This window comes from Rutilus rutilus, assembly GCF_951802725.1.
Source record: "Rutilus rutilus genome assembly, chromosome: 10".
Taxonomy (NCBI): Eukaryota; Metazoa; Chordata; class Actinopteri; order Cypriniformes; family Leuciscidae; genus Rutilus; species Rutilus rutilus.
The window spans coordinates 6,353,552-6,457,197 of NC_140215.1; the positions used below are offsets into that span (position 1 = coordinate 6,353,552).

General features: G+C 38.7%; 4 protein-coding genes across 9 annotated transcripts; 1 reads left to right on the forward strand and 3 right to left on the reverse strand.

The window, feature by feature from the left end:
• Nucleotides 1-5,116: 5,116 nt before the first annotated feature.
• On the reverse strand, nt 5,117-6,566 carry LOC311299061 (protein Fer3; the record flags this gene model as incomplete). The annotated part of the gene is made up of 2 exons (XM_084422452.1): nt 5,117-5,174; nt 5,987-6,566. The coding sequence occupies 2 exons, from the start codon at nt 6,564-6,566 to the stop codon at nt 5,137-5,139; spliced, it is 618 nt and encodes a 205-aa protein (XP_084278578.1). The 3' UTR covers nt 5,117-5,136.
• A 25,047-nt stretch (nt 6,567-31,613) lies between these two features.
• asb1 (ankyrin repeat and SOCS box containing 1) lies at nt 31,614-47,548 on the reverse strand. Of its 4 annotated transcripts, none has more exons than XR_014629032.1 (6): nt 47,360-47,532; nt 45,979-46,120; nt 44,713-45,015; nt 42,771-43,153; nt 39,315-41,880; nt 31,614-39,139 (listed from the first exon to the last, which is right to left on the reverse strand). XR_014629032.1 is itself a non-coding variant. In XM_084422401.1 (5 exons), the coding sequence occupies exons 1-5, from the start codon at nt 47,400-47,402 to the stop codon at nt 41,750-41,752; spliced, it is 1,002 nt and encodes a 333-aa protein (XP_084278527.1). In that variant the 5' UTR covers nt 47,403-47,548; the 3' UTR covers nt 31,614-41,749. The 4 variants fall into 4 exon arrangements, 1 of the variants encoding a protein (XP_084278527.1); XR_014629033.1 differs by having other exon boundaries at nt 31,614-34,247; nt 38,922-41,880; XR_014629034.1 differs by having other exon boundaries at nt 31,614-37,484; nt 38,922-41,880.
• Nucleotides 47,549-50,663: 3,115 nt separating this feature from the next.
• On the reverse strand, nt 50,664-79,110 carry traf3ip1 (TNF receptor-associated factor 3 interacting protein 1). Of its 3 annotated transcripts, XM_084420221.1 has the most exons (17): nt 78,829-79,110; nt 75,464-75,532; nt 71,930-72,091; nt 69,869-69,997; nt 69,178-69,579; nt 68,891-68,968; nt 68,722-68,742; nt 66,123-66,146; nt 65,893-65,968; nt 65,346-65,366; nt 63,884-63,968; nt 63,299-63,385; nt 61,807-61,936; nt 61,690-61,726; nt 61,479-61,552; nt 52,804-53,027; nt 50,664-52,336 (listed from the first exon to the last, which is right to left on the reverse strand). In XM_084420221.1, the coding sequence occupies exons 1-17, from the start codon at nt 78,949-78,951 to the stop codon at nt 52,171-52,173; spliced, it is 1,908 nt and encodes a 635-aa protein (XP_084276347.1). In that variant the 5' UTR covers nt 78,952-79,110; the 3' UTR covers nt 50,664-52,170. The 3 variants fall into 3 exon arrangements, with proteins under 3 accessions (XP_084276347.1, XP_084276348.1, XP_084276349.1); XM_084420222.1 differs by lacking the exon at nt 66,123-66,146; XM_084420223.1 differs by lacking the exons at nt 66,123-66,146; nt 68,722-68,742.
• Nucleotides 79,111-82,270: 3,160 nt separating this feature from the next.
• Nucleotides 82,271-91,353, forward strand: agr1 (anterior gradient 1). The gene is made up of 8 exons (XM_084420793.1): nt 82,271-82,562; nt 83,487-83,605; nt 83,722-83,785; nt 83,882-83,934; nt 90,234-90,310; nt 90,403-90,466; nt 90,807-90,890; nt 91,113-91,353. Exons 2-8 carry the CDS (start codon nt 83,509-83,511, stop codon nt 91,178-91,180), a joined length of 507 nt encoding a protein of 168 aa, XP_084276919.1. The 5' UTR covers nt 82,271-82,562; nt 83,487-83,508; the 3' UTR covers nt 91,181-91,353.
• Nucleotides 91,354-103,646: the final 12,293 nt, after the last annotated feature.

Consider the following 103,646-nt stretch of genomic DNA (forward strand, 5'->3'; position numbering starts at 1 on the left):
TTCAATCAATGTGTTTGTTTCATAAAAGACAGTTCCAATTTGAGAAGGCATGGTCATATTTTCTAATGTTTGAGAGCTGTGGTTTCAAATGCCTTCAGTATTTTATCCTTGTTTAGACATTTGTTATTTTGATTAGAGAGGCTTTACGTGACAACTGATTTGTATATTCCCTCATTTCCTACATTCCCTGAATACGATAATCTTTGATAATTGATATTTGTCCTATTGCAAGCATGCTTTCAGAAGAAGTGCTGTCATATTGATGTTTAGAGAAGTGAAATGCACAATAAACACACCTGCCCGCAGGACTCCAGTCCTCACCCTTTCCGACACAAGTCAACTTAGGTTGGATGGCCAGAAATAAATGAACCCCGCTGCAAGAAACAAGGATGTACACAGTGTCAGGAATCAGGATACAAGTGTTTATCAGGCTTCATTGTTTTTTCCCCGTTTTATTTCATTGCTGAATTATAGCACTGACCCTGTAAACGCAAGAGACAGATGAGAAATGCAAAGTTTATCACTGAATGTTTCACAATCCGTAATGGAGGAGGACTTTTCAAGCTCTAGATCTGACTGCATCCATTAACTATTTTGTAATATTCTGAAACAATGACAGCCTTTTTCAAAAATGACTTAAAATGGCACATCATTAGTGCACAGATGTCATTGTTTCATTTTTTAGATCATATTGCTTAGAAAGCTTAGAATGTAGTGTGCATGAACTACTTTTATAACACTATTTTATTTTACAGCCATGGTCACAAACTGCTGTTATATGGAAAAGAGGTGCAAAAAGATTGGAATATATGGACTGATTTTATATGATACTTTTTATAATTGCAATTTATTTTATTTATTTATTTTGACTGCCATGGTCACAAACTGTGATTCTGTAAAAAAATATATATATATATATTATAGACCTTACCCTCATTTCGTGTGCTTTTATTTTTGTGAGTAAATAATGACATAATTTTCATTTAGGTTTAACTATGCCTTCAAGTAAGAAAAAAAAAAAAAAACTATTGATAATTAAACTAACCACTAGATGGCAATGATAATAACCCAGTGTTATTTCTTGTTGCATTATTATTTTTCAGTCTACATTCTTTATAAATTCCTGTGCTGAAGATCAACTAACAGCATTATGAAAGCATGCACATAAGTCCAGCCCGTTTGAGTCAGCACGAGTCCCAAAGGTAAATCGGATCTCCACCTGTACGCCCCTCTTGAGCTCTACATTGCTCTGACAGCATGGAGCACTAAAACCCGGTCATATAAGTTGTAATAATGGACGTGACTCTGGCTGTATGCAGTAATTGAAGCCGCTGGTATTGTAATAGAACAGCGGAGCTTGTGTTATATGGTGATCGATGGCTAGAGCCCATGCGGAGAGTCAACACACACCTGCTGCTGCCTCCAGAGATGGACTCGGGGCTCTGGTAAGAACATCACCCTGGATGGAGGAGTCAGCCAAATGCATAAAGAAAGTCAGTACCAATCTCTAAAGACTGACTGCAACGCTCCGGCCATAAGAATCCATTCAACTCGAAGGCTGTGCGTTACTGGAGCAGCTCTTGAGGATTTGTGTGAAAATGACACAGGTGAAGATATACCAGAAGATATACGGTTTCTTCATTAGGGCGACGCACCACCACCAAAGTGCACTCATAATGACTCAACCACAGAGTTATGCTCCATCACTGTCTGCCTCGGAATATAGTCCAATCAGCGTCAAGTCACGGTCTGTGGAGTAGGCTACCGCCTCTTTTTGGGCGATTGGTTCCCATTGACTTCCATACAAAGATAAAAAAAATTCGAACTGCAGGCACTGCAATGCATTCTGGGTTCCGGGAAGGCTAACACTAACGTGCTTTCGTCATCATACGTTACCTTAACTTGTGCAGCGATTGGTGGAAACAAATATACCTCTATTAATTAATCTTTAAACTGAAGTGACATCCAATAATTTCCTCAGTGCATAACTTACATTTCACGGACATATTCTCCATCTGTAAATGTTAGAAAGTCAAGCAAATATTTCCATTTCGCAGAATAATGAATGGGCGCCACCGCAATAATTCTGGCTAAAATATAGGCTACATTAACACTAAAATATAAATATATTTATAAAGAGAGAACATGTGCTAGGCCTATAGAATTTCAAACCTACAAGTGTATTTTTATGATAGCAGTTTTGTTTTTATTTATTTTCGTTTTTAGTTGAGTGAATTTAACGTCTTAAAAACATAATTTTGGTTTTAGATTGTAATGATACAATGTTATAATATAATGTGATTTGACTTTTTTGCACAAGGTTACATTCACTATGTTTGTATTCATAGCCTTCAATATGAACATTGTAGGAGAATATTGATCAGGATATGACTTTTTTAATTATTATTATTAAAATAGAAAAAAAAATGTAAATACTGAGATTATACCATTGCCATTTAACCCAAAAATACAGATTTTTTGGCTATAGCCTATTGCCCAACCCTATACCTTATGGGATGCTTAAATGCAGAATTTTCCATTTTTAGCTCAGCAGTAATTATACATTATTATCACTGTTAAATGGTTATTTAACCATTAGTCTACATTCAGTCTTGCATTAATAAATCAGTTTGTTTGTGCCCCACACTAAAAAACATTTTTTGACCAAACCCATAAGGACCACCCCTATGTTACTGGTGCAGTGACTGAGGTCACATTTAATAATATTCCTGCAATACCGGAGGCTGCAGTTTCAGGACCGCAGTTCTAGGAACTTTTATAGGCTATTTGCGACAGCGCCACCTAGCCAAATCTACTCCAACCGATGATAGGCTACCTAGGGTGACCACCCGTCCCGCGTAGCGCGTGCGCGCACAGCGTTTGAAGCCCAATTCACGCGTCACGCAAATTGAGACCGTGTCACGCATAATCTATGCTTGCTCAAAAAAAAGTTGGTCGCTCTATATACTCGAGCCCCAAGCAGACAAACGAACATTACTTGACATTTCAGCACGCTATTGTTGCCACACTAACCCCTCAGTTGAACTGCTGACTAGGTTGTCAACTTTTTCGTTGTTGTCATGACAGCGCACGCACGCGCGCGCATACCAGACACACTGGGAAGGAAGGAACTTTTAGATGCGCGCTTTCCAATTCGAAAAATTCGAGAAAGAGACTGTCTGAGAGGCAACGCCATCATCAATTAAAAAGAGAAGGTGTGAGTACAAGAAACAAGAATGGGGAAATTAATATTTGTGGCTGAAAGGTGTTGAGGGGGATACCGAGAGGGTTTTTTGTGACCTTTGCAAAACGTCCTTCTCAATCGGACATGGAGGGAGGAATAGGCTACGAGGTCAATCGTATTTTTTTTTTTTATACTTTTTTAAAATTGTTCCTGTGGTGTTGAGCAACTACAATTCCTGTTAATCCTATACATTTATATTATAATTTATTAATTTATTTAAAGTAAATAAATTGTAATGAAAAATAAATAAAATTAAATAGTAAATCTTAAGTGGAAGTACATCTGTCAATTCATTGAATGTTCATTTATTTAGAAAAAAAAAACACACATTGGTTGGCCTATTCATGAGCATACATCAAAAATTACACGTTTAGGAGAATAGGGCATTATTAATACTATGCAAGGTGGTATGTGCTAGAAATGGGTAAACCACTATCAGTGAGTCTGCCAGTGGGGCACCGCCGCACCAGGCAGTGTCCCACATTGTCCCTCAGAAACATACCCATTGTCCCCCCTTGGGCTTATTAGCAGGTGGTCACCCTAAGGCTACCTGATTAAAACTTCAAACAAATTCCTACTGGACTTAATGGATTTCGCCGAGCAACGGTAAATGTGACCGTACCTTAACAGAGAGCTCTTAGGACATATAGACCAGACGTTCAACTCTAACACGGGGTTAAATCCTGCCCGACAGACTGAGACTAGCTTCCCATACCACACAATGCTCCGGTTTAATTACATCCACCGAGGGCCATTATAGACGTATTTTACACACCTCAATCTAAAGGTAAACGTTCTGGATGGCTCACCCCTGTTAGCTTTTTCTCTTCTCTCGCTGGGAGTATCTGCTCCGCTCATCTATTATTCAAACACCATCATGCGTTCGCTCTTATTATGGCGGCTTTCTGTTTGTAAGTGACTGCAGTTTGAGGGTCCCGTCGAGAGCCTTTAAAAACAAAGGGGGAAATGGCTAAAACAAATGTGGGACCTTAGTAAGCGACTGCTGGGAAGCAAATTCAATGCTACACTCTCAGAAAAAAATTACAAAATCTGTCACTGGGGCAGTATGCACTTTAGAAATGTAGCCTACTATTATGTCATTTGGTAACACTTGAGGTAGGCTAATAAAGGTATGGGTACCTTTTAGGATACTAATATGTACCTTTTCGGGGGAAATATTTTCTAAGATATAGAAGGGGGTTAAAATTGTTCTGATTTGATTAAACATGGCAAATAAAGTTTTTTTTTAATTTACTTTTTAAATCACAGAGTAATCAGAAAGACCAGTGAAGTTAAAGACAAGCATTTATATAGGCCTATCTTGTATTGCTATATACATATTTTTTATTTAGGCTATATTTAAATAAATAAGCACATAAAAGTCACTCAAACAAAGTTCAAAAGAAAGACTTAAAAAGAACATTTTTAATAAATAAAAATTATACATTAACAAATAAATATTGTTGTGATAAACCACCTGCATTTGCTCAAAATAATTTCAAGGTGCAAAATGTCACTTATTTAAAATCTGAATGTGGTTGTCAGGCCAAACCCTTCAAAACATTTGCTTTCAGCAGCAAAGCTGTTTTTATCCACACAAAAAATTGAACTTTTGCCGATTTGCCATTCTCTCTTCTTGCACACGAGGACAAGTGCCACGGCTTTGTCCTAATAAGGCCTCATTTACAACAAACAACGACCGTCTGGATGAGCAAAAGGGGTCTGATTGTAACCCACAACAAATTAGAATATAAAAAGTGTCCCGAGTGCCAGGAGGTGTAACACGGTGAGAAGTCTGCAGATGTCGTGGTGCCGTCGTGCCATGCCAGCTTTGAAGAGGAGCGTGAGAAAGGAGGGAGAGGCGGCATCTCTCTTCCCGGCCCACAGTGCAGTTAATCCCACTTTATCCAAGAGAGCCGAGCTGTCAGATCTGGAGTTGGAGAACACAAAAGCAGAGCAAACATGAGGCTTTAGATACATTTTAATGACCATTTAACAAGTCGCTGGTCTAAGGCTAACAAAGGCACACTTATTCATTAAAACCCTCCCCCTTGAAGAGCTGGAACCCTGGGATGTGGTTAACTAAAGTACACAGCTCCCTTTCAGCTCAGTGAAAATACTTGTGTCTTAGAAAAGGAAGTTTTTGAAAACAGACAGCTGGGAATAAACTGAACAGTCAACATAAACAATGGGAACTGTTTAATCATGTAAAACAACGCCTGTTGGAGTGACATAAGCCTTATTGAGGATGTATTTGCATATGCACTCCTAATAAACAAGTCATTTAGCTCATATGCCCCACAAACAAGAGGAGGGAAACAATGTGTGCATGTTGCTAAATATCCAGTCTGTTCCTAGCTTTAAAATGCTGGTTTAAATGACTAAAATTGCTGCACAAATGTTTGATCCAATTTTCCTGTCATACTTTAAAAATGATCAAAGATGGTTTTCCAAACCAAGGAGGGACTGAATTATTTAGTTAAATGTTTATTTATTTTTTATGGATGCTGGAAAGTATTTGATTTGCACAGCAAAATGAACAAATCATTTAGATCTAGATCTAGATCTATCTATCTATCTTATCTGTCTGTCTATGTATCTATGATTAATAAATTATAATTTAAGTTATGATTCATGTTTGAAAGGAGTTATTCTGGTCGCATGGTATACATATATATATAATTAATTTGTAATTTAAATTAAATGTTATATATATTTAATGAACTCAAACTGTCATCTTACCACTTGTGTTCCAGATGGCATTGGTCTGATTCTTATAGCCGTTCTTCATGCATTCATCCACATATGACTTGGGGTCACAGCCTGACATGAGGATTTCTCTGAGCAGGGCGATGTAAGCAATGGCCAGTCTTAACGTGTCTATTTTGGAGAGCCGTTTCTCGTAGGGGAACGTGGGCACATGGCAGCGCAGCTCCTCAAATCCAGAATTGATGCTGAGCATCCTCTTCCTCTCCCGGATGTTGGCGGCGTGGCGCTGCACCTTGTACGGATGATGGGACGTCAAGCGCCGCTGTCTGCGATTACTGATCTCATGGGGATCGTCGACTGAGGAGCTGTCCACTTCAGCACCGGCCTCCAGCTGCGGAGACTGCGAGTCTAAGTCCGTGAAGGTCAGCTGAGCCTCTGGGAACACGGACTGGCACCCGAAAGAGGACCAGGGGGACAGCTGACCTGTCATTGCGCTGCAGTCAAAGAGCAGCGTGTCCATCTGAGACTGGAACTGAGAGTTAGGGTCCATTTGGCCCCAGAAGGGAAAGTCTGCGGCAGCATCTTGATCAAAATCAAAAAATATGTCTTCCATTTCCCCCCCTTTTTTCCTCAGATGTCACTAAAACAGCGCGTATGAGATTAGAGGAGAGCTTCAACTACCGTGCGTAAACTGGGTAGCCCTGTGCGTAATGGCCATTAAATAGGTCCAGGTCTCGCCGCAGGGTGCTTGTCTCTATTCAACAGGTTTGAAAAGGAGCTCATTAGGACGCGTGCCTCCTCCTAATAACTCTGCCATTTCAAAAGCACTTCACGGCATCGGTTGATGCTCAGAGCACGTGTCACCGCAATCATAAAGTTATCTTAAGCTGTTTCCTATTCGGTTCAAGCAGTGGACTAATATTTACTGCACCAACTGGACGTTCTGAAGTATTTGCGTCTTGTAATTGAATTAGTCGTCTGGAACATGGGTGGTCAAAGACAGTCCAAAACACCTGTCTTAGCCTTATCTTACTTCATAACCATAATATAATCAATCGCTTTTATATAAGTATTTTTATTATTATTTTAAGATATTTATTTCTATTGCAAAAGAAGATAATAGCATATAGACTACTTTTGTAACCTTTCGCTAATCATTTTTAAATAAATTTGTCATATGCAAAATGTAAATACGAGATAAATAGGACAATCTGAACAAGAATCTTGACAATTTTACAGTGTGTATTCGCGACCAATTGTCTAGACCAACATCTCACTGGAGCTTTGTAATTTGTAATCTGCTTGTAATAAAACTGACCTGTAAACGTCGATTGTGTATACAGCTTCATACACTATATGAAGTGATTAATATAAGTTCAGAGATAAATTTATTAAAATATCAACAATGCACGTGTAATTTTTTTTTCTTAAATATAAAGGAAAACAAAAAAATATTTTTCTCCATTTTTCTTAAATTCCTCCCGACGCTCAGATCGGTTCACGTAAAGTTTTATCATTGTTTGCTGTAGTTTAAGGAAACGCATATTTAAATGAAATATTTGAATAAGAATCAACTAATATTTGCATATTTCAATATTTTATTTAAAGATTAACATTTTATCATTGCGTTGTTTGAGATGTACGAATTGCACATTGCAAGTAATTATTTATAATAATTTGTAAATGACACAACACAACAAAAATAAAATAAAAATGTTGTTGTTGTTTGCCTTGGAGAAACGAAAGAGTAGTCATGTATTTTTTTGTAGTCATGTATTTTTTAATGAACTGACACTACGCTTATGAAAAATTACAATAATTTATATATTTAAGCGAGCAGCTTTTATGTTATCGTAACCCGTTTATGAGACCATACAGACATAGTACTAGATAATCAAATAAAAAATGTTTTTTTTTTCTGTTTTTTTTCTTCGTTTTATTTTTAATGTATCTTAATAGAGAGGGGGAAATTAGTAAAGCACTCTATAATACAAAAGCACTTTATTTTTATTTGTTAATAAAATCTATTGTATAATGCTTTTTGTCCGGACCTAAACCATAGAAAATGTATTTAGATTTATAAAGGAATAGTGTGTTTAAACCTGAAGTGGATCCTGAGGAAAGGCTTGTCAGAACCTTCTGCTCTGCAGACAGCAGGCATCCCAAAACTGAAGAATACTGCTGTCAGATGCAGAGATCCAGCCATTCTCCACATCACAACAAAACACTCAGCTACTTGTGTACAATTGGAAGGACCATAGAGACCTTCAGAGAGCATGTACATCTACAAATCTTTGTGCAAAATTGAAATGGCCCATCTAGAATGAAATCTGTGCTGATTTAATACAAGACACCGAGTTGGCTCATGTGGCCCTTGAATCCAGTGCACCAAACCATCTGCTTATGATTAGTCTGTCATCTTGGAAGTTGTTTGCAGGATAATAAGATGTCATTTAAAAAAAAAAAAAAAAGTATAATTAAAACCACAACTTGCGTTCCTTCACACTTGTTTTTCAACCTGTACTGTCTGATGCATATCCACAGGCTTGTGTTTTATGAATACTTGTCATATGACTGGACCGCAGGGTGGGCATGCAGAACAGTGGTAAAAAGCACTGTAGTGAAAATTGATTGTTACAGATAAACACACACACACAAAAAAAAACACATTAAGACGTACCTTCAGAAGCTCTGAGGTTAAGTGATAAGTCATTTCAATGTAAAAACTAAAAAGTTAAAAATGTAGTAATAATAATAAAAACATCTTATTAAACTGAAGAAAAATCTACACCACCCCAAAAAGCAAATGCATAAAGCCTGTCATACACATTTAGGCTATGTTTAGTGTTTAATTTGGTCTTTTTGCCATCAGCAGTAGTAAATGTTGTGGGGGGTGCTGGATGGCAGAGGCAGGCTAAATACACATAAACTGCACAGATATCAACATAAATAAATACATAATATCCAATAAAAAGAAACATGAAAAATACTTAAAATGGCATCTTTTTATGAAAAAAGGCCAGTATCAATGATACTAATACAGATGACACTTCAATGAAAAATTAGGCTTAAAAAAATAACAACTTTTAATTTAAGTGAACTTAAAAACAATCATAAACCCATTGTAATAAATGTTATATTTACCTCTCTAACAGGTAGGAAATATACAGAAATGTAATAAAGTATTCAAACAGTTTGCACTGCATAACTTATCAATTATATATAGTGAAATCCTTATTAAAGCTACAAAAGTTCTTTAGTCAAGAGCAGTGAGTGATGTTCTTTGATTAACATTAATGGCAGACAACATTAGTGGCTGCTGTCACTTTAAGACCTTGCGCTGCTGGCAGAGATGTAGATATCACACACTCTTTACTTTCATTTAAGACTGCTCTTATGAGGATGCTTGACAAAACGGACATTTGGGCATAATTGTTGTGTTAGTGTTCATTCAAGCCGAAAGAGAACTTGATTCTGGCAAGCCGAAAGAGAACTTGATTCTGGCGCGCTTTCGATGCGTCGTGTGTGCGTCACAGGCAGCGCGTTCTCTTTGTCTTGTCTCGCTTGAATGATTTAAAAGCATTTGCATGAATAAGAGCGTGATCTTATTGTAGCGCTAGCCAACAGATGACAGAAAAAACGGATGCTGCGTTAACTGCGTTCAATATACACCGAGTCTTCTCCTCCCATTTGTACCAGTGACGCTTATTCAACTTCCCGCGTCTACTGCGCAGACATCAACAGCGCAACTGGGTTGTAGTGTAGGTTGCCAGGTTGAGGTCACAAATGTTGATTGTGCGAGTAGGATGCGTACAATATCTGCCATCTGGACAACCTTGGAAAAATATATTGATGTGATTATTCATATAACGAGGTTTGGGCCGTATAAATTACGAGACTTTCCTGGAAGAAATAACAAAATGGGAGGGAGGGAGGTGGGAGATGGGTGTGAAATACGGGAGTGTCCCGGAGAATGGTCAAATTTGCGTCTGTTCCTCACACAAAGCAATATCGCTCGGCCTCCTTTTCGTATTTTATTTTAATACATTATTGAGACTACTTTTATCTGCCTGTTAAGTGTTTTATATGCTGTGTTTTGTATGGTTGAGTAGTGGTTGGGGTGGGGTCAGGTTTGGAGTTCAAAAATATAAATAAATGTAACTAAAATTATCGTGGATATTCAAATGAATAGTCACAGCAAAACATATTATGATGAAAAAACTCTAGCATGTAATTGTATGATAAAATATCGTGCCATTGACGTCGAAGTTTTCTCAGAGATGCTAAATGTCACATTGGCATCATTCTTAAAGGGTTAGTTCACCCAAAAATGAAAATTCTGTCATTATTTACTCACCCTCATGTCCCGTTTGACTTTCGTTCATCTTCAGAACAAAAATTAGGATCTTTTTGATGAAATCTGAGAGCTTTCTGTCCCTGCATTGACAACTACCACTTTGACGCTTCAAAAGATAGTAAAACTAATCCATGTGAATTGAGCGGTTTAGTCCAAATTTTCTGAAGAGACTCGATCACTTTATATATTGAACAGATTTAATTTAGTATTTTATTCACATAAACATTTATCAGCTAACATAAACAGAAGCTTATTGGTTCTCACTGAGGCTCAAACTTACTGCATAACACAATTGGTTCTCGCACATCAAGCGAACATGCTTAAGCTTCCATTTACCATAACTGATGTGTGAGTTGATGAATGTTTATATGTGAATAAAATGTGTCATGTGCATTTTCCCTCCACAGAAAAGTATAATCAGATAACCCGTTCTAACTGCCAAGGCGTCAGTCTCTGTGTTTGGGTTATTGCAAAGTTGTGGTAATCTTTCCAGATAACTAGAGAGTATCACAAACAACTTTTTTGTGTTGAAATAATGGTGTTTGTTCCACTGCAGTAACTGCAGATAAGAGCTCTAATAGCTTCAGTCACATGTCAGACACGCTCTGCTGTGTTTAAAGGGCATGAGACAGTGATTGTTCAGCGCTGTTTACTTCTACACACTTGGAGCACAATCAGTTTTATCAGGGTGATTATATACTTTGAACTCTCTAGGAGTAACTGGGGTCACAGTCAACTTAGACTAGTGCATTGCATTTATTTACTCTCACTGTTTTTGTTTTTTCATTGCATTGCTTTGCAAAGGTCTCAATACTCTTGCTAAATTAGCCTGTTTGGTTATTCCAGCGAGTTACACAGACCAGAACAACTGAACGTGCACACACAAATCTCTGGTCTGGTGAACACTTAGATTGGGCTTGAGGAAACAAACAAAATGAACTGTTGTCTAGGATGACGTCAGTGTTAAATAGTGCTTAGTATAGTGCTACGGATTCAACATGACTGTTCCAGGACATAACTGAATCTTACAGCATAAACTTGAACTCTGAAGATCAGCTACATTTGAAGGCATCATTATAACCCTGAGATGCTTTGCATTGGTGTGCTGCACACTTACTGGCTGCTCTTCCTTCTCTATCTGCTCCAACACACCCACTACAAAAAACAAAACAAAAAAAAAACAAGGAGAAATAATGACAATTCAAGTTTTGTATATAAATTAAAATACACAATTTACATTTGTCTCCAAACGATTTAAGCAACGCTCTTAAACGACTTAAGTCTTTAGATCAACAGGTTTTTGCGATCTTGACAAACAAATTCAGCGAAGTGTTTAAACTTTTGACTCGCATTGTGTTTTCCTTAAACACTGTTTGGTCTTTGTGCTGCACTTGTTGGAATTAATTCTGTCTCATCACATTAGCAATGCAAACTAGCTGATTGTCCTAGTCATTTGTTTGTGCCGCATATGTGTGTTTGGCCTGTTGGATCAGCGCCTTGATCTGGCCAAATAAACACAATGTCTAAACAATCAGTGCGCCTCCTCACATTCCAGGTGCACATTTCACTTAATTGGGTTCAGAGAGAGTGAGAGAGGGGAAACAACATCCTTGTAGTCTAGAGAACCTTAGTATTCAAGGCATGCTTTCAGGTTTGGTTTAAAGGGCCCCTATTATGGATTTTTGAAAATGACCTTTCATGCAGTGTGTAAGCTCTAAGTGACTGAAAACATCCTGCAAAGTTTTAAAGTTAATGTCTTTCAAAAGTAAGAGTCGACTCTGCGTCAATGAATGAATTGTTTTTCAAACGAGTCATAAGCCGTTTCGTTCTGACGTCAAGACAAAACATTAGCATATTGCCCGCCCACTTATTGCGCGCGCAGACACCAGGGAAAACTTGAACGTCAAACCAACAGCTGATTCCTGTGGATACTGGACAGCATCATGTCGAGAAGACGCTGTGCTGTACAATATCAAGGTAAAGCCAGTTTCTTTTCACTGCCCAAGGACGAGCAGAATATGCTGCACTTTCAGATTTAAAACTTAGCAGAATGTTTTCATTCATTTAGATCTCATGAAAGTGCGTATCTATAGCACGAATGATATTTCTCGTATCATTTATACGCCAAAAATAGTTTTCGCGTACATATATGATGCACAGTTTTCGCGTGCATATGATACGCACTTTATGGCGTGTAATACGCACGCACTCCACACCCCTAATCCTACCCAAGGGATTTACAGTGCGTATCATTTGCACGCAAAAACTATTTTTTGGCGTATAAATGGCACGATAAATAAAATTCGTGCTATAGATACGCACTTTGATGAGATCGTGTTGGTTACACACTACATGAAGGGTTTTCAAAAATCCATAATAGGGGCACAGAATGAACAATACTTCTACAGCATTTATTAATCTTAGTTAATATTAATCTCAACATTTACTACTACATTATTAAAATCAAAGGTTGTATTTGTTAACATTAGTTAATGCACTGTGAACTAATATGAATAAACAAAGAACAGCTGTATTTTTATTAACTAACATTAAATACTAAAGATTTATTAAAAACTGTAACAAATGTATTGCTCATTGTTCATGTTAGTAAAAAAAAAAAGTGTTACCGAAAAGTTTCTTGAGTAGAAAATCATCATATTAGAATGATTTCTGAAGGATCATGTGACACTGAGGACTGGAGTAATGATGCTGAAGATTCAGCTTTGTCATCACAGGAATAAATTATTTTTTTTACATATATTTAAATAGAAACAACTTATTCTAAGTTGTAAACATACTTCACAATATTAGTGTTTTACAGTATTTTTGATCAAATAAATGCCTTGGTGAGTAGAAGAGACTTCTTTCAAAAACGAAAAAAAAGAAGAAGGTACTTTATGGTTATCCGGACCACATGTGATGACCTACCCCAACCTCGCCCCTAAACCTACCCGTCACTGGGGTTACGACCAACCAAGAGCAGTTGTGGTCAGGTGTGGTCCGGATAACCGTATAGTACCAAAAAAAAAAAAAACACACAAACTTTGCTGACTTTTTATGCATCATATAACTGTATTTACAAAAGAATCACAATCTCATCATGAATCCTGAAATGCTCGTGCACTCAAATTTGGAGTGGGGAATGGAGAGGCGTTCAATTGTGTTTATCGGTAAATTAAATGAATAGAAAAATAAGCCTCCAAGTATGTAACGTGAGTTCCCGCGTCACCCCCAACATTGCAGCAGCAAGAGTTCCTAGAGACATCCACTGCTCCGGGAAGAAGCCTATGAGCTGTGACACTCCACCACAGACTCTTCCTCTCATTAAAACTGTGGGACACTTTCCCCTCTTTTCCGGCTCTTTCCATCACTCAGCCATGTCTGGAAAAGGCATCAGGCTCATAAAATCTTCTTGCATAAACAGTCCTCCCGTGGGCTGGGCAGAGACACACTGGAGAGACGGCAATACGTCAGCCGTTGCCTTTAGAATCGACATATAGGCTATTCAGACAACCTCTTACCTTATTTTTCAGGTAAGAGCGGATACGACCATTTGTAATTTGAATGTGTCTGGCTTCCAGTGTCATTTGCTTTTAGCTGTACACATTGATCCGAATCGGAATGATTTGATCCTAATTCAATAATCACAAGCGACTGGAAAAGTAGGCTAATAAAAAAAATGATCAGTTAAGGCTGATTTCGGTCAGCTAAGCTAACAACGCAATACTCTAGTATAAAAATACAAAGAACACACAAATATAAAATAGTTGATTTGTAATTACATATAACATTTTTCCCTATTGAATGTCATTATATTGTTTTTCTAGACATGTCAGATTTTAAGACCAATTAGTGAATCTGTTTTCATTGACAAGAAATTAACTGATCAAAAGAATGATTAACACACCATTGGAACATTTCTATGGCTTGCAAGCTATTTTTAGCTATTTAATCTTTCAGATTAAATAATTTAGAGCAAAGCATCACTAGAAAAATGTATATTTACTACGCAGTTATGATGCTGACTTAGAAGGTAGCAGCCTATAGACAGTGAATCAGCTCACTATGTTTTGGATCAGATCCACTGTTCCAGATCTTCCCTCTCTGTTAAAAGACAAATCTCTTTATCTCTCTCCCCCTCTCAGAGGGAGTTTATGGAAGGGGGTGTTAATTGTTCCTGCAGATCTCAAACTCGTGCAACTGAGCTGCTGAGTGGCCTTGAGGTTCACGGGGTCAAAGCTCTCTGGCTCTTGAGTATGTGTGGCTGAAGAAAGAGACTGGCCAGATACCGAACTCTTTCGTCCCGTGCTAAAGGAGTGAGGAGCTCTTCTGCATAGATGATGGTGTTGACAGGTCATATGTGAACGCTTAGAGCCCTCATTTATTATCACGCAGTAGGATAAAGAATAAAGAGCTCTTGTCCACTGCACAGGTGCGGCCAATACACTGCTTGGAGCTTGAGCAGTCCTCAGGGGTCACCAGATTAAGAATAAGAGGAACACATAATCACTGCATCATGTTGTTTCTCATTTTAAGAAGAACAAGCTACATGAAGAACATGCGCAGAAAAGTTTTGTAAGCCAGGGTCATCACACACTCACTTGGTGCCCTGGACAAAATAAGTAATGACAAAAGAATAGACATGGGGATATATGGCGACTGTGGTTAGTGGTTTTCCAAGTTACTAGCGACTCAGCATTTTCACTGGCCACAATTTTGACATCAATTCCATGGGGAAAAGCTGTCATTAATATATTTTTAATATCGTCTCATAATTTGGCAGCAGGTATATTAGGCTGCTGTCACTTTAAGACCTGACACACAGACCCATTAACTGTTACACAAGTGTTTTCTTTCTCAACTGTTTACATTCACTTAAAACAGAACTGACTGTGTTTACGTGAATACTCACCAAGACCGGCATTTTGACATTATTTTGTGTATATCTGACTGTTTAAGTGCAATAAGCAGCGAAAAATAACTGAATTTAGTACTGAGAGGCGGCTTTATGTGCGCGCACTTTGGGTGTGAGCACAAAATCAGCAGGAATGAGTAAAATTACGCGCAATACGCACAATCCCACGCTGAAATGTAAGCCCTATAACACCAACAATATTCATCTGGAGCAAATGAAAGAAGTGAGTGAGGGGAGACGGGTTTGTGTGTAACTCGCTATCGGAGAGAGATGAGAGAGTGAGAAACCGCAGCTGGTATCGTGTATCTATTCTGTGGAAAATGAGAATTGGAAGCGTTTCAGATATTTCAGTATCGATATTTCTCAAAAAAATTATATTTTTGACAATACTACATTGCACTTAGTTTATTATTTCAGATGTCTTTTTTAAAAGACTACAATTGAAAAATGTATATATTGTATATAAAATTCTTTATGCCAAATATATATATATAAAATACACTGGTCAACCCCAACCACTGGTTTACATTTTTTTTATTTTTTTTAAATGCTATGGTTGGGTTTGTCCATATTTGACCCAAATGTGGGTTGAAACAACCTAGTATTTATTAATAATAATAATAATAATAATAATAATAATAATAATAATAGTAATAATAATAATAATAAAAAAATGTAATAGAAAAGAAAAAGAAAAAAAGGAAAATATTTAATAACGCACCAAACTCAATTATATATGTATACTCTTTTGGATTTATATAAAATTTTGACATGTTAAAAGATTTTTTTTTTTAATTCCCCATGAAAACTTTATCAACAATTGATGAAAACTTTACTTTATTTTATACTGAAAGTTGCAAAATCAGTTCGGCACAAAAATGTGAGGGGGTCACATGTCCGTAGGCATAACGCTTCTGTTGGAAGACTTGGAGCTGGATAACGTAAAACTCTTTAGAAACCTCCCTAGAGTGATAAATGACATTTGGTAGGTCAGTGCAAACCACAGATGATGACAGCAAAACCATTATGCCATGTTCCCAGAGCCTCAGAGACTGGTTCACTAGCAGAAACATTAATAAAATGACTCATGGTAAACTGCTTATTTCATCCCAAAAACATTGATTAAATGACTCATGTCAGTGTTTAAAATGTCTTTCTCATGAATAATCACTGAATGAATGAGTGACGCCCTCATGAGTCAGTGCAACTACGTTTGGTAAATCATGGCTTGGAGGAGGCTATTATTAGTATTGGTAATGTGTTTCAGGCGAAGCATCCAAACATGACCAACAAAAGAGTTTTATTATTGGCTCATTATCAGACAGTTGTGCCTGATAATAGATGGGGCACTAAAAATGCTGTTTCGAAATAATGGATAAAGAGTACACTTTAAAACATATGAAGGCCATTTATTTAGACAGTGCTATATTTCAACAATTTATTTGGTTAATTTTATTTTTGTATTAAAAGTTCATTTAGGGGTAAAATGAAAAAAATATGGTAGTTTTACGTAACATAAACAAGAATGCAATAAGTATCAATGAAAATGTCATTAAACTCATGAGGTAAACAAACTCTAAGGTAAGAGTAATGTGCATATCAGCTGGCATTTAGGAAATATTATAGACATATTTTGAAAAGAAATCAGCAGTTTTGGCTGAGCTCTAAAGCTGAAAGAGGAGGTGGACACATCTCATCTAAAAGAGTAATGAGTCTGACTGCTCTTTATAGCTTCCCTTCACAATGCTTTCCAGTACTCGGACGCCAGCTATTGCATTGCAAAATATTAGATATTTCTTTAGCTAGCTTATTATGTGAGGTCAAACTTTAAACTATTACACTTTAGTTTAACGTGTCCACCACATTATAATCTTATAAAATAGTTTTTGTTTGGCTCCTTGAAGATTTGAGTAAATTAAAGCATTCTGGAAATCAGTTGTATTCATTCCACTGTCAAATAAATTTAAGGTAATTATGTATGTTTAGGAAACTTAACTAAACGTGCATGTTAATGAAATAAAAAAATTCTAAAGCTGATTTAAAGGAAACAAACAAATGCATAATAAGCCTTTTAAGCAGGATCAACCAGTAGTGAGCCTTATGATCATTCAAAATTATGCAACCTCTGAATATTAAATCTATATAGATTATAGATTATTCAAGCATTTTAATGAATTCTAATACATGATTCATCCCAGACGACAAAACACACTTTTTTATATACACCAGGCTGACATCTGAGAACAATTAGGAGGTCTGCATGGTTTCAGTGGAGAGGATAAGTTGGCGGAAGTAAGTGGCAGGTCTCAGAGTGGGGTCTCTAGAGCCCACCGGGGCTCTGTCTGTGCCAGCTTGTTTGCACTTGCATCCCTAAAATACTGTATGACGAGGCATTTGCATGCAAGGCACAGATGCAGTAAAGCATAAAAAAGCCAAACATTGTGGTAACAGAATACCTGCAGCTCTGTACCACAACATCAAACCAGGCACAATGTAACAGAGAGTGAGGTAATTTGTGCCATTATTTTTAGGGTAGGCAATTTTCAGAGAGGCTAGCAATAGCAAGCTAGCTTTGAAAGCATAAGATCCCACCCTCCTTTACCTTCTCTCTAAAGCCACGCCTCCTCCAAAACACATGAACGTGCATAGAGTCTGCAAAATGTCATGAGAGACGGCGTTAACTTAAATGACCTGATGCCTTCGATGGTGCAAAGCATATAACATTACAATAATAATGAACGTAAAAAACTTTACCAGTTGTTCACCACCGGGGTTGCCATCTCTTAATAGAGTGCAACAGTGCCCGCCCACTTTTTCAGCTGTGTTGGTTCCGGTGTGGTGAACAAATGAGTCCTATTGAAGAGATGAGTCCGAGCTTAGGACCCCATTAGTATGCCTGATCTAAATCTGTTCTCGCGACAACTTGTAGCTAACGTGAGCTGTTTTAGTGTTAGCTTTATGTAGAATGCTAAATCCCGCTGCTATATGCAAGGTAAGATTAAATTAAATTGTATATGTAAATTGTATATATTCTATAGCTAATATTTCAAATCTCAAGTTGCGTCAATAGCAGAGGAGAAAGACTGCGAAATGTAAAAATACTACTGTTATTGTGTCACGAAATGTAGTTTTAAGAGTTTCTCAGTAGTTGTTTGAAGCTCAAATATGTTGTTTATTTATAATATAAAAAAACACACTAACAACGAGAAATGTTTAATTTCACAATCTATAGCGTCGGTTAAAAACTAGTATATGAAACATATAAGTTAAAACACATTAATGACTCGTTATAACGTAGTACAAACGTCTTCTATAATAAAGTGATTTTGTACGATTTGTAACCAGGCACTAAAGCGATTACCCATAAAACGTGCTTTGAACCAATCGGATTGCTTGGGTCCTAAGCTCGGACTCATCTCTTCAGTAGGACTCATTTGTTCACCACACCTGTGGTTCATTTGTTCATTTGAAAGTATTTTTTCCATTCGATTTCTAGACCGACTCGATTACGTCATTCACAGTGGTTCATGGGAGTGGGCGGAGCTAAAGAGATCTTTTGACATGGTTTGCTTGTTTCGATTCTCTGATTGGTGCATTTTTCACCACAAATTCCAGTTAAACACAGTCATTTTAAAAAATAAGTTGATATTAATGTGGGCTGATGGCTTCAAAAAAAAAAAAAAAAATTTAAATAAAGGTTTATAAGTTATCATTAAAAATCAATTTCCCTATAGAGAAATGAATGGAGTTTAGCAAATTTAGTTGATTTAGTATAACTTGATGTACTAAAATATAAAATTATATGAAATAAAAATAAATGAAAACAAAAATATGAAAATAAAAAAACTTTCAAAATATTATTAAAAACTATAAAAGTATCCCAATGTTTTGAAATGCTCATATATTTCCATGTTTTCCATAACTGTGACCTGTGGGAATCCCGCACTCCCCCTACACATGAAAAAGCAAAAAATAATCATCATCATATGCTCATTTTAAATTCCCTGCTGCCCTCAGTGTTAAGCCAGACAACAATTCGCATACTCACATAGTTTGCATCCATGTTAATTTTGTTTTAAATATGTGGCAGTCTCCACAGACTTTTTCTGCAAGACCAACACAAAGAAGCATCCTCTACAGAAGCCAAACGACCATAATTGCTCATGACCACAACCCTCAAGGCCTGGGAAAAGGTCACGTCTATTGTGGTAACACTTTCAGTTAACTTGGTGAGAAGGAGTTGAATAAGACAAACTACAAGCATGACAAAATGAGCTGCTGTTTTGTGCAGCATTAGATCACTGCAGGAGAAATCAAGAGTGGACGAGCAAGTCATTACACAGAAGCAAGCAAATCAAGGCCACGTTTTGGCCACAACTTTGCCATCTGAGACAAATTTAAGGTTGTAAAAGATATTTTGAGTTGCTCAGTGTGACATGCTCACTGATTAATTGTCTCTACGATGAATTGTAGCCTCCAACTGAGTTATGACAGTGTTTTTGGTCATTGTCTTGCAGGATAACTTTTGCTAAAACAGCCATCTATTTAACAACCAACAAAAGCGCAGCTATTATTGACATACACAAAGTAAAAATGATAGTTCTAACAACATATGGTTTTACATTGCTTTAAATCATCAAACTGAGTTAAGCAATATATACGAGATTCAACTAATTTTTAAAAGTCAGTTTAATGTAATTTAAGTTGAAACCACTTAAGCATACAAGTTGATTGTACTTAAAAAATTAAGGCAGCAACTTTTTTTCTTACAGTGTATATGTGTGGAAAAGAAATAGACAGGGAGAATGTTTGCTTCAAAATGTTTATACTAGCTGCTTATATAATTATAACAATTCTAGTGGGACTTTCACATTGTACTAACAAATTTACCTCCATGTTTTCTCTAAAGAATGTAGAATTATTATTTTTTACCAAGCCATGATAGACTCCAGACACTGTAATATTTCCAACATTAGCATGAGTTTGTGCTGCATGTCAAAGCGAGGATGTCAGAAAGCCCAGTCGGTGCTGTCAATCATGAACGTCCGATATCATACAGTCTGACATAGAAGTTAATGTTGCACAATCTGACTTGGCTGTTACTCAGTATCTCATTGGGGCCATATTGAACATTTTGACAAGTAACAGTTGTAAAAGACAGAAAATCACACCCAGTGTTAGATGACATAGGATTTTTTTCCCAATTTAAATCATAAGCAGACTGTCAGCGGTGAAAACATCACAAACTTATTACAGGGTTTATGGTTTTCTGTCCATGTTCTACACACAGACCTTCACACATGATCAGGCCTTTTCTGCTCTGAGACTCACAATCTGTGCTGAAGGTGTTTCTCTATTTCAATCGTAGCCAACACTGTCAGGCTGTAATCCTACCACACAAAAAGTTCAATTAAAAAGGAGGAAAGAACAGAAAGCAATAGATTATGAGAAACAGATTTCTAAAGGTAAACATGCATCAAAAAGAATGAGTCATTTGACATGATGGTTCACATGACTGGTCCACATCGCAGCTTATTCTGGCCAAGAACCGCCTTCTTAATCAGGTCTGATTGACATATAAAGCAACCAACCATATAATGTTGTGTTTAGAGGTGGTTTAATCAGAAATAGTTGATAGCACAATAACAGACCTACATGGAACATCTCAAAATCTCCAAAGCTTTTTTGATTAGTTATACAGAAAACACTGAACCGACCGTCATCTTTCACCCATTTGCATTTGCCTAAAGGGCACAGGTTAAACTCAACAGTGAATCCAAGTACTTTCTGTACATCTGTGGGTGATTTTTGCGTGGCAGCAGGCCTAAGAGTTTACGTTTTGCCAAAAACCTGCATGAATTTCAGAGAAGACCGTACAGTAAGTGGAGGTGAGCTTGTGTGTCGACATGAGATATTGTAATAAAATGCTAATCCTCTGCTGGCTGTTAACTCATCGGTCTCATGGCAACAGTGTGTTTTTCCACTGCACAACAAGCTCTGCTGACTGGTCAAAGGGGAATGTATGTGGGTAACCTACTTTAATGGTGACATTTATGTGAAGTCTATAATAATTCAATTTCAAGAAAATGGAAGGAAAACAAACTCTTCAAAAGAAACCGCAAGAGCAAAGAATGCTGCCGAAATGTCACTTTAGAATTATTTGCAGTCACATTATGTCAGAAGTGACAGCTTACGTGGACACAATAGAAAGAAAACCAACAACAAAGGGATAATATTGCACTTTACAACCTTGAAAAAAAGTCTCTCTGAGACACGAAATCAAAAATGATTTGCTATTTGCTCTGCTTTATTTCAGGGAGAGATTGCGTTCAAAATAACACCTGAAGCTGAAGTGTGTAATATTTACACCACCGGCAAGCAACAAAAAGAATTGGAATAACATTCTATTCTCACGATTTCTCCAGTATATAGTTTTATTATTATGTTATTTTTTGTCTGTGCATGATTTTTCTGCAGATTGCATCAGTATGTACGCCAGGAGGTCATTCATTCATTCATTCATTCAACCGATTCGTTCAAAATAAATCAATTAACTATCTTTATGAGTGAGTAATTGACTCATTAATTCAACCGATTCGTAAACTGCGTCCAAATTGCATACTTCCATTCTATGTAGTAGGCGAAAAACAGTATGTGACAAAAGTATGTCAGAATTCACAGTACTCGGCAAAAAGCATCCGGATGACGTACTACTTCCGACGAGATTCTGAAGTGTGCATATGATGGACACTTTACTATCCCATGAGGCCACGGGACAGGATTTGTGAATCAAAGTTAAGAGCTGGTCAAGTAGTTAAGAAGATCAACTGACGCTGGTTGGTCACATGATAATGACAACATGGCGAATGTAGTACGTCCGGTTTACATTCACACTACATAGAACATACTTTTTTTTGCGCTCGAAATTATTTAAAATAAGTACCCATACTCAAGAGAGCACGCGATTACGGACACAGACGTCGATTCATTCAGAAGAAAAACATCATTTATTGTTGGGTCCAGGTAATTGTTGTTGAAGGTCAGAACTACTCACTTCTATTGTGTCTCGGCAGGGTTAAAGGAAGTCTTTGACGCTCCTCAGGGAGCCAAAGGGAAAGGACTTGGCATCACACCGGCAGAACGTGGAGCAACACCGCTTGGCAAGGCACTGCTCTTTCGGGGGCAATGAAAAATAATTTCCTCCTGAAAAAGCAGCACGAGGGAAGACTTCTTGGACTGGACACGAAGAATATGAGCCATGCCGAAAGAATGCGCGCATGACTGTGACCGCCAGACTTAAATGTCAAAGACAGACGGCTATACTGCACATGCATGCCGTGAAATGTTTACTCAACCTTGATAATCATATGAAGAATTCCTGTGCACCAGCCTGAGCCAGTCAGTGCATCTCACTGTCTCTCAGCCTGAAACACAGGAAATATATATAAAAAAACTAAGATATATACCATACATATATTATAACCCATGGCCTTCCCTATAGAGCCCGAAAAATATTGTGGTGTCTAGCTCTGTGTGTACTCTTATTTTAAGGTGTCTTGTGTTTTACCATTGTTTTTGGTCTAATATTCTTGTCTGGATTGTCCTGGAATGCCTTTGGTTGAATGTTGAATGTGTAAATATTTAGGTTCAATACAGCAAACATGTTATTATTATTTTTTTCTCAGACATCTTACTTTCTTTGGACCTCTCAAAATTAAAATAATTTCTAAACAAAAATAACGATCAGTTTAATCATTACACAAGTAGGAGAGAGAGGCCTGTCCAATCAATTTGCAGACTTAAAGGGCTAGTCCACCCCAAAATTATTACTTAACCTCATGTTGTTCCAAAGACCTTTCTTCTCCTAGAACACAAAAGAATATATTTCGTAAAATGTACTTTATGTTATTATTATTTTTTTCCAATAAAATTAAAGTTTTGGAAGCTGGTTTCCACCACGGAATAAAAAAAATAAAAAAGGTAATTGCAAAAAAATTTCACAGCTGCAAGTTAATATCTTGGGAGAAAAAAGTCTGAATTGTTAGATATAGACTCGAATTGGGAGGAAAAAAAGTCAGAATTGTGAGATCAAAAGTTTGCAAAATTAAAACTTAATTTTAATCCATTGCAAGTCAAGTGCAACTTCTAGGAAAAACTTCCACACATATGCTTTTGTTATAGCGTCTTTATTCTTTTTCTGGTCTTAAATGTGAACGTTAACGGTTATCTTGGTTTTGATCCTGGGGTCTTGTGCATTATGATATATTATCCTCTTGTTCAGCAATTGTTTTGTAATTTAAACCACTGCACTTGGGTTCTCAATCTCTGTGTCGGAGCATTACGTTACAATAATGTCATCTGCCGTTATTAAGTCAGAGTTGGATCAAAGTCTTTGTATCTTGTCAAGACTAAAAGTTTTTGATGTGAACCATAGGCTCAGCAGCAATCAGCCAGTCAGGGGGAAAGAAAGCACACATTTACGACAAACATACACACACACTCCACCTGAAATTGTCATTTGAGAGTCTTCTGGGAGCTTGGCTGCCCTCACCCACATACAGAAGAATATTAAAAGCTTTGACCTCTGCCTGCCCTCCGTTCTCCTAAACCTTCCCCAAACGCTTCTCTCTCATGTCCTAGGCTGCTTTTGAGGGCCGTATTTCTAACCTAAATGATCTTGTATGGAAATACGTCTGTCTGAAGTAGCAGACATGTCTGTGATGGTAAGTGGCTTTGACAGAGCAGATTCGAATGCCTGGTCGAGTCTCAGAGTTTGCCTGCAGTTAAATCAGGCGGACTCTTTAATACCGGAAAATCACGAAAAGATATTCCATAGTATTTTCTAAAAGACTCATCCGTGCTCGCTAGATGGACAGTGGCGTTTCACCAGAGCATGACTTTGGCAAAACCCACAGACCCACAGCAACTTTGCAGTTGTTTTTCAAAGAAAATAGGACAGCAGATTGTCCTTGCTGATTGTGGAAATACACAATGATCTTTCCGTACCGAGTACGGGGTTTGGTGCAAGACCCAGACCCTACAAACCAATGCTCTTGCTCAGAGCCTGTATATCTACGCAACATTCCCAGACGCTCAAAGCCCGTATAATGTCACGGACTTCAAAAGCGACATGAAAGGTGTAGATATCTTCTCAACTACAGTCCTTGCCAGGCTAGAAGGAAAATAGGGCAATCTGGTTCATATTATTTGATAAGCATCCCATTTTCAGAGGTATTTTAATAGCTGAGAACTATTTCGTTTCAAGGCTGCAACGTTAACTCCATAGGGCCGACAAGGGGGCCCGGCACGGCAAAGTTAGCAGGGGTCACTCTATCTTTTATTATGTAACGACACCAGTCAGCAGGAAATCTGGTTGACGCTTTATACCACTGCGATGGCCAGGGAAGATCAGCTATTCCCCCTTGATCGTACTGCTGTTGTTCATTACATCGTGTTCTTCCAGCGCTCCATATGGCGGTCAGTGATAAATAAGCATGTCAGAAATTACGGAGAAATCATTTGATAAAAATGTAGTATAAAACACCTCAACTTTTATTGTAATCTTTGCATGCATTTATGTTTTGTTTCAAAAAAAAATAAAACAGAATATATATATATATATATATATATATATATATATATATATATATATATATATATATATATATATATATATATATATATATATCAGTGCAGTTTCTTTGGATTATTTAACATTTGAAAAATTAGAACTAACCTTGCCATGGCATTAAATGGGCTGGTGATGTCATATCCTGTGTTATGTATGGTATTCTTGACAAATTACAACAGACTTCCTGCATTCTGCTTTTACACACACAGTATATAAAGACGCATATTATTCAAGCAGATTCAAATTTAGGATTGAACAAAATTGAGTAAAAATGCAAAATAACAATTTATGTCCAAATAGAATTCCAAATAAATTATTTCCAAATGGATGCCACTTACATTCAATGTGGTCAAGTCATAGTGAGGTCATGTGACAACAAAGTAGCATACAGCTAGCTAGCATGATTAAATGCATATTGTTCCACTTTGAAATGCCTATTGTTACACCATTTAAAACAGCAGCATATAGTGTACAATCTACATGAAAGTAGTGTAAAAAACACTTCCTAAACCCCTGCACTCTGTCTGTTGGGTCAGTGGAGGATCCTTCACATTGTGGTGGCAGTGATCAAAATATATTAGCATCAACCACACCACCATGACAATGGACCATCTTCATTACCAGCCCATTCTTACAATGAAGCGCTGGCTTTTCTCATCCACTTTGATGCACAAGGCTTCTTTCAGCAAGCTACTCTCACAACAGGTCAGAGGAACAGCATACAGCGCTGTTGTGCTCAGGGACAAACCACAAACCAAACACAAGTTTTATTTTTTGCACCAAATCATAAGTCTTTGGATCATTTACCGACATCAGAGTTTGTTTGCCGGATGAGTTATTGACTTACCCCACGGGTATGTCCTTTGTGGTAATTACAAAGACTTTGTGTGTGGAAACTGTCGCACAGTGACTCTTTTGTGTTTAGGCAGGAATCGAGAGCTTGGAAAATAAACTTGTGTCAATTCTAAACTTGTACGACGTCAAACAATCTACCGAGTTTACAATACGACAACTCTGGAATATGTATTGCCCATTACGTTAATGTGTTTTTGTTGGGTTTTTCAGAGGGTTCGAAGATTCATTGTCTTACTTGGGGAAAGTCAGACATTGTGCGGTTTGTGAAAAAAAACTCAATGTCTTTGATCCTGTGTAAAATAAATCTAAACCTAGCCGTGGATTTTCACTTACAACATTATTTTTCTTCCTTTAAAAAACGATCTGTTGCGAAACTCTGTCAATCGAGTGTGAAACGACAGCGTTTGCAAATTACGAGCACAGACGCATCACTCTGCAAGTATGCGCTGCGTGCGAAGTGTAGCTCCGGTCCACATTTACCCAGAATCCTCTAACTAAGCGCGGCGGATGTCTGTGTGATGGAAAAGACCTCAGCCTTCAGTAGGATAATGCCTGTCTACTCAGCTGTGAGGCTAAACGAAGCAGGTTATGTCAGTCCCTCGCGCTCTCTTGCAGCTGTGTTGAGGGATATCTTCACAATGGTCACCAAATGTTCCTGCCCAGGCAGCGACGCCTTGAGAGCATTACCGACTTCCTGGTGGCCTGCACTTTATAATCGTTTATACGTCCGTGCCAACATCTGTCTTCGAGACCCCCATCTATGCATACATAAACACACACATACGTATTTCCCCAAAGGCTTGATAACAGCGAGTTATGAAAACGGCCCCATGCGCACTCGCTCTGAAGGGAGGAGAGTGGAGGCGCGAGTCGAGCCCTGCCAACAGTGTCCGCTCCATCAATCCGGCGCAGGCACGCGTTTGCCAGTGATCCGTTCCATGAGATATGTAGTCGGGATGTGGGATTTCTTTTCATTTTCTTTTTTCTTTTTTTTATGAAAGGCTCTTTACCCAGAAGGAATGGATTTGCAGGCCTGCTTTGATCCCTCCTTTATGATTCTTTTATTTGTTTTAGCCACATCCCCTCTCTAAGCCGCACTTGGTGAAATGTGCTTTGAATTAGGAGTTGGGGGAAGCAGGGCGTGCAGGATTCTCACTCCGCCGCAGGAGGCAATGTGGTGGGCCGGGGTGCAACTGATCACCACGCTACACTGGTAAACCATATATATATGAGGGCAATCGTGACCTAATGGTTAGAGAGTGAGACTGGTGAGCCGAAGGTTGCGGGTTTGAGTCTCAACACCGGTAGGAAATGACTGAGATGAGCAAGGCACCTAACCTGGGCGCTACAGCAAAAATGGCTGCCCACTGCTTCGGGTGTGTGTGCGTTCACTACTCACTATGTGTGTGCATTAACTTGGATGGGTTCAATTCAGATGACAATTTCCGAGTATGGGCAACCTCACGTGTCACTTTCACCTATATATACAGTTCTGTGCAAAAGTCTTAGGCACGTTAGTATTTTTATTTATGTATTTTGCTGTAGTGTGTCAGTAGGATATATTAGTTTACATTTCCAAACATTCATTTTGTCATTAATTGTAATAATCTAGATTTTTATATTAACAAGGAGTCTGACAACAGCCGCTATGATCCACACGGAGATCTGATCTCACCCATCATCGAGTCTGTCTGGGATTAGATGAAGAAACAGAAAAAACTGAGACAGAATATATATCCAGAAGAACTACGGCAACGTCTCCAATATGCTTGAAGAAACCTTCCTGCAAAGCAGGTATATGTGTACCTAGGACAAAAGCTGTTTTAAACACAAAGGGTGGTCACACCAAATATTGATTTGATTTAGTTAATAGAAGGTAATTGATAAATAAAATCTATTTATGACTCTTTTTTTTTTTCAAAGTATCCTCACGTTACAGCATTTTTACACAAGTGCCTAAAACTTTTCAATGTATAGCTTTGCAGGAATGTTTCTTCAAGCGTCTTGGAGACGTTGTCACAGTTCTTGTCTCAGTTTTTTTCTGTTTCTTCATGTAATCACAGATGGACTCATGATGGTGAGATCAGATCTCCATGTGGTGCATATATATATATATATATATAGGTATGTATATATATTCCATTATACTAAAGATACTTCATAGTGGAGAAAGGTTCTTCAGATTATTAAAAATGTTATTCTCACCTATAAAAAAAAAAAAGGTTCACTGAAACAGGGGAACCAAAAATGGTTCTTCTATAGCATCGCTGTGAAAACCCACTTTTGGAACCTTTATTTTAAAGAGTGTACATGGTGCAGATTGTCATACAACTATGTTTAAACCGATAATAGCTTCATTATTTATTTGATTTACAGTGTTTGGTGATCATGGATCTGTCCTCTGTTCAATAAAACAGTTATGCCCAACTAACAGTACGCACACGCCAGGACATAAATTCAGATTTTGGTTTGTTAAACCACATAAAATAGAAATAAAAACTTAAACAAATTTTTTTAACACTGTTCCTTTTTAAGGAAAGTTAAAAAGGAGAACGTTTCAGGTTTGTTGTGAGTGAAGGAGCACTTGAGCCATACCGCTAGATCTGTGGGTGTACATAAGAGCAAAAGGTTGGGAAAACACTTCATTAAAAAAAACCCTAGCTTGTTCAGTTCATGCCCCTGTTTGAAACGCGTCAGGCCTGTTTGTGATCGGTCTCATCTTAGGAAGTGGTCTACCATCACAGAGAGCAGCGTGTATGCCTGTGCATATGCGAAAATTGCCCTGTAAACAAAATCATTTCTCAGCGGAAGTGAGCCTCTGGTGGATACTGTACAGACTAAAGAAGTAAATAAACAAATTGCATGTATACACAGACCGAGAAAATAAACCTTGCAGAAGAAACGCACCGCATCACAACATCTGCCCTTTGTCTCCGGCTGGCGTCCAGACTGTTGGAGAAGGGTAAATGTGAGCATGTTGCGTCTGGGAGGGAGCCAAAGCCTCGATCGCTCGTCTTCGGTTTCCATCAGGAGAGCTATGAAGTCAGAAAAAGACAAAATGCCATGAGATGATGCTTTTATCTTGGCCTGCTGAGCTTCCAGGCTTTGATGAAGCTGTGCTTTATGACACTGTCAGTATGTCACATTCTCCAGTGACTAAAATGGAAGAGTTTTAAAACTGCTGTTCTGCTGGAGGTAAAGCACTTCAGTGCTTTTTGGCAGGGCGTAAATAAAAGCTTAAGTAGGTACTATTATCCCGAGTGGCACAGAGGTACATAAGCAGCGACGTCAGTTCAATAAAGCCAAAGTATGGCAAGGTCAAATAGTATCATTGACTTTTACAATACCATGTATCTAAATTAAATGCATTTTTATTTTTTCCTGATCATTTCATCAGGTAACTGTAAATAAGTCAACTATAACCTTAACCATCTACATCCTGAAACATTCTATTTGAAGAACAGCCGCAGAAGCAATTGTTCCATTGAGGTCAAATGACGAGCTCTAAAATTGGAATGTCTGTGTAAATTCTGAGACCATTTAAACGTAAAAAAATCTAGTCAACTTCAGAGCAGAGCGGCCTATTCGTGGCTTCAAAACCCTAAAATGAGCTATTATCACCATAAAATTCACTACTGTTGATAAGATTATTTATTGTTTTTGAAAGAAGTCTCTTAAGCTCACCAAAGCTATACATTTATTTGATCAAAAATGCAGTAAAACAGATATATTATTTACAACTTATTTGAATATATTTTAAAAAGAATCTTATTCCTGTGATGCAAAGCTGAATTGTCAGCATCATTACTCCAGTCTTCAGTGTCACGTGATCCTTCAAGAAATCTTTCTTCTTTTTCTTCTTCAGTCGTGCCGCTTAATATTTTTGGTGGAAACCTTGATTTTTTTTTTTTTTTTCAGGAATCTTTGATGAATAAAAAGTTCAAGAGAACAGCATTTATTTGTAATAGATTTTTTTTTTTTTACATTATAAATGTCTTGACTGTCACTTTAAACTTACTGTCAAACTTGACTTTGTCACTCTTTAAAATATATGTTACTGACTTTTGAACAGTACATTAAAATCATCTGGGGAATTTTTAAAACATTAAAATGTCTCTTTAGGATGAATCATTTCTGCATTCAAGTCGCTGATAAATGAATGCAAATATATTATAAAAAAAAATAAAAAAAAAGATTAGGCCTACATAAAAAATAAAAATAGTATACATTACAAATGATTCTTATATAGTTATAATTAACGTTTTGGCCGATTGACTAAATTAACTTTTTAACTTTTGTAAATAATATTAAATAATGTCCGTATAAATCACACTGGGATCCACTCTACTCCATTAGCTCCCTGGCACAGAGCTGTCCATTTAGCCTTTGTATATCAGAATAAATCCATACTGAACTAATGAATGAAAGCCGGTTGGAAATGGTCTGTAAAAGTACTTGAGCACCACTAAGCAGGTGCAGCGCATGCCGAGGAGGAGTAAGACGGGATGATTACTCCTGTCTGCCATCAGGATGCTCTCCGAGAGAGAGAGACGGTGCAGAACCAGACCTGAGCCTACATGTGGTATGCATTTGACACTATAAACACACACACGAGCTCTCTGGCAAACCTCCCATCCATCAAACACCGAGAGAAGAATAACAGTGTGGAGTGGCCTGTTGCATGCAAAGCACACCCCACCTACACCCCGGCCCTCTTCCTCGCCGACTCGCTTTTATCAAAGCAACATGCCGCCCGTTCGCGGAGGATGTGGAAGTGCGCTGCGATAAATAAAACAGCATCAGGGGTTGAAATGTTTATGCACAGAGTTTGGCTAGTTTAACTGGGCCAATCCGTAGCTAACGCTTCACCAAACTGTCAAAAAAGAAATAAAAAATACACACACACATGTTGGGTTTTCATGTTTTATGGGGACTTTCCATAGACAATGATTTTTATACTGTACAAAACTGTATATTCTATACCTTAACCCGAAACCTATAGCCATCACAAAACTTTCTGCATTTTTATATTTTTAACAAACATTACTTAGTGTGATTTATAAGATGTTTTCATCATGGGGACCAAAAAATGTCCCCAACAAGGACAAGGATTTGGGACATTGCCATCTTTTTTGCCTCATCACGCTGCATGATTCATTCAGCATCTATTTTATTATCTCAGAAATGCATTTTTCATCCAATTTTGTTCATTTATTCTTGGCAGTCTGATCAAATGACCAATATTCATTAATCTGACTGGAAATGGATGGTCAGGTCAGGCATTGTGGGATACAGAAGGTTTTTTAAAAACGTTTTGATGCTCGGGACCCCCTAAAAATGATGAGTGGCCCCTTCTGAGTGACCCCCTTCCTAAAATATAAACGCAGCTGAGCTATATATTTTCGTCTATAAATTAATTTATATATATAAATAAATCTAAATCAAACAAATTAGCAATAGTTATGAAAAACATGAAAAATAAATATAAAATAAATGAATACATTTAAATAAAAATAAATATTATAAACATTTGCAAGATACCTCTAAGTTGACACTGTATCTTTTTTCCTTCCCCACCAGTGTTATTTCATATTGAGATACTAAAATAGTTATTATTTTTAGATTTTCCATCTTCATTTTAGTTAGTTCAGTAAGTTTGTTGCGTTTTTGTCATTTTCAATTTTATTAAAAAAATATGTATGTATAGCTTTTATTAATTATTACTTCAGTTGTAGTAATTTTAGGATATTAAGTTAAACTAAATGAAAATGAGAAATGATTCATTGGCAGAAATAATATATATATATTTTTTTCAGTTAATGTTTATTTTATTTCAAAACATTTTTTAAATATAGTTTTATTTTCAGTTAACTGTAATTATGGAGGACCATTTGAATACTGTTTAGATGTATACAACTAAAAAGAAATTGTCAATAGAATGAAAATGTTTTGTGATTAATCTATGATGTTCGACCAATCCGTATAGAGCCGAATGAAACCATAATAATATAAAGTATGTACATTTTTACGTTTTCTTTTTTCCGGAGACCCTTGCAGAGCCCATTTTGGGACACGGTACCTCAGTATATATTCTCTTCTGTATATGAGTTAATGTTGGTCTGTCCACTGAATGACTCTCCGCTCTCATTATACCCCATAAAACAGTTCTGCAAATACACAAAAACACATAAAGTCAAGCTTGAGTGGATACAACTTTATAAAATGTCTGCATGATGTGAGCTGTTTGGACTTGCTCCTGATCATCAGCTTGATTTAGTGATGAGCGAAAAGTCAGATGCTGTTTCGCCACGTCAAGGGACGTCCATCGTGCGAATGAGATCACAGGCCTGGGGAACACGCACAGTCCAGGCCAGTGACCAGCTGTTTCTCCAGTTCCTGAAGATCTGTCCTTCGCTTCCTGCTGCAGCCTGTAATGCAGCGAGCAGACGCTACGCAGCTTTAGCAAGGCTGAGTTAAAAGCAAGCAAACAAACACATCTAATATCATATCCTCTTGAGGGGTAATCAGAGGAAGTTCTGTCATTTGCTGTGCGCTGCTGACATCCTCCTGACACTCAGGCCATCTCTCAGGGAGAAATTCATGGTCTAAAACAATTACTTTTGAGTACTATTTTCAGTAACGTCATGTACAATTATTTTTTACTTGCTGCCATAGATAAGAGATGAAAATCTAGAATCTGAGGGTGCAAAAAAAAATCTAAATATTGAGAAAATCGCCTTTAAAGTGGTCCAAATGAGGTCCTCGATCAACTCACAAAAATGGAACATTCTTCATGGAACAATGATTTTTGGCATAAAATAAAAATCTAAATTATGACCCATACGATGTTGGCTATTGCCACCTGTGTGACTTATGACTGGTTTGGTGGTCCAGGGTCACAAATTTTTATTATCAAATTTTTATTCATATAAAAAAATGGCATATTTTGGATTCAAAGAAAATAAAGGAATGCTGGTTTTAAGATTCACGATAGTGGTTAGATGATGACAGAATTTTCAGTTAAGTAAATGATTTGCAGAAGGCACAACTCAGCTGAACTAGCCATAATGATACAACAACTTATTGCAAATATGAAGGACAAAAATAGTTTTTGGAAGTTGCATCCACTTTGAATATTTGAATTGAATGTGATGAATCACTCCAATGAATGTGAATGAGTTAGAGGTCATTTTCAGGCCATCTTGACACCTGTCAGCTTCTTTTTTTTTTTTTTTTTTTGAAGGTTCATGGAGTTCATGCTCATTGCCAACAAAATATGGGCCAGAAGAAACAAGCAAAATCAGCTCAGCAAACTGAGGATGCTGCCCTCTTGATGAGTAAATTACAGAGGATGTGGATACTAATGAGCGTATGAGTTTTTGACGAGAGGGAGGCGTGTATCAGGGATGAAACATCGGAGGTTTGGAGCAACCGAGTCATAAAAAAAATGGTTATTTGTGTCTCCATGTGCAATAGCCTAGGGCATACGACGTGATACACATCCACAACCAATCAGGGTGAGTCGGCTCTTCATTAATTATACGTTACGGAGTTTCCCTCGCCACTCTTCTAAAGAGCCAAGCATGCTTGTTAAAAGTCAAAAGTCTGCTGTGATTTTAAGAGTACATTTACAGTCCAGTGTTTAACTTGAGGAAAGTTAAGCAGAACAGCACGTGCCGAACTAAAGCCAACCCAAAGCTTTGGTTGAAGACTGAATGCGCCCATTTCTACAGGAAGCATTCATGTCGAATGAGCTTGGAACGCAGGGTCTGTCTCAGAGGAGAGTCATTGTGAAGGATGACATCTGAGATTATAAATCAACAAGCCTCGCCGTGACTTCAGAAACCGTCTGAAACCACAAGAGCAATATACTTCATGATGGAATTCACCAAGGACCGGATCCTCACTCCACTGTCACGCAATCCTGACGAGATCCAGCGAGAGATTGCGAGCTTTCTTAACACACCTCAGAGTACCCGGCAATCATTGCTCCAAATAAACATTCCATGTGGAAATTCATGCAACTATTACATTCAATCATCACAGGCTCTGCACTTCATATTTTAGCAGAACCGCCCAAGATAAATATACCCTGCACTGTTTCAAAACAGGAATGTCAGGTATCTCTTGATTAAACTGGACGCAGGTAGCCAAAAAAATGAACATACTATTTGGGTGTCGGGTAAAGGTAGCATCAAGAACACACCTGTCTCTCCAACTTAATGTCAGAAAAAAAAAACAAGTAGACAGGAAATGCATGTTCCCTGACAGTAACCTAAAGAGGTAGAGGCAGTCAGAGCCCTTTAGAGATCAAGCTGCGGACAGCTTACCGGGTCTCCGCTCCGCTGGGAGAGTATCAGGTTCTGCCACATGGGTCAGCTAAGTCGAGTTGTGTGTACCTTCCTATTCATGTGCTGACTCTTCACATTATAGCCTCGTCACGGCCATCGATCCAATCCACCTGGGCTTCCTTACAGGCTACCGGGTCTCAGGATGAATCCATTTGCATAGAGCCTAGGCTAGGCGAGTGCATTGGCTGAAAAGGCAAGCAAGCATGACATACTTTACATTGGGTTTGTAATGCTTTTAATCCAAATGCACATTCAAACTGACATGATTTCTTTTGACCAAGTGCCAAAGCAAAAGATTTGTATTTGCAATCTGCATTAAATGCTGTGCAATAGAGTGCTGCGAGTCAATTTTTTATAGGCAATTTAAACCCAGAAACGAGTTGCATTTTAACACTTCCGGTTCCATCGTCCTGAAGTCATTGTGTTTTTTTGAATGGCTGTTTGGTTAAATGCCTGAAATAAGGTCTGTGTTGAACACAAGCTCAAGATCTTTTCACTTTTTTTTTTTCTTTTCTAGGATATAAAGTACATGAGTAATAACTCCTTGGCTTTTACTTGTCTTGTGTGTCTAAATGGGACTACAGAGGTTGTCGAGGACATTAAATGTCATCACGCCGAACAGGTAAACTCATTTGCTCGCTAGTCCGCTTTTACAGCCTTGTGTTTAGAATCAGGCTCTTGAAACTATTCGAACTCAAACATTCAGGGGAAATGTTTTTAAGTAGTGATAGTGATGTTGAAGTCATGCGACCGTCGTGTAGGTCCTGTAGCCTACGTTTAGCTTTTTACTCCTGGCGATTATGTTTAGGCTTCACAATTTGTTAAAGTGTTTATTTGTTAAGCCTAAGAACAAAACATGCAAGAATCACATTGGGGGTTTGTCGAGGCTTTTGTCAAGTCCACTGTTGGAAATGAAGGTGGCTAAAGCATAAAGGCAGTATATCTTTATTCAAAACAATGTGAGATTGAGTTGAGCATCTCTCGACGCTGAAGAAAAAAACGTGAGAGGCTTTAGTGGGAAGGAACAAAGACAGCCAAAATCATCCACCAGGACTGATCCTCTAAACATCTCTTTTCCTTCTTATTGGAGATCTGGGAAGCTCGTCTGTGCCGTCTTATCAGGGGAGGAAATGGTTGATTTGATGCGGCGTTGGGCCGTGGGCTTGGATCCTTTCCCACCCTCTGTCAGAAGGGTCGTACTAGGAGGAAATGTCGAGGGAATCGCTGCAGGGCCTCCATCCAAATGAGACACCCCATATCCTCCTTCTACGCTGTTCACGGTTCCACTTCAGGGTCACTTGATCCGAATCGCAGAAAGCGACACAGTCTGCGAATGAGCTCAGAGTTACGTAATAGCATGATTCAGAAGTCTATGTGGTGGATTTGGATTTGGTGGTAGGGGGTTTCGTGACACATGATGATGCAATCCCGTGACTCTACCTGTGAAACGGCATGCATGGCGTTCACAGGCCGCTTTCCACTCCATTCTGTGCCTGCAGGTTTAAGTCTGAGATTCCAGGCTGCAGGAAAACACATTTTACTGCATTCCCATAGTGGTCGTGGAATTGTTATTGTCCTCTTCCTTTCCAGGGTTCCTGCTGATGCCGTTGTCTGATGGCGGTTTGTTAGCCGAGTGACAATTCCTGCTTAATTTCAAGAGGAAGCCCGAATGCCCTCAAACATGTCTGCTGATAGCTTTGTTCCTTGGCCAAGAGCAAACGGTTCAGCTCAGCTGTGGAGCTGCTCCCCAGAGCCAAAGCTTCACAGAAGCAATTAACCATGGGTAGTTTGGCTTAATGAATACTATCAATTACAAAGCCTCTGTACTTAAAGAGCTGGAAAAACTCTGGGACTGTGTGGTATTTCGCATGAGGGAAAACGTAAAACATTCTGCGAGATTATTTTTAGCAGTTTTGTGTGGCTTAAGATTAATGTTTAGTAATAAAACAACAATCTACAGCTAATGTGCATGATCTCTAAATCAAACTAGGTTAATGAACACAACCCCAATGCTAAAAGGCTGTTGACCTGCAATATGAGTTGGCAAATGCTATTGCAAGGTCTCAAAGATGTTACTTGTTTGTTTGGTTTGCTTTTTTATTGGTTTCAGATCTGTACACTTTCAGGAGGCAGGAGCTGAGAGTCTGGAACATTCATTCCGCTGTATGCCGCAATTCACAACTGCCGGTGCTGCTGGAAATAAGTCAAATTAAGAGGCATTAAGCAATTTTGGTTTCCTAATTAACACAGATTTATAGGTAAATTTTCTCCATTCAATATTTCCTGTCTTAAACCAAGCCACAGATTTAAGCGTCGCCTTCCTTCACTGTCTGAGATCCGACACGCAAACGGCTGTTTGAGAGGAGAACTGCGCCGGAAATACTATTGTAATTGATTTTGCATGTGTATGACACAGAAATGAAAAATTACCAATATTTATTTAATCGCTACCCTTCCTGTTATATTGACCTGACACAAAACAAGCAAAAATAGTGTTTTACTTGGACTGCATATCAATAGGGTTTAATTTCTAGAATTCTAGCCTTTTTTTTTCTTTTTGGCAGGAACGGCACATCTTTAATAATACCCGATCTAAATCACATGCAAACTGGGGAAAAAAATAAGCTTTTTTTTTTTTTTTTATGTGAACTATGCAGCAGGATGAGGAGGGGGAAAAACTGAACAACAAAAAGATCCAGCTAGTCAAAGGTATGAGATCACTGTTCCAAAAAAAAATGTGCTGCAATTAAAGAAGGAAAATAAAATAAGAGCGCAAGTGCAAATTACTCTGATAGAAGGTGAGATACGAGATGAAAATGACCTAAACAACATGCAGCTGTTCCTCAATTGTAACAAATAGAAAAAAAAAGTTATTTTTCACCGACACAAGCACACATGCACTTTTATAAGCCTATATAAAATCTTAAGACGCAGTTAATTGAATTTCCGTTAAAACCAAAATTAAATGCATGAGGAAATTGTCTGTTTCATTGAAAACTTAGGATGTTTTTTTTTTCTAATACATTTATAAGACAAGAATGTAGTTAGTGGCATCATAAAACAATTGATAAACTACAACTACAGCTGATACAGCTGGTTCATGGAAAAAACAATTAAAAATAACAGAGGAAAAATGAATGAAACGTTGCTTTATCTTTCAACAATAGTCAGACAGAATCAGAATCACTCTTCTGGGAATCTGAATGCTGCTAATGTACAAAACTTACTAATCAAAAACATAAATGTTTGCTATATCAGAAACGAAACCTACATTTTAAAGGTATTGATAAAGACTAAAAAGAAACCCTGATGACCCATAAAATGCCAAAATATATGGTTAAATACACATTTACATACTGTACATACATGCATAACATAACAATGCCCAAGAGAAAATGCTTGTTATAAATAATTTTTGGTCCCTGTGGAGAGAAAGAAGGCATGGTGAGGCTTCACATGAAGATAGTGCCATCTAGAGCTCTGAGTCAATATACACCCATTAAACTGAAACTACTACAGCCATAACAGAGAGCAGAGATCATGTCTTGGACAAAGTTAAATGCACAAACCATCATCATACAGTGCAATATAGTCTTGACTGAATAATAAAGGGTCTTGATTTAATATCACAATACACCATTATTGCGTAAAAGAGATGCCACTTGACTAAAACGGCACTGCAAAAAGAGCTGGATAAAGGTCACTTGTTGCTGGGATGCAGCTTGACCATGAGTACGGAGCCCTTAAAGGGACATGATGTTGGAAAAAAATTTGAGATGGGAGGAAAAATAATCAATGCTTTTGCTTTCCCTCGCAAATGAGAAACTTTTCACAAAACTTTTAACTTTTGTGTTCTTTGCAAGCGAAGGCAAAGGTTCTTGGGGGAACACAAAACATTTGTGAGAGAACACAAAAGCATTGACAAAAAGTGTTTTCTCCCATCTCATTTTTTCCCCTTTTTGTCCCCTTAGGGGCTCCGTACATGAGTGACTTGGTTGTCATAGTGAATGTGTTATTAAAAACCACATGCCTTTCCCACTAAATCCTGAAACAAACACAAATGTGCAAAATGAGTTTTAGCCAAACCATTTTTGCCAAAAATATAATCCCCCCCGACCACTCCTTACCGTTGTCGTACGACAGAGCCTATGACTATGTTGTCACTAAAAGTGTTGTCACTTGCTAATGTTACAAAAACCACGTTCCCGTTCGACAACTTTAACAATCAGTATCCTTAGAAACTTCATCTCTAGAAGCATCACAGAACGTCAGTGGAGAAAGGCATATAGTTCATCATAACATTGTAAAATACATCATATTTATGATGCTAAATGTATCCGATTTTTCATATCAACAGTAAAAGATAACCTGGCTTCTCTTGAGACTCCCCAGCTTCACAGCATACAACACAATCACATGAAAGTGCGTATCTATAGCACTAATTTCATTTCACGTGCCATTCATACGCCAAAAATGCATGATACGCGCTGTAAACCCCTTGGATTACGCATAAACTGCGTATAATATGCACGCAAAAACAATTTTTGCCGTATAAATGGTACGAGAAATAGAATTTGTGCTATAGATACGGACTTTCATGAGATCTGGTTGGCTAAAGCTCGCCTGCACATTGACGTGATTGGTTACATGGTAGTTTGTGACGTAAGAAACATTTCAAACCGCGTGTTTGAGACTGTCTTTGGTTCACTGCAGTTTTAAGGAGAAAATATTTAATACACAATAATTTGCACATGGTTTGTCTTAAAGCATATTAAAAACACCACACAGACAGCTTGATTTTCACCACAGGGTGTCTTTAAGGCCAACATTTAATAGGTTGTATTATAAAGTGTACTTACATATTTATTTTGGATGGCCAAAGTGTATTTTTTTAACACATGCTTCCCGTCCCAGTTCAAATCAAGGAGATTTTATTGAACATCCTATCCTGACTTGGGAAATGGCCAATCACAGATGAGAATTTTGGGATGACTTTAGGGATTCAGGCACCCCCCCCCTTCTGAACATGCATCCTTCTCTTGGAGTTTTGGGGTTTCTAAGCGGCCTCTTTCCAGATCTGCTGTTGAAAACAATCGGAAAAAGATGAGTCACTCAAGATCTGCAGTTGACATATTGACATTAAACAGGGAAAATCAAGTGTTCGGTGGCAGCATAACAGCAAAAATGCACCAAGGGAAGACTATTACAGGGTACTCACGAACGAGAGTGCACTTAGTAGTGTGTGAACCCACCTTTCCCCCATTGGGCAGACGCAGATAAAGGGACTGCAGTTCTATGAGTCCACTGGTGATTCGTTGGCAGAGTCCAGGCTTTCCCAGGCTTTGCTTTCCACTGTTTGTGGTTTTCAGCAAGATGTGGTTTTAATGTCACAGCACACTAAAGTTATAGTCTGACAAGGAGAAAAGGCAGTTGTACCCAGAGAGTGATCCTGATGGAAGCCTGGGAAATCTGCGATATGGTTGAAAACCTTAGTGGAATCAGTGCACATCAGAGGCCATTATATGATAGTGAGATATGATAGCTCAATATGATATCTGCTAAGACCCCTGAGAAACTCGTGGGCAGGGCCTCTGTAAAGACAGGATCCATCGTACAGGAAGTATAAATTACTTCCTGTGCTGAATGGTAATTATGTTTTTCAATCATGAGCTTTAGGAATAATTTACATGCTGAGAGAGAAAAACAATAATGACCCCTTGGGTTAAAACACACACACACACACACACACACACACACACACACACACACACAAAGAAAACAAAGCTGATGGGAGCATGGAGCTGTGTGCAATAGGTTGTTCATATCAGTATTGAAATGAACAGTGATACTCAAGTTTCATAACTAAGTAAAAGTACAGATACCACATCAAAAAGTGATATTTTAATGGAAATGAAAAAGAAAAAAATATCTATTTTTTGCTTTTCAGCAAGGATGCATTCAATTGATCAAAAGTGACAGTAAAGACATTTATAATGTTACAGAGGAATTCTATTAGAAAATGCAGTTCTTTTGCACATTCTATTCATCAAAGAATTCTGAAAAAAGGTTTCAGTTTACACAGATATATTATGATAATAAGAAATGTTTCTTGATAATAGTTTTGTAATGTGCATGTTCTGTTTTGTTATCGTGGTATTTGACATGGATATAATAAATTTGAGTACGACATGTATGTAGACTGTACGATGATGACATCTATTGGATCATAGTCTACTACACAACACGTCATCAGCATGCGCTAGTGGTAAACAAATAGAGCAAGATGAATCGCACTTTGACAAATGTGATTTTTATGAGTGCTGAAAAAAAAACTAAAAAAGAAGAAAGAAGTAAGCGAAAGAAGAAAATATGGAGGTGGTTATGGCAAGGGAAAAGAGGCCAACTTGGCATGCCAATTTTGCAATTGGAGCTTGAGGTAAGTAGTAATTTTAGCACCATGTCGCGTTGATCAATATGCCATTTCATGTGGCACTTTTATTGGCTAGTCAGTAGACCTAGGTTGAAGCAGCAAACAGACTATGAGATGATCATGCTAAATTTCACTGTCACAGTTAGAAAATTATCACAGGTTATCTTTGGTCGCAAGACCGTGACGACGGCCATCTTTGATCCTCTCTCACTGTATGACGTTTAGGAGCCACGACCACAGAAATTTCGTCTGGGACAGCCCAAAATTGTACAATGTGTACCGGGTAGTAAAAGTGGTTGTGTTTACTCTATGATCTCCGTTATATATACTCCTATGAGCTTCCTAAGTTTTCCGTTGTGGATTTAAAAAATACCATATTTGTTTTCTACTCTTTTCATCGTGTGAATTACTACAGCAACCATAAAAAGTCGTGAAATTTTTTCTGCAGAAATGAATTCTGAAGGCTCATGTTACACTGAAGACGAGTAATGACTGATGAAAATTCATATGAATACATTCAAATTTTAAAATATACCAAAATATAAATCAGTTTGTTTAAATTATAATAATATATCCTAATATTACTGTTTTGATCAAATAAATGCAGCCTTGGTAAGTATTCAACTGCTGTTGTTGAATTCTGGAAATAACGACAAAAACGCTTATTAGGCAGGATGTTAAGACATTTCTATGCGCTTCCTACATTTTAATCAGGGTAATAAATAACAAGACAATCAGAATGTATCAGAGTAAAAATATTTATCTGGATTGAAAAAAAAAAAGTGAGGTAAACAAAAGTTGCAACAAATCAAAATATTCAAGGAAAGTAGTAGCTACTTCAATAAAGTACAGATGTACACTTCAGTACTTCACATTAATGTAAATGCAAAAATACAGGGACTATGTAAGAAAACATTTTCAGCATTATATTCACACCAGAGTCATTCCTTTAATGTTACAGTGATTTTACTACTGGTACTACAGTGATTTTTCTTTGGCAAGCTGAGTATCTAAAACTCTCCGAAATGGCAGCAACAGCGTGTTTATTAAATATTTTCGCTAATATGTTTATGCATTATACTCACAATAAGATTGTAGTATTCTCAGCTTTATTCCACAGATTTTCCCCCAGAACCAACACAGAAAAATGCCATTACCTCGGAAGACATTGGTGTCCAGTGTAAGTAATGTTGGGGAGCGAGCGGCCACTTACACCCTCAAATGAATCGACCATCTACATGGAGAAGCAGAGTCACATCAATCCTTGTGAAACATAAACCTTTTGATGATTTCTGGCAGCTGAAGCAAAGAGATACATTGCAGACGCTCCTTGCCCATGATCTTGCGGATTCTAATGCGGCACAGGTCCATCAATCTCCTCGGGTTTCCTGTGTTAGAAAGCAATATTAGTGAGCACAGGTAATAGCAGTGCTCAATGCAGTTTAACTATAAAACTTGTTGTATAATATCAAGGAAATGTGTTTGTTTATTGTAGATGCCTTTTTGTTACACATATTTATCCAATGTACTGAAACTAATGCATCGCTTACCATGTTATTTATTTTTCTTTCTAAGAAATGCCTTATACCGTATTGGCAGAGTCAACAATAATTGTTAGTTATGAATGTGTGTGTGCCTACCCATGAGAGGGAGGAGCAGAAGTGTGTGTGTTTATATGTGTGCTCAAGGACACAAAAGACTGTGGTTCTACTGTGGTTCTTCTCCTAAAACCTTAAAAGGAAATCAGCCATCTTGGTTGAGTTTACTGGAGTTCAATGACGTGAACATGTGGACAGGTTGCACCTGCAAGGCCTTAAGAAGGTTCTTGGAAACTTTGGGAAACTTACAACTTACGTCATTCAAGAAGATTAGCACCTAACTTCAGTGGCAAACAACAGGAGTATAAAAGACTGAAGAGTTGATCGCCGGCTTGGGATACTGATACGTCAGTACTGACGCCTAGAAGCCCAGAGCTGAGGACAAGAAGCCCAGAGCTGACTACACCTTTGATTCAAAGCAGGAATATTGTACTTTATACTTTAATGATGAAGTATTATGTGCCTTTACATTTTAACGCCTCATAGCATAATTGCCTAAGTAATATTTAAAAAAAAAAGGACTTAGGCAATTATGCTATGAGGCTAACGATATTATAAAAAGAAAAGTAACCAATTAAAATACATTTTATTGATTACAAAAACTGCCTACCGACGCTTTGCTTTTTAGTGTTTTTACTGTGACCCTTCAATAACATGACATCATCTAAAACACAACTTACTTTTGGCCTCCTGGAAGATTTGAAGGGCTTCAGCGTTGACCTTTAAGCCAACCTTGCTTTCAGGATCGAGCTTGTACCAGGGGACCAGATACGGGTTAGCGCCATGGTCCAACAGCAAGCGAACAAAGGCTGGTTCGCATCCGAGTTTCAGAACTGCATCCAGCATACAGGAGGTCCGGCCCCTGACCAGCGCTTCCCTGTTCACGGGGCCATTGTAGTTGTAGTTTGGGTTGGCCCCGGCATTCAGAAGCATCTGGAAGCAGGGGAAGTGGTGGTAAACAGCGCTGATGAACAGTGGACAGACTGCCAGAGTTGCCAAAGTGTGGGTGCCGTACATAGCCCTCTGTTCCAGCCGGTGGTCAATATCAACATCAGCATTGAATCTGTGTGTATTACAGGCCACATACAGACTAATGAACTACATTCAGTCAGAACTAAACTCTCAATAAAGCTGTTCTCATTTACATATTTGTTCTCTTAAAGGGACACTTCACCCATTTGCATTAAGCTTTGTATTGTTAGAAACCCAGTCATATATTATAATAAATGTGGATTTTTCATCCATTTTTCCCTGAGATGGGAGAAATAAGGATTTAAGTGTTTTACTTCCTGCTTATTATGACGTAAAAATCATCATTTTGCGTCATAATAAGCAGGAAGTCACATTTCATTGAAAAGTGTAGAGACTACAGACACTCGTTCCTCATCTTTCCCAGGGGGCGGGAACCGCTCACGCTACAGGCCTATTACAGATCAGTGGGTGGGACTTGACTTTCTGAAAACTAAAAGCAATATCCTCCATCTTGTTTGGAAGCTAAGCTAACAGGCGCTGTGGAGACAGATGTAAAGTTATGACAATAGCGGAGGAGAGTGCTCAATATGATATAGAGGAAGAGGATTTCAGAAGTCTGATGCTTGAATCAGGTGTTTGTGGCTACCTTTATAAGCCGCATTATAGCGAAGAGCAGCCGAGGCAGAAGACCTGCCTGCCGCGGACGAGGAGCCCGGACTGGCTCGGGTTAGGGCGGACTGGTGGCGCCGGTGATCTCACTATGCAACTACGAACCGCTACGAACACAGAGATAGAGTCCGACTGTGGCAAAGAATTTCAACAATGACAACTTCTCCTGGATGAAATCTCTGAATCAGACGAGGACACGGACGTTTGTGTTGTGAATCAGACGAGGACACGGACGTTTGTGTTGTGAACTATCCTAGTTTCGCACCGCATCTGACTGAACATCCAGGTAACGTTACAATGCAATAATTCACCACTTCGAAAGAAATACAAATGAAGAGTAATTCACTAATGAGTTCGCCAACTAACTAGACATTTTGTGTGAAATTAATTTCGAGCTCTGGTGGTAGCTAGCCTTGTAGACGGAAGAGTTATTTCTCTTAGGCAGATATGCGCTTTCTGGATTAGTGGGAGTGGCTTGCGCAGCTGTGCAATGTGGTGCATTGTGGGAGTTGGTGTCTTTCATACAAATGCGTCCTGAAGTAACTTTCTTTCTTTCCTCGGCCAAGAAGGCACCAAATTCAAAATTAATTTTACATTTCGACTACATATATGACCCACTTTCAATAAAGATCAATGTTCCCATGGGTGAAGTGTCCCTTTAACATTTTGATTTATAATTGCAACGTCGTCTGACAAAATCACCATACACAGACTGCAAGTTAAAGACAATCTGTGCTGTGATTTCAGCCATATTTACAAGTAAAATGATAACGAGAGAACGTCAGAGGCGACATGATTGTTTTGTTTGTTTGTTAAATGCCCCAAAAATGGCCAAATACATTCAAATATATATAACCCAAATATATTTTAATGGGCACCTTAGTCATTTCCTGCCAGTTTGGAGAATCGAACCCGCAACCTTTGGGTTACCAGTCTGACTCTCTAGCCATTAGGCCATGACTGCATGACTGCATGACTGACCTGATCAGCTCTCTTAGGATGTCCACTCGCCCCAATTGTGCAGCGTTGTATATAGGTGTGCTTCGGTGATGGCGGCTGCCGTTCGGATCAGCACCAGCTGTCAGAAGGATCTTCACACAGTCCAGGTGTCCATTATACACAGCCATGAACAAAGCAGTCTGACCCTTCACATCCACCAGGTCCACTCCAGCTCCCTGAGAGATCAGGAACTCCACGCATGTGCTGTGACCCATCATGGCAGCAATACGCAGGGGCGTGCAGGGCAACAAACCACATGACCAAATCAACTTCTCGTTGATTCGCCTAAAAAAGAATTCAGTTTTACACATTTCAGCTAACACAATCTAATATTCTGTGTTAACATAATTAAGCAATCCAGATCACCATTTGAATTGGACAAGAACATTTACATGTATGCATTTGGCAGAAGCTTTAATCCAAAGCGATGGTTTGTGAGCAGTGCTGCCGACATGTGCTAATTAGCATATTCATAACGTTGATCTAATACGTCATCACTTAGTATTTGCATTCTGCCTAATGTCAGAATTTTACATTAGTTCCCTTCTCTCTTACTCTCTATGCTCACATCCAGTTTATTAATATAGCCAAATAAAGCCCAATAAAGATGTTCTTATGTACATATTTTTTGTTTCTGCTGTCAGAGCAGCGGAATGAGTATGCAATAGACTACATGCAATCACTTTCTGCTTATCTGCAATGCTAAAATCCTGATTTAAAATTGCGACATCATCTGGCAAAATCATATACTGCGAGTTAAAGAAAATGTCTGTGTTGTGATTTCAGCTATATTTACATGTAAAATGATAACGAGAGAACAGAGAGAATGTAGAAGTGACAGAAAGTCTCTTATTTTTTATTTTGTTTGTTAAATGCCCCAAAAATTCTTTTTTTACATTTTTTTGAAAAATTGCCAAATATATTTCAAAATAGCCAAAGTATCTCAATGTCGAAAAACTAAAATAAAAGTCGCTGCAACAATAAGAAATATCGCGAAATATTTTTTCATGCGTAAATTATCTCTCAATAAATATAATAAATTCAGAATACATTTTAATGTTTGATTTTTTTTTTTTTTAATTAGTTTATTTTTGTATGCTACACAGTTCTGGTAGAGAGTTAAGTCGCCACTGTATGTGGGCCCTAAAGCAAACCATTGTGTAGGTTTTCTTTTTACAGAAGAAAATATGATACTACTTCCATTTCGCTGTTTCATCATGACTGAATGAATGAAGAAGGAAACTTCACCGTTTGAAGCTGTCTTCTTGTAGTAGGGTCCTGAGAGTGTCTAGATCTCCCAAATGGGCAGCGTTGTGTAGACGCATGTCCTCACTCGGTTCCAGAGGCCTGTCGCCGAATTGCTCCTGGAGCCATTCCCTCAGGTTACGACCTAACAGAGACAAGATCAATACATTTAAGATAGATCTGTATGATAGGTGTATGTGTAGTTGTTGAAAAACTTTTTAGAAACACTATGAAGATATTTAAAGCATATTTAAAGAAATATTCTCCAGAATGATTGACACTTAGGAGGACCAATAGTCTTGATGATCCACCCGGAAAAAGAAAATCCTCCGCTATACCTTTAACTCATACAGAGTAATAAGATTGTTTCTCAGTACAATACAGATAATACAGATGCGACTTTATCTCACAATTCTGACTTCATGACACACAATTGCAACTTTATCTCATGCAATTCTGACTTTATATCTCGCATTTTCCTTTCTACTGTTACACGCAATTGCGACTTTATACTGTAACACGCAACTGCGACTTTAAATCACGCAATTCTGACATTATAACACGCAATTGTGACTTTATATCATGCAAATCTGACTATATCACGCAGTTTATAATTCGCAATGGTTTTTATCACGCAATTCTTAGAAATGCGAGATGCAACTCAATTGCAATAAAAAAGGCAGAATTGTGAGATAAGTCACAATTACTTTTTCTTTCTTTGTTCAAATTCTGTGGTGGAAACAAGCTTCCATAGAAATGGCTTTCATCCAGATATTTGGAAATGTCTTGCATTACTATGTGTCAAACTACCCCTCAATCAATCTCCGCCCGAGACTGTAGCTGAACTTCCAGAATAAACTGAAAACGCCCGCTCTGCTCCGAGTCAGTGGACACGCACCACGAATCGACTCGTCACGACTCACGAGGTCGACATCAGCCACGCCTCTCGCGATGTTTGCATTATCGCCGTCTATAATTATCGCACATTAAGTAAACAGCACTTTTGAATTAGACAATAACCAGAAACGTTTGCCCATGGTTATGTGCTGCTAAAATGCCTTTATGCACAAGAAGAAAGTTATGCTAAACAAGCCTGTTATTTAAACATATTTAAATACTATTGCGTTTCCAGAGAAAACGAACTTTTGACGTTGCGATTGTAAGACAGGTTCAGCTTCAAATGGGTACATTGACCGTAGTTTCAGTAATATAGCTTCGTGCATATCTTTCACTTGGGTGTGTGAAAGAGGCTTTTCAACAATTATGTCCATAATAGATCTGCATTGAACATAATACCGTATTAAACAGCTGAAAAACGTATGTTCATTCTTATATAAATGTTTAGAATAAGTCAGACACTCGGATCAGAGGTACAATCACATACCAGCTGTGTTTGGGCGCTCAACATTCTCTCTATCAGCCATCATGTCCTGTCAGTCTACTTCAAAATAATGTCATAAACCACAACCAATGACTAAAACTATCGTAAGCGTCTGTGCCTTTCTCTTGATGTTGTTTTTAGCAGCAGCATGGACTCATAACTACATCACTGTAAGAGCTTCTCTGATTGGCTGACTTGCAGTTGTCTGGCTCATGCTCATCTGGTCTTAAGGTGGACTGCTGCAAGTTCTTGCATAGCCTTTCTATCTAATGCTTTAATACAAAGTGACTTAAAATTGATAATTAGACAACCAAAAGCAATTATGCCAGAGACACCAAAATACGTAAGTATGCTACCACAAATATGAATTACAAGCAATATAAAATTGCAGTTATGAAAGAATAGAAACACTATGCCATTTCCATAAGATGCTAGTAACAGAGGATTTAATTTAATTTAAAGAGTATTTAATTTATTATTTTCCACCAAGATGTCTTTACTGTAATATAGCCATATATTTTATATTGAGACTATTTGCAATTCCCATTATTTTATAAGGGGATTGTCATTACTGTAGTCTCCCCCCGTGTACTGCTACACAATGATTATTATTATTTATTTTTTACATTTAAATCAGCTTTAATTAAAGGCAGTACCACATATACCATGTCAATAATGAACATCTACAATAATCTAGCTTTCTGAGGGGAGAGCTGAACCTGAGCATGTTTTTGACAGTTTTCCAGAGATTCACACATATACTCACTGACCTTCTGCTCGTTGACTCGGGAGACCCGAGGAGAGTTCAGTCCAGTACGGTGTGGACCAAAGCTTGAATCTCTGTAACTGTGGTAGGTGACTTGAGCCGGTCATTGTTGGAAGTTTACACTGAAGAGCCGCAGACGCATGCCGTATTGCTGCCTGACGACAGATGAAGCATGTACGCTGGCCTGCGGGCTTTAAAAATAAACAGAGAGCCTGATGGCCCCATGTGTCTCTGAAGAGAACTGGACTGTAAGGAGCTACAATGCACAACTCTCTAAACACAAGCTACTCTGTGCAGGAAAATAGGAGACATCAGTCAGAGAGCCAGCAAGTCACTGTTGAAATCTCATAATTATACAACAGATTTGGGCTGAAATATGCCTATTAATATAATAGTTTTGCCACATTACATTTTTTTTTAATCTGAGCCTTGCCTGTGCAAAATTTGCCTACACAATAACTGTAGCCATTGGATTGCTATGAAGTTGCCAATGTGTTCTGGGTGGTTTAGCTTGTTGCTTTGCCATTGCTAGTTTTTTTGGGCATGTAGCTATGTGGCTAAGATGTTCTTAGTGTTTTTTAGGATTGCTATGTGGTTGCTTATGTAAAACCTCCAGTTCTACTTGCACTGCTCCAAGCAGGATTCAAAACCAACGTTTCCCGGCATGGAAGACGGACATGCTAACAAGGCCGCAGTCTCTAGCATCAGTCGCTAGCGCGCCTCTTGAGGCCAGGGGAGTGAGGGTTACCTGCACAGCTCTATTAGCTGTCTTCTGTTACACTCATCCCCCTAAACCTCACTCCCATCTGGGTCACGGCACCAATTTAACCCCTCCGGTTCTACTTGCACCGCTTTGAGCGGGATTCGAAGCAGCATTTCTGGCATGGTAGGCGGGCGCGCTAACAAGGATGCTAAAGACCACAGTCTCTAGCATCAGTTGCTAGCGCACGTCTTGAGGCCAGGGGAGTGAGGTTTACATGCACAGTTCTTACTAGCTGACCTTCGTTACACATGGCCATTGTTAAAATGTTCTGGTTCTGGTTTTGGTTTAGATCAGGCTCAGTTTTTTTATCTGTTTTATGGTTCGCCAAGTCAAAACATTTAAGTGGTCACTTAGAAAAGTAACATCACCTTTTCTCAACACAGCGCACAATGTGAGGAATCATGTCACTCTGTAGCATAAACTGTGCAGGACAAGTTACATGCTGAAGTTTAATATTCATGGTTTGTGGTTTTGTTTGAATCCCTTAAAGTAAATATGAGCAATCGTAATAATGTATTGAGGTTTACTTTTCAGAAAAAAAAAGATCTTTGATAATAGCATTTTAATGACAGACTGGCTCTTCCTGGAGGTCATACACTAAAGCATTTTCTTTGCTGGTTATGGTGCATTTAGTTACTTTTGACCAAAAGTAAAATAAAAAAGGACTTATTTCTATAGCGCATTTAATGGAGGAAACCGAAGAACAGAAGTTCCACCTGTTCACCAGTCTTCTTGCTGAAGCGGCACAATCATTTCTGACAGTCCCAAGGACCCTCCGGCTGGTGTTTTCTCCAGGGCCCACAGCAGGAGAACACTCGGACAAAAGAGCACGTGGCCTGTTCACTCTGACCTAATCCAAACGTTCGCTCAGGGATCTCAGGCAGGTGCCCAGGTTTTCAAGGGCCTCCAAATCCTGATCTTAAATGCCCCAGCCAACTGTTACTCAATCGACGATCGAGTGCTCCTGCTGTATGTGTGTGTGAGCCTGCGGTGCAGCTGTTTCAAGCTCCGCCAGAATAAAAATCAAAACTGATGTGCTGATACAGGCTTTTAAAATGTTATTCAGTGTTTTCGCTATGTCCCACCGGGTCAGCTTTCCAAAGCGCGGTGTGTGACACGTTAAACACGTCCAGGCCTTTTTGTGAACTCGTCAAAAACATTCACTTGGCATGTTTATCGCAGCTCTGAAATGCAATTGAAAACGGTCATTAAAATGTTGCAATGTTTACTTAAAGATGACGTGTGTAATTCTTGTGTCACTGGCATCATCAAACAGAATTGGAAAAATAATGACTGTTCAGAATAGAACACTACTATAATTACAGAATGCTTCCCACAATGCAATGCATTTGAGTGATCTTTCCAATGTGATGAATACAATTTATTCAGCAATTTTAATCAATTAAATTTGTAATGTTCCAAAAGTTTTCCATTTCAAAATAAATGTTGTTCATCAAAGAACCCTGAAACAAATGCATTACAGTTTCCACAATAATATTAATCTAATCATCATATTAGAATGATTTCTAAAGGATCATGTGACACTGAAGACTGGTGTAATAATGAATCCAGCTTTGCATCACAGGAATAAATTACATTTTAAAATATATTAAAATAGAAAATAGCTATTTGAAATTGTAATAATTTTTCACAATATAACCATTTTTACTGTATTTTTGGTCAAATAAAGGCAGCATAATAGACTTCTTTTAATCACATTTTAAATTCTTACCGACCCCAACTTTTGAAAGTGTGATATGCATATAAAATTGGATTTAAATGCAAAATATCTGCTTTTATTCTGAATAAAAACATGCAATCTCATGATATTTGAATCTTTCTCATTGCATAGTGTGTTCTGTTTCTGTACATAACATGCTGTGCTGTATTCCTTTCCCATGTTGCGCCAATGTTATGTCCTCTTAAACAACTTGCATTCCTGTTTGGCACCAACACAGCACAAACATGACATTTTCCAAACTGTATGCACTATAAATCTGTCACAGTTCACACTTTTAACAGAAATGTAACTGTTTATTAGACTTCACTACAAAAATTAATATTCATTTGTGAACTATGATACAAACAACATATACACAAAATGTACAGCAAAAAGTATGGATGTGGTAAAAATCGTTTACAGTGTATATGGTCGGCTCTTTTACAAAGTAATTGATAATTTATTGACGTTTAAGTTGATTTTAATAAATAGCAAACAGTATTTTGTGACATAGTGTTCAGCTGATAATACTGACGTAGTGTATAATCTGTATATTAAGGTTTGCAGTTGCATGGTCACCACGGTATCCATAAAGTGTGACATGTTGTGCTTGACCAGCTGATCAACTTCGACAGATCCGACCTGTTATTGCGCCATCTAACACAGTCTAACACAGTTTTGCACACACTTCTATATCAAAATATAAATTTTCAATGGAATAATTGCTTCATGGATCTCAGATTGCAGTAGAAAACTCTCAACAGCCCTCTAAAAAGTGTTTCAGCAATTTTTTTTTTTTTTTTTCAAATGAAATATCAGTTTCAGAAATTCAGAAATATCATTTTCCATTATTTATATGAATTTGAAATATACACAAGTACATTTGATCAGGGTACATTTCTTGACTTACACGATGAATTGACTTAAAACACATTCATGCCATCTCATCTCATTTCTTAAAACTTACATTAAGCTACTTGAGAGGTTTTTAATGTGTACAGGTAAATGATGTGCTGTATGACGGTCTCATTGGTCAAAGTGCAGAGGTGCGTGTGTAGTGTGTCTCCAATTTTTGGCAATTCTAAAGGTCATCTTTATTGCTTACTAAATTATATATGTGTGTGTGAACTGTGTCTATGCACACACACGGTATATACATACAAATATATAATCATATATCATTGCCAAGGTTCTCTTGTGAGACAAAAGCCTGTCAAGTCTGAATGGAAAAACAAAATAAAAATAAAATTATCCAGTCAGTCTGCTTTCCCAAGAGAATATGGAGATCATTTAAAAAGAATACAGGACACATCACTATGGTGACCACACTTTTATCTCTCAAGTAAGTGACAAGTGCAAATCTACTGCAGACGTGTGAGTGTGGACCACCGCAAACAGATCCTGGGTCTTACAGAAGGCACCTTACTTGAAGGGGGTTTGAGGAGGGCGATTCCTGACCTTCTGAAGTCTCTCCAGTGCCGGCTCAAAGACATCAGGTCTATTAACAGGAGCTCTCACCACTGCTCAGTGCTTCAGCTATCATTTGGGATGTGTTGATGATATATTCATGTTTGTGAGGAGAAGCTGATGCTGGATACCATCTTCTGGATCTTCTCCTCGTTCTTCAGGATGTTGGACTTGACTGCGCAGATCTTGTCCTGTTGGTCTTTGATTAACTGCTCCAGTTCAGCGAGCTCGGACTTCAGAGGTTCCACAACGGTGTCCGTGATTCTGAGACATAGACAGAGAAATGGTTTAACAGAGAAGAACGAGACTAATCAAAGCGTTTGGATATCTCAATCATGATAATGATTGAGATGGCTGATCCTGACGATAATTATTTGTACGTAATGGCCGGTAACCAATAGGGTGGCCAATTTTGCAACAAACAAAAATAAATAAATAAAATAAATAAGAAATATGCTAAAATTGGCCTCATCCAACCAAGTAAAAAACAATACATTTACTTAATTTTGGAAAGCTATGTATTTTTATGCTTATTAGAACACTGGCTTTTAGCTCAACTTGAAATCAATTTTAAGTCAACTCCTGTGCGATTGCATGAGGAGCATTTATTTGAATGACAACTGAGATTCTGCTTATGCTGAGCTTTCCACGCTAACTTCCAAAAGTTAGGATGCTGCTAACGTAGGCAAGTAGACAACAAAACAGTTCACTGAGCTAATATGAATGTGCACCTTTGTTCCTGTAACAGAGCCTGTGCGTTCTCCTTGTTCTCTTTGCGCCAAGTCTGCAATTCATTCTGCATGGAGTCCATATCCTCCTGAATGTAGTCCATGATTTTGCCCAGGGGCAGAGCGCTACGACACACCGTCTGTATGGACGAACGCAAGCGCTCAATCTCCTTCGCCACCAGTTCCCGTTCTTTCTTACGAGACACCTCCGACACCAGCGTCCGATCCTGCAGAGAGAGACGGAACCACAGGAAACAGATCAACAATAGCCGTCTCAAAACAATGTCACACCTCCTGACTTTTTACTGAAATCTCAATGACATGCATTTCACTTTAATCCGTTGTCAACATGCTGTAGGACGACATATAACACAAGACGACAAATAACTTTTGTATACATGGCTTTGCATTTGTATGAGCGTCATATACTTGCCCTCATGTCATTCCAAACCTGTATGACCTTTTTTCTTCTATAGAACACAAAAGAAGATATTTTAAAAAAATGTCTCTTCATGCAATGAAAGTAACTGGGTTCCGATGTTTTGGACCCCATTGACCTTCATTGTATGGACACAAACAGTCGAAATGTTCTTCACAAAAGCATTTTACGCTCCACAAATGAAATACAGGTTTGGAATGACATGATGGTGAATGAATGATGACGAAATGTTCATTTGTGGGTGAACCGTCCCTTTAAGAGTTGAGTCGTCTGGGCTGTTAATGGCCACTCGCTTCCTCTGATTCTCAAGCGACTGTGTAAATTAAGCTTACAGCTGAAAAATGACTAGTGGGAAGTCACTCCCACGAGGGAGCACTTCAGATGTATGCTGTAGATGAATGAGGTTAGAGGAAATCTATACCTACCAACAATATACTTTTGGGGGGAAAAAGCACCAGGGAGAAGTCTGCATTTAGTGGGTTTTCAATGTCAAGGCTACAAATGTTTAGAATTTCAAGGCAGGAATTATACAAACCTTGCAATGTATATAAAGATCAAAACGAAAGAGACATGGGATCCATAATGTGAGTGAGTGGTTACTGAAGGCCTCCTCTGTATGCGGTGTGGTTGGGGGGTCCTGGTGTGCCCCAGTCACCCTTCAGCCAAGCACAAGAAGGCCCCCCTGGCACACGGGGCCCGTGTCTATTTACTCAGCTGGGGCCACAGGCTGTGTGTGGCACTAGGCCAAACAGGCTTTACTCTTACTGCCTCCGTCCCACTCAGACACACACACCCTCATGCAAGGCATGACTTTGTTTATTTTAGTAACAGGCAATGGCAGCGAAGTTATTTTACAACAGTATTTGGTAACAACTACTTCACATTTACCTTGTTTCAAGCTGAACAGCTCAAGCAATTCATGCCATTATGGCCACAAACACTAACATCTTCCTTTCTAAGGCAGAACATGTCAAACCTGAGCTACATGACAATACAATTACCAGAAACTTCCTTATCAAAATAGACAAGAGCATTACATGAACTCTTCCAAATGATTTTTCTGGCAATATACAACTAAGCAATATTGTAAATATCTTGCTGATTTTAACTAGCTTTTTATCTGGCAGTTAAGCGTCATTACACCAGTTTCACAATCCCTCTCTCTCTCTCGATTTGTGAGTATGAGAGTGTTAAGACAGGTGGTTTAATAACATCTGTGACTTAAACTTCAGAAGCCAAAATGGTGTTAGTGTTGGTAAGTCTTATGCAATTCAATGGATCAATTCATAACTCTATAATCAATATATAATCTATGTTTACACACACACACACACACACATTATTTGGTTTAAAATTATTCATATTATTGTATAAATTTCAAATAATTCATATAGACCAATGTAATATAAATAAAATTATCACATAGTACTAGATAGATAAACAGTGGGTCAAACGCTATTAAGATTTTAAATCTGAAAATATTTTCATAAAGAGCCGGTCTCTAATCATCCAGGTTTTGAAACCGAAAGTTTATTGTTAAAACTTTACAGAGTCCGGTAACTATATTGCAAACACTTCAAAGGTTAACTATGTTGCTTTTCTCTAGGACTCGTACCAAACGTCTGAGAAGAAAGACTAAATTCAATCCCCCCCCCTCTCTCTCTCTCTGTGGTTTACAAGTGCGTTCAGATTGAAATGTCTAATAGTTGTCTGCAATGTGGGTGGTTTCTCTGGCCCTTAAACACCCCCTCTACACAAACACCGGCGAGCACATTCGGCTCACTGTTCGTGGAGCGCGAAGGCCAGGCCAGATTCGCTCTGTTTGCCGTCCTCCTGCACCTCACCCCTCGGTCGAAAAGAAAAGAAAAACTCAGGCTTTCTGTCTCAGAGGACATAAATCAATCGTTTATAGGGGCTCTCGTTTTTCCCCTCTCTTCAGTCGGACCCAAGAAAAATATTTGTTTTGCGCGAGGCAGCTGAGGACAGGTTTTCCCATTATCTCGAACAGTGACACAAGCGGGACGTGGAGTCGGTGTGCCTGGGTCAGGTGGCTTCCAGAGACGCTGATGCATTGGGCCGAAGCCTCTTGCATCGGGATGCCTCATTACCCCGCTATGTGGATCTAAGCCTTCAGCTGCAAGCCCAATTTGCTTAATGAAGCAATGCATGCAAAATGCATGATTAATAGAGTGCTAATGAAAAACTACAAAATAAAGCAGAGCAGCACTCTTCAAATGAGAGTTCTGGCAAAGAAAATTACAGAATTGCAATCCTCCTGAGAATGATGAACTTGAGAAGCATTCGCTTTGCTGCGTCACGGTTCTGTGGATCTGAAACTTTGAGTTCAAACGCGATTCGTGAGATAAACTGGGCTTGCAAATGAGAACAGTTTTTTTTCCTGTTAGGACAAGTATGACAAACTTTAAATATGAAGCGAGTAATTTATTCGCCACTAGCAGCATCAAACAGAAAAAAAAAAAGAAAAAAAAAAGGCAAACACTCCCCTCGTCTATCACTGTTTGGACAGACATGCAGTTCCGTCCCCAAAACTGCAGTTTAGTTTGCTACTTCTAGTGTCAAAAAAAAAAAATTGCATTGTGGTGGATATAAGCAAACATTTATAATTAACAATACGCACATTTTTCTTCCAGATAAATTTTAAACCTTTCAAAAAATTATAGTTTGCGATTTTCTTTTCTTCTTTTTTTTTATAGCCATGAAGTTTAAGTCGGAGGAGCATTTTCTTTAATTAAAGTACTTAAAGACAGAACAGGCACAGAGACAGGTAGGCTACATGTAAACATGACAGCCAAACTTAGTGGAGGATCAGTTCCACACAACCAGTCACAAATTAAGTACGTTTTCACAAGTACACAAAAACTGCTTCATTTTGAAACGGACATCAGTGAAAGTAAGGATAACTAGCAGTTCGGTGAGAGTCAGATGTTTGCGTAACTGCTCTGATGAATTCAGTGAGTTATTTGTCAGACTGATTCAAAACAGTAACTTGAGTGAAAATAATCATTAAAAAAAGTCATTTGTTTGTGAATTGGACTACACTGGCATTTTGTTTGAGCTCGTGAGGACAGGACAACTTAATAGAAGGACGTGCACAGTCTTTAACACTACGTATTCAGACTGCAAAATGACATTCACTAATCTGGTAAACATGTTTTTTTTATATACTGGTGCCGAGTCATCATTGCAGCAAACACTGACATAACTGCAATAGAAACGATACACAAAATATGTATACCGGTTAACATGTTTATACCAGTATCTCATTTTACCCTGTATAACGCTCAATCCCTAGTTTGCATTGGGAACGTTTTCAGGAGGGGAGGTATGATCAGGTATGATCGATCAAATTATTTTTTTTTAAAAAGCATTTTGGGTTGTACTTTGCATTCTGATTGGCTAAAGTCAATGTATTGGCTGTACACTTGAACATATTTCACTTATAGATCAGAACTACTTTAACTTGCTTTCTTAAAAAATGTGGCTTGGGATGCTAAAAAAAAAAACAGTAAGATGCTGTTGCATTTCTTTTGAGTATGCATAAGCAGTTAAAATGACCAAAATGCATTATTCTTTACAGAGGATTTTATTTAAACTACACGGTGAAAGAGTTTAACATGGACAGTGGCTTCAATGGCAAAGTCCTTTTTAGACAGCTTGCTACTGGTATATTGCTCCATGGTGGGTCCAACAAGGACTCAAAGGGGAAAGATTAATTGTTTAGCAATGTTTAGGGGTTTCCTCCTTGGGGAAAACATGGGCCCCGTCCAGCAACATCATAAAAATAGCTGGGATGAAGCGAAGTGCAGAGAGGCGGAGTGGTATACACAGGATGGAAGGGTCAGTTCGTCCCCGTGGGGGTCACCGCTGAGATCACCATCCTGCACTTGCGTGCTAAGCAGAACACCACAGAACCACAGTGTATGACAGTTCGACTTATGAGAACCAGAGAGTGGAACGATAGGTTAAAATGCAACCAATTATGCTATCAGACGTCAGAGACTTGGATCGTGGTATTTCAAACCGTAACCTTTGGATCATTCCACGGGGATGTCAATCGTCTCTCGATGAGGGCAAAACGTTGAGGAATGCCACGAGAGTCATTTCCTCAACATATCCAACAAAAAAGGTAGATGTTTACAAAGACACAGGCTTGAAGGGATGACTATTTATTTTCTTGCCCGTTCGGCAGAGCACAAGCTGGCGTGGTGTTCACTCAACAGCCATCCATTTGTGTGCCATGGGGTTTATTTATACATTGCAAACCTTCATCAGGCTAATTTGATTGCGCAAAAGAGGGGAAAGGGAAGAGGGAAAAAAATGCTTATGAAAACGCAGCTGCTGTCAGGGGCCAATACTCTCAAAACAAAAAAGACGCCCTACAAGAAGTATCTTACAATAATATACACGTGATCTGGAAGGTCACAACAGAGGTCAGCTGCAAAATGTACGGCAAATTCTTCAGCAAAACGCACCGTGATAGGAAATGGCCCATCATAATATTGCATCCGGCCTGTTGCTTCAGTCAAATGAAAAATATTACGTCTAGCAGATCTTGATAAATGAAGTTCTGTCGACCCCGGCGAGGTAAATCTCCACTTACGAAGCGGAACGGAAAGCTCAAGCTAATAAAGCCACGGAATGAGTCATTGGCTCTGTTTCACCTTCGGAATTACTAATAGTCAAAACTCTAAATTCTGTGGTCATTCCGAAGACATTAAGTCATCCGTACTTGATGTGGGGATCACCGTAAACTCAAAATCATGGAGAGATCTGAGAGCGAAAGCTCATATTTGTGAAGTGATTTATGAGCGCTGGAACTTCAAACCTGTTGAGGAGGATAAGGAAGCTGAATATTTACATTTTTAACCCTGGATGCTACACCGTGATTACAGGAGAGCAGCCGCTTCATTGCGTTGACCTTCAGCCCCCTTTCAAGTCAGGAAGGAAGTCATTACAGGTTTCTTTTTCATACAGCTGACTAGACAGGAGAGGTGCGGAGTGCCAGTTTAACATGTACTACCTCAAAAACCCACGCCCATTTCATGCCCCGCAATTAAGACAAAGAATTTAGAAAGCTGATGAGGCTAAATTAAGTCAATTAGGGGAGCGCGCCATGCAGCACTCAGGTTCCAGCCCGGAGTTGGCCTGCGTCTGATGGGGGGAAATCTAATTTAATTATTTGGGATTGAAAGGAAATCCAGTCTGATTGTTTTGAAATCAAGAACACAGGAGGGAGAAGCGCTCGCTGTAAGGGCCAGCTGGGAGCCGCTTACTGTGTGCGGTTGAGTTTGAACACCAAACCAGATCTCGCCGGCGGCAGAGCACACAGAGCTCACGTCTGTTCATTGAGGACTGTAACCAAACGAATTAAATGAAACTTTTGTGATAATTTACTTACCCTCATGTCGTTCCAAATCTGTAAACGTTGAAGAATGTATTGACCACTCTTTTTCATGCAAGGAAAGGTAATGGGAACTCCAGTTCAGGTTTGACATCAAAGTCGTAATTTACTTTCATTACATGGAGAAGAAATAATAATTTGGGGTCAGTAAGAATTTATAATGTTTCTGAAAGGAACATCTTATGCTCACTGTATAAAAAATACAGTAAAAATAGTAATACTGTGAAATATTATTACAATTTCAAACAAATTATATAAAAAAAAAAAAAAATATATATATATATATATATATATATATATAATGATGGCAGAGCTGAATTTTTCAGCAGAAACAAAAAACATATTATCAATGTTGAAAACAGTTGTGCTGCTTATTATTTTTGTGGAAACAAAAACTGAATTTAAAGTGAATAGAAAGTTCAAAAGAACAGCGTTTATTTGAAATAGAAATCTTTTGTAACATTATAAATATCTTTACTGTGCCTTTTAATCGATTTTATGCACCATTGCTGAATAGAAGTGTTAATTTCTTTTAGAGAAAAAATAACTGTAGGCAAACTTTTGAATGACAATGAATATAAGCTGAAAAAGAAATAAAAAAAGGTTTTATTATAGCTATTTAGGTTCTAGCTGAGAAAAGTATGAAATAAAGTTTGTATTCTTTCGTCCTTGAAAAGAATCATTCAATTAAAGAACCAGAACTGTTGTATGAAATCTGAAACAGAGCCAAAATCCCTTACAATTCCCAACATCTCTATTTGTCGCTACTGCCAACTCACATGTGACTAAGGTGGGAAGTCAGGGTGAAGGGGTGAGGGTTCTGCATGAAGGCCATCACCAAACGTTGCATCCATCAGGGCCTACAGCCAGTGACGGACAGATAGACCGGAGCGTACATTCCGGCAAGTGTGGACCACCCAGGACAGACCACCCTTTCCACCAGGGCACGGACAGGATGACTTCAACACTCAATTCACATTGTTCCCATCTTCCCTGGCTCACAAACCGCCCCAAAGAAGGGGTGTGCGATATCACGATTTTAACGATTAAAGTCTCCACGATCTGCCTTTGAAGAGAGATCACATTCAAGCACATTCAATCAGTTGCAGTTCTGGCATCACCGTCCCAACAAACTGTACAACGCGACGTAAATTCACATCACATGTAATGTAACGTAAGGCAGCGGAGGGGTTACACTCATGCAACATTGCAGTTCTTCACCATCATGAAAGTTTATTATTTGCATGCCTTTTAAAGCCTTGCCAGTTAAACTTTTTATTCGCACACTCGAAGCGCACACACACTAAAAGCCTGTCACACAGCGCACGAATACTGAAGTTTTCTTCCGCATCTTATTGCGCTTAAAGTCCCCCTGTAGTCAATAATTGTATCCCTAAAACTCATCTTTGATCACCAAAATGACACTTTTTTTCCCTGAAAATGTTTTTCTTCATGCCTTAAAATTGCTTGAATGTAACTACCCCCCTTGCCTCATTTAGTAAACACGGTTCTATACCTATGCAAATTAGCCCCGCCTCCACTCACACCAGCTCAGAGGATCACACGTTGACGTGATTTGTGTCGTCAGAAACACCAGCGATTTCAAACCGCATTTTTGAGCCTGTCTTTGGTTCACTGCAGGTGTTGACTTATGAATTTGCACATGGTTTGTCTTAAAGCATATTAAAAACACCACATAGACATTTGAACAACATTAAAAACTAGATTTTCACCACAGGGGGACTTTAAACTCAAATTCACTAAAGGTTTACATAAATACAGTCATTTATATCTTAAGTAAATGCGTGTCAGTAGTTTATTAGACCTGTGCATTAGGTCTTAAAGTGGTCTTATGGTAGCCTAATAAGCAATCTCATATTGTATTTGTCCTATTATTTGTAATTAGCACCTTTGTTCTTATTTTTAATAACAAAGATAAAATAATAATAAGATGTCGATCGTATTGCCCACCCCTACTTTGGCCTAAATAGTCTGTCATTACTTTTTATTTGTATAAAACAAAACATTTTGGCTGCCCTGCTCAGTGACTTACAAATAGTCTTAAAATACAACATGAAAAAGAATCGTGGTATGTTATTTTTGCAATATCGACCACCCCTAGCTCAAAGCAAGCAAAAAATTTGGAAAGACATTGATGAAGAACCACTTTAGATTGGCAATGATTTTATACTTGTCCTAAAAAATCTTTACACAAATTTTATTTTACAATTTTAACAGAAAACTGCATAGCCTGAACCACACTGAAACTTTGGATAAAATCCCCCCCCAAAAAGTTTTAACCTTAAAACAAATCACAAGCAAGCTTATAAAAAGTCACCAACACAGCCTGGTTTTCAATCTGTAATGCAGTAACCAAACCCAACAAAATTCACAAACAAACAGGCCACAATTGTTAACAACGTTAACCACAAAAATATCTAAACAGCAAGTACGGAGCCATCATGCTTATTTTACCCTAATTATTTAAGCTCGGTGGAACAGAATAACACTTCAATGCCTCTGAGGGACTGCAATTACATTTCTCCACTCCATTTGCAAAGTTGCTTTCTTTAGTAAACTGACAGTGCACTGGGTCGGGCTTTGGAAATAAAAAGAGAGACAGACACATCCCTGAAGTATTGTTTAGAGCACAAAAAATGCTTATTCCCTTGATGAAGAGATTTTGAAATGCATTTACTCATGTTACTGGAATTTAGTTGTAAAAAAACCAACAAAACATGGACAGTGTAAGATGGAATAGCACCGCCACCTAGTGGTATTAACGGGAACAACCAGGAGCTTAAAACAATGTCATACCTGTTCTTTTGACTTTGTGGATGGAGATGATTCATAGTCTTTTTTTGTCTCCAGGATTTTTTTCACAAGCCCACCTATGAACAAAATGAAAACCATTCAATCTTTTATGATTTTCGCATATATATTTTTTTCCTCATGTGTGTCTTTAAAGGGTTAATTCACAACAATCATAATTTTTGAATTTGTATTTGTATTATTGGACATGGCTTACCATGTTTGTCATCCCCTTGCAGTTCAAGTGAATTACGCTGTAATAAAAAAATAAAAATAAATAAATTGGGTCTGAATCATGCTGATTTTCTACTGAAATACTACATGCCTTCACTACCTCCATTTCCGGTATGTCAGGGGGAGGCGGAACTGCCTCCACTACAAAATGCCCATCTTCCTCATCTTCATCTTCAGAGAGCTTCTTGTCATCCAAAATGACCGTTGCGGGGGTCTTGCCACTGCCCAGCCTGAGAAAACCCAGTCATGCTTAAATTCAACTACTTCTATTTTTAAATAAACACTGATGTCTTTTTATCATACACTACTGTTCAAAGGTTTGGGATCAGTTTTTTTTTTAAAGTAATTAATCATTTTATTTTGTAAGGATGCAGCAAAGTGAATGTAAACACATTTACAATGTAACAAAAGATTTTTTCTATTTCTTTTTCAAATAAATGCTGTTCTTTCAAACTTCGTTCATCAAAGAATCCTTAAATAAAAATTGTATCAGTTTCAGCAAAAACATTGAGCAAGACAAATGTTTTCAACCTTGATAGTAAAAAGAGATGTTTCTTGAGCACCAGATCAGTATATTAGAATGACTTCTGAAGGACCATGTGACACTGAAGACTGGAAGCTTATTCTCTCCTCAGAATAAAAAATAATGACCTTTCATCTCACAACTCAGAATTTCTTATATTTTATATATATATATATATATATATATATATATGTCTCATAATTCAGACTTTATAACTCACAATTGCGAGTTAAAAAGTCAATTTCCTCAGAATTGCATTTTTTCTCTTTTATTCTGTGGCTGATGAAAATTCATCTTTGCCATCACAATAATAAATTACGTTTTGAAATATATTAAAATAGATACGTTATTTTAAATTGTAATAGTATTTCACAATAGTATTGCTTTTACTGTATCTAATAAATGCAGCCTTGATGAGCTTAAAAAACTTCTTTAAAAAAATAAAATGTATCGCCTCAGAACTTTTAATACCCCCATCACAAAATATTAAGAGGGTATTTCAAGTAAGAACCCCCTACCGGTGGTAAAATCAGTGTATGTATCAGTGCATCATCACTTGTGGCTTACTTCATTAAAGGGTTAGTTCACCCAAAAATGAAAATTCTGTCAGTAATCACTCATCCTCATGTTGTTCCAACCCTGTAAGACTTTCGTTCATCTTCGGAACACAAATTAAGTTCTCGCGCATGCATCGTGGCGCTCTCGTGAACTCACGTCAGAGGCCCACACAGAAGAAAATGAATAGCTGAATAAAGTCGTTATTTTGGGGTTTTTTTGCGCACAAAAAGTATTCTCGTCGCTTGATAAACTTAAGGTTGAGCCACTGTAGTCACTTGGACTATTTTAACAATGTCTTTACCAACTATTCTGGGATGGCAGATATCGATTACCTAGAAGCTCTCAGATTTCATAAAAAATATCTTAATTTGTGTTCCGAAGATGAACGAAAGTCTTATGTGGTTGGAACAACATGTGGGTGAGTAATTACTGACAGAATTTTCATTTTTGGGTGAACTAACCCTTTAATACGAAGTGTGAAACTGAGAGCCTGATGAGTGAGATCTCTCACCTCTCTGCTGGGGTCACATCAGCGTAGCTCTCCTGTCGCTTGACGCGGGGGGCAGCCGGTCGAGCGCTGCTGGGCCGTGGTAATCTTCTACTCACATAAACATTGCAAACAAAAGAAGAATGAATACGTTCACATTAAATACACAAGCACTTTTTGTAAGGTACGCATGTGACTTTATGCGTGGGGAGTTTAAGTAAACGGCAAGTTCCTATATGGCTAAATGCTTACAGAAATAGTCCTGAGAACAAGAGTAATGATCTGGATGAGAGTGATACCTATCTTGTGGTTTGATCTTGCGGTACAGTGCAGTGAAAGTAGGGGATTTGCATCAGTGACTTCCACTGCCAGACAATCTCTCACGGGAACATACATGATACACTCCATTCACCCACAATCCCCTCAGCACATTATCACACTGGGTTACTTTGTTATCACTGGATGGAAATTTAGCCCCTTTTTTATTTTTTAAATCAATACACTTATGTGATCATTAGCACTTCAAAGAAAGAAAGAAAGAAAGAAAGAAAGAAAGAAAGAAAGAAAGAAAGAAAGAAAGAAAGAAAGAAAGAAAGAAAGAGAACAAACCTGTGTGTTGTCTGAGGTGGCACAGAATCCGTTGCTTCTCCATTCTCAATGGGGACTGGGTTCTCTGGTGAAGTGATGTCCGCTTCTGGGAAAAAAAATTGTGTGGAAATTTACAGAAAGGGTCAAAATTAGGGCTGTCAAAATGATTCATTGAGATTAATCACATCTAACATAAAAGTTTGTGTTTATGTATGTGTGTAAACACACACACACACACACACACACATACACATACATATACATATACATATACATATACATATACATATACATATACATATACATATACATGGTTTGCAGTGAAAGCTGCTCCCCACGAACTCATCTCTGCAGAAGTTTTGCATTTGAGTAGCTTATAATGTGTTTTTCAAAACGCAACATGCAGCAACCATCTTCTCAAATTTTGTATATGTGACCCTGGACCACAAAACCAGTCACATGGGTCAATTTTTGGAAATTGAGATTCAAACATCACCTGAAAGCTGAATAAATAAGCTTTCCATTGATGTATGGTTTGTTAGGATAGGACAATATCTGGACAACTATTTGAAAATCTGGAATCTAAAGATGCAAAAAAAAAAATCTAAACATTGAGAAAATCGTCTTTAAAGTTGTCCATTTATGTTTGCGAATGTGCTGCATTCACTCACAGAAATTATTGTTTTATATATTTACGGTAGAACATTTACAAAATATTTTCATGGAACATGATCTTTACTTAATATCCTAATGATTTTTGGCATAAAAGAAAAATCGATAATTTTGACCCATACAATGTATTGTTGGCTATTGCCACAAATATACCCGTGTGACATGTGACTGGTTTTGTGGTCCAGGGTCACATATAAGTTTTATAATAATAATACAACAATAATAACAATAATTTGCTGGCCAGTACTTTTCTGTATTTTTTTATTTTTTAGACTTACAGTGTGAGTATGCTGTACGAGTTTGGCTGCAGCTTTACACCGTATGTTTGTTTTGATTTTGTCTTGTTTAAAAAGTATGTTTCTCAATGTTTCACACACTCATAAAATGGACTTCAACCTAACGAACTCTCGTGATTGGTTTTTGTGATTGTGGCGTGCATCGAGTGTTCCCGTTTGCGGTCCTAGAGTTTGCACTGGTTTGGGCTCTGTTGCATTCGAGATGCAGTTTGACACGGGTTGCTTGGTGTACTCACTCCGTGAGGGACTAATCTGGTAACTTCATTTTTAATCTATGCACATTAAATGTATAGTCCGGAGTGGAAAATATACAAATATTTGAATGAGCAGTACTGTATAGTTTCTTGTATTTGGCCTTGTTTATGATGTATTTTTGTTTTTGATTGTAAAGCTCTCTGCTCTGAGCTCGGGAAAAGCGCTATATAAATGAAACGTATTATTTCTATTATTGGGTGTGGCAAAAAGTTAGTTTTGAACCTTGGTAACAGGTATTCACAAAATAAAACAACACTCACCTCCTTCGCTGTCAATCTCATCTGTAACAGAGATACACAATTTATGACAAATATGTTTTCAACCTTGATAGTAAAAAGAGATGTTTCTTGAGCACCAGATCAGTATATTAGAATGACTTCTGAAGGACCATGTGACACTTAAGACTGGAAGCTTATTTTCTCCTCAGAATAAAATATAATGACCTTTCATCTCACAACTCAGAATTTCTCATATATATCTCATAATTCAGACTTTATAACTCACAATTGCGAGTTTATACCTAAAAAAGTCAATTTCCTCAGAATTGTCGAGAAAAGGCGAATCACACTGATAAAACAACATCTGATGTGCTGCTGTGATTCTCATAATGGTGTTAAAAATTCTAAGGCTGTGACAGTTTTAATAATTCCTGCATTAATCAGTTTGTTTAGACTGGGTTTGTAAAAATTTTATTTCATGCGTTCAGACTCGAAACAACTAAACAGATCAAGTTGGATACGCATCAAAACGTCAATGCACTGCACATCAATAATTAATAGGGTCTGTTAAGGAAGACATGTTTAGTACCTTGACCTCTTGTTTTGGGCCACCGCCTCTGTCCTTTAGCCGATGAGGGCCTTGGCATCCGGGAGGGACTCTCAGGCTGAAAGGAATGAGGAAAGACAGATGTCACTCAAGATCACCTGAGCCTTCTTTCTTTACAAACCCTCTAAGACAAAAATCTTCTGGGCTGTTGTTGCAGACATGAAACATTATCATAGGCGGAAACAGATTCACTTGGGACAAAGAGAAATTACCTGGATTTCAGAGAAATCTGTAGGCTGAATGAAGACAAAGCAAAACGCAACAGAGATCCTTAAGACTTTCACATTTACGTTTATAGTACACTTGCTTTAAACAGCTGCACCACTAGCCAAAACAGTAAAAGCTCACTACTCCAAATGAGAAGCTACAGAAGCTGCAAAGCCACATAGACGTGGAGCAACATGGCGGAAAATTTGAGGTTAATTAACTCATCCCTCAGGCCATTTTGGATTTTTAGTTGAAAGCGTGGTCCTTGGTAATGTAAGCGCGAGCTTCCTGTCGCATAATGACGTATGCGTGTGAGCTCAAACGTTGGGTATCTGTGAAAAGTCAATTTTCCCAATTGAGATTGCGCAAGCAATCTGTTGTATACATGAATATCAGATGATGTCACCAACGTCTCCACACTGACGTCACTCACTTCTAAAACTTGTCTGCCGCCATTTTGAGTACCTGATTCGGCAAGATTGATATGTCAGTTGCAGAGGAACTAGCTAGCTATGCTTTCACAACACGGTAACATAAATATAACATAAATGTAACATAACATAAATCTGTAACGGTCGTTATTTTGAATAGAAATCATCACTCAAAAAGCATTCATTCACGTCTTCTCCGGTTTATTTGTGTTCAAATACACGCAATACAGTATCCGCCAGGGCTATTAGTCCAATGGTAATCAGTGTTTGGTGTAGGCAATCAGTACAGTGATTGATATGACCAATGAAAACTTTAGAATCAGCTGCAGGGCGGGATTTCCGCTGAAGTGGTTTAAAAAAAAAAAATTCACGCTTCTGTTCTGCCTGCGGTCCTGCATGACTTCCTCATTCTGACATCCGTGATAACAAAGCTAAAGTAACATCTCTTCACCTGAAACAAGAAGCTAATAAATGCACGGTTTGAAGTATATGTGATTTGTGTGTGATTTTCGTGCGATTGGGGTATTTTCATATGAATAAAGAATGTTTACAGTATGCATGCTAGGTAAGGATAGGCCATAGCTTCATATAAAATGTTAAATATAACATATATCAAAATATTTTTTTGACTTGAAACCATTTTAAACCGCGACCGGAATATGATACAAATCCTCGATGGTGTTTTAAAGTGAGTTAAAAGTAAAAGTGTAATATTAATCAATTAAATTGTGTCATGTAGCTTTATGCTACCTGTTGTGCTAATGCACCTGCTGCAGGAGCTATTCTATTCCATACAATAATTTTTTTTAAAGAATTCAAATAATGTTTCAAGAATAGTTATTTTTTCGTTTGTTTTCTAACAAGACTTGAGATAATAGGTTTGTCAGTACCATAGACAGTACTCGGTAGGTACTCAAGATGGCGGCCGTCAACTGGAAAAAGAGCGGATGACGTAAGAGGTCACGTGACTGATATTCATGAATACAAACAGCGTCAGTGCTCTACGTCATAATGCGAGAGGAAGCTTGTGCTCCAGACTTCCATGAATGTGCACAGGACCATTTACCCAGGCTGTTGATTACAGGTAATAATGTTGTAAATAATGTTCAGTTTCTTGCACAAACCGATCGTTTCACTTTCTAAGACCTAAATCACCAGGAGCCACAGGTATTCATTTTGTTTTGTCTGTAATATGTTTGTTTTAATTTACTCTCAAAGTGACAGTAGCCATCGACTTCCATTATATGAATCAACAAGTACTACGGGTTTAGCTAAAAATCTTCTTTACTTTTCTACTGAAAAAAAAAAAAAAAAAAATGACACCTACATCTTGGATGGCCTAAGGGTGAGTAAAATAACAGCATGTTTTCCTTTTTGGGTGATCTATCCCTTTAAAAACAAACTTAAAAGCATGTGATGCATTGTTTATTTTTGTTATTTCCAGCAATTTATGTGTAAATACAAATGTACTTGTATTTATTTCGCATTTTGCCACAATTTAAGAAAATTATTGAACTTATTGAACAAAAGAAATGTTTTTATATATATATATATATATATATATACACTTGCTTTTCATATACACTACCATTTAAAAGTCTGGGATCAGTAAGATATTTTTTCAAACAAAAACAATACTTTTATTCAACAAGAAAGTGACTTGTGACTGTTAAAAGAAAATGTATTACACAAAAATATTAAGCAAGAAATGTTTCTTGAGCATTTCTAAAGGATCATGTGACACTGAAGATGCAATGTAATGCTGCTGAAAATTCAGCTTTGATCACAGGAATGAATTAGATTTTTTTTTTTTTTAATCAGTTTCAATAGAAAATCAATATCAATTGAAATCAGTTTTAAATTGTAATGATATTTCACAATATTGCTGTTTGTACAGGATTTTTGATCAAATAAATGCAGCCTTGGTGAGTGTGAGAGACTTCTTTCAAAAACATTTTTAAAAAATCTTACCAACCCCAAACTTTTGCCTCAGGACCAGAGAAAATTCTTGACTAATGGCTCAACCTGGCCAGCAGAAAAAAATCCTAATTGTCGAGGCCTGATAAGACAATCCTTGCGCCACAAGACTGTATTTGTGCAATTCTAACTATGCAAAACACCTATTATTCTGCCACGAAGCAAAGCAGGCACTGACATCACAACAGACTCGTACCTCCAGTTCACCGCCCTCAGCCTCCAATTCAGAGGAACAAAGAAAAGAATAAAGAACTATGAGGAACATTACGTCAACAAGCCTCATTGACGACCCATTCCTACAGAACATACGCAAAAGGGCGTAAGCAGAATAAAGCACAGGATTGTGAGCCAGTGATCAATCTTACCTCTTCTGCTTCAGCTTCATGTGTTTTACTTGTGATCTCTGGGTTAGGCTTTGACTTGCTGATCTCTGCTGCCTTGATCTATGGAAAAGGTCAAATTGTTATAGTGTATTAAAAGCAGAGAAAGACTTATTCACAAGGATAAAAGCACAGAAATTTGCTTTGAGGTCTAGAAATATTCAAATTGAATAACACACACACACAAAAAAAGGCTGGTAAAATTGGTCATTTGTCTGCCACTGTGGCTGGTGTGCAAAAAAAGCTACAGTCTTAAAATCTGGTGAGCAAACCTTTTTATCGCCTCTGTCCTTCAGCTTCTCCTCTTTCTCTTTTTCTCTCTCCCTTCGTTTCTCACGCTCGCGATCTCTCTCCTTGTCTCGTTCTCTATCTCTGTCTTTGTGAGATTCCCGTTCTCTTTTCTTATCCCTTTCTTTATCTCGCTCCTTCTCCTTGTCCTTGTTGCGGTCCTTCTCCTTCTCTCGCTCACGTTCCTTCTCTCTGGTCTTGTCTTTCTCCCGATCCCGGCTCTTGTCCTTGTCTCTGTCTTTTGTCCGGTCTCTTTCGCGCCCCTTGTCAGACCTCTCTGCATCTTTTCGGCGGTCCTTGTCGTCCCTCTTGCTCTCGGGATCTTTCGGTTGATCTGGATTTTTCTGCTCTCTGCTTCCGCTGCTCTCCTTAATGCCATTCCTCTCCTGAACAACAGCCAGAGACAACATCAGATTTTCACTTTCATAGCAATAAACAAAACAAGTAAGGGATAATGTATAGTAAACTGGTCAGTAATGCTAAAATAACCCTTACAGCTTCATCAGGACCCAAATGCAAAGCGTTATTATAATTCCAGAATTAACGAGTGAAAGAAAAAGACATAACAGAAACGCCCAAGACGGACAAGGTGAGGAATAAATTGTGATTTATGACAACAGAAAATTCTGGTTTGGCTGAAAATGTCACTGGGTCAAAGTGTCAAGCGGGTCTCACCTCTCGGTCTCGGTGGCGCTCCCTGCCCTCTCTGTTCTCCTTGTCCTGGGATCTGGAGGTGCTGGGCTTCCCCTTCTGATCCAGCTTGTCTCCTGCTAACACCCGCTTAACAGCCTCGTCACTGGAGAGCTAGAACAAGGAAAGGATACGCTGTTTAACAACAACTTAACATAATGAACACAAGTCCCAAGCAACACTCTGTATGCTCTTAGGCCAATTTCAGTTGATGGTAGCCATTGACTTCCATAGTATTTTTTTTCCTACTATGGAAGTTGTAATAAATATTGTAGAACAATCGATTATGAATTTTTCTGAAAAATCATCTTCTGAAAACTCCCCAGAGATTGTATATATTAAAAACTGCATGAATGCATTGAATGTAACGGATGAATATGAGACAGAAATAAGAAATGTTAATGTCACAGAAAAAGACGATCTTATAGTTGAACACCTCCAGAGGGACAACGTAAAAAGAGCTCGCAAGACGGAGAAGGAGAGAAAGGCGCTGGCGAAGATCTTCCACTAAAGCTCAACTCCCTCGAGACGAACTGATTCATCGTGCACAACAGTTAATAAAAATTGTCAGACAAGCCGAGCGATTAAATAGTTAGATAATACACATCGCAAACAGTTTTATGGTTGAAAATGAAATAAAATGTTCAAATGAGGATGTGTTGAAGTTGCAGGGCAATCTTTTTAAATAAAACGAAATCATGTTGTGGTGATTCGTAAAACTTGTTAAACAAGTCTCAGACTAATTTTTCCCTGTAAACATTTCATGATTTTGGTAATGGAACATTAATACTGGCAAACGCCCAGTGCATTCAAATTCATGATTGAACTGGTTAGACTAGAGGCACCGCCGAGGACCCTGAATCGACATCCTACATCCTTAATCTAACAGGTAAGGGCAATGTTTAATTGCAGTAGATTATGGATATGTCTGAGAATGATGTATTGGTTACAGCGGTATAAAAATACAACAAAGTCAATGGCTACCGTCAACTGTTTGATTACCAACATTCTTTAAAATAACTTATTTTGTGTTCAACAGAAGAAAGAAACTCATGAGGGTGAGTAATTGACAAGCAATTTTTAAGAAATTGTGCATGGTGCTTAATACAAAACTAGTATTGTGGGTGATCAAAGTGTTGTACAGTTCAACTGTCGCTTCTTCAACGCAAATCTATGGGATTATTTTTTTCGCACAATTTATTTAATTTTATTATCCACCTGCTGAAAAACTGTGTAACTGAAAATGAACAGCAGATCTCCTCAACAAACCGCTCAGTTTGGGCATAATTTATGTCCATACATAGCACAACGAATGTGGCATGAGTTACACAGTGAAGTTTGATACCTATATTTAAGGGTTAATAAAACAAATTGCCATAAAGGAAGTTGAATGTACACAAAGGAAAGGAAAGGAAAGGAAAGTTTAGAATAACTTTCAGTTCGTTTCTCACAGAAAGCTATAATAAGTATCATAGGCTTGGAATATAGCACACAGTTACACATATGGACTACTATATGATAATTGTATGGGGGTTTTGTCAGCCCCTTGTCATTACATAGAATAACTGCAGCAAAAACATTTTTACCCAGAATACATCCTTTGGGGTTCCACAGAAAAAAGAAATTAGTAAATGACAAAATTTTCCTTTTTGGGTTCACAATCACCTTAACAGCATCACCAATTTCACCTGAACTTTCCATTCAAAGTTACCTACAGTCATCCTAGAGCAACATGAGGTCAAAAGACACGTATAAAATATCCCAGTGTGCTGTAGAGCAGAAGAACTGTCATTTAGCCCACTGTTCACGTTCACCTGCTCTTCGCCCTGCAGGCATCAGTGGGTTCCCCTGATAATGCTGATGGCAATGTTACATAGCTCCTTAACCTTCAGAAAAGCTCAAGGGTGCAATTAAATGAATACATGTATAAATTACCCCCCGCTTGGACATATTAGTCTTGAGTCATTCACTAGTTAAATGGCTTTGAGCGAATCCTGCAGGACAGAAAGCACAGTTAGCTGAGTGGTCTTTAATCGCAGGACTGACCTTGTTGAGACAGCATTTAGCAATGGCCTGCAGCAGCTCGTTGGTTTTCTCTGGTTCGTGTCCGGCTACGATCCGAGCAGGTTTGGCAGCTAAGGGCTCTCCACTGACTAGCATCACCACATCGATGGCCTTCTGGAGGAACGCAATTTTTGAGTCTTTGTCCTGCAGGGAACATGAAGAGAACTGAGAAGGTGAAACAGAACTGCAAGCATAATGTTTGTCTGTTTTTAAACACAGCCCCAGTCTTCTTCTGTTTAAACATGTAGTCCCAAAACACACACTCCACTGGATGAGCCAAGGTTGTCATTGCTAGCACAGTTGGGGCAATTCAACAAACAGATTGCAATTTGTTTGGGGCAACCAATGGTGCAGAAAATACACATTGGACAGATCTTTAGGGCTTGGGTTTTCAGCCTTTACAGACCCAGGGTTTACTTTCATTAATAGCATTAATAAACATTCTAATGCTGATCATAATTGGACTATCTAAACTTATTCAAATAAATGTAAATAATCTTATACGTTTTGAAAGATTTGAGATTGAAAATCAAAAATTGATCTGTGACTTTATTTTATCATGTGAATCACCTGTGGTGTCAGTCTCATTCTGTAAACACTTCATAAAACATGCGTGCCACACTTTCTGACAGAATATTGGTATAGGATCCCTGATTAAATGTTGCATAAATATGTCAAGAAAATAATAATAAAAAAAAAAATTCTAATTCAATGAAATTAAAATTTTATCTTAGTTACTTTAGGCTTAGACTTAATTGCACTGTAAACACAAAGAACCTAAAGTTATCCTGATGCTTTAAACAAAACAGTACATACATCATCACCGACAGCTTGATAATGCGTCCGTCCACTCCATTAAATCCTCTTTTTCTGTATTTCTGCTTTGCTGGTTATGATGAAGTGCAACTGTCCGTATTGCCATTTAATTATTTCATACTTCATGAAGTTCCTAATGAGGCCCCAGCGGCAGAACAACCTGTATGCTGATTTAATCTGTTATGATTTTACACATTCAGCAGCATTTAATATCCAACTACTGGCCACACAATATCCATGCGATCAAAATGTTTCTCAAGGCTAATCAGTGAACAGGGCGAATTTCATGAAAACATGGTTATGCCATTTACATTTCAAGACAAAATAACTAAATATATTTTGCATAAAACAAAGCCCGTTTATGGACCATTAAAGGAGAACTCCGGTCAATTTTAACATTGAGCTCATTTTTTGGTACATTTGGAGTGCTGTCAGTACAGAGAACAACGTCAAAAATCGGTGTTGCCTACACCGTCGCACGCGCGTGAACTCGACAATCGACTACTGTGGACTTCGACCGAAAACAGGATGTAAATACAGGTATGTGCGCTGGCTGAATAAACATAATTTTTTATATATTTCTTTCACATCTACTGCAGTCAGATTCACCCGCGTTCACTCTGAAGGAATCACTCACATGACCTGTGCACTTGTAATGACACATCAAGGATGTTAAGAGGCTAAAAGCAGGTTTAAAACTTGCCCCATTGAAGTCAACAGGGTGCAAATTTTAAAACGAGGATAACTCGGTGTAGGCAACACCGATTTTTGTCGTTGTTCTCTGTACTGACAGCACTCCAAATGTACAAAAAAATTAGCTCAATGTTAAAATTGACCGGAGTTCTCCTTTAAGATTTTGTGCATTATGACATAAGTTTTACCTATTTTTCATTCGGTTCAGATACTGAATATTTTGAGAATTCCCATTATTCTCAATGGTGAGACTTATTTGCTTCTCATTAACATTATACAATGAATGTTTATTTTTTTTGTTGAAATCAGCATGAATTAGTAAGTTATCTATGTTGTCAGAAAGGCAATATAAAAGTGCAAAAATTATAAATTATATAATTGCAATGTTTTCAGTTCCTGTATATGTGTGTGTTATTTATACATTTCATACGTTATATATCATGAAAATATCATAATGCGAAGCAAAACAATTCTAAATAGTTTTATTTTCAGCGTAATTTTTTTCCGTGTTAAAATATTTTCTTCTATCCCAGTTAATAGACAGCTAGAAGTTGCTATCTGTCAGTAAATTCCTCTGAAAAGTGTTAAAACTGTGGCGCTATCAAAACATTATAATGTCATGGTATACCGTAGGGCTGGACTGCTTCACACGGGTGTGGGGAGATCATTTATTATGCATGCTGGGACATCAAAAGCCACAGCTCTTTTAGACTGACCGGCATTTGGAGAGGGATCAGACGTGAACTCCTCACTTTGCACACAGAGTGATGTGGTAAGCTCACCTGCCTCTCTAACAGGGTCACAGTGATACTGATCCAAGTAAAGCTAGTTAAAGGCACCAAGCTTTTAACAGGTAGGTTTATCACACCTCATGGATCACCACGACATGGAACTTTGGCACGCTAATTAAATGGAGCGTCTTGAGTTACACTCAGTTATATGATCAATGTTAACACCTGAACAGCAAGAAAACACAGTCTGAGACACTGCTGCCCTGCTATAGAATCCAAGAACACTTAATGAGGCAGGAGATCAGACTGATAGAGATATACAGGTCAGTTGTAACACTGCTGAGTAGGTGGATTAATTGGCGACTGCGAGGAACATATAAATGTCATATGATTTAAAGTAGTACTGGAATAAGCAAGAATAAGTGTCTGGTTTGCACATATACATATGCACACATATAAAGCCTAAAATTCCTCTTAAGGCCAATTCACACCGCACCGACAGACAGCAATGGACACTCTCGGGTTTTGTCAGATCAGTGTGTCGACATCTGTTGGAGTTTTTTTAGTCAAGCTCGTTTTCTCTGAATGAACGTTCAATCCCTGTGTGTCGGGTCGTGGAATGTCTGAGAGGTGACGCAGTCCTGTTGATGTGGTGTGAATTGGCTTTTAAAGGTGCTGGATTTAACATTAGGATTTGACAAATATGATTCAAGTTACTGTTAAAAAGTTAAAGAGTCTTTTATGCTCACCAAGGCTGCATTTATTTGATCAAAAATACAGAAAAAATATTGTAAAATATTATTACAATTTAACATATATCTTAATATATTTTAAAATATTATTTAATCCTGTGATGACTAAACAGAATTTTTAAAAGCCATTACTCCAGTCTTCAGTGTCACCTTTAGAAATCATTATAATATATGCCTATATTATTTTTTATAGTATATGCCTATATGATATCAGCTCAAGAAAATAATCTTATTATTATCAATGTTTAAAACAGTTGTGCACCTTAATATTTTGTGGAAACTGTGACACTGTGTCTTCTGTAACATTATGTCTTGTATAAAAGTCACTTTTGATCAATGTAATGCATCCTTGCTGAATAAAAGCATTCATTTCTTTCAAAAAACAAAATCACCCCGAACTTTTGAATGGTAGCATGTCAAACACAACACCACTGGGACAAAGACGATCCAACCAAATATAACTTACGAAACCTGTGCACCTAAACATTCCTTTAAAAGTGGACACATTCTTATTGGTGTTTTACCTTCACATTGTCTGATTTCATCTCTGCTTCTCCATAAAGTCCTTTCATAAAGCCTGTGGTGCGTATTACCTAAAATAAATGGGTAAACAAAAGATTAAAACCAGGTTCATAATTCAAAAATCTAAAGACATACACTGTTTCAAAACCTAGTAAGCTGCTGTTATTGTCTACTGTCTGAATTAGAACCTCACAAGCGCAACTCGAAGCGCTACACAGGCAGCTCACTAGGTTTTGGAAGAAAGTTAACATTACTTTTTGTAAATTGTTCACATTAATGAAAACATATAATGACGGAGAAACCATTTACAAAATACTACATTATACTATGACAAGCAATGGCATGACTAGTATGAAGAGAGCATGCATACCAAATGGGCTACTTTTACACTGTTGCCACAGGTAGTTTTATAGTTCGCAGGTTGACGCGTCGCGAACACCACCACCACCCCCGGCCCTGGAGCTATTTTTGGCCGTGATTGGGCTAGATTTGATTAGCAATTGGGCGGGTTTTGTTGTGCAGACCTGGCAACCCTGACGCATACAGTAGCGGATGATGTGACCTTTAGGGTGATTCTATCGGTCTAGCTAATTTTAGCTGAGCTTACAACCCACAGGCCTATCTCTGGATACAAATACACCCACTTTATCCTTAACTGTCCTCTGCCTTTACCTAACACCGTCTAGATACAGGTGTAAATAGGGTCTAAAACGTTTTGAGCTTGTCCACTTCGAGAGGTAGTCAAAAACGCTTTCGACCAAATTGCTTTATTAGTGTAGATCAAATGTGTTTGAACAGCCGCAACACACTGCCTACTCGACGCCTACTGACCTAATGCATAAACATTATGGAAAGCACAATAGCCAAACGGGATTTAAACTTTGTTGGCTGGAGACCCAAGTTTGATTTGAAGACGGAAAACGTACCAAGTACAATGTTCTCTCACCATTCCTGGTTTCTAACAGTCCCTCACTGTGTTTGGCGTTGTCTTGCGGCTGTCAGAGCAGAAACTAATGTTTTCTCTGGTCGTGTTCATATGTAAATTGCGTGAGCTTATTTTGTCCATTAGATCGAAAGATCTGAAAAGCCTATACATAGACCCTCCCCTCGAAGAAATCAGGACAGAAGTGGTTGAAAGTGGACAAAAGAGACGGTTTAAAACACCAGGTGTAAACGGGTACGTGTCTCCCTCGCCTACTTGTGATCCGATCAACCAAAACGCATCTTAATACCACGTGAAAACAGGGCCCTAGAATTCCCCTCATGAAGTTACTTGATAGAATTAACAGAGTGTGTAGATCTGAAGATCAAATATAAGATAGATTGATATGTCTACCATATTTTGGTAATATGTTATTTTATAGTGTACAACTTTACTGTCGTTCTAAAAATTGAAAAACAGCTGTAATAAAAATAAGTAGGTGTGTCAGTAGAGATTGACCAACATTTTATTTGACCAATTTAGTGTGTCTCTACAGAATAGCACCCAGTGATACTGAAGAGGGATTGCACTGACTTCACTTTCCCGCCGGAACACGCCGCCTCAGCCGGACTGAGTGGCAAAAGAGCTGCTGCATGATTTAATAAAATAAAATAAAATGGATTTAATAGGGAAAACTGCGAAAACGCGAGTAAAACGAATGATTATCAGTTTAAACTAAAGTTTGGACTCTATATATTGTTCCTTATAACTTGTATGGATATTGACATCCAGCCAGGAATCGTGTTTCCTGACATGTATGCCTGATTTCGACACCGGGGAAATACATAAAGCAAATTTTTGTTGTGAACACTTTATAAATACAATAAAGGTAGGTCTAAATCCATGATCACAAATATCAATGGTATATACTGCATATCGTCCAGCCAAAAAACTTGTAGGCTATAGCTTTAATTTTGTGATTATTTTAATTCCTTTCTGTAAAGCACTTTGAATTGCCATAGTGTATGAAATGTGCTATATAAATAAACTTGCCCTGCCTTGTCAGTGTTTATTATATCCAATTATGCAGAATAATACGATGGTAAATATTTAATTGATGAGTTGTCGATTCAATAACGATACAATAAATAAGGTATGATTTTACCCAATTCAGCATATTGACACAAAATGACAACTGCAAATCCACGTTTCGCTGCCTGTTGTCCAATCGTTTCTATGAATTGCAGTGATCCATTTGCTTCTCTGTTATGTAACTTTCGGCAGTCTGTAAAAATGTACCTCCGATTTCTTGTCAAATCTATTTATCCAGTCAATCTCAAAGCTCTTTCCCGTTTAAGATGTGTTTTTCGCATCATTCACGCAGAAAACCAAAGCTGCCGCTCAGTCTTTTTGCCACTCAGTGGGCGTAACCGCAGTCACCCCCGCCGACGGTGACGTCACATGCATACCTCGGTACATCAGTACAACAATTATACTCACAGGTAAAGTGGCTTACTTATATTTTCTGTATTTAATTTGATCAACTAAATGTGACATCTATATATTATAAAAAAATATTAATTTAATACTAGTAACTGTACATGTATTAAATAAAACCAAACCAAACCAAACAAAAATAAATAAAATGACATGACAATTAAATAATTTCTAAATACAATTTAAGTATTTTTTAAAATACACATATTTCTGATTTGCTATTTAAATTCAGTGTGCATGGCATGTAACAGGGCACTCATACTTACTTCAAATGAACAACCGTTGGATGATGGTGTTTGTTGGCAATTGCTGCCATTTATTGGGGGCATATCATTAACTAAATGTGGTATCTTTATTATACTCCTAATTACAAAATCATCACCACAATTTGGTTCCAGATATTCTGCCATAAGATTTAGAAGTACATCTCTGTGGTATGATATCTCATGAATATGTCAAGATCATCTGCATCCATGATGTTGTGTGGACCCTTGAGTTTTGTTTGCATAACCATGTGGACAGAGCAATGCCTAGTAACAAGATAATCAGCTCAACCAGAGCTTGAGTATGTAATAACAGTAAACCAAAACTGATTTTAAAAGAAAGATGATATTGCTGACATTGTTTTAAACAGTTATTGGTATTAATAATCTATTAGCTTGCTCACCACATACACTTAACGCTGAAACTAATGCAAAGCACTGGGCGTTCAAATATTAAAGCTAATATGAGATGTTTACACCATCAGACTGATCTAACGTTACTATGATTTAAGTTATATTTTCACATATTTCACGTATTTTGAAGACTATGCGCAGGCTACATTAGCAGGCTAGCACGTTGAGATCTATAAGCAGGATTTGGACCGTGTAAATGTGAATATGTAGATAGTGAGGGAACTAAAACAGCACTTATGTCATAATAATAATCATGTTTTTAGCAACTCACCTCACTGAAGATATCGTGCAGGTATCGAAACGGCGGTTTGCTGAGCAGTTTTTCTGTCAGAGGAGGCTTTTTGATCACTTTTCCCAGAGCCTCCTGGGTCTTTTTGGCTACTGATTCGTTCATGGCAACAAACTAAACCAGTATTTTTTGTGTGAAAGATGTTTCTTTAGTAATTAATCGCCGTTACTGTTCTGCTAGCAGCAGATTTCCGCTCGCTAAACTCTGCTGTTGCCGTGGCGATAGCTTTCTATCCCACAATCCTCCACTGTGCTGATTCTGCGCATGCGCGGAACCTAGTCGGTCGTCAAAGGCTACAGGTGTCCATGACAACAACAAACAACAGTAGCTGTCTACTGTTGTAACTGTAACAAGTAACTGTAGCTGTCAAAATGTATTGTTATTTTTTATATTATATTATATTATATTATATTATATTATATTATATTATATTATATTATATTATATTATATTATATTATATTATATTATATTATATTATATTATATTATATTATATTATATTATATTATATTATTGTCAGGTCTCTCTTCTTGCTCCAGACCAAAACTGAAACAAATATCAGTGTTAAGTGCATGGTTAAGTGTCACAAATCAGATGGAAAATAAATAAATACCTGATAATTAATTAACTAAATTAAAATAAACACAGATACAGATTGCAGAATACAAATTATGTTGTTATTTTTAACTAGTGTATTATTTATAAATACATTAGATTAAAAAAAATACTTATAACCCGTAAAAATATTTTTTTTTAGTAAATCTATAGTAAAAAAAAGAAGAAGAAAATTTACCAAAACAAAAATAAATACAATAATAATAATTAAATAACTTAAATAAATACAATTAAATTATTTATGAATAATAATGATAATAATTTAAAAACAAAAACATAATTTAAAAAATAAACACTTTTCTGACTTGCTATGTGTGCTGGTATTTAACCCTTTCATGCATGAATTATGATAATAAACACAGTCAAGATTTTTTTCCCCCATTTTTCCCCTCCCAATATTAAATCAATACGGAAAATTAACATTGATATGACTCCTTAGTTGTTACTTGATGCTACAACATTTATTTATTTTTTTACCTGCAAGACTCTCGTGGGATAGAAGGGATGGATTGATATTCCGGAGCAACTTGGCATTTCTGATTGGCCTTGGTTTGGAGAAAAATAAATAAAAAAATCCCACATATAACGGCTTGCCACTTGGTGGCAATGTATAGGACGATGCACTAGAGTCCACATAGAGGTTGATGTGCAATGCCATCAAAACCCATGCATTCACAAGAAAATGCTTTTTGAATAGCCACTGTAATGACCTCTATGCGTGAAAGGGTTCAAATGACCAACCGTTGGATGTTACTGTTTTTTGGCATTTGTTGGGGCAGTGTGAATGGGAAAATCCAGTTTAAAGGGTTAGTTCACCCCAAAATGAAAATTCTGTCAGTAATTACTCACCCTCATGTTGTTCCAACCCCGTAAGACCTTCGTTCATCTTCGGAACACAAATTAAGATATTTTTGATGAAATCTGAGAGCTGGCTCACTCCTCCACAGACTTATGGACACTATAACTTGCTGGCCCAGAAAATGTATTAAAGACATTGTTAATATAGTCCAAGTGACTCCAGTGGCTCAATCTTAAGTTTATAAAGCGACGAGAATACTTTTTGTGCGCAAAAACAAACAAAAATAACGACTTTATTCCACTTTTCATTTCCTTCTCTCTGGGCCTCGAGTCTTTTCACGTAGTGTTTAAGCGTAGCCAGAGCCATAGAGAGAAAGAGTTGCGACACTCTTTGATGTCGCCGCTATGGCTGTCACGTGGTTCATGTAAGCCCCAATAGTTCTAAAACATACGCTGGCTGTCATGCTCTTCTATGGGACAGACAGCAGCGATTGCATTATTGAACGGTAAATATAAAATAAAAAACACACCCAAGTACTTTTTCAGCTGTTATTGCATTTTGTTAATGTCAGTTTTGCATTTGGAGATAAGTTGTAGGCTATATTTTTGGAGGGAAAATGTTCGCATGGGTAGTAGCACTGGCTTTAGCGGCTCTAACTTAACTTTTCCATATCATTCATCTGATGATGGACGTCTCATGATATTTATTTTAGCACAACTGGGCTGTATTAGGCTATTGATTCCCGTGATTTTGCTTATAAATTTTGATTCAGCCATTAGCCTACCTTCGTGATCACGCAAAGAGGTCTGCCGTGGCGGTCCGTTCAGAGTTCGCTTAAATATTTTTTATTAAACAATGACAGACAACAAAAATGTGTGCTTGTGTGGGTGTGTGTGAACAAGAAAAACAAAAACCAGGGGCAGGTGATCCATGAAACAGACAGGACTGGTGATCCCATAACAATCCTAGAGGTCCAGCATTGTTCTCACAAGCCGCTTCACTCAAGACAATAAAACATAATGAAAAGTTAGTATATCCCAAAAAATTTAATTAAATAAAAGTTGCTACAAAGGTGGTAGTGATTCATTACCGAACTCTTACTGTCACAGCTGACGAAGTCGCACTAGCAAGCAGGCAGTGCTTGAAAATTGGTTGAAACAACCAACATAAAATATAAATAATTACGCTGTGCATATACAAATGAAGACCAGTATAAGCATCGCAAAGGGCCTCTGATACAACATAGACAGTTGACAAATCAAAAGAGGTCGATATTTCAGCAACTTAACTCTAGAACAACTCGACGCGCAGCAATGTAAGTGAATGGTGTCCAACGCCAAAATGACGGTGTTTAGAACTATTCCGCTCTTCAAATCCCGGAAGTAGGCGGTTAAAAGCGCCGCCATTATTTACAACGGAGGTCTATGGGAGTGTCGCAACTCTTTCTCTCTATGGCTCTGAGCGTAGCGCGTCTGTGTTGCACGTCACCACGTAGGCTCACTATTGGGCGACGCTGGTCATGTGTGTGATACGTGATGACGTGCACAGACGCGCTACACTTAAACACTACGTGAAAAGACTCAAGGTAAAAAGTTATAGTGTCCATAAGCCTGTGGAGGAGTGAGCCAGCTCTCAGATTTCATCAAAAATATCTTAGTTTGTGTTCCGAAGATGAACGAAAGTCTTACGGGGTTGGAACAACATGAGGGTGAGTAATTACTGACAGAATTTTCATTTTTGGGTGAACTAACCCTTTAAGTTGGTGGTTGTGTTCTGGAATGTGGTGTTTTTGAAAATCAACCAGCAAATGACCAAACTGGAGCAGAAACCATCTTAAGCTGTGTTTTTCAGCTGGGTAATCTTTAGATAGAAAGATCAAAACTACTTTTAAAACCTTTAAGGCCTCAAATAATGACAATACAAATACAGGGTAATCATTAAGCATATAGGCTCCACCTAAAACTGACAGGTTTCTGAGATTGTTGCATAACTGTGCATATTCAAACCCCACACCTGGAATAGTAGAACATGTACGAATGAGGGAAAGAATATTTTCTCTAATGAACTGACAAGAAAGCACAGAGATCTTTGGATGGAAAAGAACTGTTTACATACTATACATTATAAAGATGTAGCCTTTATTGAGTTTCTGTGATTGGCTAAATAAACATGGGAGGAATCCTGTATTTCCTGTTTGCGATACATGTTTGGGAGGTTGCATAGAGTGAGACTATAAAATCCCTGACATACAGCATGCTTGGAGAAAGGGACAGTAGCTCTGGTTCACCTGTTTCACTCCCGGTAGGTTCTCTTTTACTTGCAAATACTATTTTCTTAATTTCTTGAAATTATTTATCGTGTGCTATGAGATTAATCTGAATCTAAATGTATTATCCACATATATAAAGGCTGGGTTGTTTGTTGGAGCACTGGTGTCTACCTTAGTAGTTTCACATTATTCTCATTTGAAATGCTTGGGTTTCTTTTGTATTTCACTCCAAAATTGCCAGCATTAAAGGGATAGTTCACCCAAAAATGAAAATTCTGTCATCATTTACTCACCCTCAGGTTGTTTCAAACCTGTAAGAATTTCTTTTTTCTGCTGAACACAAAAGAAGATATTTAGAAAAATGTCTGTAACCAAACAGTTGACTTCCATAGTATTTTTTTTTTTCCTACTATGGAAGTCAACTGTTTGGTTACAGACATTTTTCTAAATATCTTCTTTCGTGTTCAGCAGAACACATTCTTACAGGTTTGAAACAACTTGAGGGTGAGTAAATGATGACAGAATTTTCATTTTTGGGTGAACTATCCCTTTAAAACAATGTTGTTTTAGAGGATACAAAACTGTGGTTGCAATTCGAATGTCAAGGGAAATCTTTATGGAAAAAAGTTTACTCTCAATTCGTAATAGCATTTTATACAGGGCAAATTTGTAGCTTAAAATAATTAGTTCTCATAAATATTGTCAAAATAAATAAAAAACTTTTTTTTCAAAAAGGTTTCTCAAGTGAAAATGCTGTATTATTTTCAAGTAAACATTTGTCACTCATTAGAACAAAGTTTCAGAAGCACGTTTGTCCAGTTCAACGGCTTATGTCAACTATTTGACAGTATGCCATGCAATGTCAGTAGGTGGTGGGCCCAACCTTAAAAACGGACTAATATTCAGAGCATTAGTCATCTTTGACTTCCTTTTCTTCTCTCTTTTCTCTCTTTCAGCGCACCAGTACATACCATAATCATGCAGCACTGGATGTTATTTGTCTTATTTTTATTCTTTGTGTTCTGTGACGTCTCTACTCAAAGGAAAAAAAAGACAGTCCAAACTCTTTCAAGAGGTATCAATGAAGTATACATATTCACAAAACAGAACCAAATAAGTCAAGTTTGTTCTTATACTACGGCAAATCGATCATAGAATGACATCCGATTCAAAGTGTTTCGTCTCTTTCAGGCTGGGGCGATGACATCACCTGGGTTCAGACGTATGAGGAGGGACTAAATAAAGCGCATACGAGGTACCTAAAGATTATGCAATCACATTAAACTCCACTCTCACCTGTATGTTATGAATAATCAGATTTTAAATGCACAATGTATCTGTTTTACCGTAGTGAGAAGCCACTGATGATCATTCATCATTTGGAGGATTGTCAGTACAGTAAAGGTTTGCATATTTGCATCTTTTTTCAAACGGTCTACATTATCTGTAATGAAATAAAAACATATCGAATATTTCCCTGTGCCGTAGATGCATGTAAGATTAGATTAGATTTAGATTAGATTAGATTCAACTTTATTGTCATTACACAAGTACAGGTACAAGGCAACGAAATGCAGTTTAGGTCTAACCAGAAGTGCAATAGCAGCAAGTGCAGGATATACAGTGGTTCATAAGTGCAGAACATGGATATGTACTGAATAAATATAGAGTTGAATACTATTATAAACAAAAATTTACAGATAGATTGTCCTATGAATATAATATACAGATAACTCTTACTGTGAACAGAATTTACAGCTAGATATGTACTGAATATAATAATATACAGATGGCTATTACTATAAACAGAATGTTTACAGATAGATATGTACTGAATATAATATACAGATGGCTGTTACTATAAACATAATTTTACAGATAGATATGTACTATGAATATATATACAGATGGCTGTTACTATAAACAGAATGTGAGCATAATATACAGATGGATATTACTATAAACAGAATTTTACAAATAGATATATGTATAAGTTAGGCTAATGAGCAGTATAACAATGGATTTAAAGTAGTGCAAATAAAGTTTGGACAGAAGCTATCCGAGTGAGTGCAGTGGAAAGTAATTGCATATTACAGTTAAGGTACGATATTGCAATGTATATATAACAGTCGGTACTGTAAATAAACAGTCGGCAGTGCAAATGAGCATATTCCAGTCAAGGTAGTAGTGCAAGATGCATATGTAAACAGTTGTTACTGTAATAACAGTCAGCAGTGCAAATTAACATTATAGTATTGCAAATAACAAAATGGAGGCAGGTGTGAGGAGGGAGAGGAGAGTCAATCAGTATATAAGGGGAGTGGGATCAATGAGGGTTAGAGTTTAATAAAGAGACAGCTCTGGGGAAAAAACTGTTCTTTAGTCTGCTGGTCCTGGTCCGGAGGCACCTGAAACGCCTGCCGGAAGGCAGGAGAGAAAACAGTCTGTGGGCTGGGTGAGAGGAGTCCTTAAGGATGCTGCGAGCTCGATGCAGACAGCGTTTCCTCTGGATGTGCTCGATGGCAGGTAGTGGAGTCCCAGTGATGCGCTGGGCGGTTTTCACCACCCGCTGCAGTGCCTTGCGCTCTGCAACAGAACAGCTCCCATACCACACTGTAGCACAGTTGGTCAGGATGCTTTCTATTGCACAGCGATAGAAGTTCACCAGGATAGTGGAGGAAAGCTGATTCTTCCTCAGTGTCCTCAGGAAGAAGAGGCGCTGGTGAGCCTTCTTGACCAGGCTGGAGGTGTTGGTTGTCCAGGTCATGTCCGCCGAGATGTGGATCCCCAGGAACTTGAAACTGGAGACACGCTCAACAGCCATTCCATTGATGTGGATGGTGTCGTGTGTGCCTCTTGACACTTTCCTGAAGTCCACGATGAGCTCCTTCGTTTTGGTGGTGTTGAGGAGCTGGTTATTTTCGGTGCACCATGTGGCCAGGTGCTTGATCTCCTCCCTATAGGCAGTCTCATCGTTGTTGCTGATGAGACCAATCACCGTAGTGTCGTCCGCAAACTTGACGATGGAATTAGATCCGTACACAGGCTTGCAGTCGGAGGTGAAGAGGGAGTAGAGGAACGGGCTTAGCACACAGCCCTGTGGTACACCAGTGTTGAGTGTGATGGATGTGGAGCAGTTGGAGCCTGGTCGAACATTCTGGGGTCTGTTGGTCAAGAAGTCCAAAATCCAGTTGCACATGGAGGTGTTGAAGCCCAGGTCTCCAAGTTTGGCTATTAACTTAGTTGGGATGACAGTGTTGAATGCTGAGCTGAAGTCAACAAACAGCATGCGTGCATAAGTGTTCTTATTGTCCAGATGTGTGAGCACAGAGTGCAGTGCCATGGAGACTGCATCCTCTGTGCTCCTATTGCTACGGTAGGCAAACTGGTGTGAGTCCAATGTGGATGGTAGAGAGTCTTTTAGGTGTGCCAGGACCAGCCGCTCAAAGCACTTCATTACGATGGGTGTGAGTGCTACAGGGCGGTAGTCATTAAGGCACTTCGGGCTGGAGTGTTTTGGCACTGGCACAATGGAAGTGCATTTAAAGCATGTTGGTACAGTTGCTTGGGCAAGAGACAGGTTGAAAATGTCTGTAAAAACCCCAGCGAGCTGCTCCGCACATGCCCTGAGTACGCGTCCAGGGATGTTGTCTGGTCCAGCAGCCTTGTGCGCGCTGATCCTGCTCAGTGCATTGCAGACATCTGTGGAGGAGAGTGTGATCGGTGGGTGGTCAGCTGAGGATTTGAGCTTGGTGGCAGTTTCTCTGTTGTCTCTTTCAAAGCGAGCATAAAAGTCATTTAGCTCGTTCAGGAAGTTGACATCAGTGGCTGCGGGGGTGGAGTGAGAGGGTTTGTAGTCACTGATGGCCTGAATGCCCTGCCACATGCGCCGAGGGTCAGCGTTGGAAAAGTGTCCCTCTATCTTAAGCTTGTAGCAGTGCTTGGCCTCTTTGATGCCCCTTTTCAGATTTGCTCTGGATGTGCTATAGGCTTGTGCATCTCCTGATCTGAAGGCAGTATTGCGTGTCTTCAATAGGAGTCGCACTTCCCTGTTCATCCATGGCTTCTGATTTGGGTATGTGGTGATCTGCTTCTGGGTTGTGACACTGTCAATGGTGGTATTAATATAATCCAGTACAGAGGAGGTGTAGCAGTCAATGTCCGTGTGAGAGCCACTGGTGGCTTGAGAAGCAAACATACTCCAGTCTGTGTGTAGAAACCTTTCCTGGAGTGAGAAATCTGCCCCCGCAGGCCACACCTTGATGGTCTTCACTGATGGCTTCACGCGATTGATCAGAGGTGCATATTTGGGGGTGAGGAACAAAGAAAGGTGATCTGACTGTCCCAAGTGGGGGAGGGGTGTCGCGACGTAAGCTTCAGCCATGTTTGTGTAAACATGGTCTAAGGTTTTGTTTCCTCTGGTGTGACAGGAAACATGCTGGTGAAATTTCGGTAGCACTGACTTTAAGTTTGAATGATTAAAATCACCCGCAACAATAAACGCAGCTTCCGGGTGAACGGTCTGTTGTTTACTGATGGCTGCGTGAAGTTCTTTCATAGCAAACTTGGCATCAGCATCCGGGGGAATATAGGCTGCAGTTATAATAGTGGAAGTGAACTCCCGCGGTAGATAAAACGGTCTACATTTAACCATGAGAAACTCAAGGTTAGCTGAACAATGTCTCCCAACAATAGCAGAGTTTGTGCACCAAGCTTTGTTAATGTAAATGCACAATCCACCACCTCTGGTCTTACCGGAGCCATGTAATGTTCTATCCGCCCGGAATGTATGGCGTCCCGCTAGCTCAATAGCGTTGTCCGGTATTCCGCTGTTTAACCATGTTTCCGTGAAAATTAGAACATTACAGTTCAAAAGTCTCTTGCTGTATGTGATGTTGAGTCGAATCTCCTCCATTTTGTTCAACAGCGACCGTACATTGGCAAGGAAAATGCTGGGTAAAGAGAGCCGGTGTGGTGTTAGCTTTAGCTTAGCTCTTAGTCCTCCGCGCTTGGACTAAGCGCGGAGGTGTAAGTGTAAGTGTGCTTAAAGGAATATCTCAGCCAAAAATTACAGTATAGTAATGTGCACTGTTCCTTTAAATCAGTGGTTTTATTTTTTTAGTTGCCATGAACCATCCAAATATCATCATGCTTGTGCGATTGGACCCCTATGCAAAACTTAAAAGGCTGCTATATACACTCTTGGAAAGGTTCAGAGGAAACTGACTCGAATTCAAAGAACCCTTTATGCCAAAAAGGTTATATATAAGGAGAAATGTCTTAAATTATTACATAATACTTTCATGTTTAATGGGTTATTTGCTTCTTTCAGTTTCATCTAGTGATAAAGTATGTTTACAAGGTGTTTAATTAACACAATTTAATAAAAATGTATTACAATAATAATTCATTAAAACTAAATCATAAAATTATCCCATAATGGGAAACCGTAAAGATTCTATATATGAAGTGCCTTAAAGAACGTCTAGGTTACTAATGTAACCCCCGCTCCCCGAGACATTACGTCGGACTGACGTCATGGGGTCTCGCCAGGGAGCCCAATCACCTCCACGTGGTAACTGAACGAGCCAATGAACATTGGCGAGTGAGATTTGTATGCCGAGTCACACCCACCCAGACATACCGTATATGTATATGTCTATGTCTATGTTTATACCCGTATAAATAGGCATTACTCACTTCATTCGTGTTAGCTGAGGAGCCGAGACAGGATCCAGGCCATTCAGCGGTGGTTCAGGGCTGTGGCAGGGGGGACGTAACGTCTCCGTTCCCTCCTTCAGGAAACGGGGGTTACATCAGTAACCTAGACGTTCCCATTCAGTCAGTCACGTTCGACGTTACGTCAGACTGACGTCATGGGGTCCCTATGGAAAGTACCATAGCCACTGAACTGTGTTACGAGTGTTGGAGATGCAGATGCTGCAAGGCAAGCCACGGTGTGCTCTTTTGGCAACTGCTCTCACAATGTCGTAACCTACCCAACACCCCAAGTAAGCCCGCGGGGTAGTCCTCCATACCAAATGGGATGGAAGGGACAGGACTTACTCTGGGGATATAGTAGCTGCCGTTCCTTTAATGTGACATTTAGAAGATTGCTTCGGATCTCAATTCCCATTGTTTTTCAGCCATGACCAGTGTTGTTAACGCTGGGTTAGCGTGGCCAGTCCAATGGAGTGGTACGCTATGGAGACCATACCCTGCCCACAGGGGAGGTAACGTGTGGTTGCTACACATATGGACTGACCCACGGGGCAGTGCTACATATGGAAGATCTCTGCGGTAGATCCTACCTAACCAGTGAGGATCTACTTCCATTGCAGAGATGGGGCAGAGCAGAACTGCCCAAGGAAAGACAAGGGTTTACCTACAGGGAAACCATATTGTGAACAATACACATATGGGATTACCGAGGGGGAATCACATCAAATGGGCATCTAGTCCAGTACAAGGGCTGACTGGCAGGGCATGCACACGAGTACTGGGACTGGCGTCAGACTCCTCCGCCACATTTGACTGCCAAAGAATGCTGGAGGAACTCGATTCAGGGTTCACTAAGCAGGGAACTCACCTGAAGAGCAATTAGGCACTCGTATTCCCCTGTTGGAGGGGAATGGCAGTGCAAGCACAGAGCCAGCCTTTAAACATTACCTGTTTGTACCCAACACACGGGAAGAAACCAGCTCCACTCAGAGATTGTAGAATCTTGCGAATGTGTTAGGTGTCGCCCAGCCCGCAGCTCTACAGATATCTGCCAGAGAGGCACCGTGTGCCAACGCCCAGGAGGAAGCAACACCCCGAGTGGAGTGAGCCCTCACCCCAAGGGGGCACGGCTCACCTTGGGACTGGTACGCCAAGGTGATGGCATCCACTATCCAGTGGGCCAACCTCTGTTTGGAGACAGCCTTTCCCTTCTACTGGCCTCCAGCAGACAAAGAGCTGCTGTGAGCTTCTAAAGCTCTGCCTGCGGTCCACATAAACACGCAACGTGTGAACAGGACATAGCAACGCAAGGGCCGGGTCTGCCTCCTCCAGGGGGCAGGGCTTGCAAGTTCACCACCTGGTCCCTAAAGGGAGAGGTGGCCACATATCCGGGCCGGGTTCTCAGGGTGACAGCTGCAAAGCAGAGCAATTAAAATGGCTGTTTTTTGGAGAAGTTCTCCTTGTTAGCAACTAAAATTGCTGTTTGCTCTTTCTGTTTCCGAAATGTACACTTTCTCTAGAAAGGTGAATGGAATGAGCGATCGATGATTAGTTACCAATTGGAGGTTATTTGGCTCCCAGACGAGACCCCATGACATCAGTCCGACGTTTAGTCGAACGTGGCTGACTGAATGGAAACCCTTTATAGTTCTATATAGAACCTTTTTTTAATATGTATTTTCACGTATAAACACCCAATTTATAATGTAAAAAATGTACATTATGAATGTGGAAAAAATGTGGAAAATATTTATTATGGTACATTATCACATTTATTTCTGCACTATAGCACTACCATTATATGTATCATTTATTCGAATATTTGTATTATTATTAAATGTAACATTTATGTATTTACAGTATATCTTATATTTATTATTTATTTATTTTACACGGTTTTTCGAAACCCCATGTTGAAAACCTCTGCTTTAAATGATAATCAGAGAGTAATAAGTCTCTTCTTCCACTCTATTCACTTTTAGCTCTGAAAAAGGCATTTTCTGAACATCCAACTATTCAAAGGCTGGCCAAATCAGATTTCATCATGCTCAATTTAGTGGTACAGTACAAATATTGTAAAATATACTCAACAGACACTGGAGTAAGATATGCATTTAAAACAGTGATTGACCTAGTGATTGTGATTTTCAGCATGAGACCACCGATAAAAACTTGGCCCCTGATGGTTTCTACGTCCCCAGGATCATGTTTGTTGGTGAGTTTTCACACATTTCATATTAAACAGTAAGATTACCTGATAATATTGTATATTCTTAACTCTGTCGTCAATGGGATTTCGAGAAGCAACAAATATTGTGTCATTAGGTCAGTGCACAGGTCTCTGGTACAAAGTAACTAATATTATTGCGAGAAGGAACATATTGTGTAATTATATTATTACATTATATTATTTTCTAATATTGAAATCTTAAAGTATTTACACATCATAGTAGTTGTTGTTGCACTGCCTTTTCATTGTCTTATGTAAAAGGATTTGATTTTGGGGTGTTTAGGTTAAGTTGTCTCTTCTCCATCTTCTCTTCTCCTCCACCTAGATCCCTCTCTGACTGTGCGAGCTGATATCACTGGAAAGTACGCCAACCGAATGTACACGTACGAGTCAGACGACATGGACTTCTGTGAGTGTGTTTCTGCTGTCTAATGAGCTCCACTGAGAGACAGGAGCTCTTCAGAGACTCTCTGAAGCTCTCTCATTTGTTTATTCACGCTCATCCACCGTGACACATTCTCTGCTACTTAATGCTATGGAATGTGCTGTTGATAGTTAATATTTGATTTACCAATCATTACTTAAGCATGCATGAATAATTTCCCCTGCCTATATCTTTCTTTGTGCGCAGTGGCAGAGAACATGATGAAAGCCAAGATCCTGCTTAAGACTGGGCACGAGGAACACGGTGACCTGTGATGGATAGATAACAGCTTACCTTTTTCAAGACTTGCACACAGCTTTCTTTGTGCAACTAGCAATATTCAACTTTGAATAAAGTCTGTTAGTGTTAAAAATGTTTCTGTGTTCATTCACCTTTAACAGCAAGAAATAATATAGGGCCTAAATAAAGAGGAGGAAAAGAGGATATGAGAAACAGACTTTGGGTTCACTTGACTTACTAGGCAACAATAGGTCGAATAAAGTGCTCAACTTGACAAAGATCACCAGGAATAAACAGTTGCTTGAATTACTGATTCCATTAACTAGTAAGGCAAAGATGTCCTCTATTGTATAAGGATTAAAAGACATGACAGAATAAGAGTCATCATGTGAGTCACAATGAGGAAAAATGCAAGCATCTAGTAGTAATGAAACAGAGTATACACTAGATGGCAGAACATACTATGTACAGAAGTAAGCCAGTGTCAAAATCATCAGTTTTATGCTATAAGTAAATAAGTATAAGCTAAAGTAAATTACTAGTACAATGTCAATGTGTTCATTTGTTCATAAATATTCATTATAATTCGTTTAAAAGGTGGACTTTAACATATGACTATTAAATTACTGCATAACATGTCGATTTTGAGAATGTCCAGTTTTGCATTTAAACATATGTGGTGGGTTAGATCGATCATCCAAAGACGTCTAAAGCACCACTTCGCTTTTTGATGTCTTATGAAATAATCACTTTTTGACAGGCAAAATTTAAATGGCAAAACTGAAACACTAAATTGCAATTGGCTTTGCCATGATTTTCCAATAAAGAAGTAAGCAAGAAAGTAGTCAGGCAAGTACAATTAACCCTAACAAATTATTGTTGTAGTTAGCTATTACAGCTTAAAGTTTGCTTTAAAATAACTTTCATTTAACATGTTTCAATAACTCAAATATTCAAGTTGTCACTTTACAACTTCACACTTCAAGTTGACAGAACTTATAATTTTAAAGTTTTTAAAAAATTGGGCACTTAACATGGGTCATGGTGTCTAAACAGGTGGTTCAAAAGTCAAAAGTAAGACTATAGGGTTACTCTATGTATGTAAATGTAATTATTTATTAGCACCTTAAGCAGTATATCATGGTGTTAGCAATGCCAAGATCATTGGTTTGGTTATCGGTGAATGCATGAATTGATAAAATGCAAGTCGTGTTGGATAAATGCACCAGCCAAATAATTATATTATTATAGGGAGTGTGTGGTGATTTTGCAAAAGAGGTGGGCCTGAAGTCTGAAAAAATGTCAACAGGATTTGAAAATGCAGCTTTATGACTATGAGCCAGGAGTTGCTGAGTGTGCTGAATGAAGGGGAGGTGACACTACACTGTGACAGACTTTAATCCTCCTCCGGCCCAGGGTCACAGAGAGTAATGGAGCGGAGCAGTATGGTCATTCCTCCACCGACAGAGTGAATTAATGCTGTACGCCTGGTTACGGCTCTGACTGACAGCCGCACGCTGGTTCACACAGAGGCGCGGGAACAGTCTTATTAACGCCACAGATGAGCACACCTTCTCACCTCACCAATAAGACTGCCAGCTCTAGAGCCGCTGTCGATACTCTCTGAACACACACACATACACACACACACACAGTAAGCCCTTGACAAAGGACAGCAAGGATGGTCACACAGACAAATCAAAGAAAAAATGCACGAATAATAAATGTGTTCAGTGCTCACTTTTTGAAGCAACTCCCTCTTGTCCAGCATAAAAAGCATACAAATATTGTAGAGCGGAGCAATATAATCAAGAAAAAATATTGTATTCATAGTACGAAAATCACAATTTTATTTCCTTTGGTGACATATTTCCCATTGAAGTAACGTTTTCAAAAGTTTGGGGTCAGTTAGATTTTTGTTTTTATTGCAAGAAATACAAGGTACTTTTGTTTGAGTAGGGACAAAGTTAATTTAATTAATCAAAAAGCAACAGTAAAGACATTTATAATGTGACATGACAATGGTTTGAACTTTTTATTCATCAAATAATTCTTTCTATTCATGTATTCATCAAAAAAAAAAAAAAGTATCTCACTTTCCACAAAAGTATTAAGCAGCACAACTGTTTTTAACATTGGTAATAATAATACATGTTTCTTGAACAGCAAATATGCATATTAGAATCATTTCTGAAGGATCTTGTGACACTGAAGACTGGAGTAATGATGCTGGAAATGTCAGCTATACCATTACAGGAATAAATGAAATTTTAAAATATATTCAAATAGAAAGCAGTTATTTTAAATTGCAATCATATTTCACGATGTTTCTCAATGCATTAAGAAAAGAAGAAAATACAGTGAGCCTTAAAACCCAAAACGTTTGATGGAAGTATATACATATGGCAATAAATTGTCAAAGTTCAGCAAGTCTGCCTGTATTACTGCACATCCTCACAAAAATATGATTCATGTTTTTGACATGGTTAGATGTTCCCCTCTTCCCAGGCACTGATAAAACGCTCAGGCTCTTGTGACCTGCATGCATCAAAACAGAAAAGCCACTCTTCCAAACACAGCTCTAAGAAGAAGCAGTCTCAAACAACACCATATCCCAACAGTTTAAGATGGATCCCATTTGTCATGTTCTCTGGTAGCTCTCATGTTCAAGCCAGAAACACTGTTGTATACTGTAGAAAGTGTATTCTTCCTGGAGGCCATCACACCACTGAGTATCTGCATTTAACTATTCATTTCATGGTGAGAGACTAGTGTTTGCTTAATATTATAACTTAATGACTTAATATTAAGTCATTCCATTGGATGAATGCAGCAATGTTCGTCAATTCTGGAGGATGTTTTTGAGAGCACTACTGTTACTCAAGGACAGATGTGAGACGGTCATACATAAAATGTGAACAACTCTGAAATGCAATTTAACATTTCAGAGGCTGAGGGTTTTGGGACATCTACAGTTGCTCAAGGTTGACTGACAATAATTCAGGCTATTAATGGTGAAAAAGAAATTCTAAGATGGTGTGAAAATATAAATAGAGGAGCAAAAAAAAAAAAAAACTATAAAATAAAATAAAATATGTATAAATAAATTAGGCTAATGATGATAATAATAGTCATTTAGGTATCACTTTATTTTACAGTCCTGTTTCATATGGACATTAGTTTTTACTGTACAATTACTGTGTAATAACTATAGGTACTAACCCTGAACACACCTAACCTTAACCCGTGTAGTTACACTGTACATAGAGAATAGCGTATAGTTTACAAACGCAGTTGTAGTGTAAATGAACGGCCAGAACGCATTAAAGTTTTCTGTTTTCAGTAGAAAACTGTGTGTAAGTTAATAACTAATGATTTTTACAATGGATATGAATCATTTAAAAACTTACTTAAGCTAGACAATGACTTTCTTAGAGCTGCTGTAAAGCCAAAACAATCTTTGTTGCATTATTTTCCTATTGTCACTGCAAAGCTGCTTTGAAACAATCTGTGTTGTAAAAAGCGTTATATAGGAGTGCACATAACTGGTGCGCAGCTGCTCATGCATGGTAAAAATAAACGATGTGCAACAGAAAACGTGGAGGGAAGTGCTTTTGAGTCCCAACATTTTTGGGGACAAGGACACGTTTACTTACTGGAGTAGGATTTTTCTCCATCTCTGGTAAGCAATCATGACGATAAGTGTGCTCATTTATTATTGGGGGTGCAACGGATCGCAGTTGATCAGTGATCTGTACGGACCAGACGCCACGGTTCGGGACGCATGTAATTCGCGGATCAACTGCTAAGTATAACCGTCATAGAGTGGAAGTTTATCGTGTCGTGCCAATTTACACATTCAAACGATTTTAAACGCAGAAAGAAGAGGCGAAAATTGGGACTCGCACACCCGAAGCGCACGCGCGCGCGCACACACACACACACAGAGACAGAGAGGGGGGCACATTTCAGACAGCCTAGAAAACCCAATTGATCCCTCTTTCGCGTTTACTTGCTCTTGAACAGACACAAACAAACAAAATTATATCAAATATAATCATAAGGTCATAAGTGACCAGTGGAGAAAGAAAGCGGATGTGTGTCAGTATATTCGGACGGTGCATTCTGTCTTAAAGTGACAGCAGCCTAATATTCCTGATGTTGTCTGTTTCATAAATGTTAATTTAAAAAAAAAAAACATCATCATCAGAAAATCATCAGAAAAGTAGATAGTGAGGAGAGCAGTCAGGAGGAAAGTGATGACGACAGCTTGTGTCGCGTAAAGTGTGAGTACCAAGCAGCATCTCCAGGTGCTCTCTTATGAACCAGACCAAAAAAGTTATGTATAGACAGGGATCTATATAAGTGAATGTGACTTGACTTGACGTACTGTAGAGTCCAAAAGTCTGAGAACTAACCAACTAACTAACAAACTAACATGTCTGTTCAATAAATAGTGTAAATGTTCAAATGTAAACAGCCTTTTTATAGACTTTAAGGTTTATTTAAAAAGAAACCCACCCTGAGATTTGACCCTTTGTAAAAAATGTGACAACTAGCCCCACTCTCATCTATATATTTATACAGTGGGGTCCAAAAGCCCCCTGTATTCTTGGATCTCAGGAAAGCTTTCGATACAGTAAACCACTCTGTTCTACTTACTAAGCTCTTACAATTAAATTTTTTTAGTGTGGCACTGTTAGTGTAATGTTGCTGAGGAAGACAGACGAAGACGAGGATCTAAACGCAGGGTGATTTAATAAAGTAACACAAAACAGAGAACACAGAACTCAAAGAACAAAAGAACAAAACCTTGGGAATCACAGAGAAATACAACCATTACACGTACAACAACTGACAAAGTAACAAGTGAAACACAAGGGCTATAAATACACAGGGACCAACAAGCTAAACAAGATAACAAGGGGGTGTGGCTAATTAGAAACACCTGGGAAGACTAATAAACTAGAAAACTACAAAGGACTACAAAACATGGCACAGAACAGGAAATAACAAGTCCACACAAGACAAGGGGAACACAAGACAGGAATCATGACAGAGCCCCCCCTTTAAGGAGCGGATTCCAGACGCTCCACACACAAAAATAAATAAAGGTCAAGGAGGGTGGTGGAGCAGAGGTGGAATGGGGGAGGGATGGAGGGCCAGGTCCGTGGAATTGAAGAGGACCTGGAGACTGCGGCAAGACGGGAGGCCAGGGCAGAGCAGGCTGTGCAGGCGACCAGGGCGGAGCAGGCAGTGCAGGAGACCAGGGCGGAGACGACCCTTCAGGCGGCCAGGGAGGAGACGACCCTTCAGGCGGCCAGGGAGGAGACGACCCTTCAGGCGGCCAGGGAGGAGACGACCCTTCAGGCGGCCAGGGAGGAGACGACCCTTCAGGCGGCCAGGGAGGAGACGACCCTTCAGGCGGCCAGGGAGGAGACGACCCTTCAGGCGGCCAGGGCGGAGACGACCCTTCAGGCGGCCAGGGCGGAGACGACCCTTCAGGCGGCCAGGGCGGAGACGACCCTTCAGGCGGCCAGGGCGGAGACGACCCTGCAAGCGACCATGGCACAGGAACAGACACCGGCTCAGGAACAGGAACAGACACCGGCTTAGGCACAGGAACAGACACCGGCTCAGGCACAGGAACAGACACCGGCTCAGGCACAGGAACAGACACCGGCTCAGGCACAGGAACAGACACCGGCTCAGGCACAGGAACAGACACCGGCTCAGGCACAGGAACAGACACCGGCTCAGGCACAGGAACAGACACAGGCTCAGGCACAGGAACAGAAACAGACACAGGCTCGGAGGTGGCCATCTTGTCCGAAGACACTGGCTCGGCGGAGACCATCTTGTCCTGAGACACTGGTTCGGCGGCAGCCATCTTGTCCGAAGACACTGGCTCGGCGGAGACCATCTTGTCCTGAGACACTGGTTCGGCGGCGGCCATCTTGTCCGGAGACACTGGCTCGGCGGGAGTGATGTGAACAGTCTCTGGATCGGCAGAAGTGACGTGAACAGTCTCTGGATCGGCAGACGTGACGTGAACAGTCTCTGGATCAGCAGACGTGACGTGAACAGTCTCTGGATCGGCAGACGAGACCTGAACAGTCTCTGGATCGGCAGACGTGACGTGAACAGTCTCTGGATCGGCAGACGTGACGTGAACAGTCTCTGGATCGGCAGACGTGACGTGAACAGTCTCTGGATCGGTGGTCTCGGCGGAACGAGATTCTGGCATGGGGGCCTGGGGAATTGAGAGCGCTGAGACCAGTGAAAATCTCGGGATATCGGCTGCTCGGGCAGATGTCAGTGGAAAATCGGCCAGCTTGGACACCAGTCCTCTCCACCCTCGGACGGGTCCAGTGGACGCAATTGTGCTGGCTGATGGTGCGATCTGCGGTTGACCACGCTCCACGGCCGACGGAGCTTCGGCTGTATAGCCCCCCCCCAAAAAAAGTCTTAAGGGTGAATCTTCCTCCACTTCGCCCACGGTGAAGGGAGATCCACACAACCGCAGAGCCATATTTATATATTGGGCCAGGGTCCAGCCAGGATATTCCTCCAGCATCATTTGGGCAATGTTCTCGTCCAGCCCGCTCCAAAAAAGGTCCATAAGCTGGGATTCATCTAATGGTGCTAGATGACAGCAAGTCAAAAACTTCTCCACATACCCTTCGATAGACTGACCGTCCTGAAAAATGGAGCAAAGAACTTTCAAAGGATCCTCATTACCTCCTGCTAGATCCATATTTTGGTCAGTTGTTCTGTAATGTTGCTGAGGAAGACAGACGAAGACGAGGATCTAAACGCAGGGTGATTTAATAAAGTAACACAAAACAGAGAACACAGAACTCAAAGAACAAAAGAACAAAACCTTGGGAATCACAGAGAAATACAACCATTACACGTACAACAACTGACAAAGTAACAAGTGAAACACAAGGGCTATAAATACACAGGGACCAACAAGCTAAACAAGATAACAAGGGGGTGTGGCTAATTAGAAACACCTGGGAAGACTAATAAACTAGAAAACTACAAAGGACTACAAAACATGGCACAGAACAGGAAATAACAAGTCCACACAAGACAAGGGGAACACAAGACAGGAATCATGACAGTTAGCTGGTTTGAATCATACCTGCATGATCGTACACAATCTGTATTAATTAACAACAGCAAGTCTGAGTCTCTTAGGCTAACCACAGGGGTTCCTCAGGGCTCAACATTAGGCCCCCTCTTATTTAGCCTTTATATCAATGACTTGCCTACTGTTTGTTCTGAAGTTGAATGTTTGATGTATGCAGATGACACTGTTCTATTTGTTCATGGTCGCTCTAAAGAAATTGTTGCAGATAAACTCACTAAAGCAATGACTCTTGTTACATCCTGGTTGCAGGAGAACTGCCTGCAGCTAAATATTCCGAAAACTGTAGGTATGTTTTTCAGTAAAACCAATAGAGCCTCACCTAATCCTGACATAATAGTTGCTGGAGAAAAACTACAAATTGTAAATCAATACAAATATCTTGGGTTAGTAATAGACTCACACCTCTCTTTTAAAGCCCATATTGAAAAATTATGTAAAAAAAATCAAGTTTAATCTCGCACATTTCCGCTCAATTCGGAATGAAATGTCAGCCGAAGCTGCAATAATTTTTGTACATTCCATGATTTTTAGCCACTTCAATTACTGCCTAACAAGTTGGTCTCAGGCAAGTCAGAGCGCAAAAAGACCTTTGGAAATATTATACAAACAAGCCATTAAAGTCATGGACAAAAAAACCAAGGCACTATCATCACTGTGCAATTAAAAAAAAACACAGCCTTTTAAACTGGGACAGTCTTCATAAATTTGTAGATCTGAGTCTCATATACAAAGTAACACATGATTTGGCCCCAGCTCCTCTGGTAGAGCTCATCAGCCAAAGAAACAGCTCTGAGCGCGTCACTCGAGGCTCTGCCAGAGGAGCTGCGCAGAAGCGCTTTCAGTCGCTCGGCCTGGTCGGTGAGGGGCGCCGCCGAATGGAACTCAATACCTGAGGAGGTTAAACAGCTCACCACTTACAAGGCCTTTACAAAAAATGAGAAAATTTGGCTCCTTAACATGTATGTCTGCCAACATTAAAAACCGAGCCTGTTGCGCTTTATTGTATATTTGGATACCGTCGCCTTTTTGAACATGTGTTTTTTGTGTGTTTAAATATTGTAACAGGTATTGCGTGCCTTAAGTTATTTTATAGTGTCATTTATATTGTAGTAGACTTGTAAATGTATTTTCATGTTTGTATTTTAATGCTTTTTTTACATCTTGGCCAGGGGACAATACAGATGAAAAATAGCCTTTGGCTAATTCTGGCTTTTTTTAACCATGTTTGTTCATGTGTTTTATGAAATTGCACTGTCCCCTCTTAAATAAACCAATAAAACAAAACAAAACAAGCACTTTTATTAGTATTATAGACAGTGTAACAATATATACTTATAATAGTACCTCATTTGCTATTTTATTTTGTGATTTTCTTGAGTATGGGGAGGCTGCAATAGTTACACATTCACTGGTCAAATTCTACAATCCTTTTTGACTTTCTGAAATATGACAAGGGCAAAGACCCATTAGCTGCCATTATAGCTCCACACAGACAATTTAGATATTCAAATATGCCCTCGCTTTGTGGAAACTGTTGCAATGAGAATCTGAATAGGTAATGTGACATTAATCTCTCTCTCTCTCTCTCTCTCTGCATTTGTCCCGTAACACACCTTTGCCAGAGAGAGGTGTGTGATGTCTCTTTGAGTCTACCGTGTGCCCTGGGAAGAAAGGGGCATCCGTGCCATTGAAACAGGAAGGTCAAAATGCTAATTCGCTCCCATTCTTCTTCCACGTCTCCCTCACCCATCAATAGAGACTGGGTCGATGTTTTTAATTATTCTGTCAGCTTCAAAGAATTCCTTGTCAGAATATCGTGGCGCCCGCGAAGGTCTGAGCTCTCAGATAAATGTTATCCATTCCTGTGACGACGTCTCTTCTCTCTCTCTGCGGACTCTCAGGTCGTACCTCAAGAGTAATTTCTATAGATCAATATGCTTAGGGTTGGCAGAGGGAACGGGGCCAATTAACTCTCGGGACATTAACTAAATGGTCGTGTGAATTTAACGGGCGTGTAGTGTTTTATTTGACATCAGGAAACAATGTAATCACAGGCCGGGCTCAATCCAGGGCACACAAACACCAACAGATCTCTATTGTGAGGTGAAAGCTCTCTCCTCAGCATCACCGAAGAAAAAAAAATCATGCAGCTGTCAAGAGTCCGCAATAGCAAAGCATAAAGATTTCCAAAATATCAGAATTTGCATGTAAATACACCACAACCAAAACAAGATAAGAACATTTTTTTTTAATTAAGAAAATGTGAAACTCACTGCCACAATGCTAAGGGGTCGTTCACACACAACACGTTTTCCATTCCACTGTGCTACTTTTGCGCTGGATGGACATGTTTGACCGTTGTGTTTGCGCATTGCGTCTTGCGTCTTTTGCAGCGCCTTGCGTCTTGCGTCTAAATGAAGTTCAACTTTAAAAGACGCATCTTGAGAGCCGAAACCTTGCGGTTTTTCCCCATTCCACAACCCGCGTCTCGTGTTTTTCAAAGCAAAAGCCATATTTCCACTCCACTGCGCTACTTTTCAATTGTTTTTTAATGTAAACATGAGTTAGATGGACGACTTTAAACATTGCACTCACGTTAAAATAAGTTAAACTTTTAAAAAACACATTTTTCGTTTCACTGACCTGCATCTCGCATTTTTAACAGCAAAAACGCATTCTGTGTGAACCGGCCCTAAGGGTGTTGCATTGTGGTGGTTTGAGTGGCTTTAGCATCAATTCAAGTCACATCACATCACATTTATTTATACTGCGGGTCTCAGGTTTCTATGGGAATTGGGGCTTCTAACGGCAGCTGAAGTGATGCAATGACTTTACCAACTGCTGACTGTCTCTTTTATTTGTAAGGCGGGACTTATTCCGCCATATTGTGTGTTGCAGTAGTAATACGAGTGAATGGTCTTTGTAAATTTATAGTCTTTGATATACACAGGAATACAAGTGGCTAATGAGGAACAGGTGTGTGTGATGACAAATAACTATGGAGACTAACATGGGTAACTATGGAAACTAACAAGAAAACAATAGAAACAAAGGAAACAGAAACTAATACACAAGAAATGAAACCAGAAACATCAAGGCAACAGAATAACAAATAAAAAGACACACGGGAATCGTGGCAATAACTGTGTGTTAGTGTTGCAAAGTTTGTCAATTATGAAGCAAAGTTAATTAATTATCATTGCGAGGTTGCTAGGTAGTTAGTTATAAGTCAAAATATTAGTCAAAAGGGCCCAAAAGCCTGATAAGGCTCAGGTCCTTCCTTTAATGTAAATATTATTTATTTATTTAATGCTTTATTTGTAAAGGGACAGGTACAATGAACATAGATACAACTGGGACAACAGCCATCCAATGCATGTATCATAGAGTTTGTAGCTGAAACTAATTTGCAACACTCCACAATCATCCAACATGCATGATGATTCATGCATGATGATTCTTGCTCACTTAAAATAAAAAAAAGAAAAAAATAACACACTTCTCCTCAACAAGCTGCTCAATTTGAAGCCTTATGTTTGCAACACAAACAAACAAATTTCATACATACAAATCATGTTCAAATAGGCAATTACAGGGGTTTTCAATCTTTTAGATGCCACTGACCCCCAAATAACCATCTTTATGATCAAGTTTAAAAGGCATCTATAAAGTTTATTGTTTAAAGACCCAAATTAGACTGTGAAAAAAATATAAAATATTAGAAATGTCTAAAATATTATATGGAAAATATTTAGTTTAAGTTACAGTTACCACAGTATACTGTGAATGTATTTATTTATTCATTAATTTGCTCATTTATTATTTATTAAATCTAAATTTTATTTAGTTATTCTAAATTCTGTTTATTTATTTTAATCTTATTTATTCATTTTCTCGTTTACTAACTTATTTGTTTCAGTCAAATTTTTATCCATTTATTTTAATTCAGTTTTCTTTTTGAATCTAAGTTTTATTTGTTAACACATTTTACACAGTTTTTCTCCAATTTTTTTCCACGAACCCCCTAGCACTCCCTTGCGGCCCCGCTGATGGTCCCTGGACCCCAGTTTGAAAAACCTCGGGCTATTAGAAATGCTCACCTTAACAAACGGCACACGCTACGATGAAAACAGCAACAATACATCACCGGTATAGCAATAACAACCGTAAAAGCAATGATAGTGACAACAAGAGTTGTAATAAAAATGCTGATAGCAACAACCAATAACAACAATAACCACAAAAACGACAACAACAATATATTGTTTCAGCTCATCATCTTCATGCAACCACCAATATATATGCGAGTTGGAAAAGCGTGGTGACATCTCTTCATCCATCCCTGCTCTCTTCTCCAGGGGAGAGTGAATGTGAAGTTTAACCAACAACTTGAAATGGGGCCCAGATGCAGGGTCCAAACCAAATTGAAGTGTGCTGGATTCAAGATAAGTGTAATGTCCTGGGGTTTGCGGCCCGTCTCATAGCGCGGCACTTCTCTTTGCTCTCGGTGACAGCTGGTGTGGCGTCAGCGCGCGCGGGGAGACAAGGTCACCGGGATTCCAGGCTAATAAATGGTGTGAAGATGGAACGGGCCGGTGGAGAGCGAGGCTGTGGAGCGATTCGCCACATACATCAACTCCACTGAGCAGAAAATTGAAATGGAAATCTGGGCCTTGAATGAGTGCAGATCCCATTGTCCCCAGAATGCAATCTGATGATGTATGATATCTTTTAAGGCGGCCGGTCTCTGCTCGCCGCTTCATTTTGAACCACAACTGGACAGGTGAGCTCATGTGAAACTTTGCAGGCGCGTCTGAATGAGGTTCCCCAGACAGAGTATGATGACGACTCAGTGAAAATTAGATATATATATATAAGCACATTATGGATTCATGAAGATCAAGATGAATGTCTCCAGGGAGTAAACTAATTTCTGTGTATATGCAGAGAAATGTGATAAACACTTGAGGTTCAATAGCTTTGATGAGAAAAGCAATAAAAGCATAAACATAAATCACAAATGCAACTGACGCAGTAAATTTCAACACAAGACTAAACATTTAAGTGTCAACGAACACGGCGATGGCAGTGTAGGACGATTCCTGAATGAAATAAATCATACATGAGTTGTGAATGTGAGTTCGCAGTCTGTGTAGATATGATGCAGTGCAAGAGTTTGAGTGCGAATCTTTCTGTTGAATTGTCAGCGCGAGCTGTGTATGTAAACTATCACACAACAGTGATATCACGCCAGTGTAGTGCGAATCCCGAACGAATTGCTGAATTCGGAACCTCTTACTAGTAGGCCTATACTACTCGTACTATCTTTATCATACCTTTCT

Excerpts from the sequence above, each read along its gene's own strand:
- asb1 (XM_084422401.1), bottom strand. The coding sequence starts at position 47,402 with ATGATGGCTGATAGAGAGAATGTTGAGCGCCCAAACACAGCTG. Across the intron at positions 45,016-45,978 it reads CAAGAAGACAGCTTCAAACG|GCGAATCAACGAGAAGTTGA; the intron begins GTGAAGTTTCCT and ends ATTCTTTTTTAG. Across the intron at positions 41,881-42,770 it reads AATCTTCCAGGAGGCCAAAA|GAAACCCGAGGAGATTGATG; the intron begins GTAAGTTGTGTT and ends TTTCTAACACAG.
- traf3ip1 (XM_084420221.1), bottom strand. The coding sequence starts at position 78,951 with ATGAACGAATCAGTAGCCAAAAAGACCCAGGAGGCTCTGGGAAAAGTG. Across the intron at positions 69,998-71,929 it reads CTAAATGCTGTCTCAACAAG|CTCTCCAGTGACGAGGCTGT; the intron begins GTCAGTCCTGCG and ends TCCTTGTTCTAG. Across the intron at positions 63,386-63,883 it reads CCACCTCAGACAACACACAG|AAGATTACCACGGCCCAGCA; the intron begins GTTTGTTCTCTT and ends TTATGTGAGTAG.
- agr1 (XM_084420793.1), top strand. The coding sequence starts at position 83,509 with ATGCAGCACTGGATGTTATTTGTCTTATTTTTATTCTTTGTGTTCTGT. Across the intron at positions 90,311-90,402 it reads TCATCATGCTCAATTTAGTG|CATGAGACCACCGATAAAAA; the intron begins GTACAGTACAAA and ends TGTGATTTTCAG. Across the intron at positions 90,467-90,806 it reads CCCCAGGATCATGTTTGTTG|ATCCCTCTCTGACTGTGCGA; the intron begins GTGAGTTTTCAC and ends TCCTCCACCTAG.